We start from the raw sequence: 144,179 nt of genomic DNA on the forward strand, positions 1-144,179 counted from the left end.
TTTGATTGTATTTTTGTTTGAATTTTGGTTCTGATGTGCTAGTTAGTATTTGTTCTCTACATTTTAAAGGATTGGGAGCAACAAGTACTATTTTTTACTTAACTTTATTCCAGTTACTACAGAGCCATTAAAGAGAGCAATTGTGTTTTTGGAACTGCGTATCACTCGTGTCTCCTAATTTACTTATAAAAATCTTTTTTATTTTGTGTATTATAATTGTGTAAATAGTTCTTAAATCTTTCTTTCGTTATAGCTACAATGTCATTTTTATTTTATTTATTTCTTTATTTATTTTACTTTTAAGTCTAAAAATTTGTATAACAAATATGAAAAAATCTTCCGATACCCTTCAACAACCCACAGGTGAATTGGATGATGGTTTCATTTTTCATCATAGATTTTTCAGATCAAATAATACAAGATGATCAAGACAGTGGATCAGTGCCATTTGCCAATGAAGATCAAGTAGAAGATGATGAAGTCATGCTCGTAGAAAATGCCAATAACGATTATAGTGATTATTTGGAGATCGTGAGATGCAGTAAATAATCATTAACTAACGGTTATTAAACACCGCACACTGATTATAGTTCATTCATCAGAAAAGTTGTTACATCATTCTTAAGCAATTCCACTGCTTTGCCCCATAAACTCTAGTGAAAAATATTAAAATATTAAAAATATATATAAAAAGTTTACCACATCCCAACAGAGTTCTGCAGAATTTACATACTAAGTTAACTGGTTTTTATCTTTTGTATTGCAAAAATACTGATGACAATAAAAAGCAAAAAAAAAAAATTACCTACATAAAGAGATGCAAAACCTAAAAACAAAAATTTGATAATGTCTGTTTAGGGTTCTATATTTACTGGTAATAAAAAAAGGAAACAAAACAAATGTAAAGGAAATTTGGAAAATCAATGGTTTTAGTCTGCTAATTTTGACAGCTGATTTACCACCATAAAATACTTTTGTTTCTTGTGTGGTGATTAGTGACCGTTAATCGATAATTATTCAGAAATCGTGAGAAAATCCAAAAATATTACAGAACAAAACAAACATAAACGTAATTTTTTAGAAATAGTTTACATCAGCAGAGATAAACACAGCGTCAATTACAGAACAGATACATGTAAACTCAGTCGCAGCTACGCCAATATCATTAATCAAACTCAGTATAGATAACATACATATATCATCATATCACATTCCACACATCAAACATTTTTCACATAGTCTAATTTTTCAACAAGTTAGCTTTTCTTTTCCTATTTATCCCTTTCGATATAATCCTGAAAGGATAATCTGGCCGAACCATTACCAACGTTTTTCCCTTCCTTGGCTCGTTTCACCACAAAGAAGCCGACGCCTTATACAAAAATGTCTTTTCTATACCGACTTCCTTCCCCACCCCTTCAAAATCCAACATATATAAACACAAAACAGTAATATCACATTGGCACTCTCAATACGGCAAGAAAGGCAAAATTACACAGAAGACAAACACTTTGAGTGAGTAGAAATACTTTGAATAAATATTAAAAAAATATATTTTGAATTGTATAACTTTTTTCCACATCCTACATGTATTCGTTAAATGTAAACAATGTTTGCAAATCCCAGGCCCTGAAGATGATCTCAATAAAGATCGAAACGTTTGCATGATAAAGAAAATGTTCTTAAACCTACATCACACCCGACCGCATCTCACGATTTCTAAATAAATAATTATCTTTATATTTTGTAATATGCATTTAGCTCCAACCTTCTGCTGGGTCCTTGTCATGCTTCAAATTCACCTCTTTGGAAAAATTTACACAAATTTAAAATCGTAGACCAGGAAAGATTCAGTATATACATAGTTGACCTACAAAATACCGTGTCATTATCTTATTATTTTGTATTATCCATTGAACTCAACCTTCCGCTGGGTTCTTGTCATGCTTCAAATTCACCTCTTTGGAAAAATTTACACAAATTTAAAATCGTAGACCAGGAAAGATTCAGTATATACATAGTAACCTGCAAAATACCGTGTCATTATCTTTCTATATTGTATTATACATTGAACTCAACCTTCTGCTTCAAATTTACACTTGGTCACTCTTATTAAAAATACTAACAAGAATTCAATGACAGACTATTGACAGAATATTTGAATAATAAATGTTTGATTGTATTATATATTGTTTGTATTATATATTGCTCATTTTAGAATTTACGGTTCATTTTGATTTCAAAATGGGTTCATTCCCTCTCTCCCTCACACACACTCACTCGTTCTCTCTCTTACCATCTCTCAATCACTTTCCCTCATACCCTCACTCTCTTTTCTTTTTCTCTTTCACATAGTCTCCCTCACTCATTTATCCTCTCTCACTCTCTCCACCCCAAATAATGTTTCGACTGTTTCCTTTAAAAATCTGAATTCTTGAATTTTTGTACAGTTAAGATTAATGTTATGTTCCTAGTATCAAAGTTCGGATTAGGGAAATACCACTGCATTAGAAGAAAAACCCCTCTGTTCATGTGTGCCATTCGTTTCCTATACGTTTTGTTATCAATTAACCTACAGAACGATAATTGTTTAAAAATATAAAAAAATGTGCTGGGGTAACTTCGTACCTTGCATCCACTCAAATTGTTGTAAACGGAAGATGCGACCACCCAACAGTTAAAGTGGATGGAATTACCCTCACTTAAGTTCAACAAGAAAGGAATAATAAAATAATTCAAATTTTTGTAAATATATTTACAATAAAAAATGAAATAAAGTAAATTACACTTGATAAAATTATAAATTTAAATTTTTATTTATAAATATTTCCTTATTACAATATTAATCAATTGCAGATGACATTTAATTATAAGAAAAGCATAATATATCATCATATAGAACACATTTATGTTTTCTTCTTTTATTAAGTTTATTAATTAATATTGCAATGATTGCACCTAAGAGTTTTGTTTTTGGATGCAATAGTGGCACTTCAAGTTCCAGAAAATTGGAATTAATAAAAACAGCCTCATAAAAATATTATATGTAAATTATTTACTCATTTATTTTAGAAACAATTTGAGTAAGAAAAAACTTGTATCGTTTCACCTATCCCTACAATGTTTATTCTATAGGACATCACAATTGATCACATTTCTTCTGTACATATGTATTATTTGTAACATGATCAGAATTACTAAAAAATTAGCAAGGATTATTTTAAGAAAAAAAATTTTTGCAATGTGATGAGTTTCAACAGTTATTGCTGTAAAGCTAATTGAAATCATCTACAACTAAATGTTTTCATATCAGTATGAAAAAAAATCATTGCACAAATCAGTACGTTTTTCATGCCGTTTTTAAAAATTAACGATGATAGCAAAGCGCTAGCATACTAATTATTGTAAATTGTTAAATAATTTGCACATTGATATACACTCGAAATAAAGCATATCAACTTAATAATTGTGAACGATTATGCTTAGGTTAGCAATAATGATTATAAGTTGTGCTTCCAAAGCATAATAGGCCACTTTGCAATACATTTTTCGAATTTTCAACGAAAGACTAAAGTTAAGATAATGTTAGGCAAAGTTCAGATATTATAATCTTGTGTTTTCTGTGTAAAATTTAATAAATGTGGGAAGACACGGAATTTATAGCACTATGGTAAAAATTAAACAATCACCGGCGCAAAGTTCCTAAAGTTGTTTATACTTAAACTTTACCAAAAACCAAGTCTTGTAAAACTAAATTTAAAAAAACAGTGCTAGTTTTAAAATCAATTCTCTTGCTCTCTCTCCGCCTATAATTAACCTTAATTGCACATGTTTCAAAATCAGAAAAATCCTGCAAGTCTTTTTATTGGCGACTTTTAGTCCAAGTAGGATAAGGCAGAATTTAACATTGGAAAATTTTGATATATTACAAAATAAAATGTTTCAACTGAGATCCCACGGATAACATTTATATTACCACCCTGTTTACTGATTTGACATTTTTTTATTAATTTTAAAATATATATAATAAATTAATTAATGAGGAGTTCATTCAATTGGGAACGTAACAATTTATTTTGAAGTTCAACCCAACAAGACATGAATTGCCCACATTATTTTATTTTAAAGGGTGTGATTGTAATTGATTATCTTCCTCCCATGGCATGAACTATTTTCCCTGGCTGCAAAAGTATTGATTTATCATTAAAAGAAAAAATAATCCCAAGAAAATACAAGAATGGTGAAAAAATACGTTCTTTGAAATCACCATTTACACAACAGTGATATATTTATCCTTTTTCTCTTTGTAATCTTACGAATTTTTAATAGTAATTTTTTAATGTTAATTAATTTAAAATTCTATTTTATGTAAAACAAGAAATCACCACAAACATACAAGTCTTTGGCTATTTGTCAGAAATATTTTGTTTCCATTTGTTTGTAGCTTCTCGTTGTGTATCGGGAGCCAGCTGACTCCTAACTCCGTCTAAAAGGTTTGAAGTTGCTGCACTTGCCAAAATGATAGGAGCGACAACAGTCGGAGGAATCTGCCTTAGAACTCCTCCAACAGCTCCGACCGCACCTTTTTGTTCAGCCTCAGCACTAGCGACACGGACCAAAGTCTCCGCGGTTTCTCCAAGTCCCTTGAAAAATCCATTTAAACAATAGTTCGGAAATTATTAAACAATAACACAAAAAAATACCTCTTTAACAAGCGTAATTGCGTTTGAAACACCTTCTCTAATGTCAGCAGGATGTGAAAATAAGTGTTGTTTTTTATGTTTATTAGTGCCGTTCAATCCCCTTACACTCGGCCCAGGAGAAACCATGTCAAACGCAGCTTCAGCAATGCTCTATAAAATTAAGATTAAATATTATTGAATATAACATCGTTTTTGGCATCAAGCAGTCACATTACAATGGGGGGCTGAGTGGCCGAGTGGTTAGAACATGCTACTGATGTTTACCATGCAAGCGGTCCTGGGTTCGAATCCTGATGTAGACCATAGCTTTTTAATTGAGGACAGTATGAAAAATGCTCTGTAAAGTTATTGGACTCCTCATCTACGACATCCAATGGGTAGTTGAATAACCCATCTGTATGACAGGAATTATTTAACTTTTAATTGGCTAACCTAGTTTCATGGGTGCATAGTGAACTCTATATTCTGCACTATACAACACATACTCAAGCACTCATGCTAATTTTGATATTATACCGATGCCTCACCCCTACCACCTTTTTATTTTTTTTTTTTTTTTAATTTTAAACGAGAGTAGTGCCGGTGTTTTTGAAAAAAGCCCATTTGTAAGTATGTCATGTTCAAATGCAGGGCTGCTGGACTCGAACCTGAGACCTTTATCCTACAATGCCGAACACCGTGTCAATGCCTAAACTGTTGTGGCCACCAACGCCAATGCAAAACTGCTAAAAGTTTACATTCTAAGTAATACTTTACAATTAATTAAGGTTTTTAGTTGAGATGAAAAAATGGGGTTGAGATGGGGAGTTGATGTCCGAGTGGATCGAGGTCACAATAGCTCAGGTGGTAGAGCAGCGGCGTGTATCTAGCCCAAGGTCATGGGTTCGAATCCCTCTCGTGCCATTAACTTTTCTTCATCTCAACTAAAAACCTTAATTAATTGTAAAGTATTAATTGGTCAAGCGGACCACGAAATTAGTGAATTCTAAGTAATTCTGTATTTTATTTGCATAAGTTTACAATGGAAAAATAAAATAAAATAAAATTGAATCTAACAGGATTTTCAATGCTCTTGCCCCATTGGTGTATTAAAATTTACAGTAGGATTAACATTTTATGAGACACGAGGTACTTTATGGAATAAAGTTGTGAAAGGTTGAACCTGAGAAGTTGAAAATATCTCGGGTAAAATTGAGAATCAGACTTTGGACGATAAGGATTTTTTAGTCCAATTTGATATGTATAATAGCATGCTGGTTCATAAGACACCCTGTATATTAACTATTATACTACTGTGTAAACTATTAATTATTAAAGACAAAAAGACTCTTTAAGACCTGAATTGCTTGTACTATTCTTGCAGTCAACTCCAAGGCAGCAATTGCTGTAGAAGTCGTAAAAGAATTTGCACCTCTCTGTAGGCCGCGTACAATCCTTCCATCCTTTTGGTATTGCTCAATCGGAAGCCAAAATAGGTCCCTTATTCCTTGGACTTAATTGCAATGTTAATTTGTGTCTTCTTATAAATTCAACTAGTAGAAGGAAACCAATTTACTTACATAATTGAACTAATGCATGCATAGGGCCAACACCGCCTATAATGCATGGAAATTGGGTCTTCTTAATATCTTTCAGCCATTCGGAGATGGCAAAAGAAAGCAACCTATCAAATCCAAGCAGCCTGAAAATAGTTGTTTTAGATTTTAAGAACCAGTATTCAAATTAAAAAAAAAAAAAACTTTACCCGTGTTTGTAATTTATTCGTTTCAGTTTGATTTGTAAACAGCTCAATTGTCCTAATCCCATAAACAGACCAGCTAGAGGGCCGTGCGTTAAATCGACGTGCTTTCCAACATAATCGATTCTTATAGGCACTTCTGGCGAGAACAGGAAACTCCTAATAAAGGTCGGTGAACCACCTTGTCCATTTGCAGTTCCCATATCACTGTTAGCGTTGTTCTGTCCGTTATTGAGATCTGACGGATCAGCGGAATCTTTATTCAGAGGATGAATAGTTTCACCATCGATTACCATCACTGGAAACGAATGTGGATGTTTTGACACTCCTTCTTCATCACCTGTTATAATACAGTGAAAAGTTTAACTTAATAGAACTGATGTTATTTATGTTTGATTGCTTACAGGTTGAAGTTAGATCAGACAATTCAGTGAAGAATGTAACTAAAAATTCCATTGAATCTTGATCTATATTTAACCTAAGAGGAAGAAGAGAAACCTTTAAGCATGTCTCCTGAATATTTCTTCTAGAATCAGGTCTCAGATGAAGTGCTTTTATAGAAACCTGCATAACAAACAAACAAAAATTATATTATTATTAATATTTATTATATATTATNTATATATAATAATTAAAAAATATAACATCCACTCTTACCATATTTGCGTGAGATTGGCGAGGGTTGCTTTCGCTTGAGTACTGATATAAAAATTTATTTATTTGTGATGACGATAACTTATCCCTGATCTCAAATTCGTGTATTAAAAGTACTTGTCTAGATGCTTGTTGAGCATTTTCTGGGTAGATTTCATGTTGAAATTTAACCTAATATCAAACGAGAAAATTTTGTTTTACAACTGTCTAAATTTATTTTAGAAAAATTCCTTTTCTTAAATGCTCACCTTGTTAAAATGAAATTCCATCAAGACGTTATGTTGCCTTCCTGCACCTCCATTCAATTGCCAATTAAGAATGTTATTGGCTTGCTGTTTTTTGTTATTTCCATGCTTTGGGCCCATTGTATTTCCAATAACAAGAGTCTATGGAAACAAGAACAACTATTATCACAACAATCTTCAAAAAATTTATACCACATACATCTTGTGTATAGAAAACATCAGGAATATTTCCCCTGTCTTCCATCAGTCCGGTGATTTCCAATTCAGCGGGATCGGAGGTATGACTAGGTTCCCTAAGAATGTCAATTCAGTTTCAACTTAAAATTTAATTAATACTTCTATTTTAAAGACCAAGGAGTGAACATTTAATAAAAAATAATAACATTACAAACAATATCATTCTTACCTACTAAATTTGACATTCTTTTTGCTAGATTCTTTTTCTGCAAAATCCCGTCCACCGTACATATGCCAAACGATGTTCATATCTGATAGTGTATACCTATAAACTGGAGTCGGGTAGCATTTTGGAGAAAGTAACTGGTCTGATGTTCCAGTGCCGACGTTGAAATGATTTTCTTTTATTTGAATCTTTTTATCGCTTAAATACCTAATTTCCGGTCTTCCGTTGTCCATCTGCAATCGGAATCGTGTTTATAAACTAATATGAGTTATTGCAAATTTGTACCAACTTACGTTCATTAATCCAACTCCAAATTCGTTCTCTAAAATGCAGAAATCATGATCGAAATCGTCATAATCACCGTAATCGATCGGTTGGGAATTTTGGCTCGCACCTTCCCCAGGAAAATAAAACACATCCACTAACTTTTCATTAATATCTGTAACATATAAGTAATTATTAAAGTAATCATTATAAGTAATTATTAATTATTAAAGTAATCATTTTTATATAATAGCTATACAGGGTGAATTGCTACTCGTGCTACAAACTTCTCCAGTAGATTCTTCACCCTAAAATGAACAAAAAAGTTCATATTGTCCATGGTCCGATTCTCAACCATTTCAGAGTAATTTCGCTTTTTATCGATTTTGAAAGATATCACGTCCTGGCGTCGGAAAATCGTGATATCTTTTAATCTAAACATTTCTCTGAAAATCTAATAGCACCGTTGAAATTCCCGTTAATTTTTCAATAAGAAGATGACGGTGGCAAAATGTTTGGGCTAATTTTTTGTGTTTTATTTCAGCCAGAACTACAAAAAGAGTGGAAAATTGTGTAAATCGGAAAGTGTATAAAGTAATCCAGAGTTTCTAATTTTAGTCTCAGAAGGCAGCAAATTTGAGGAAAACTACCTGATTTAATAACGCTTCCAACGCACTCGTCATTTTCTTATTTAGTGGTTGTGAGACCAAGATGTTGATGACAAAAAGAGAAAAAATGGTGGTTCAAGGATTGCTAATGTTTGAGAGTGACTTGCTACTCGTGCTACAAACTTCACCAGTAGATTCTTGACCCTAAAATGAACAAAAAAGTTCATATTGACCATGGTCCGATTCTCAACCATTTCAGAGTAATTTCGCTTTTTATCGATTTTGAAAGATATCACGTCCTGGCGTCGGAAAATCGTGATATCTTTTAATCTAAACATTTCTCTTAAAATCTATAAGCACCGTTGAAATCCCCGTTAATTTTTCAATAAGAAGATGAAGGTGGCAAAACGTTTGGGTCTTTCTTCCTTGACCTTCTAGCTGTTTGTAAACTTCTTAAGCATTACATACTAAATGGGCATTAAATTAAATTAAAAAATTTCAATGGAATTATGATTTTGATTCTCTCTAAAAATTAACGGGGATTTCAACGGTGCTTATAGATTTTAAGAGAAATGTTTAGATTAAAAGATATCACGATTTTCCGACGCCAGGACGTGATATCTTTCAAAATCGATAAAAAGCGAAATTACTCTGAAATGGTTGAGAATCGGACCATGGTCAATATGAACTTTTTTGTTCATTTTAGGGTGAAGAATCTACTGGTGAAGTTTGTAGCACGAGTAGCAAGTCACCCTGTATAGTGATAAATTAATTTGCTATACAGTAACACTTTCTTTTTGACTCCTGCACGAAGGTTAGATAAAATAGGTTAGGTTTAGGTTTGTGTGTAGTGACTAAAAAGATCCTTTTCAAACTGTGGGATTATTCAAACAATTATTAGATAAAATAAATTTTAAAAACTTAATTCAATGGAAAAAAATGACCGATAATTAGAATGGCTCAAGTTTCTGTTATTGCTGTAATGTCTTTTCTTCTGATTTACAAAGTTCAATAATTATGAAAAACCCAACTGGGGATTCCACTAGAGCTCAGATTCCTGTGTAATTGGATTTTTTTGGCTACTCTGAACGTCATAAAGTAATTTATTCACACCCAGTCATATAGCAAGTTTTAGTCGTTTTATGTTATATGAAAATGCATGTTTTGAGGTTTTGTTGCACAAAACTGAATATTTTTCTATTTTGAGAGAAGAATAGCTCATGGAAGAAAAAAGAAAAAATAATAAATCAAAACGGAGCATTGGAAAAATTGAGTGAATCCATTCCACTAAAGTAAACCAACTTCCTTAGGTATTTCATAAAACTCTTTCAAATTTTGTCAGCCTCACACATTAATACGTACAGTTTATTTTAAAAAATAATGCCAAAAGTTGGAAGTGGTAAATCTTCTAAAACTGCAGGATGGATAGAAAAATATCCAGAACTAAAAACAGATGACAGTACGGTTTATGTTGCATGTGACAAAACCAATAGGTTTTGAGAGAAAATCTCAAAATGATGCTCACTTTATCACTAGTAAGTATTACTTGTATATTTTGTTTTTTTTAATCTAGGTTCTCACTTGGCGTGTGCTAATGAAAAAAAAAAATGGAAGCAGTCTCCAAAAGTTATTTATTTCAGTTATTAATTATTTGGAGATCGTGAGATGCGGTCTGGTGTGACGTAGGTTTTACAAAAACATTTTCTTTATTGTGCCAACGTTTCAATCTTTACTGAGATCATCTTCAGGGCCTGGGATTTATAAACATTGTTTAAATTTTACAAATGCATGTAGGATGTGGAAAAAAATAAATTTGCTTTCAGTGTATATAAAAATTATAAAGAATGATAATGATCTGGCACGAACCTGTCGAAGCACAGGGATAGAGGGAGGAGGGAGGGATTGTTGATTGAGGTGTAGGGTTGTGTTAGGAGGTCACTAGGTCCACTGTCTTTTTAGGCAGCATGGTAGATTGTTGAACAGAGGGCTTGAGGTAGAGGATTGGTGTGGAAGATGAGCTTGGAGTGCAAGTTGTGGAATCACAAGGAATTCCATGGAACTGGAACCACTAGGCACCACGTTGTGCTTAAGTTGAAACTGGAAAAACGGCTCGAGAAAGAAAAACACAAGCCTGGACAAAAGCACCAGGCATGAGGCAAGCTTTTTTATAAATCTCTTAGAAGGGAAGGCAAAGGCTCTCAGCAAGCAGGATTTGAGGACAATTATAAGCATCTATACTGACCACCTCTTAACTACCATCTGAAGAAAATGGGCAACGCAGGGACAGAAACATCAGCTCACTCAATCAGGAGGAACAAGAGATGGTTACGACAGGAGGTTACGGTACAGCCACTTTGGTAATGCAATTCTCTCCTCAAAAGAGATGCACGAAGAGGCACCAGGAAGGGCTTAGACTTATAGGAAAACATACGTTTTCCAAGGTATGGTTATAATTTATAGGGGTTCCACAGTAAATTTATTTAGATTGCAGTAGTGGAAAGGATTTTTAAAATCCTTAAATCCTTATTCAACCCCAAACCTCAGAAGAGAAAAAAAAGATAGTCTTATCGAAATACACAGTTTTTACCTAAAACCTAAAACAGTTGGTTTTGCATGTTTCCAAGTTTTTAAATTTTGACTGCATAGAATTCCGAGCTTTAGTCGTTACAATACCCTTTTTCATATATTCAAACAAATATCAATTTGAGATTTGATGTAATTTCAATTTAAAATATGATGTGTAAGCAGAGCTACAGAAATTTAAAAGTGGAAATAACACCGAGCAAAGATAAAGTTTTGATTAATTTACCATCTTTGTAAACATTGCTTTGTCCACAAAGTTCTTTCATGGCATCTTCCATCATATCATTGACTCTTTCAGCGGCTGATTCCGATAGGCAATTTGTACTTTTTTCTTCACTTTTATCCTTCGACAGAGTTGATTTTTTATCTTTGTTCTTTCGTTCTTTCTTTTTTAAATCTCCCTCCAAAGCGTAATAAATAATTAAGTTTGCTAGAGCAGAAGCTGAATCTGAACAAGTTCTGATGTTAAGAACGTTGTTTGAAGCCTTTAAATCAATTTTTGAATTATTCGCCTGATCACTTATCCTAAGCGATAATTCAAATAGGCCGAGTTGAATCACAGATATATATTCTTCCTTCAAATTCGGAGGGGAATTATTATTTTTCACTTTATTCGATATAAACAGGCTTGTTTCCTCAGCGATAAATCTCAACGTTGATGTTTTTGTACGAGCCGTTATATTACTTGAAATGCTTAAATTGCCCAATGTGATCACACAGCACATAGGAAGATACAGGGGCCTAGAGAGTAAAACAAAATTAAATACCAATCAGAAGTCTAAACAAACAAATGCAAATGTATACACCCAACCAAAGGCCATTTACATGTATAATAATAATTAATTATGTACTAACATACCTATAATCAATAGCGCAATCCCATAAATGTAAATAAAGTTCTGTTACAACTTGAGGCGAATCATAACCTTTAACTGGATAATCAACAACATCGAAAAAATCAATAAACTGGGTTAACCACGAATGACGAGGAAGTGTTACGTGGTGCCTTAATGTCGCTTTGTTTATACTGCAAGCTATCCTGGTCGTCTAAAAAAGATCAATGCATAACACTGTATCTCTGCCATTAATAAAATAAATGCTTACTTTCATTCTCCTTTCATTTATTTGTGTACTAATTGCAGCTACGAACATATTACTATTACAACCTTCAGGGTTCAACGATGTTACGATAACTTCACGATTACTTTTTATAAGTATTGGATCTAAATGTGACGGTGGTGATTTCAAATTGTGAAGTTTTTTCCGTTTGGCACTCATATTGCCTTCCATTTCAGCTGTGAAAATTATTTTCTTAAAGTAATTTTTTTAACAATTTCAATTAAAATCGAATAAATATAAAAAAAAATACCTTTGTGATAAACCTGCATACCCTTCACTTGAAGGCAAATATAATTTTGCTGGGGTTTCCCTCTATAATGTGTGACAACAAAAACACTGCCTTCGCTAACGTCAAAATAGATTTCTCCATACTTGTCAGGCGTAAGACTACTGCTGCTATCCTATGATTATTAGACACAAAGTTTTATATATTTTTTTTTCCTAAAAGTCTATGTAAGTCAAAGTTTTTCTTTAAACTCTCATATTATAAAAACTCAGAAGTAATGTTTTTCCTTAATTTTAATCCAGTGTTTGTTAATTAATTGTTGAACACAAGAGTATAAATCATATGAGAATACCTTCAAAATTTGACAGACATCTAAAACTCCTTTTGTAACGTTAATATTAAGGGCAAAATTGCTTTGAGGATATTGGATAGAATATTGAGAAAAGTCACTTCTATGTGCACTTTTGAAGTTTAAATCGTCACTTTCGTCAGAATCAGAGTCTACAAAATAGTTTAAAATAAAAACAACAAACAATACAAAGTATTGTGAATTTAAAATACATCTACATACCGAATTGAAGCCCTGATTTACACATTGAAAATGAACTATTGCAAAAAGTTGGATCAATGCCACTTAGATCCTTTCTGTGTTTGGGTGCAGTAAATTGTAAAAGAGTGAGATCTGAAGTTATTCTGAAAATAAACCATTGTTACTACTTCTAATAATAGTAATAATATTCACTAATAATATTCTATATGTTAGCCCTTAACACCACATGTGCATCTATGAGCTACATACAGGATATTTCATAGCTAGTTATAAAACAATTATTGGTTTCACGGTAATCAGACACCCACATAAATCCCATGCAGTATTTGAAGGTCATCAGAACATGTAGTTCTTCAAGCTTCGCTTCCAATTTCATGTAAGTTCGTCATTCTGTAAAAGTTTAAAAAGCACCTGTGGCACTCGAAATGTCAAAGTATGCATACAGCATCCTGTGGCCCAGAGACACCTGTTTTCAAAATTTACCTCTTGTATCTTCTTGGATAAGAAGTTTTCTTAATCATTGTCTCTTTACAATTTGTGCAAAGACAAATAAAAGAAAAGGTTATATGACAGCATTCCACATGGTTTAAGTAGGTAGGGTTAAGTGAGTATCAGGTTAGGTTATCAATGGTTAAGTTAGAGTTGGGTTAGGTTAGGAATGATTAAGTTAGATAAAGTTAGTTATGGTAAGAATGGTGAAGTTATGGTTGGAATGGGTTACATTAGGAATGGTTGTTAGGGTTGAGTAGGTTAGGAATGGTTGTTAGTTGGGTTAGGTTAGGAATGGGGTTATAGGTTATGGTTAAATGGGGTTATTCATGGTGAGAATGGTAAAGTTAGGTAAGGAAGGTTAAGTTAGGAATGTTAATTAGGATCGGGTTAGGTTAGGAATGGGTAAGCTAACTTGGGTTAGGGACTGATTAAGTTATGTAATTGGAATTGAGTTGCTAAGTAAACTACGTTGTAGAAATGTATGCATATAGACACACACCTGTTGACTAGCAACCTGTAGCGTTATGGGTTAATAAAGAGATGTACTAATAAGATAAGCTAGAAAAACAATCATTAGAAGTTTAAGTTAGATAAACAATTAGAATGGATCACAAAAAGATTAAACAATTATAATGGATCACAAAAAGATAAGAATATGGTTTTAGATAAAAGAAAGGTGTTTAATTGCCAAGTTGACAGTTATTATAACACCTTCGTCAGGGTTGCGCAAACTACATTAACTTAATTTAAAATTGATTTGTAATTTTTAAGATGTTTTCTTGTAAATGTCAGACCAGTTCGCACTTCAAAGAGTCTTGCATTTGGGAGAGACCATCTTCTCAACTTATCTCTTTGTTTTTCACGCTAGTAGCTGTCTATCTACTTACTATAAGCAAATTATTTAACCATGAAATATGATTGAATTATGTATTTGATAGGTATACCTGTTATAGATTATTTCGTACAAATGTTTTGATGGAAATTCAATACAGAGATAGGGTAGAGTAATATCTATATGGATCTTTGCATCTTCACATGCATGTGTTATGAATTTATTCATATCTTTTGCTAAGCCAGGAATCAAAAGCTCTTCTCCCTTGCCTTTAAAAAGAAAAGAAAAATTGTTAACTTTTCTTGTTTACACCATGCAAATGTCTAAAATTTACTAGCTAACAATAAAATAGAAAAGTCAGTAAATATTTGGAACCAAATATAATACAACACTGGACCAAAAACAAAAATTAGTTAAATGAGAAAAATTGTAAAGTTTAAAGAAAAATTACCTTTTAATTCACATTTTACTGTATCTGCATTATTACTTGTACTAAGTCAAGACATCAACAAATACAGGATAAAAATATTGATTTGCTTAAAAAATTTATTATTAATTACTTACTAACAGAATGATGATGAGTATCACTTTCATGTACGACTTTCTTTGACATAAAAGGAGATGGTTCTTTATCTGTATTACACATAATAGTTGAGCATGATAAGCCTAAATTATCCTCTTTTTCATGCACCACTTCTTCGTCAGTCAACGGTTGCAAAGGAAGTAGTCTGATTTTCAGTCTAAAATCCAAAAGAAATACTAGCAATATTATTGATGTACAAGTAAAATTGCACATTTTTTTATTAGTTTTGCTAATGGATATAATCCACGCTTTTATTTACTATTTCTTATTGAGACTTTTTCAATTAATCAAATTCTGTACTCAAACATCTAAAAGTTTCAAAATCATTACCTTGGACAAGGCTCAGCAGTGGTGTTTTCTTGTGTATTAGAGAAAAGACCTGAGGAGTGAAGGAAAGGAATCGCACAGTCAGTATTTCCTTCCTAAAATTTATATATAAGTAATAAATTTTATTTTAACTAAATTATTACCATAAAAAGGTATGTACTGTATATTCAGTTAGACAACTAAGTAAAATATCAGATTGTTTTAAAGAACATTTTCCAACAAGTGCATCTTAAAATTTTCAATTATTTCTTTAAAAATTACCAGTTATCATTAATGTAGAGAAATGTATTTCTTTCAAATATAATATCGATAGTACCTAGTAACATACCACAAGGCATATAATTTTTTTAAGTATAAACTTGATTACAATAATATTTAACCTTTTTAAACAAGTTGGAGAATTTTAATTACATTGAAAGTATAATCTAATTAAAAGTGGTAGAGTTTTAACATTGTAGACCAAGTGTGCCTTTTTAATTAATTATGGTAGCACTAAGTGCTTACCTTGAAGAGGAAAGTAACTTCTTTAGAAGCGAGATGGTACTCTTGCATTGGGATTTTTGTACTCTGATCTGTGTGAAATGTCGTTTCAACAAGGTTTGCATATAAGATATCTTTTCTTATTGACCGCTGCCACCAAGGAAATTTCCCCTTTTCATGGTCTGGTCTTAAATCTGGTATAGGAAACCTGCAACATTGGTGTCATATTATTAATTTGTAACATTGGTGATCGCACTCCCAGGCTATTGGGGAGTTTGCATGGCTTGGGTGTTAGATTAGGAGGAATGGTTAAGTTAGGAAAGGATAGGAATTGTTGTTAGGTTGGGTTAGATTAGGAATGGTAAGGTTACGTATAATTAGGGATAAGTTAGTGATGGTTGGGTTAGGTTAGGAATGGTTAAGTTAGTGTTAGGTTAGGTTAAGAATGGTTAAGTTAGGAAAGGTTAGGAATAGTTAAGTTAGGTTAGATTAGGAATGGTAAGGTTCAGTATGGTTAGAAATAAGTTATGTTATGAATGTTCAAGTTAGAGTCGAGTTAGGTTAGAAATGGTTAAGTAGGTAGAATTAAGTTTGATCATGGGTCGGACTAAATATCCATGATTAATGAGAAAATATGGCACAAGTTTTAATTTGTGTCTATAACCCATAAGTTATTTAAAAAAGTAAAGTTACATCAGAAGTGACACATTATATAAACTTAATGTATTTCTGAAAATTTTACAGTAACCTACAAACCTAAATTTAATCACTAGAAACGGTGACTGAACCTTCAAATAAAATGATTTGTCACATAAAGCTCCACTCTCTAATGCTTGTGTAAATGATGACTGTTGATCCTATAACAAAACAAAATTTATTTAAATAACAATCTAATACAGTACACATAAAACAATAAGATTTTTAGAACAAAGAGAAAAAATGTTTGATTCCAAGATAAATTTTAAATGTTATTACATTTTAACAAATTGACAATTTGTATGGACACAAGTGTGGACGTTGTGTAACCTAATAATACAATTCTTAACTGTGTTAAATTTTAAAAAACATTTATTATTTCTGTAACTTAAGATATGATTTATTTTCTGTCTAGCTAAGCTTGTTTAAAAAATCAAATACATTCTTTTTTTTTTAATATATACAAAAGTAAACTGGATACAGGAATTATTTTGAGAAGTATACAGTTATTGGTGTCATATTATTAATTTGTAATATTGGTGATGGCGCTGCTCCCAGGTTATTGGGGAGTTTGCATGGGTTGGGCGTTAGATTAGCAGAGAACTGAACAATAGACGAAAGTTAAAAGTGCTACAGGGGGAAATCCCTATGATGGGCGGAAAAAATTATCATCAGTCAATATAATGTTGAATAGATAATAAAATTGATTTATTAAATAAGTTCGTCAACATTCTGGTAGTTTATTACCATCATAAATCTTAGTTTTGACATGTAAAAATATAAAATGAAATTTAAATCTATTTAATATTCATTAAAGTTGTGCACATTGACATACAGCTAAAAGCTAAAAATCTATCTTTTCTTAATAATACTTACTAAATCTTTTGGAGTGGATTTTATGTGACAAAGGGATTGTGTATTAATGACTGTGGAAATTCTATCCAATATTGAGAGGTCAACTTCACTCCAACATTGCTCCAAATTAATCCTAGGACACAGACAAAAGACATGATGTTAGAAGATGACAGCTGTACACGATCGACCAAATATTTTGTACTGCTTTATTTATAGTAAATGATATATAAACCATGTTTACACACAAACTACAATTATCAAAATATGTAATTTATATTTTACTTACAACATCTCTAATCTTGAACTACGCCTTGAATGATGATTCCTTTTTGTATAATGAATATGTACACGGACATCAGGCTGATTAGAGATTGGAAAATGGGGTCTGATACTGCGATCACAATTTGATGTTTTCATAAAGTTTAGAAGCTGAAATATATAAATATATTTTATTAATATACAAGACTAGATTTATTGATACAAGTAACTTAAAGGTGTAATAAAAACTGTCAAATTGATAATAATGTGATGAAAAATGTGAGTAATGAGTCCACAAAATGATTTTTCTTACATATTATAAAGTTCACTTTGACTAATAAGCTTCTAATTCCGATGATAGAATATTGATCAATTATTTTTAAGATAATTTATGAAACAACAAAACAAAATAAACCAATTGAATGGAAACAGTCATCAAGATATTTACCTCTACGAACTGTGGTTTCCCATCAGATGTAGAAATATTTTCTACTAGGCATTCTAGAATTTCTAAATTAGCAGCAGAAACCACAGAACTGAATGAACTGTGCGAAGAATTACCAGCATCATTGGCTTCCACGATTATTGTTGTACCCAAAAGCCTAAATGTTTAAATTTTTTTTTAGTAATGAATCCATACAATAAGTAAATCAATATTATTCAACAGACCTGATATGATTTAGGCTACATGTGTTTGATAAAGCTTGTTTAAAAGCTTCAAAATCTTTATTTCCAGCTAGGACGAATTTTCCCAATTGAGTGAAGAACTGGGTTGATAAATTTTTCATTGTTGAAACCGAAGAAGGAGTCAGTTCGCACGAATCCAAACCAAATGTTAATATATCTTCATGTAAAATAACAGCGGCAATGCTGGAAAGTTGCAAATGGAAAGCACTCGTTTCTTCAACAACATCTGAGTCATATAGAGATCCTGGAACGGCACAAAATTAACAAGGATAGAACAAAAATTTTATGAACTCTTAACCATACCTCTATCCAACTTTTTTTTAAATGGAGTGTTTGTCAGCGAAGGAAAATCGTAAGAGAGATGTGATCCTTCAGGTTTGCTACAACATACATCACATAATATTTCATAAGTGAAGTTTGTAAATTGATCATAAAGGCAAATTATGTTTTGGCTTCTCTTAAAAACCCTAACCATCCCTAGAGCTTAACTTCACTGATGGGATGTATAAGACCGAAGCCCTGACCCAGACTGCCAAAAACTGGTGATTATAAATTTGTACGTGTGTGTCAAGTTGAGCTTATGGTAACCAGAATATTTTGTGCAGTTTTTCATTTATTATTGTTTAATACCATTAATCAACATTTCTACATTTATAAGAGGATTATTTACACTTAACATAATACCAAGAGAACAATGTGTCAGTTCATATAGAAAAAGTGTCTTGAACAGTGCAAATTATAAAATATTTCTTCCTTGTGGTTTCAAAACCCATAATTTGAATGAACTTTTAGCTCGATGCTATGGTGGCCAAGGCAGCTTGTAAAATTTGCACTGCATTCGGTGATGAAACAATATATAAATGTAGGGTGGGCGACCAAGACCTGAGGGGTTAAATGCCAGGACTCGTAACCCGATTCGTAAAAGATCCGGGACTTGGTCAGCTCACGTGTCTTGCATAAACCTCTTGGACCTGTTCACAAACCCCAAGATTTTGGACCATTTAATCTCGAGGAGTGATTTGGTGATGTCCTCTCCTTCAAAAGTTTCAAATCTAGACCTAGCATACCTATCACACTCTGTGAGGTAGTGCCTTGCCGTTTCTTCTTTTATTTCGCAAAAACGGCAAAAGGGATCTGGTAGAATACCCATTACAGGGAGGTATCTTCTCAGTGGGCAATGGCCCATCAGGATACCTATCAGCCTCCTAATTCCCTTCCTTGAGTTAGAAAATAGCCATTTCGATTTTGCTGATTTGATTTCCTTTACAAACTCTTTCGATTGCCTGTGTCCGGGGGATAGATTCCATTCCTTAAGGAATTGTTTCATACCCCAGTTATTAATACTCTCCTTCACTGTGCTCATAGACTGAGGTAATATCAGTGTGGCCTGACAAACGTAGTATTAGAACCTTCTTTGGCCAGGCCATCCGCCTCTTCATTGCCATGGTATCCTTTATATTCTGGTATCCAAATAATATTGTTCTCAAACCTGGAAGAGATTCTATTGATAAGATCTACGGTTTCCTCCACCAGTCTAGATGTTGACAAATCTTTTTGTAATAACCTAAGACTAGCCTGACTGTCAGAAAAAATTCTAATATCTTTTCCCTTGATTTTATTTTACATAAGTGTTCTACAACAAATATTAATGGCCCAGATTTCCACCTGAAAAACGGAGGTGTTATTGCTAAGAGGGGTGGAGATGCTAATACCTAATTTAGGTATATAGATTCCAGCACCACTTCCTTGATGAAACAATAAGTGAGCACACTGCCCAGAAGTGGTTCAAGAAGTTTGCTTTTTGGAATGAGAGGATTGAAGACCCAGTCTAGTAGGCCTTCTATCTTTAATGATGACAAATTGAAAAAAGCTATCAAAGTTGATTCGGGTCAAACATGTCAGGAGCAATGAAACCATTCCCTTTAGTTTTCATCAACTTGGGAAGAGTTGGAAGCTCAGCAAATAGGTTACTTATAAATTAACTGGCAGTAACAAGCTTCAGCAACTAAACATTTGCCTTTCAGTGCTTTGATGGTACAAAGCAGAGACTTTATTGACCTTATTGTCAAAGAAAAATGGATCCTGTACAGTAACACCAGGAGGTTGTACCATTGTTTGTCACCAATTGACCCTGTCCCATGGAAGCATAAACCGAATATTCACCCACAAGTTCGGTGGAGTACATTTTTAAACTTTTTGAACCATTTTGGTCAGGGTGCTTATTGTTTCATCACCAAACACAGATTAACAGTATAAAAACAATTATTTTCTATCACGGAAGAGTCATCTACAAGGATAAATTTATTTTTCTATCATTGTAGTATCACATCTAATAACATATTTATGTTACTAAATTTACCTAGTATAGGTAGAAGCATGTGAGCCAAATGATGTATCAGTTGCATTTGATGTGACACTCCCACTCATTAAATTGGTCAACTTCATTGGATGAAATTCCTCATCTCCCTCATCTGATGATTGTGAAACAACAAAAATATTAAAATAAATTATGCAAATAGAAAGATTTTTTTTAAATCAAAATTGACTATTACCAAATGATGCAGAAGACCAGCCTTTTCCATGATTCCCTTTGACCACTGGATAATGGTAAGCAGGAAAGTTCAACGTCTCTTGTAAATCTTGCTCCACTTTTTTGAAGTCGTGTGAACTCATAACTTTTTGAGTGACCGCTTTTACGGATATGACATTGCTTGTATCTTGGTTGTGTGGTGAAACTAAACTCTGTACAATTTCAACGAGTAAATACAACTGGCGAGGTGACAAGAAAAACGTGAAAGAGCCTAGTGTAAATTCTAAGTCCACCTGAAAGGCAATTTTTTTAAAGTTTTAATGCATTAAAAGCGAATGATTATTTTTTAATAGTCTATCATTACTTTTGGATCGTGTGAAGTAGGATCAAGTTTCAATTTCACCCTCACTACTCCAGAACCAGAGAGCATGCCTATTAAAATTGGTTCTGAGGTAACTTTAATTTTATCACTGCTTTTATTTATCTTCTGAAATTTAAAAAAGAATTAGGTTTATATTCTCTCAAGATTTAAACTTACATATATTACCTCATCTTCAATTATAATAGACCGAGAAAATGTCCGATTTTCGACAGGAAACTCATCTGTGTAAAATGTGATTCCATCGCAATGGAACTTTTTAATAGAAAATGATGATGGAGACTTTTGAGCATTTTCGGGACAACTGCTCGCTCCTGCACCCCATTCACAGCTTGTTTCATCACAATATTCAACACTGAGGAAAAGGTCAATATTAAAAATCAAATGTTTGCAATGTCAATATAATTAATTATATAGAAGAAACCATCGGCACCCATCAAAATTTATTCTTACAATTATCATGTCTATAAACAAATTTCACAGTTTGTTTACCTTTGATATCGTACAGAAAACTGTGACAATGTACATAAAATATGTGTTATTTAGCAACTGGTTGTTCAATAATTTGTTGAAGTAGTGAGGAGCGATGAAGAATGAAATATTGTAGAAATACTTTTTTGTTTTTGCTGACGTTTTGACCTTTATTCAGGTAATCTTCAGGGCATAAGTGTGGTGCTATTCTTGTGGTGTCTTGTGTTGTGTTTCATGTGTTATTAGTGTGTCACAACAATTTCACATGAAACAAACTTGACAAAACTAGAATAGTACTTCACTTTATGCCCTGAAGATGACCTGAATAAAGATGGAAACGGTAAAAAAAAAATTAAAAAGGCGATTTTTCTAAAATACTTGATTCCTGACCGCTCCTCACTACTTCAACAAAGTACATAGAATATTTTGCTAAACTAATTTTTATACTGTGAGTAAATAAATATGTAGCGTGCTGATAAAGATTACTTAAACTGATCAACTGAAAAGTAAATTTTACAACTAAATAATGAGAATTATACCTGAAACATTGTTTGAGAAAAAGTTTCTTTTTCATGGGATAATCTCTTACATGAACTTACATAAAAATATCACTTTTTATTATGTAAATTACACACTTTAAATATGTCTGTTTGAATAATGATACAAGTATTAGTTTATTATGCTCTGATTTTTAACACACAATTGTCTGATTATTAATGTAGTAGTTTGTTTTGTTGACGACTAGGGAACAGACTTTTGTGTTTACTTTTTTTAAGCCAAATATACGACATGTTACAACTATTGAAGTTTTATGACATTTTGAAGCAATTCAAAACATGTTAAAGTATACACTCAAAGACAAAAAAAAAACTGGATACATATTTTCATGTTTATTGAAACTATACATATTTTTATTGTTATGTTAAACACAACATACTTATTTCATTATAAACCAAATTAAATGAGATTAGAAATTCATGACTTTTAATAAAAATTATTTAATAATGATGTTTGAAAGAAAATTCACCAAAACACTAGGAAATCATTTAGTGATCAACTAAATTTTAACTAACAAATTATTATGTAGTTTTGCTCTTAATTAAGCATTTTATTTCTTCACGGAGGACATTAAGTTTCCTAAGCATTGAGTAAATAAGCGATGAAATGTTGTGTTGTGAATCAGAATCCCATTCTTCAACAAGAGGTGTTTGAAGCTGTTCAAAACTTGTCGGAGGCGTTGAACGATGTCTAACCTGTCTCTTTAACATGCCACACATGTGTTCTCTGGGATTCATGTCAGGAAAACATGCTGGCCAATTAATTGTAGTAATCCCTACTTGCTACAAGTATTGGATCACAATTCGAGCTACATGAGGTCAAGTGTTATCATGCATTAACACAAAATCCCCAATAAATGGGACCACAGCTTCCAGAACTTCCTCATTGTACCTTAGTGCAGTTAAAGATTCATTACGTATGATTATCAGTTCAGTATGGGCATCATCATGTAGGTTGATTCCACCCCATACCGTAAGTGCCTTTGAAAAAGATGCATGGCACATGAAGCAAAGCATTCTCCCCGTTTACTACACACATGGTCCCAGTCATCTGACTGCCAAAAACGTTCAAGTGTCCAAGTAAGATGCTGATTTTTAAATAGTCGCCTTTCTACTCAATGCTTCTCCAGTAGAGAACCTGATAAGGGATGTCTAGAGACTAGGCTATTCTCACGAAGCCTTCAATTGATTGTTTTAAAGCTCACCTTTACATTACATATCATTTAGACTTTACTCTATCAAGGAAGACATTAAATGACAGGTTCGTAGTGCAGTAAGAGCAATAAACTATCATCTCTAGCCATTGTACATCATGATCGACCAGTCCCTTATCTTCAATTGAGACTCCCCATGGCCACCCAGGATTTGGGCTATGTAACAGATGCTATGTCTGGTGTTGACGAAAGCATCTGCCCGGGCAAATCTTCTCTACTTAAAACCACGCTTTTAAGAAAAAGAACGAATAATTTATTTTTTACTCAAATTTATTGCTTCATCAAAGAAAACTATATAAAAAAAAACTAATTAAATCACTCAACAAGTTGGCTCTGAAAAAGTTGAAATTGAACTGATTTTCTTTAGTTTTAATCTAAAGAGTGTAAAAGGGTTTGTAGCACATTAATAAGGTAAACAACACGTTATTAATGTTGCGTCCACATTTAAAGTCAACTATTAATCTTTACACTTAGATATTATGGAAAATTAACAAACAAAAAGTATATTTTTTTGTTTTTGAGTACTATCACATTGAAGATAATACTGAGTAGATATTTGCTCAATCTTAATTCTAATATTACTCTTACCTTTTCAACTTAATTTCTACTGCAATTCCATTCTTTCCCTCTTTTGGCAAGTGTTCCAGTCTAATGCATGTATCAATAAATTTAACTTTGACACGAGTCAGAACTGAAAAATATTGTACAATTACTCTTTGTACTCCTACAGTTTGAAGGTTAAGTTATGACCAAACTTCAAAAATTATTATGCCATTTGTTGGCACTGTGTTCCCCCCCCCAACATAAAATCAAAGACAACAGAACAAATTTTTAAATTTCAAACAATAATCCTTAATTTTATTTATAAATTAAACAACTAAAAGTAATAACATACTTATTTAACTTACTAGATTCAATAGCATGAGCAAAGATTTCAAGTCCTTCCATCATATTCTCGCTTTCTGGTTCTTTTTCATCAGTTGAATTACTGTCTTGTTTTAAGCATTCTGCTGCTAGCTGTATGCTGCTTGCCATGGAACTCCACATTGATTCAAGCATAGAGCCAGCTAAAATTAAAATAAAAGACACAAATATAATTATTATAAATTATAATAAAAGCTTTGTTTTGAAGTATTACAGGGCTGCTTACCATCATCAGGCCTCTGTTTTGGCTGGATCGTAATGTGCATTCCAGTGACTTCCACATAGATGGAATCAGTAAGTAGTGTTGCCCAAGGTATTGATACTGCAATTTCTTTAATAAATCCGTCCACGAATTCGACTGGGAAATTTTTCTGCGCTCCATGTTCATTTAAGGCCTACGTGAAAACGAACATATTTGTGTGAATGTTGTACAGTACACAGATTAAGGCAGAAATGAATTTTTTTAATAGCAGAAGTTTTTCATTGTTAATTAAAACTTCTCCGGTAATAATCTCATATACACCAGTTGTATATGTAAAAAATTAACTGCATCTTTTACAGATAAATAAACTGTATCTTGATTATATCTGATCATCACAGTCTGACAGCCAAACCTAGCTAGAATAGACAGAGAAGGATGTTCAGATACAATGAAGCTAGACTGCAAACTTTAATGGAACTTTTACTTAACTAAAAAATTATGATTTTTGCGGACAGAGGAAAAATCTTTCATTATAAGATTTAAAAACTAAGATAAATAACCCCTTTTACCCCTTTCAGTAAACAAAAATCATAACAAACCTCTTAATAAATAATAAAACTTATATGATTTTTATTATGTAACATGAATTTTTTCTAAAAACTTTTTGACTTTTTTATATTTATGATTTGAAAGTTTTTTAACTCTTTTATGTGGTTTTTTAAATAAATATTTTGTTTTATTTTAAAATTAGATTTTTTGGGCGTTTCGAGAATTTACACCCATCATCAGCATCTATATTTTTAAAAAAGTAAGTATAACAGAGAATATTAGTATTTTACAACATTTTATTATATATTTAATATATTACAACCTAATATATTTTTTTCCACTATATTATATAATTTCTTTTTTTGCATTTTGACCATTTTGCAACCGTAATTTAAGTTTATTTATAATTGTGCGTATGATAGAATTATTAACCAAGAAACTTCATTGAGAACACCTTCAGCCCTGAACCATTTGGGCATACCAAATTGCCAAAAAATCGGTTATAAATAATTCCTGGATGAGATAATGGGCTATCACAGAAACTAGCAACAGACCTAAGGACTAGGATGATAGCTCTGCTGACTCGGAGCGGCTGAAACAAGCCTTGCAGACACTGCCAGGGGAAGAAGTAGAAACAGCAGAACATGTCTTCTGTTGGTTTGAAAGCTGCAGGCTGATTATAAAGGTATACAATTTTGGGACCAGATAAAAGGCCTTAAGCTTAACAAGGAGGGGGGAAAGAAAAAACTCTTGATAATAATGGAGATGGCACAACAGACCAATATTGGTTGCAGTGCTTAACTTCATAAAGAGGTCGACTTCTTTTAACCATAACCTTTGCCTAAATACGCTCATCACTCTGCAAACTCTACAAGAAACACAGTATTTTTGTAGTTTGGTTGTTCCTATGGTTGTCAATAGTGGCATTTTATTTGAGTCTAACACTGCAGATTTGCAGGTTTTCTGTAGATGTCTAGGATGTGATGCAGGAGTTCTAGACAATAATGGAAATTGCACAATATCAACCCTAATTTTAACCAGTTCATCTCTCGGCAGACTCCATGAGAAAATTACTGAGAAATGTAGTTTGGTTGTTTCCAATTATTCTTTTTTTTTCTTTTTTTTAACGGTGAATTTGTATGTGATCCACCAAAATCATTCTGCTATACAAATAAAAATTAAATATTATTCCAAACCAATTAAGCCAAAATTAAAAGACCACACACATATGAAAGTTATCTATTTGACCTTAACAGAATCATTAGGAACCCTTCTCTATTAGTCGACCATGTCGGGAACACCTGAAGGCCCTCAGTATCACCCCTCTCGCTCCCACGATTAGGAATCCGGCCTGGGGGCATCACACCCCAGCCAAGCCATTGCCCCTCACATTTTAACCCCCAATCTGCATTAATCCAAGGGGTGTCACCAGAAAAATCACACAATATTTTTGTAGTTTGATTGTTTCATATCATTTCAGTCACCTATCTTTGCTGTTTTTAATGTTGAATTTGTATGTGGCCAACCACTGAACTTTCTCCATAGAAATGCTGAAACACGTCTGATAGACCAATCCAGCGAGGATAAACACACCAAAACAATCGGTGACCAAATTACAGGTTCATCATCCAACAGATCACAGGAGGACATCTCACCATATAACAGATTAAAAAGTTTGTGTAAATTATAACAATTACAAATGTCTTTTGGATCTGATAAAAAGCCTTTATATCAACAAAGAGCCCTAGATAATAATGAAGATCACACAATAGATCAACATTGGTCTCGTAACCTTAACTTGTATCGTAAAATGATTGGAAACAACCAAAGTACAGTTCCATCATCCAGCAGACCACTAGAGAAAATCTCACCATATAACAGATTAAAAAATTTGTGTAAAACATGATAATTACAAATGTCTTTGGGATCAGGTAAAAAGCCTTTAGATCAACAAAGAGCCCTAGATAATAACGAAGATCGCACAATAGATCAACGTTGATCTCATAACCTTAACTTGTATCGTAAAATGATTGAAAACAATCAAACTACAGGTTCATCTGGAGACAAATAATAAAATATTGGTTGAAGTATATAAATGTAAGCTGGACAATATAGGTCAAGATAACTACAATCTGTATCATGAAAAACATTGAAAACAATGCTCTTTGTGAGAATGAGGAAAACCGTTGAAACTTGGCTTTTTTATGCGAGCCACCAGAAGGCGATGAATATTTATTTATTCAAAATAATTTAGTGACTGAGGACAACCGAAATCGTAAATAAAAGAGAAACAAACTGCGTCATTACGACTCTCTCGTTAACAATCAAAACGGAAGAATCTTAAACTTTTGACAAAATTAAAGGTTGATCCATCTTAAAAAATAAACCGTGACTGTAACTGGAAACAGAAGTCAAAATAAAATAAATAAATGGAATTGACGAACCTGTGCGTCAAGACTGACGTTGGAAACAGATCCAGTACCAGAGCAAATGTTAACTGACAACTTGTCGAGTGTCAGTTTCTCTTCAAGGAACTGCCCGACGTACCTCTGCAACAGGTAACGGCAGGCCCTCTTCTTTATGCTGTCCGACCATTGCATATACCAAGACATCCTTAACTTGTTCGAACTAAAACATCCTCGAAATTTTTTTTTTCCGCGAGATCCGAGGCTGGATCTTTAGAGGGGAAAAGCTGGTAGAGTTCGCAACTCGCGTCCTTCCATCGGCAGTGTACAGGCGATAGGAAATTTTAAACAGACTAGCCCCTAGACACCATAAACAAGTGCGTATATGAACAGAACTGGCATGAAACGGGTGCGCTGTGCACCAAGTACAAGGTTAACAAAACACAAGAAGGTTATCAGTCATCTGTTCCTCCCGCTCCTTGGACAGTGTAACGACCGAGATGTCACAGCTGGAAACAGCTGAGCGTCACATGGAGGGGAGGGTTCATCTATGACGTCACGGATTATGTCATCAACTCAGTGGGAGCGGTATCCTCGAACTATTCAAAAAAGTTGAGGGGAAAAAATTTGGCAATGCATGCCTAACAGTTTTTTTTTTAATATTTTCTTATGAAAACACAAATTTATTTGGCCAAAACCTTGATAATCCTGAAAGGACTAATAGTATTTTTAACATCCAATTAACCTTTTTTTACTTCAAATCAACCTTTAATTTCAATTAACCCTTTTTAACAACCAATTAACTTTTTTTTAACTTCAAATTAACAATTTTTAATTTCAACTTAACCTTTCATTTCAATTAACCTTTTTTAACTTCAAAATAATCTATTTAACACCAAAGTAACCTTTTTTTATTTCAAATTAACAGTTTTTAATTTCGAGTTAATCTTTTATTTTAATTATCCCTTTTTAATTTCAAATGTAACACTTTTTTACTTCAAGTTAATGTTTTTTATATCAAATAAACCTTTTTAACTTCAAGTTAATCTTTTTAACATCCAATTAACCTTTTTTTACTTCAAATTAACCTTTCATTTCAATTAACCCTTTTTAACATCCAATTAGCCTTTTTTTAACTTCAAATTAACAATTTTTAATTTCAACTTAACCTTTCATTTCAATTAACCCGTTTTAACTTCAAGTTAATCTATTTATCACCTAATTAACCTTTTTTATTTCAAATTAACAATTTTTAATTTCAAGTTAACCTTTTATTTTAATTATCCCTTTTTAATTTCAAATTTAACACTTTTTTACTTCAAGTTAATCTTTTTTATATCAAATAAACCTTTTTTACTTCAAGTTAATCTTTTTAACATCAAATTGACACTTTTTAATTTTGAATTAAATCTTTTTTAACTTCAAGTTAATCTTTTTAATATCAAATAAACCCTTTTAAATGGAAGTTAATCTTTTTAACATCTAATTGACGCATTTTAATTTTAAATTAACCAAAATTAAATTTTAAAGAAAAGCAATACAAAAATGTAAAACCATAAGAAAATCAATTACAATTAAAAATAAAAGTTATATACCATTAAATATATGTTTAACAAATGATCCTTTTATTATTGATTCGAGATTTTTTAAATATAAATATTGGTCTCTTGCATAAAACTAGTGGCCTGTTTGAGCAATAGTCATGGGAAAACGGATTGCAAATAGCAAGTCAATAGCAAAAATGATGTATTTTTACATTGTTTTGATGCATAAAAAAATGGGAAAAAATGCAATTTTGTGCAGTAAACTGTAAAAATGTGCAATTTCATGCAATAACGCATAATAATAAAGGACCTCCTTTCTATGAAACAAATTTCTGTCTTGGTTTCATTGCAATCAGAGTGAGCAATAAAAAGATGCAATTGCATGGGAATCCGGTCTTTACTCTTTAATAATAACACTCATCCTGCATTAACAACAAACTAAATTCAGTAAGAAACTCTGGCATAAATTCTTAGAGAAAACAAATTAATAATCCAAAAGAAATAACCGATTACCTAGGAAAGTACTTCTATAAAATATTAGCTACAGTTAATTCTGGCCACATTGTTGTAGAAATTTTTAACAAAATTTCCGTATTAGGCATTTTCCCAAAAATTTGGTCCTGTGCAAAAATATTCCTATTCTAAAAAAGAATAAACAAGCTCATGAAGTTAATAGTTATCACCTTATTTCTTTGACATGTTCATTGTGCAAACTAGTAGAAAAAATAATAGCCAATATGTTGGGTCTGGTTCTTGAAACACAATTATTTTCTTTCTTCTTGGCTGAGTGGTTTCAAAAGAAGCAGGAGTACACAAGACAACCTTGTTAATTTGGAGACTGAGGTACATTATGCTTTCACTTGCAGAGAAAAACTATTAGTAGTTTTTCTTGATTTAGAAAATGCCTTTGATCATACATTGAGATGAATAAAAATAATAGACTCCTTAAGAAGTTATGGAATAGATGGACACCCCTTTACCTTTATTGTCAAGGTGCATAAAGTCAGATGCAACAATTCCTTTTCCAAAGAATTTATACAAGGAAACTGCATACCACAGGGATTTGTCCTGAGCATGCTATTATTTTGCATAGCATTAAATAATGTCTCTGAATCTGTAAAGTTACCAGTTCGCAGTATACTATACAGGATGGCCTAATAATTTACTGCATGAGTAAAAACATCAAGACCGTGGAATTTAACATGCAAAATACACTTGATGATGTAACTAACTGGCAGATTTACAATTTCAGAGTCTGAAACTCTTGCTGTCATACTTGCAAAATGAAAACACACTTCTCTTCCCTACAATACATTTTTTGGCAGCCAAACAGCTCATTTCCCTGGAAGAATATGACAGTTACTCAAGAAAACATTTTCCAATTTGCATCTCTCAAACTATCTTAAATTTTAGATTATTATTCACATATTAAATTCATTAGAGTTGAGTTCGTGGTCTGATTGACCGAATTACGTTTTTCAATTAATTAATCTTTATATAAGGTAAAATGGCAAAAAGGAGGGAAAATTCGAAAGGTGGGGTTGAGATGGGAAGTTGGATTGAAATCACTCTCAAGTGGTAGAGCAGCGGCGTATTTAGCCGAAGGTCGTGGGTTCGAATCCCGCACGTGACACTGACTTTTTTATCTCAACCAATACCTTATATAAACATTAATTATTCACATACTTTAAAATAATATAAGACAGAACTGTAAGCTGCTCCTCTCCCTGGTTTCCAAACTTCCAAAAATTCAACCCCTCCCATACACTACCAACAAGAATTTTTGAACATAAAAAGCAATCTTAAAGACGCTGTTTTCATACATACAGACAGGCCAAAAAGCATAGATGGAGTTGGGGCTGCCTTCGTATGTGAAAAAAGAAAGTATTATTTTTCACTTTCTCAGATTTGTAGCAGGTTTTTGCTAAATTGCTTGCCATCTACAAGGTGATTAAGTATATTGTCATCCAAAAAAGAAATAATAATTTGCACCTATTTTCTGTCTGTCCTACACGCTATTCAAAATATTTTCACCTATAGTGTTTTAATACTAGGTGTTTACGCCAATCCTCCAGAGGATTAAGTTGTTTTATTTAAGGTAAAGTAATCCCTTCCCTGCTCCATCATACCTTTATACTGAATTAATATTCAGTTTTAGTCCTGCTCTCATTCGTTGCATACCCTTTACGATTTGCTTCTTATTTTACATAGTATTACAAATAGCATAAAACCATTAATATCTCATGGAATCCCCACACACATTTTTACTGTATTTGACCATTTCTCATATCCACTGGACATTTGTTGAAACAACTGCCATGAAGTCAGAAGGAATTGGGCCCGAGTTCTTTGCGCTTTGTGCAGCAAATCCCTACAGGAAGGAAGTGGGTAAATAAATTACAATTACAGAATACACACTCTCGCCGTTACTTGATTGATTTATTTATTGCTAAACCTTTTTTAAATTAATTATTATTGATAATTTTTCCCTTTTTTTCTCCATTTTTTTTTAAATTCTTTTTAATCAACTTCATCAGCCTTAACACAATGGATATTTTATGCTCTAAGGAATCCCAAAAATTGGAGTTCAACTGTAGATTTTATGTGGATGCCTAGCCATTGCAGTATAATAGGGCAGTAAAATACCAACAAGGCGGCCAAAGTTGCCACAGTGAAATGGTTTAAGGACATATCGACCAGTGACCTCGGCTCTCTCATTAAACATAATATCTGGATACAATGGCAGAGAGAGTGAAGTAGCAAAGGAAACAACAAGCTCTGTGAAATAAGCATTACGTTACTGTACTCCTAGACCTCAGGAGAAGAGGAAACTGCCCTTGGAGGATTGAGAATAGGACAGCATCATCTCTAATATGTTCCATGTTCTAAAGGAATTGAGTTTGTTATTGTGAATTAGGAATCTAGTCTAATTTCAAAAATATAACTTGGTACTATCTAGCCTTAAAGTTTAGGTGACACTTTCTACAAAAATAAATTTTACTTCCGTAAAATTTAATTATCACAGTTGTATGCGCTTATGGGATCGAGTTTGGCAGGGGCCAGAAGTGCCTCAGAGGGCCTTACAATGTCAAAATTGAAGCCCCTGATCTGTGACACATCTACACATCAGAAGGTCAATAAGTAAAGAAGAAGAAAAAAAAATTCAACGACTTTCATCCCCTGGGCGGTACAGCTGTTCCATGGTTTCCACCTACCTTGGGTTTACCATTCAGTGTGCCATTGTGTTTAAAATCAAGCAAGAAAATGACCCAAGTGGAAAGAGAATGCCTTTATTTATTTAAAATATAAAAAAATTAATTAATGTTCATATGGTGTTTATATCAGGGCACAATATTTTTATTTTTTTAAAATCTCTAACTTATAATAGAAGAATAATTTGTTTGTTTATTAATTGTATATATATTTTAATTGTAAAAATGTCCTGATTTTTAACTTTTTTACTGATTTAAAGAAAGGTTTAATTTCAAATTTAAAAGGGTTAATTTGAAATGAAAAAGAGGTAATTTGGTGGAAAAAACTGTAAGTCCTTTCAGGATTTTCACAAGGTTGAAGCCGAATAAGTTTGTGTTTTGATAAGAAAATATGTTTAATAACTACTAGGCTTATATTGTCATTTTTTAGTTTTTAAATGTTAATAATTGGCATTGAATTTCGTATCTTCTAGACTGTTTGAACAATCTTGTAGTCTCTCTTGTCGACTTTTTAGCTGAATCGTTGATTCTTAGCCTTTAATGTGGGTATAGTTCTTGTTCCTCTCTATTTTTCTAAAACCTTTGATCATTTTCTTCGCCTTACTAAACTTAAAACCTTCTCTTTCTCCTACAGTGTCCTCTGCTGGTTTCGCTCTGACTTTTCTTACCATTTCCAACTAGTGTCACAAATCTTTTCCTATATCAATCCTGTCATTATCATCCTTAATTTGCTATTTCAGCATTTTGTGTGCAGATTTGATATCTTGTAGGCTTTCGGATACTTTTGCAAAAGCTCTACAATGTCGCTGATCTTGTATTTAACTGCAATTTGTTAACTTACACACAATTATGTGTGTAGCAAATTTTGGTTGTTTGTTCAGAAGACACATTTTCTGAATTTCTTCGATTAGCCTGCTGCATTTTTAATTCCAGTTCTTTCTTATTCTTCTCTATACAGTCTTAAATCATTTGTATACTAATTATTAATTACTGATGATGCTTCTTAATAAGTATATTTGGTATATAACATTTATTAACAGCTATTGAAATCTGGTTTGTCTTTAGAGATGTTCATTAATTGCTGGAATGTTTCTTGAAATTGAATAACCTCTTTGTAAAATCAAAGTTATACTAAAAGCCTTTAATGAGAATGTCAATTTAGGCTAAAAGTTCCTAAATTAATTATATCATTAGCACATGTATGATTTGTTTGTTCAATTATTTATCATAATTGATGAACATTGATTTCACCTACTTTTGTGCATTCTGCTTCTGCCTTGCTCTTCTGTTTACAATCAATAAAACTATTTTCAAAGGAATAACATACAAATTTATCTCAATCGATTTTATTTTAAGTAACTCGTATCAAGAATAGTATAAATATTAATATAATTTTATTTCTCACCATCTGCATGGATCTCTTTTACACTTAATACAATAAGAATTGACCCATTGTTGAGATACTGTTTTTCTTTTAATATTTCTTTTGATAAAAATGTCCTGAAAGCTTTTTTCTTCTCATTTATAATAACGTTTTTAAACAGCTTTGTTACATCTTTTGCCTACAAATTTACAATTGGTGAATTAATGAGCAAAGTCAGATATCAACACAGCTACCTTTGTCCTGTCTCTGCTTTGGTCAATTAGCGTGAATATGATTTTCACTCTGCATGGCCAAGGAAGGATGACATCCCAAGGCGTTGGACAATGCTCTATGGAAAACAGCATGCATCTATCTGTCCATTGTCCTGTTCCGTTTAAATACGCTACAACCTGTTAAAATTAGAAGAACAATTTTCAAATTTTATTGTTAGACATTTTATCAACAGCATACTTCAAACTTGTAGCCAAATTCACTGGTTAAAAATGAAGGGCTGCATAGAACATTTTGCTCTTCAACTGCACTTTCCATTTTAGTTTGAAAATTATCTATGACCCATATTAAATGTCCTACAAAAGAGGTCTTTTAAAATTAAACTTGGTGAATGTGTTTATTTGAAAAATAGTTTGTGGCTAAGATAATGCTAATTAAAAGATTGTACCATTAGTATTTATCGGAATTTGCACACCAGTCACTGAGACATTATTGGAGCCAGAATTTGAAAATTTGGCATTTGAAGAATTTAACTCCACTGTTTCAGCTAATTCCTCAAGGAGTTTTGCCATTTCTTTAAATTTCTTTTTCATAAATTTGATCTCATTAGACAATTTATCAGTTGCTTTTTTACATTCCAAAATAAATTCCTAAAAAATTTAGTCAAAGTTAAACTACAACAATAACCAGGATAGATTTTGAAATGTTGACAACACTTGCCAAAGATCAGCCTTGCGATTTATTTATTATTTTTGTCTATGAATTTCTGCTTGTTCCGCAGGTTCTACATTAGGGCTTTTAAGACCTAGACTCACTCATACTCTAATTAGTCTAAAAGTTTATAATCTCTAAATACTGGTTTAAAGCTCGTTCTGATTACGGAAACAAACTTTTGGCCAAAAATTCACAATATCTGATCTAATCTTAATTTTAAACATAAAGAAATGTTTTTTCCATTAATTGAACCTGATGCTAATCAACTAGGTTTGTCGACTGAAAGATTAGTAGAGTTATTTGCTGAGGAATTCTCTTCTGTACATGGACCATCTTACCTTTTCAAATAATGATCTTGCTATGATGGCAGTCACCTTTCCTGAATAATTCTGCCTCCTCGATTGCTGAACTTTTGGTACAAATATTTCAAACTCTCTTTGATAATTCTTATTTGCCCCCAGAATGGTGCTATTGTTACTCCTACCTTCAAGAAAGGCTCCAAGACCCATAGTCAAATTATTGACCTATCTTCATTCAGTTAATCTTAAATAAAACTATTCCTCTCACTTAGCATGGCTTTGTTTCAAAACATTCTGTTTTTACAAAACATGGTGCAAAATGTCGTCTGTTGTTCCGCAAGGATTTGCCCTGGGTCTAATTCTATTCATCCTTTGTATCAGTAGTACAAAGGATAAAATTAACTATGAAAGCAGTACTTTCAATTATACCAAGATATTCCAAAATCCCTTGACTGCATTCACTGAATTGCGAATGAGCATTGATAAGATTTCTGACTAGTCGTTACTTTCGGGTCTTAATCTTAATCTTGACAAGTGTTGTGTTCTCCATCTGGGCACTAAAAACTTATTAGTAGTTCTTTGGCCTAAACATTAGTTTAAAAAGACTTGGGATAACAATATCTAATGACTTAAAGTGACATAAACATACCCTGGACATCGCCAACAGAAAAAAGTAAGCTTTCTTACATACCAAGTTAAATGTACATTTCCGTCACCTTCTCCTGAAATACTTAAAATATTTATGTTACCTATGTTTGACCCATACTAGAGTTTGCAAGTAGTATTTGGAGCCCCTACTTTCCAAAAGATATTAAACTCGGAGAAAAAGTTCAAAGATGTTTTACCAAGACTAAAAAAATTCATGTCATACTAATACATCGACCGACTTAAATTCCTAAATTTAACAATCTTCAAGATTGTAGAGAAAGGCGAGATCTCATTGAAACTTATACAATCCTTACAAATAAATATGTCACTTCACATCAACTTTTCTCACTACATCCATCCTCAAAAGTCATGGCCATAACATGAAACTTCAACTGAAACTTTGTAAATTTTAATTGTTTGTTTTATGATACGTTGAGTGTTTACAGGCATTTATGCCGTCTACTCATATAATAATAAAATAAAAATCAGTATAGAATCATGGCAAGATTCTAGATCAACATAAAATTCTAAGACAAAGAATCTGGCTTCTTTTGAACCATTAAACTTAACCTTAACAGGTTCATCACCCCACAAACTCCATTAGAAAATCTCACAGTATTTTGGTTGTTTCTGACAGACCAAAATGATCATTTACCAAATTACAGGTTCATCACACCGCAGACATCATACTCTCGTGATATAACAGACGAACTAAATTTGTTTCAACGGTGAACTACTGCAGGCTTGCTGCAGATGTCTTGAGTTCATCCTTTTCATCTTGGGCGTCTAGTGTTAGCTTATACGGTTTATTTTTAATTTAACCATTAATCGTTCCGTGTCCATTTTGGCAAGTTTCGCCTTTGTAACATAATAAATTTTACTATTTTGATTTTTTATGTAATAATGAATGTCCAAAATAGTCAACATTTATACTGGCCCCTTAAATTTTAGCTTAGACTTTCTTTACTTATAAGTTAATTGATATGACAATTTACCTTGGCAACTTGCTTTTGTTGGTCGAGTAATTTGGAAATATGTATCAATTGATATCTTACATCATCACAAAGATGAGCGTCATTACACTCCATTAAGTCCATTTGAAAACTTGTCTGAAAATATATCAATTCACTTCTTTTAGTACAAGATAGCAGCATATAATCACAAATATTCAACAAAAAATTTCATTGTACGCTTTCTTTTGAAATATTTTGAAGACTGAGATGAAAACTCAGTATCTGACAAATTGAATACAACCATATTAAGAATATTAAAAAGCTTACTTGTATTTATATTTGTTAGGAAAGAATCTATTGACCATCCAGTCATTAATATTACTGTTTACACCAGTGAATGCGTCCTGTCATTTCAAGGTGTCCCACCTCTCTCCTGTGACTGCGATAAAGTTTGTTTATTCAAATTAAGATTAGATAGTCAGCATTAAGTAGATAACACTCAGGTGTAAAAATAATTCAATGTAATACTTACTATAAACCAATCCTTATGTGAATCTTAAATGACTGAAAAAGTAATAAAAGGTGGACTTGGATGAACAGAACCAACAGCACAGCTATGCATCTATTTGCCAAACATTTAATTCACTGGAGTGTGTTGCAAAAGAACAGCATTGGAAAATCATTTCTGACAACATTCTACATAAGTGGCAAGGTCAGAACAGTTGGGCAGGAAGAAATTGTATTAAAGCCTAACTAACAGGGCCACTACCAAATCTATGCCAAATATAAAGCTATACCTTCTAAACCCAACACATATTGGTTCCATACACTATTGACAAATCAGTACAACAAACTTTCTTTTGAAAGATAAATTCTCCAGAAAATCAGTTTGAACCGACCGAACAAACAAGTCAAAATAATGGTAGTGGTTGTTGGTCTGCAAGTAACAAAACAAAAGTTTCTCTGGGTTGCAACTAGGAAAATCCTGTCCTACCATAAGGGATCCACCCTCTTCGCCTGATCTTTGGTACAAGTCGGACGAGAAGTAAATTATTTTGCAATTATTTTGCTGTTTACCTGTTGAGTTTACACCAACATCAAAGAATATTTTTTAACCCCTCACCCTTTATCTCTTACTTCTAAACTGTTTCCTCCATCAATTGGTCAGTATATTGTATCAACCATAAACCTAACAAAGCTTCTGTATTCAACGTGACTACACCCTTAATTAAATTCTGAAACACCTTCCAAGGAAATCCATAATATTTGTGACCTATTAAGTAGGCCTTGAAACAATTTGTCACCTGTATGATGACAAATCAAAAAAACCACATCAACCAAATTCCTACAGGCATAGGCCTGACAGACTAGTTCTAAAATATCTTATTTTAAAACGAATTCTCCCAATCCTAAATTCCCAAAACCCCAACCATCAGTTTGGTTTTTGCAGGTGTCACCCAGCTAAGGCCCCCCCCCCAGAGGTCGCTTGGTGCCTAGCCTAGTTACCTGATGGCTCACCTGGTACCTAGTGCCTAGATTCGTAGTGGCCACACCAAAGCATCAAAGCCTGTCACCATTATTGATCATTTACATTGTTGAAATGTCTAGCTCAAAATTGACTAGACAAAAGCTTTTGGCAGAGAATATTTCTTTGAAGTACGAAAGATTGCGGAGGGTCTCTTAATGCTGAGTACACCGTGTCAATTGTGAAAGAAGTGAAAATAGTGAATTCATCGTGTTGTACAAACAACTTTGAAGTATGAAGACAAGATTCTTACAACCTCATTACATATAAATTACAAAAACAAGATATTAATCACAGAAAAAAAAACTGTAGCTATTAATGAGTCATCAACCATGACCAAATTTTAAAAACCAATTGGCAACGTGCCAGGAAAAATAGACTTGACTGTTCGTTTAGAGAGAAACACCAAGCGAATCACATGACTGATCTCAAATGTTCTAGGTGGTTGTTGACAAGGATGTATCACCAGGCAAGTAACTATGTGCCAAGCTAGACACCTCTGGTGCAGCCTTAGACACAGCCATCCAGCAACACTGTACTGTTGTGTTTCTTACGTCTACCTCTCTTGAGTTAAGGTAGTATTTTTCTTGATATGGCATTTGACATACTTTCCTCTGCCTAACCTAATACTTTCTTCACTTTTTTACCAGTTACCAGCTGGCACATTCCTATCATTAAACCACCATCCTAATTTCGACACTATTGAGCAACTTTTATACTGTCATTTCCATTTGAAACCTTCAGCAATACCCCACATTACTTGAGTCCCGTAAGCCCAGGTAACCCAAGAAAAATCCTTTCTTATTGTGGTGATCACCTGTGGTTCACAAGTTATCAATTAGTTGTCAGCACTGCTTTAACAGTGGTCTCACATTCAAAGCTGCAACCAATGAGCTTGCAGCTGCTCTGTACATAAGCAGGAGCTCAACCTGCTTTTATATACTTGTCGACAAGGTCTCAACCATCAACAAGGGTACTCGCAGCATCATCTCTTGCACTCTCAACAGCTCGTGGCTGCCTGCTGCGCGAGTCCTTTCACTTGCTACCAAGTGACTCCCGCTGCAACAACATCTGGCTCCTCAACATCAGTCCATGGACTTTGACCATCGGCTCCACCCATAACACCCAACCTTCTCAGGGCCACCAAAATCCCAGACCTCTAAGTGGAGGTGAACTGTTCTTGTAAGATAGTATTGGACTTTCACCCCAAAGGGTTGTCACTCCCAGCAGTGCTGACCTGTAGAGGCTATACCTCAGGGGAGTTCACCTACACCATTATGTGGCAGGGTCACTAGTATCTCTCTTGAGCCAGATGCTCAGGAGATAGTCACTTCCCAACCAACCAGGTTAGACTCCAAGGTCTTTTCAGCCAGGTCATTTCCACCTCCAATTCTTGCAAAATATAATTCAGCCTACAACTAACATCTGTAATACAATTGCACAAATAAATACATTCACACTGTGGTGGCCACCTGCAGTTACCATGATACCGGCTAGGTGTTACTATCAGTTCTGGAATGGTCTCACTCTCCACTCTACAGGCAAGCAGAGTAGAGCCATTTCATAGCACTGCCCCACTGACTCATCTCCCCAACAAGACCTCACTTCATACTTTGAGACTCATCCCTCCGACGAGTTCTCACCAATCACTAATGGATCACCAACAATGACAGCAAGAGTACTTGCAGCATTAAACTTGATCTCGCCTTCTCAACACAGCCGACTTGGCTACTGGACAACTGCTGCACTCAGCTACCTACTGCAGAGTCATCCCTTTCATGGTCATGGACCACTACCAATGGCAGACACACACGGTCCTGCCTCAATTTATCGTCTCAACAAACTTCAAAATGACACCGGCCTTTGCCAGGGCCACCAAAAATCTCCCAGTCACTAAAACACCTTTGTACATTGCACTCATTCTGGTTAGTCAGTGGAGTAGTCGATATTACAGACTTACATACAATAGTGATAAGCTAATCTGGAAAACTAATCACCAAATTTCAGCTGCAAATTACCCATTTAAAATATATCATCATTTATAATAAGCTAATCTAAATTATGGTCAAAGGAGTACTTTTATAAATATTCCGCCATTGACTCAAAAGCTAAAACACACACACTGCTGGAGGGATGATGGTGACTACATTTCAACGTCGGCTCCTCACCACTCACACTAATAAATTTACACACTCAGACAAAACACAGAACCACAAAATACATAAAACAGATCTATGTACAATATAAATAAAAGTCATCTAAAAAGAGGAACTGGAAACCCAGAAACTACCGTACTCGAGAACCATTCTTAAATCCGGCGGCATGCCTACACGCTCTCTGTAAAGAGCTAAGGGATGACAAGTTTCTATTATGTTGGACGCATCGAGCAACATTTCTCTGCATAAGATAGAAGTAGTACTTCTGATGCAGTACGAATAGTAGTATTATTTTAAGTAATAGTAATTTAACCGCCTGAGAAGAGGCGGTTAACGCTGAATTTTAAAAAAGCGCAGTGCTCCAGGTGTGACGCGGGATTCTGGGAGTCTTGTTGGAAACAGACGCCTCTTGGGTTTCATCTCTGTAACCGAAACCTTAACATGCTGTTTCTGCGGACTGTTAACTCTTTATCTTGTATGATATTTGTATGATAACACGTTCGGGTTCTGGTACAGCAGAATTGTATTCGGAGCCCTTTATTTTTATATATATATTTTTTTTTAATTCATATCTTTTACATAAAATGATCAGATTTTTGAATAACGTTCTGCTCTTTCGCGATGCAACCAAAATTAACAAACTAACACCGATAATTTCCCGTACCGGCATCCACACTGGTGAGGGGTAAGTTACGATTTTGTAAAATGAAAAAAAAAAAAACAAGCCACAATTTTTCATTAATTATTTGAGATGTTGTTGAGTGTGGCACCGTTCTTGCTGTGGAACTCCATAATGGTGTTTTTTATAAATAAATATAAGCCTTTAGTTCCAGCAGGTGCTGGAAAACCTAGAACTAAAGGCTTATATTTATTTATAAAAAACACCATTAATTATTTCATTATCTTTAAGAAATAATTTATAAATGAGAAGCCTTTGGTATCAATTGGAATGTAAAATAGAATTGGCCTGTAAGACATAGTTTCTGGCCAAACCTTTTAATGAAAAGAGACTGGTTAATCCAGATTCCTCTGATTGTAAAAGAGCTAAAGATAAATGAAAAATTAAATAGCTTATTGAATTGTCTTCACAATAAAATTGTTGTCATCATAGACCACATATTACTTACTCTTTGGTTCTATGGTTTATGTACCTACCTCCTTTAACAAGACCTGCCAGGTGTCATGGTGAATTCCTTCTCCACTGCCTCGCTGATATCTTTCCAAGGTCTTCCAGCCATCTTAAATTGGGTATTACTTGTGATCTTTTACTACCCAGATGTCCCTCATAAGAACAGGGGACAATTTCTCTACATGTATGTATTAAAGGTGGCAGCAAACTTGACGTTAAACCAAACCTGGTTGTCTATTATCACCCAAGACACGATCCCAATCAATATTATGCTTTTATTAAGCATTTAACATTTTTTTAAATCATTCATCTTGCCGTGCCTAAGGGAGACCCCATACCAGTGGGATCTGTATATAACACTGTGCGATACTCTGTTATGGCTATCAAATGTAAAGTTTCCAGAGATTCGAGGTGGTAGAAAAAGTCTAACTTTAGCCATGGAAATAGACACTTGCCAAGAAGTCGGCACCGGCCAGGCATATAGAGCCAACCTGGCTGCAGCCAATGAGTGGGAAGAGAGGGTAGACTTACCTAATTATTTTCCTTTAATCCAATTATTGGATTTTTCCATTTCGGAGGTCTTTTTGGAGGTGTCGATAACTTACTCTTTGGCTCTATAGTTCATGTACTAACCTCCTTTTACAAGACCTGCCAGGTGTCGTGTTGAATTCCTTCTCCACTGCCTCGCTGTCATCTTTCCGAGGTCTTCCAGCCATCTTAAATTTCTCTTCCTTTATTTCACCAAACAAATCCATCTACCTGTACGGATTAAAGACATTGACAGCAAACTTGGCGTTAAACCAAACCTGGTCATCTATTATAACCCAAGACACAATCCTGATCAATGTTAAGCTTACAATATTTAACTTTTTTTTCCACCATTCACCTTGCTGTGCCTAAGGGAGACCCCATACCAGCGGGATCTGTATATAACACTGTGCGATACTTCGTTACAGTTGACAGATGTGGAGTTTCCAGAGATTCGAGAGGATAGAAAAAGTCCAACTTTAGCCATGGAAATAGACACATGCCAAGAGGTCAGCACCGCCCAGGCATACAGAGCCTGCCAACCTGGCTGCAACCAACAAATGGGGAGAGAGGGTAGACTTACCTATTTATTTTCCTTTAATCCTGTTATTGGATTTTTCCATTTCGGAGGTCTTTTTGGAGCTGTGGATAACTTACTGTTTGGCTCTATGGTTCATGTACTAACCTCCTTTAACAAGACCTGCCAAGTGTTGTGGTGAATTCCTTCTCCACTGCCTCGCTCTAATCTTTCCAAGGTCTTCCAGCCATCTTAAATGGGGTATAACTTGTGATCTTTTACCACACGGATGTCCTTTATAAGGACAGAGGACAATTTCTCTTCCTTTACTTCACCAAACAAATCCATCTACCTGAACAGATTAAAGGCGTTGACAGCAAAATTGGTGTTAAACTAAACCTGGTCATCTATTATAACCCAAGACACAATCCCAATCAATGTTAAGCTTACTAATTTAACAATTTTTTGAGAGAGTAGACTTATCTATTTATTTTCCTTCAATCCTATTATTTGATTTTTCCATTGCGGAGGTCTTTTTGGAGGTGTGGATAAAAACCATTTGTTTCAAAACATTCATGGAAAAGAGCAAACCTCCAAGACCCCCACATGCTCAGGAAGCCACCCACAAGACAGCAGCAACTGACTCGACCGACCCCAGAACACCCACTGCATGACCTCAGATATCCCTTTCTATTCTATACCAAACAAAGTCTAGTAGGCATTTATATATTTCTACATAGTATAAATTAAGCGAGATTTTACAATTTACCGGTAACAGTACCCTTCATTGCATTTATTCTGTCCAGAAAAATTTTTCTCTCCCCATATCCAGAGCAAGCCATCACATGTTCTAAATCCTCAATGGTGTTGCATGTTCTACATAAATTACAACTCCGCTGTTTTATTTTATGCAGATACACCTCACATATGCCATGGCCCGATCTAAGCCTGGTTATTATTGTCCTATCTCTTTTTGTCCAGGTTAGTTCTTGAAACCGGGGATGCTTATTTAACACGAGGTTTATTGAGGTATAAAATGCTCCCATTGTTAAATCATTACGATATTTGCGCCATTTATGAATTATGGCATTGATACTTAATTTTGCATCTTGATGGGGAATCTGGACAACTAGGGTTTTACCCTCATAGATAGCCCATTTTGCAAGGATATTGACATTAGAATTCCTTCTAATTCTAGTGTGGCCCCAAAAAAATTATATTGGTACCTTTATCATTTTACAATTCTATTACTCTTTTTGCTACCCAAGCTACTAAATAATCTCCGCCAAACTTCAAATTGAGGTTTTTTAAGCTTTTCAAAGAACTTTTTGAATCCAACATCAACAAAATCGATTTACAACTTATCCTTTTTCATAGAAATATTGTAGGAGCTTTCAAAATTCATAAGAAACTCAGTAAAGATTGAAACGTTGGCCCAATAAAGAAAATGTTTTTCTAAACGTCACACCAGACCGCATCTCACAATCTCCAAATAAAAATTCAGAAGCTTGTGCATCTCACTTCTACCCAATTGCAGGTCAAACTAGGTACACTCCTCTCCATTCATTATCTAAGCTATCTGTGAAAATGAAATATGGAGATATGCAGATCAACCAAATATCACATTTCTTTATAAGAGAACTATTTACTTTGCCATGTGGTACTCCAGTTATCTTTTGTATTTGGAAACTGATTTAATGTTTGTTTCCATGCTTAAGCTGCACTTTATTCAATCTTTTGAAGGCACTGAGTTCCCAGATTTGAAATTTTCAAAAATTACATCCATGAAAATAATGTATTTTAGGATTTTGTGGTTCTTCCATCGGAGGTTGCTATTCTTGAAGTATGATATTGATTTTTCCTTTTCCATAGAAAACATCTCTGACTGGAATGAGCATTTTTCTGTTTTTTTATTTAAAATAAAACACTCAGCACTATAATGATGGTCTTATCGTGTCCTAGCGCCTTCTCACCTGTACTTATATAAAAAGTTAAAAACTTCTCAAGCATTATTTGATGTAAACAAATTTTTTTTATTATTTTTATTTATCCAGTGGCTATTTAAGTTATGTTCGAGATGGTTCGGGTTTCTGTTCCCTCTGCAACTCTCATGCCATTGAATCCGTATATCACTTTTTGGCAGTGTTCAATTCTGGGTGAAATTTGTTTCAACTCGGTTTCTTCACTCTGTCAGGGGGTTTGGGGACTCAGATTCTCTACACTTGATTCGTTATGCAAGGCACGCATGGATTTATAGATATGAGTTGATAATAAATAAGATGTATACTTTTCTACTTTCTTTGTTTTATTTACAGCATTTATATTTCTTTTTCTTTTTGACTACATTTGCATGTAAAATTATTTTAAAAAATGACCAACTACTTACATTAGATGGATCATAGATCCAAAGTATTGGTTATTATTAGCTGGCCCAGATTCTTCAGCTTCTAATTTTTTCTTATTCTGTACCTTCCATTGTCCACAACACAGATTCTTCCTCTCCCAACAATTCAGCTTCATTACCGCATTAGTCATTGTCCAAGTCTGAACTGTTTTATAGTTTTACTTTTCTGGATACTTTTCTATTCCAAAGGGTATAATTTAAAGCAGAGGAACACATATTTCTTGCAATCCCTTGATTTGATGCCCTGTACCTCATTCTTTTTAGTGAGTATCAAGCTTAGATACTCGAACTCATGGCTTTGAAGCAGCAATCCCCAACCTGCAACTCCCCGAACTTTTTCAGTCTCCTGGTTGTCACCTTATACGTTGCATATTTGTCCACCTGGAGCCGTTCACATTCTCAAAGTGCCAATGTACTGTTTCTCTTGACAGAGCAGCATGTTTCTGTCTTGTAGTTAAGATTTTCCTCACATCTTGCTTGCTGAGAAATACCTCTTTTGCCTTCCTTCTTGAGCGATTTATAATTCTCTTAGCTTGCCTGATACTTGGTCTTTTGTCCAATGCTTGAGTTTTTCTTTCTCAGGCCATTTTACCAGTTACACTTAAGCACATACTCCGGTTCAGCTAGTTGCTGTTCACTAATTTTGAGTTAATTAAAATCCTACAAATTTATTACATATTGTAGCTGCTTGACTGTCCAAAATTATGTAAATATGTGCACCAACCAGTTCTGAAGCTTGTCCAAAAAATTGACGCATTAAGCAGCTTCAGCTTGGTCGTTGCTTATCATTTTGGTAACTCAGATGAATTTTTGCCTATACACATTTACTAATTTCATTTGCTGAGTTCATTGAGTAATTTTTGACAATTTTTGTTGTTTATAATATCTCATTTTACCTGGCTGTAAATAACATCGTTTGTATATTCCAGTATCTTTGTTTTTACAACAGGCTCAGTGCTTTTTGTGCTTTTTTTCTCTTCACTATATAAACTTCATTTTAATATTTTATCAATCACTGGATAGTTAAGACCTTTTTCATTAAGGAAACTACAATTCTTCATCAAATCAAACCATCAGATTTACAAGTAATTTTAAATTAATTTTTGAATTCACAGGCATTGACAATTCACAATATTAGAAAAAAAACTAAATAAATACATTACTCTGTTTCTCAGTAGGATTAACTTATTTTGTTTGCAAATAATTAACAATCTTGTCTACATATTTACAGTTGCTTTTGGTTTTTTCTTTGTTTAATATTTTCCAATTTAATTATATTATTAATTAAAACCTTTAACTTTATTTCAATTAATTATTCATTCCATGTAAGGTCTTGGTTGAGATAAAAAAGTCAGTGTCACGAGCGGAATTCAAAGCTTTAACTTTATGTTAAATAAATATTAATTATTTATTAAACTTTTTTATAAACTTATAAATTAATAATAATATTATTTAATTAAAAATTTACAAATAATATGATATTTTAAAGCCACTGTGAGTACAAATAGAAATCATTAATAAATAACTTATGTTTATATTGTCCAAGATTGGAACTATTTGAAAATAAAATGAGCATTTAGTCCGTAATAATATTTCGTTTATTTTTTTCAGAATTTCACCAATTAAGATGTCATTCGCTTCGTATGAAAGCACTAACATAGATGATTTGACGGGTAAATCTCCGCTGCTTATAATGCATGGCATTTTCGGCTCCAAAAGTAATTGGCACTCACTTTCGAAGACATTGCATCTCAAAACGAAAAGAAAGGTAATTTAGCCTGGCGATCATCGACTCAATTGAAACATTTAGGTTTGCAGTAGCAATTTTTCAATTTAGTTCATTTTTAATTTTTGTCGTGATATTAGTTGCTGTTTACAGTAAATAAAGCAGTTTGTTGTAGTTTCAGCATAAACGAGTACACATATGAAGAATCGCTAGCATCCTGATAACATGTTATTAGAATATTGTATTTTTTGCTGATTAATTTGATTAATTCATTAGTAGATTATTTTTTTATAATTAATATTTATTTGTAGCCTATACAGATTCATATATATTACAAATATGATCATTGTACGTTTTTCTTATCATGCGGTCGCAGCACTAACACTAGCGCCAGTGTTGCACCCGGAGGACATATGCTATGAGAAGCCAGCCAATGCTGGCACTCAGTGTAAGGGATTAAAGGGGCAAGAAGGCCTCGAGTTCATCGTCGATTAAGGTGGATGTGGTGGGTTCTTGGGATGGGATTTATTTATTTAAGGATTATTTTATACTAAGAATGTAGAAGGTATGATTATACCCTACAAGTTGATTGTTTTTGATCCATGCTCTACTACAGTACACTATTGAAGTTCATCAATGAATTTTATTACTTTTTCTTTTTGTGGCAATGTTCAAAATATTCCTCTTTCATGATTGTACTATAAAGCACAAAACATTTTTCTCTCCAGAGTTATAATCCTTTTTTTTCCATCCACCACCCTGCCGTATCTTAGGAAGACATTGTACCAGCACACTGTGACAATTTACTAAAATTTTGGGCAGTAGGGGGTAGTTAACCTAACTCCTTTCCTAGGTCTTGTCTGGTTAAAGGCGAGGCTAAAAGAAGTTGTGGTTTTTTTTCCTTTAAAACTTACATCAAAAAAGGTACCGTAATGAATCTCCCTTTTACAGTATGTAGAAGACACTAGCCAGGTTTGAAATTAATTATGCATGTAACAATATAATTTGTGTATATACAATAAATTCAATAAATAAATAAATAGCACAATAGATATGTGCAGGACTAATTATATGAATAATTCAGTGAATAATAACATTTCATACAAAACTAAATAGACAAATCAATAGGTAAATAAATAAATAAATAGCACAATAGATATGTGCAGGACTAATTATATGATTAATTCAGTGAATAATAACATTTCATACAAAACTAAATAGACAAATCAATAGGTAAATAAATAAATGCTAAAATAAATAAATGTAGATCTAAAAATTATGTATGATGCTCTCGTTAAACAATTTATAAACCCTGAAACAATGTTTTTTCGTTTATCATTTCGTTCAAGTCAGGTGGCCAGTTTTTTGGGAATGAGTCTTTTAATTTTTCCCTTTCTTTTTATTGATGAAGGCATACGAAAACTTTGTGTGCTACTTTCCACTTGGCACACAGAACATAACGGGCTGTTTCGTACGTGTAATTTCCGTGGCTCATTAGCATTTGCATCACATTGTGATCAGACAGCAACCAGTTAACTTTTGCCCTCTCTTCAATTTTAGGGAAGAATTTGAAAGTCAACCTAACCTTGTTTGCCATCTTGCATCTATCCACTTTTTCATAAACTGCAAACATTGTTTTTCTGGAGCACTTTTGAGACAGTCCAGATCATGATCTTCAACTTCTGATAAGTTCAGTTCTTTCCCGTCTTTTATTTGTCTAAGTCTTGCTTTGAAGGATGCTGCCTGCAGGTTGAGCTTAAGGGATGCATGGAGGATGTTGTCCTGTAAGTCTTTGGGTATCGTAGTAAGATTTTTTTTGGCCCTGTTCAAGAATATTTCTGGTTTCGCTTTTCATTTTTGTCGCCCACGCTGCATTTCTGTATGCCACTGTAGGCAGGTACTTTATGCTGTCGATAGGGCTTTAGTGCTTAGTCTCCGATTCACTTTTGCAATCCTGCTCAGTTAGGAGAATATTTGCCAAGTTCTTTTTCTTATTTTGATTGACTGGTGGGTGGGGTTTAACTTTTCACATATTTCTATATTCTCCAAGGTTCTAGCCTATTGAGTCCTGTCAAAAAAACATAATTCTGTTTGTTGCCACCTCTTCTTATTTATTCTGATTCCTAATACTCTGTAAAGTTTGAAATGAGTCTCTTAGAGTGCATGTCTACTGAGTTCCATACTGTCTTCTGCTACCACCTCTCCCGGTATTAATGGTACATTCTCTTGTTTATATGATGGATCAAAAATTCCAGGGGTGATGGAGCGAATCAAACCAACAACCTTAGGGTTGACCAGCCAAGAGTGTAATGGGATAACCACTAGGCTACTGTAGTTTGCCAGTTTACTTATAGTAAAATAATAATAGTGCTTGTCAAAAATTAAATTTCTAGTAAAACAACAATTAAATTAAAAAGTTCCAACTGACAATTAAGGTAAGTATTTATTGCTGAAAGGATAAATAGAAATACTTGTACCATATAAAATCTTAGAAGAGGTTACGCTGATTTAAAAAAAATTCTCATAAGATCAGTCAGTGAAACAGCCCTAAAGACAGTATGTGAAAAGGTCACTTCCAAAATAGTCAGTGACTGCAAACAAAATTGCCAAAACCTGGGCAAACTTAACAACCTGACAATATCTTGGATGCCAGGGCATAAATGAATTTTGGATAATGAACAAGCAGACAAACTGGCCAGAGAAGGATCTGAAAGACCATCTATAGGCTCAGAACTTATAATTAGGTTAACATGATCAAATTGTAAGGCACAGCAGAGATGGCAGTGAAAATTTAATTGGATATCAAATAGGAATGGATAACTGAAGTGTTAAATGCATCACATTTAATGACTTTCCACACATGGCTTTTCCAATTTAGGATGACTGTATTTATTAGTGTGAATTTGTGAGTGAATGGGTGGGTTTGTGGTGGAATATAGAATATCCCTGGTAGGTAAGTTACCGAATGAATGCATTTATTAGCATATTAGATGGAGAGAGAGAGAGAGAGAGTGGGTGTGTGTGCTCCGAAGAATATAGAATACCAACCAAATTAGATTTTTTAGGGTAATTGTGTTCAGAGTGAAAGGCAGAAGGCACTAGTGTAATATCAAATACCCTAGTGATTCCCCTAAATTGTACAATGTACATATTGTATGAATGTATTTAAAAGATTGAATGTTTATGTACGTATAGGTGGGTCTGTGGCGAAATAATAAATCAAAACGTTGCAGTACTTAGGAAATACCAAGCCCTAGCTTCCTAGTATCCTTCATCATCATCAACATGAAACAAAGATAGAGAAAATTATTTTTAAAAAATCTTATTTAATGATGTGCAGAAAATAAACTTTAACTGAGGACAGGAAGGTGTCATGGAACTCAGAAACCATCTTTGGGCTAGTGTAATGAACCATTTTTCAATTGTGTGACCTTCCTCTGCATGCCCATAATATAAGAAGTTTATTTAAGGCCCAATCTTGCTCCTTGTTCTATATCTAAATAATCTAAAATATACCAACTGATTTTCCCTTGCTTGGCAGACGCTTTTTTCCATTTTTTCCTCATAATTATTTATTTTTGAAAAATGCTTTTAATTTCACACAAATTTCATACATAAAACTATACAGCTTTTTCATTATCTGTTTGTTTAGGTTATTGCATTGGATGCAAGAAACCATGGCGATAGTCCTCATACTGATGAATTTTCTTATTACCATATGATAAAGGATATCAATTTTTTTATAAAATCTTCAAATATGACAAATGTTGCTCTTTTAGGACATAGCATGGGAGGAAGATCAATGATGCTATATTCACTCAATTATGTAAGATAATTGTTTTTAATTTTATACACTGTGTGATAATATTGCTCATTTCCGATCACCCTAGTCTGCCTATTCAACCACTGAAGATGGCAAAATGCCTCAACACACCTGATAAACAAACAGTGGGAACAGGCAGACCAGTATAATAAAAAAAGGTCTGTCGCATTGCAGAACTCTTCATATTATTTAACCATTTAATTTTAAACTATCTTACAAAAAAAAAAAAAAATCTGCAGAGCTTAATAAAAAGCACTATTGTTTTTATACACTCGGCTTCAATTTAATATCATATTTTTATATAATTTTCAGCCAGAATTTGTTGACAAATTAATTGTTGTGGATATATCGCCAATAAAGACAAGCAGTGACATATACTCTCTCCAATCTTACTTTGAAATCATGGAAAATGTCACAATAGATAGAAATTTAACTATGTCCCAAGGAAGAAGAGAAGCAGACCAGCAAATAAGTTCAGTTGTTTCTGTGAGTGAGTTATTTACATTTTGTATTTATGTTATTTTTATACCGGTTCACATTAAGCATGAGTAAAGCTGATTGATCGTAAGCATAATGTCCAAATCCATAAGTTAGTGCCTCAAACTTATACGTTTCTTAATAGCATTTCACTCGGCAACGATGACCCTGAAATATTGACCTAGATTTATGTGTGTGTCTGACTAGGGCAAAATCAATAGTTGCATGACTTACAGACATGCCTGTAGTGTTGAGGGTTAATTAAAATAAACATAAACCTTTAGGTAAATGAAGATACTGTGTATGCACCTATGTATGCTGCAGGTTCAATCCTTATTTTTTAAGCTCAAATCATCACAATTCTGGCCTTTGCAATTTACAATGAACTATAGGCAGGCCACGAGAATCACCCACCCCGGATGTAGGCAGTCCGAGGACAGACTAATCTTATCCGACCAACCGTCGAGGTTGGGCTCCAGGAGCTACCACCAGCTAGGTCATTTCAGCCCCCAACACAATCAGTTCCTAAAACCACCCCACTCACTCTTAATTACATTCTTTCGTATTTACAAACCATTGACTCAGTTAGGGTGGTGGAGTACTTGGTATTGAGGATCGATGGGTATTCTACCATTGGCATATTATTCATGCTAATAAACAACAGACCCAAGTGACATAAAACTATCATGTACAATAAAACAACCCTGTTTCCTACAATAATCGGAACAGAGGGGCCAAATACTGCCAAGCTCGAGAACCATTCTCATATCAGGTGGCATTCCTTCGCTCTCTATACTTAACTAAGGTATGGCACCCTTCAAATAGATGCAACCCATCGAGCAACCTTTCTCTACACACCAAACACATATTCAGGTTTTGACCCAAAAGTATCGTGTGACAACATCGCATGGCGTTTTTTTAATTGGGTGAAGATTACCTTTCTCTACTGATCTGGCCTACCGACACTGCCACTTTCTTTTAATACAAGTGTTGTAATGAATTTTTAGTGTCAGAGGGCCGGGCTGGATTTCAGTGGTTAAGTCTGGAGGTTAGGTCATGTAGAATTAATGGTTATTTAAATATGGTGAGATGCAGTCTGATGTGATGTAAGTTAGAAAAACATTTTCTTTCCTAAAAAAGGCCTATCCATTTCACCTCAAAGAAGCCGACTTCTCATAGAAAAACCAATTTCTATCCCTGCATCCTCCCCCTCCTCCAAAATCAAACATGTATAAACAAAAAACATTACAATCTCATTAACACTCTCAACACGAAATACCCAACAGTGACGCGACTACACAGAAAACACACTTTGAGTGAGTACAAATACTTCGATTAAACCTAACATTTATATATTGTGAACATTATTGTATAAATTCATTTTCACATCTTATGCGTTTTTGTATAATTTAAACAATAGTTATTCAGATATCGTGAGATGCGGTCAGGTGTGATGTAGGTTTCAGAAAAACATTTTCTTTATTGTGCCAATGTTTCGATCTTTTATTGAGATCATCTTCAGGGCCTGGGATTTACAATTTATTTGTTAAATGTAAACATTGTTTGTAAATCCCAGGCCCTGAAGATGATCTCAATAAAAGATCGAAACGTTGGCACGATAAAGAAAATGTTTTTCTGAAACCTACCTCAACACCCGACCGCATCTCACGATATCTGAATGACTATCAATTAACGGTCACTAACCTCTACACAAATTTAAACAATGTTTATAAATCCCAGGCTCTGATGATGATCTCAATAAAGATTGAAACATTGGCTCAATAAAGATAAATTTTTCTAACCTATGTCACACCAGACTGCATCTCACAATCTTTAAATAATTCTTAATTTTTTTTTAACAGTAAGTTAAAAAGGGAACAAACGATATGAGTAAAACTCCCGATTATTTCATCTTCCTTCTATAGTTTTGAGTAATATTAAGGTTTAAAGTTGGAAGTAAAGCGCTTAGGTTAATCAAATCAGCTTTCATATAGATTTTGTATTTGTTATCTCTGCCTTTTAAATGCTCATGTTAAGTTCAGTTTATAATTGTGGATTTATTTACTGATGAAGCTGAGTGACTGAACTCTGCTTGTTGAAAAAAATTACTATTTTGAAACTTTGTTCTAAGTAATACTCCTTGTTTTTAAATAATAAATAATCAGCGAAAACATGTTTGATACACTTGCATTATGCTTAGTTATGTTTCAAAGATATCCTATAATAAGTTTAACTTTTAGGACGAAAGTGTTCGGCAGTTCCTTTTAACAAATTTAGTGAGAACAAATGCAGGTTTCAAGTGGAAATTGAACTTAAAATCATTGGCCAAAGCGTTCAGTAGCGAAATTGCAAATTTTCCAGAAATAACTAAAACCTTTGACAAACCTACTCTATTTATTGGTGGGAGGCAATCTGATTATTTGCCGTAAGTTAAATTTATTTTATAATTTGCACAAATTGTATTTGTGAAGCTGTTCAATTTTTTCCATTTCAGCCCTGGAGACAATGAGAAGATTTTGAAATATTTCCCTAAGGCCTCATTCACTTATCTTGATGCCGGACATTGGGTACATGCAGAAAAACCGCATGAATTTATTTCAATTGTAACTGAATTTTTAGAACAATAAATTATTGTTAACTGTTACTTAATTGAATTTGTATGTTTTTTCTAACTTACATTTTAGCAAATCGTGTAATACAAGTCTTTCAGTTGACATTGTGATTCATTTCCTATTAAAATACTGAATATTTTTGTAAAAAAAGTTCATGTGTGCATAGATTTATGCAATTTATGTATATTGTTTTTATAAATGATTGCATCGAGCATTATGCTACGCTACATGTGATAGTAGTGAAGAATAAAGAGTGTAATATTAAAGTTAAGTAAATAAGACAAAAGAACTTTTCATTTAAGAAAATAAAAATCTCATTATGTATTTGTTAGTTGTTTTTATGGGTAAATTAACAGTTTATATATCATGTTAATGTTTTTTTAAGCTATTTCTATAAAAACAAAAATATATGTATGGTCAGCCCGCCTAGACTTGTATAATCTACCAGTATAGGCAATTTGAAATTACTTTGACTTGCAAAATGCCGTTTCAATTCAATCATAAGAAATGTTATGGCCTGACTTAACAACCCTGTAAAAAAAAAGAAGTAATACATTTTTTTAATAATTTGCATTTGTTTCTACCAACCTCTTCAGTTGTAACTTAAGCTAAACAGCCCATATAGCTGTAATAAGCCCATATAGCTATAATAATAAACAAAGACACACATGTAAGATATATAAGCAACAATTTTTCAATTAGGAGTAATTGTTTTTCATAAATGAATAGTGTATGTGTAATTTGTTTTATGGCCTTATGAACTCTTATATTAGCCAGAGTACATTCATATTTTTTTCAATGTATATATGTAGGGGGGAAGGAAAAAAAAAGGGCCAGGGGCGATGGAAACGAACCCACAACTGTGGGGTCAACGAACTGAGCGTCTATCACACTGACCACTCGGCAACCGTGGTTCTCCATTTGTGTGATAAAAACTGCTATAATTGGCCAAATAGAATGATAAACTTAATATAGGGAGAAGGGCTAAAATTAAAATAAAAAATAACACATAATTCTAGTTTTGATTTAAAATAGTAATCATAAAATCTGAAATACATACATCATCAATAATTGTTTTAATAAAAATATCTTCTGAGATTACTCTCAAATAAAAATTAAAGAGAGATTCTATTTACAAAAAAGAAAACGTACATACTAATAGGAGTTCATGGATGGTGTGAATTTTCACAAGAAACACTTGACAGTAGAATTAGTAGTGAGCCTAATTTTAATATTGATAATCACAGATCTACATAAAATATTGCAGATATGCTTTCATCTTTTTTTTTACATAATATATTAAATGTATTTCTCAAGGTCTTAATCTTTATTGATAAAAAATAATAAATTAAATAATATGCAATAATTTTTGGCACATTATTATTATCATTAGCATGTAAGCTAATAATAAATTTTTGTACTATAATTCATATAAATTTCACTTATTAAAGCTCAAAATATTGTTGGTATATAAACCCAATTATAAATATTATTTGGGTTAAATGTTCACTGACTGTAAAAATCATTATAAAAAGAATTCTTAATAAAGTAAAAACAAATTGTATAAAGGATCAAAGGGATATCAAATACAAATAGTCTGTTCATATTACAACTATTAAGTTAAATACTAAGTAGGAATTTCTTAAAAATTACAGAATTTTCGACTACACTAACAATCACAACACACTTCAACAATATTTAGTACAAAATATAATTCAATCTGGCAAAAATTGTCATTTTGGTTAGCAAATAAATAATTAAATTACACAATTTAAACAAATTTTAATTTTTACATTCCCTGTGGTGTTTTGCCTTTTTATTGATCTGCTTTGTATACTCCATTATTTGATTTGTCAAATCGTCTATTTTGCTTGTCAACGAAGCTAGCTGCTTTTTCTGTTTATTATACAATGCATCGGCATCTGTAAAGTAAATATATACAACAATATTAAGTGTTATAAAAGATACATGGGGACTGTGGTGGCTGAGATCACACTTGCAGTCCCGAGTTCGAATCCCGGCATAGCCCATGGATTTTTAATTGTGAATACTATGGAGAAAGTATTGTAAAGTGGTTTGACCCCTCATTTTTATGAAATTGGTGATAATGAGAGTAGATTATATATTGGAGAAAAGGAATATTTAGGTCTGTACGGGTAGTTTCATTGGACACTTGAAAGGGAGCGTCAAGGATTATTATTTATTTGAGGATTATAGATTGGGGCTCTTTGGCTCTTTGGATTCGAAAGATTATTGAAATGTTTGGCTCAACCCCTCACTTCCAATCCGTCAGTGCATATCTGCTTCACAATGGTGTTATAAAGCAGTCTTTTGTTTAAAAGAGGTTTTCCACACCATGGCTCCAATAGTGTGAGGTGTTCCTGAAGGTTTTCACTGGAAATGACTGGATCAGAGTTGAAAGGATTGTTGTATCGTTTGCAATAGGGTGGTGATGGTTTGAGATGAGGTGGGAGGTTAGCAGTATGGTACAGTTCAGAGGCCTGAACACTCTCCTGAGGTAAGAGCATTTATCAAAGTCGTGAAAGAATTCTGTAACATTTCATAATTTTTTGTCATTTAAGTCGTGTGTGAGGATTTCACGTATGTATTTAATCCTAGGTACTGCACCTCCATAGTTGGGAGGGGAATATGATGTTGACTGGAGGAGGGATCTTTTTGCAGGGAGCGAAGGTTATGTGAGTGGTTTTTTTCCGGGTTAAATTTTATTCGTTTTGTTTTCCACACCTCCAATAGTGTGAGGTGTTCCTGAAAGTTTCTGGAGGACTGGATCAGAGTTTCTTGAAAGATTGCTATATTGTTTGCAATAGAGTTATGGTTTGAGATGGGGTGGGAGTATGGTACAGTTCAGAGGCCTGAACACTCCCCTGAGGTACACCTGTAAGGATACAGTAATTTGGGGATGAAACTCGGAAGTACCAGTCAGTGAGGTAGCTTCGAAGGATAAGGTAGTAGAGGGAAGAATGACCTTGAGCAAGAATAGCAAATAGCCTAATTCAATCAAAACCCTGGGTTGCGTCAAGAAAAGCCCCAAAACAATATTGTCCTAACTCAAGGGAGGCATAAATAAATAACATGTACAATGCAACACTTCTGTACTGCTGAGTGGCAACTGAAAAAACCAAACTGATTGTCGGGGATAATTGTGTGGGAATTAAGGATTGAGAGGATTCGTTTTAAAATTTGCCATTCTAGAAATTTTCCTAGAATCAGTATAGACTCTATCAGAATAGACTGATGGGCCTGTAAGAAATAGGTTAATGTGTGTTTTTAAGTTTGGGAATCATACGGATAACATTGTTTCCAGGAATGAAGAAAATAAGTTGTGCATAGGACTGAATTAAATATATAGATAATAAATGTTATTTGTAAGGCTCACGTGGCCTCCTAAATTGGTGAATTAATATTAATATCAATAACTTAACAAAAGACTTGGACAACTATGAAGGACCGTGTTGACGGTCAACATTAAACTAACCTTATACAAGCTTTTACTGCGACCTCTTTGGACATACAGAGTGGAACTGTGGGGTTTCGCTAAGCCATCCAACATCCAGCGCATCCAATTCTTCCAATCAAAAGTCCTCAGATAAATCATCAAAGCTCCTTACTACATCACTAACCTCACTATCCACAATAACCTCAACATTTCTTTTATCAACAAACTGATCCTAACTCTAGAATATTGACTATTCTTCAATTATATTGTTTTAGCATCGTTTTTACTACAGTGCTATATAAATATTATGGATTTCCTGGGAGGATAGCAGGTCGAATCCAGGAGCTTTTTTAGGTTTTAGGTGGCACATTATGCTATCATAATACATCTGATGGAGAGAACAGTTTAGGAGGAAAAGATAAAGGGAGAAGAGAGTTTAGGAATTCTTCGATCTAGGACATAATTGGGATCTACGATATTGGCATGTTTGCTGAAGACAGTGGACAGGTAGGCAGCAAGATGATTGGCTTTCTCCTCGTCCAATTTGGACCAAAATCCGCTCAATGAAAAGGGGAGGGACCTTATGGTAAGACAGGATTTTCCTAGTAGTGACTCAGAACGACTTGTTTTCTATTATTAGTTGTTGAGTGAAACTGTCTATCTGAATTGAGTACAAAAATATATCCGTTGCTTAAATTACCTTTAAATTCACTTAATCTGGCATTAGTTTTCAATGAGAGCCTCTGTGCTTGATCAAGTAATTCTTGAACCCTCACTTTAGTCTTGTCTAAAATTGGAGGCTGTCGAAGATTTGTCACTTTGTCAAGGACTTTAGCATAATTATTTTTCAAAAAGTTCAATTTTTCGTCTGTATTCTCAACCTAGAAAAAAAATCAATGAATTTGTATGATTCTATCATCATTGGTAAGTTATCAAGAAAATAAATATTACTTGAGTTGAAACACCTCCGGCTTCCATCAGAATTTGATCTACTTTATTCTTATTTTGAAATATTTCAGTCTGAACACGTTTAAGCGCAGTTTTTAGTTTTTCAACATCATGTTTAGTGTAATTCAGGTCTGACCAGCCACTATCCGTTTCACTTACAATCTAAAATTAATATCAACTTATTTTCCTTTCATTATTAATATCAACTCTAATTTATATAAATAAATTATAATTTAGAGCAAAATTCTAATGAAACTGAGTTATCTTTATAGATTTTGTAATGCATAAATAATCTAAATTGCACACAAAATTTCATAAATCAATAAAAAGTATTTGCAAAGTATAACATATTTATATAAATAATAATACAAATTAATGATAATACCTGTTGCAGTTGTTTCTGAATTGTTGCAATGTCATCTTTAGCATTGTCTATCTTTGACTTTGCACTGTGTTGTGCTTTTTCAGCAGCCTGTAACTCGGAAATAACTTCCTGAGCTTTTGCCAAGATATCTTCTGCGTCTTTTCTACAAAATAATATACAATTAATAGTAGGACATTCTATAGAAAATTAAGTTATTAAATTTTTAACAAACTCACTTTGCATCATCAGATCTCATCTTCAAGTCATCGGCTTTTTTATGATCATCTTTAGTTGCTTCAAGAGTGGTATTGATATTAGTCAAGGAAGCAAGTGTGCTATTTATTTCAGAGGCCAAATCCTTGATTTGTTGTGGCTGCAGTTGAATGTGCATATTTACAACCTACAGTAGCAATTTCTAACTTGATTAAAATATTCGTGTATATTATTATATTAATACATTAAATCATTTATTGAACGGACATTTTATCCTGACAGTTGCTACTTAACTACTATGAAAATTATAATTTAACACTTATACTTACGCTTTCAGATATGGCATTGACCTCTGTTGGTTTCGCTCCCAATTCCTCTATGAACTTTTCAAGTTTATTTTTGACATCAACTATACCCATAGCTTGGGTTTCAAACGTTTTTTTAATATCGTTGACCATATCGTGAACCTTAACAGTGGCTTTATGAACTGTAGAAACATGTTTCATTGCATTTGATATCTGAAAACATAATAAAAAAAAACATTATAAATAAAATCTTCAATAATTTCAGTCTTACTAATTGGAAGTAGAATAAGTTTTTTTTTTTTTTTTACAATATATATCAATGTGTAATTCAGTGATGAAAGTGAAGTGAGCACACTGCCCAAAAGTGGTTCAAAAAGCGATTCTGGGAATGGCGGGTGGAAGATGAACCACAGTCTGCTAGACCTTTGTTTAGCATTAAGGGAAGCTATTGAACTTGATTTGGAGTCAAACATACAAGGAGCTCGCCAGTGTTCAACGTAAATGATAAAACCATTTGCTCTAGCTTACAACTTGGGAAGACAGCAGATCAAAACGACATAACAGTCTTCATAAAATGACCGATGGTAAGCTTCAGGTATAAATATGTGCATTACTTTCATGGTACAAAGTCGACATTTTTTTATTGGATTGTCACATGGGATGAAAAATGGATCTTATACAGTAACACCGGGTTGTACTATTGGCTTTCACCAAATGACCCTGTCCCATTGATATGAAACCAAACATTCACCAATAAAAGTGATGATTTGTGTTTGGCAGTGTACGGCAGGCATTGTGCACTGCCACATGGCCAGACCATCACCACAGAAATCTACTCAAGCCATTTGCAACGAGTATCTCTTGCTCTGGCCCAAAAACAACCTGCTCTTGGGAACAGAAAAGAAGAGTCATTTTTCACCAGGACAATGTGAGACATTGTAAATATATAATGAAGCTTTAGTTAGTCTTTCTAAGGAGTAGGAACTTTCCGCACTCTCCAGACCTGACCCCATCTGACTTTCACCTTTTCTTAGTAATGGACAATTGTGTGTTCAATAATCGCCAACAGCTGTAAATGAGCTGAATTTGTTATAATGTGGGACGCAAAATTTTATAAGAAGGGCATAAATAGGCTAGTAACTAACTGGGGAAAGAATAAAATATGTTTAAACTAATTTCAATTGTTACAATCATTAAATGCTTTAAACTAGCACAAACTTTTCTGGTTTCCTAGTAGTTTGCTGTAATTTTAATAATGAAATATTTTTCTTTTGAATTAACATTACACAAAAAATAAGACTTTTACAGTTGACACTTTAAATTATTTACAACTAAGTATTAACTCACATTACGTCGTAACCCATCAGCGTTAGATAAGTTTGCCTTTATTGATGCTTTGTATTTTTCAGCTATATCTAATCCCGCTATAACTTTTCTTACAGCACCATTTTCGCACGAGGCACTACTTCCACATTTATCGCACGCAGCTCCACCGCAAAGACCATCACAAGGATCCCCTCGACCATCACATATCTAAAAAAAAATATTTAATTCAAAACCATAAATTCCATAATTATTTACAGTATTAATTCGTAGCCAAAGGCTGTGAACATGTCTGCCATGTAGAGAAAGATTGCTCAACGTGTCCCACTTAATTGAAGGGTGCCATTCCTTGGCTCCATATAGAGAGAGTGTAGGTACTTGATGTAAGAATTGTGCTTGAGCGAGTACCTGGATCACCTGCTCCAATTTTTAGAGGAATCAGGGCTGGTTTACTTATGTAATACTTTATAGACATCTCGTCTTCTGTTTCTTTATGTTGAGGCTGAATGTATTTATTAGTGTGAATAGTGTAAGAGGGCCAATGATAGAATATTGAGTACTCCATCTACCCTCAATTAGATTAATTATATAATAGGTGTAGGGGTGATGGAGAAATTTCAAATATTCCACCACCCTAACTTAGTGAATGGTATGTTTGAATTGAGATTGATATGTCTGTATGTATGTGTGTACATCCATGTCCAATGTTGGGCTTATATAAATCAGTAATCAGAACCATAGTTCTTTTAACATGGATATGATTTTAGGCCAGATACAAAAATTCTTTTTTGTGCACTTGGGTTGGGTTAGGATTACATTAGGTAGGGTTAAGGTTCGGTAGAATTGGGTTAGGTTAAGTAGCGTTAGAGAATGTATATACAATTCTGGTAAAGTTGAGAAAACTTGCAATTTTATAAGAAAAGAATGGATAACCCTTTTTTAACTATTATGAGTAATTAAACTCTAAACAATAAAGAAAGGGTCTGTAGGTCAAAGAACAGGAAATCTAGGTTTCACTAATTATTTCCTGTCTCTCCTATGGGGAAAACAGTAAGGTCTTTTCTAGAGAATTTTTTTTAAAGTATTTTCCTGTTTTGTCTAGTTTATACCATTTTTGTAGAATCACTGTCAATACAAAAACTAGTTAAATATTAGTTACATCTAGCAGCTACACTAATACAGTAAATTTCCAAAATAATAATACTTGTAGGGCTAAAAATAATGTATAGCTATCGGGTTGTCCGGAAAATAATGCAGGATTTTAAGTTTTCATTAAAAAAAATCTATATAAAATATTCTGTTTACGTTTACAGGANAAGAACATTGCTTTAAAGTAACTAGTTTCTTTTTTTTTGTTTAATACCAAAATCCTGCATTATTTTCCGGACAACCCAATATATACGTCCTTATTTAAATTGATTATTAATTAAAATCAATTCTCAGTTTATGATATATAAAGATCATTTTATCATTTGTCTCTCCTTCCACATGAAATACTTTTTTTGCCAAGTTTCACTCTCACTGTAATAATTTGTTTAAAAATAAACAAATAAATCTTTGCAAAATGTCTACGCCCCTTTGGTTTGTCAAATCTGTTTTGGCTTCTGGGCATAAAAAAAGTAAAAAACAATGCCTGGATTAAAATACAGAGATTTAATGACTTTCATGATTGGCTGTGGATTCAAGCATGATACGAGGCTTCTCTCTACTTTATGAGGCCAAGGTGTATTTGTAAGAATAGACTTATGAAAAAATTGCTTAGAACAATACACAAATATATTTATGTAATTCTTTCAATGGTTAGGTTATGGTTAGGGATAGGTTAGGATCTTAAAACATTCCAATACATAGCAAACCTGGTCATCATTACCTAGAGGAGTACTTCAGTGTCAATTCATTAGAAAAAAACTATTTATGTTCGATACACAAACAAATATTTGAGACATAAACGAAGTTTTTTCTAATTTTTTTTATATTATTGTAACATAAAAGAACCTATGGAATAAATTTAATTTACCTTTTCATTAAGATCTGGTAGTTTTTTCTCTATGGTTGATAGCTCGAAATCTAGTTGTCCTCTCTTAGCTTCATTTTTATGTTCAGTACTGGTAAATGTTTCGTTGTCTTTATTTAGAAATTTTTCTGTTCTTTTACACTGTCTGTCAGCAGGAATCAAATACTGGGTTTCGATTTTTTTTTCAATATTGGACACATTTTTCGCATTAAGTCCTGCTTCTCTGGTTATATTAAGAGCACCTGGAGAAAAATAGTTAACATTTAAAGACTTGTATTTTTTGCAGGCTTAATTTTTATTTTGTTGGTAATAACTAGAGCCGGATTTGTATGCAGTTGCATATTCTTTCTGCTAACACTTACGACCATGGTTCTGCACATTTTTGCATATTAAAAGAGTATTGCATAAATTTGCAAATTTTAAGAATATTGGAAGTTTGAAACATTTTTGATTAGTAAAAAAAAAAAAAAAAAAAAAATGAAGCAACTAAGAACATGAGATGAAAACAACAAGAGCCTAAAATTTGATTTAAATCTCAGTTAACTCACCAGGAACAGAATATAAACAATCTGACAAATTATTTTGAAATAATTGTAATCTTTTTTGAGGTCCCTATTTCCTGGATGATTTTTGCCTTTCTTGAATAATTACTTTTTCTGGAGTAGTCAAGTTGTGGAAAAGGGCTACATTTGAAACACCAAAATCTCAGCCCACTTTTATATTTTCAACCTAGTAAAGCTAAAAATATGTCAAAAGTGGGAACTTAACTTTTTCTAAAATAGCAGGTTGGATTGTCTCTTTCTGACAAAAAAGAATTTGTAAAATCCCTGGTGATGCAGGAATTAGAGAAATTAACAAAGCATCCCTGACAAAAATACTTGATTGAATGAATTGGAGAAAATTAATGTACACAATAAAGTTGTTATGCAGGGAATCGATGATTAAGTTAAGTTCTTACAAAATATGCTCCTGTCGTCAACAATGGAAAGCCTTTTTGGAGGTACAAATGCTTGTTACAACGATAAAGCTGTCATTTTACAGATATTAACTTTTGAATGTATCTTCAGGTCATAATCTTAATTAGGCTTAATTATATTCTAAATTATGCAATTACATGAATGAGGTTTTTCTGTCCTATTTCCATTAAAAATGAAAATGTACTAAGCCAAAAAAATTATATTCAGGTTTAAAAAAAAACTTAATTATAAGACGATATTCATGCTATGTATTTTACTATTTTTAGAGCATATTATATGGCATATTTAAGGGTTTTTTAGTGCATATAATATTTTAGATTTGATTATGGATATTATACACCATATTTGAGGATTTTTATTGCATATAAATTCAGGCTTTAGTAATAACTTTTGATTTGATAAATTTAAGCAATAAAGTGATAAATAAGTTACTAAATAAGCTATAAACAAAAAAATATACTAAGCAATATATATTTTCTGATTCTTTAGGTGTGCCTATCTATGTTTGTTTATGGTTATATTATAAAGATTAAAAATCACAAAATTAATTATTAAAATTAAAAAATATAAAGAATTAATTATATTGTTTTAAATATCTGTTATTACCTTTTAAATATTTTTCCTGCAGATTTGTAGAATTGTTGCTTAAATCGTTGGTCATCTTCTTCAAAGCCTCCGTTGAATTTTCCAAACTTGATAGCACCATATTGGCATAGCTGACATTATATATCACAGCTTCTACCTTATTCTTTAAATCATTTACTAAATCATTGGTGACATTAATTGTAGAACTAGAAATAATGTTAATTATTATAACAATGAAGTCTTTAATTTAAAAAATAAACTATTAAAGAAAATACAAAATAAAAAAAAAAACAACCTGTAGTTGTCTACATCCATTTTTAAATCGTTTAATTTCATGACATTGGATTTTGTGTTGATTAGAGTTTTATTAACTTCATCAATTTTATTGCTTAATCTGTCGAAAACGATGGCATTGTAGCCTGAGGTTCCAGTCTGTCTTATATCCTTTGCTTCTCTTGTAATGTTTTCAGTTTCATCTAAGGGTAATTAAGCAATGATGGATTATTTTACATGTGTCTATTAATAAATGAACAAAATGAAATAAATTGAGATGGTTTGTTTCTCAATTTGAGTAATTAATATTAAATACCTGAGGTCAATGTGATATATTTTTTTACATATTTCTTTAATTAATAATATGTATTATAAAAACAATTGTAACTGTTCTTATTGGTCAAATACCAAATATTATTTTTGTATTAAAATATTGGTATCTACATTATACTTTATGTTATTATTTTATTATTGTCAGTGTTTAATATTTCAATGTTTTTCATACTTTAAATATCCTTAGTCTTTCTTGTAATTATTGTAATTAAATGGGCTATTGCCCATATATAAATAAATCAATGTGCTAAAACAATACCGATATAATTTAGAATTACAAACCTGATAGACATGTTATTGTTAAGTCCCAATTATCAAAACAGTCTCCACATTTGTCACATAAGGGTGCTTCGCCACTAAAACCCCTGGAACACATATTACATTTTTCTCCAGTAATGCCTTCTATGCACAAACAATGGCCTGTCGTTTGATTACACGTTCCAGTTACTGCTCCGTCAATATCACAGTCACAAGCTGAAAATAAATTGCAATTATTGATGATTGTTTTATATTACAGAGAAATTATGCTTACGGAAACATTCCTTCTTCGGATCTCCCCAGTAGTTGGCCTGACACTCGTTGCATTTCATACCACCAAACCCGTCTCGGCATTTACAAGCACCGTCAAACTACAAAAGCTGTTTTTTTATTTGTGTTAAATTATTATTTACAATTTATTTGAATACTTGTTCAAGAAAATTTAGCTAAAAAATACATTTGGTATTCATTTTAGAAAATTCCTACCATTATTTTTAACTTTTCATTTTAAATATAGTTGAAAATCCATTATATTTTGTGATCTATTGACCAAATTACTTCTTTCAATTAATTAATTTTTTTATGTAAGTAATAGTTAAAAAATAGAAAAACAGATTAATTTTCTTTTTTTTTTCAATTAAGAGAAAATGTAACAATGTGTAAACAAATTATTTTCTCAACACTAATAAATTACACTCACCATGTTACAGTCTTGATTTTGAGACCCTACGGGGTCACAAGCACAATGTACACAACCTGTACCTCTACCGATTAAACAATGTTCTCGGGTGCATCGGTCACAATTTTTCCCTTCAACATTGGGCAAACAATGGCACTCCCCTGTCACAGGATTACATGGACCCTTCGATGAATCAGTACCCAATATGTTACATGGGCATTCTAAAAAGTAGAATAAATTAATTTGTAAAAAAAAATAGCATTTGAGATAAAAAAGAATACTGGAAGTAATTAATACATGTAATCCAATATATTAATGTTCAAAATAATTAAGATTTAAGAAAAATGTCGAAGTTACATACTTGCAATATTTTACATTTTTGTGTAGAGATTAGTGACCGTTAATCGATATCTGAATAACTATTTTACATTTTTTAACTTTGAATTAAGGCTTTAATATAAAAATTAAAGAAATAAATAAACTCACTTTGGCAATTATGTTCTGAGGCGTTCCCAAAATAGTGAGGTAGGCATTGTTGACAATTTTTCCCTGTAGTATTGTACAAACACTTCAAACATTCGCCAGTGTGTGGATGACAATTTCCAGGCTGAGAAAGATCGGTGTTATCACTGCAATTACAAGGTTGACAGGAACCTCCGACTCTTTCGGGATGTCCAAAATAGTTATCGTCGCATTTATCACACCTCGGTCCTTAAAGAAAACAAAAGTCCTCGTTCATTAACAGTCATTTTCTTCCTCTCTCAAGTAGTAAAAAGTATCAATTTTTCTTAGCGCTAAATAATAACTAATCAAAAGAAAAAAATTTTTTTAGAAGAATTTCATAATATACATAAATAATAACAGCCTATATAAGAGAGTTTCAAATTTTTTTTAAATAAATCAGTATTTTTTCTATAACACGAAATTTCAAACTATACATACCCCGATATCCATCTTTGCATAAACATATAACATCATCTTGTGAGTTTTTCACACAGGAAGATGCAAATGAATGGCCAGATTCTATCGTGTCTGGACAGCTACATGGTCTGCAAGGAATGTCGTTCATTGGCTCACCGTAATAACCATCTGCACATCTACAAGACAATGTACAATATAGAAAATTTTATTATTACATACAGAGGTATAAATATTACAACTTTTTTTTAATTAACATACTTATCGCAATAGTGTCCTGCTGTAAAATCCGTGCAACCTATGCACTCTCCTGTAGTCCCATTGCAAATATGAGCGTGTCCGTTGCATTGACACGGCTTGCAATGAGGAAAATCCCAAGAACCAGGTGCGCATTGATCGCAACTTCTTCCATAAGTACCATTGTTACAATTACACTGCCCTGAGTAGGGGTCACAAATATTGTCTTTGGCACCGACAGAGTTGCAATCACAATCTAAAAATATGCATTATTCCATTTTAGCACAGTATTTATTACGGATGTTTCTTTTGATTTTCAGCCAGTTTTAATTGTTTTTAAATGAATATTAAAATTAGACAAAAATGTGTGATTTGTCCTTTGAATTCATCTTTAAACTTAATTATTTCATTTAAATTTGAAATAACAAGTGGGAATTCCAGGAGTGTGAAGGCTCCAATTTCCCTACAATTTAGTCACTGACACCCATAAAACTCACAAAATAAAATTGAATTACCTTTACAACCATCACTTTGGAAAAAGCCGTATGTTCCTTCAGCACATTTGTCACAAGTCCGTCCAATGACTTTCGGTTTGCAGAGGCATTTTCCTCCTAATGAATTACACAGCGTACTGATTGAACCAGTCGCATTGCATTTACATTCTGAAATTAAAAATAAAATTACTACAGTTTGTCTTTAAAAAGAATAGAAGAGTATTTAAAAAAAGTTGTTTTTACAGGTTACCTGGAGGGTTTTTGAAAACTCTGATAGAAATACTAAACTGGTGTTCCTTACATACTTCAACTGGTTCCTGATGAGGTAAATAGTACTTTTCATGGCAGCCTAATTGAACGTATGACCTTAGCCTATCTCTATTCTTTGGAGTTTTGGTGAAAATGTCAAGAGAATCTACTCTAGGTACTAATACAATCTAAAATAAATCAAATTAAAATGTTTAGTTTTGGCAAGTTTGGAAAATAGTAATAAAATAATGAAATGAATGATGATACAAAAAAAAGTGTAAAAAGATAAATTAATAATAAAAAATTATTTATAAGGAAGAAGAAAAATAAGAGAAAAAATCCAATGAGATAGATGAACAAATAAAGATTAGTTTTGTTACTAGCTAACACAAACCTGAGGATGACGGAAGTAAGACCTTCTAAACATAATTAAAATTGTTTATGCCCTCTGAAAAGGGATTAGTTTAGGTCTAATTATTCATCAAATTTAAAATTTCGTATTTTGACAAGATGTTTTGCAAATTTTAAAATAGTAGAAAAATAGAGTACATTTAATTTAATTTATTTTATCTTAATTATTACAAAGGGAAGCTGCAGTTCAGACTGCTAGGAAAATTTGTGATGTATATTGTGATGACTAAAGACCGGATTTTCACGAAGTAAAACTTGCAAAATGTGCAATAAGAACTTAGAAACATATATAAAAAGTGTTAAGGCATCAATTACAAATTTTATTTACCAGGTAAAAACTACCATGTAATATGGTACACAATTAATGTCTCAAACATTGTTTATGATGTGACGTTTTATTTTGTAATGGACTGATTTCATCAGATCATTTTTTACACTCAACATGTACAAATATTCAATTAATGTTACAGTTAAATTTAAAAATATACAACTAGATTAAAAAAGTTAAAATTGTTAAATTTAATAAAAATTGAACTGAAAATATATTTTGTTCTTCCTTAAATAAAATTAATTTTTATTTGTTTTAAAAATGTTTTGTACTAGGAAATAAAATTTTAAAAAATTACTAAGCCACCAAAGTCCCACATTGCATGCAGTTACATTTCACTCTTGCCTGAGGAGAGTTTAAAAAATTGCCATCTGCTTCGGTTCCGGGTAGCCCTGTAGCCACTGCTTTGAATTTTTGGTATTACAAACTTTACAGACATTATTTTTAACTGGTTCTGCTTTGTTCCCAAGGTGAAAAATGAGAAATACGCAAGTAATGGAACAGAGCAGATCGGCGTGGAAAATTCTAAGAATTGGAAGTTGAAAACTTTGACAAAGTCCATTATAAAAAAAATTAAAAAAATACATACAAATAATACATGCCAAGTTTCCTTTAAAATTTACTGTTATTTTCATAAAAATAAACTTTCAAACATACAATTTAAACAAGTATTTATCAAATGGAATAATGTCTTTAAATTTTTTAATTAACTTTGACTTACCGAATCAATTAATATAGTTGGTGCCTGGCCGTAAAGTTGATTATTACTAGAACTGAAAGTCAACTTTAATTTATAGGTTTTCTCACTTTCTAGACATAAAGGTGTCGAGGAAACAGCAAATGAATTATCTGTTTAAAAAAATAAACAATTAAGAAATTATCAAGTTTTTTATTAAATAAATTTAGCAGTAGCAAAATTAAACAAATTAATAAAGTAGAGAGATAATGAGTGGAACTTTTGCAATCATCTATACAAAGAATATCAAATTTAGTTTAATGTGAATAACAAATGCCTTTTTTAAATTAAAAATCATTTTAAAAAAGTTCTACAAAATCCAAATTTTTAAACATAGAGCCATTCATTTTCAATAAATGAAGTTAATTCCATCCTACTTATTCGTCATTGAAATTACTGATAATTTATCATATTTTTTCATGCTTACCTGGTTGAAAATAGAGTTGTTTTTCATCATCATATTCATTGACATTTGAACACAAACCAACAGGCGTATCGGGCCGTGTTAACTGAGCGGTTACATCGACTAATTCGTCATTTTTAACCTACAAAAAAAATTGCAAATAACATTTAAAGTATAAAAGTATAAAAAAAATATATACAAAAAGTATAAAAAGCAAAAACTTATTTTTTTTAAACATATTTATGAAAACTGGAAACACTAAGACTCAATTAAAATAAAACCGACAATTATAATAATGTGTGTGGTGTTTAGTGACCGTTAATTAATGATTATTTGGAGATCATGAGATACAGTCTGATGTAACCCCCTCTACACAGCACAAAGTAATGACAAATTTACACAGAAAAAAAAACTTTGAGCCCTGAAGATGATCTCAATAAAGATCGAAATGTTGGCGCGATAAAGAAAATGGTTTTCTAAACCTACATCAAACCAGACCGCATCTCACAATCTCCAAATAATAATTATAATAATATTGTTATATTTACTAACTTAAAAAATGTTCATTTGGAAATGTATTTTGTATCTATTTTTAAAATTATAAAACTTCATACCTTATCATGTCGAACGATCAAATCATATTCCATGGAATTAGGAATATTGTCAATTATGAAGACTAATTCGCAATTATCGTGCACTCGTGTAAAACCAGAACCAGTCCAATATGGAGTTCCCTCCCTGGGCCATTCTTTTACTTCCGGTTGACAATTCTGTTAAAAAGTTCACAACAGATTAGCATATAGAGTTTAAAGTGTTGATTGAGAAAAAACAAAGGGTTGATTAGGATCGCTCACATCTGAATGGTTTGCCACTTCCGCTTCGTATACCATGTCAATATCTGGGAGAAAGTAATTCTGATCAACCTCATTACAAGTACGTCCTGTCAGATGAGGGTAGCACCTGTAATTAAACGTAGCAAAATAACAGACTTTTATCTTTTCAAGCGACACTTGTACAACCCCCTGAACGTTCTATAGAATATAAAATATAATTTTACTGTACATTTGTTCAAAATTCTTGGGGGGGATACCTTTTTTTACAACAGAAGGAAGATATAGTAAATTTCATCTTCCTCCTGATCATATTTTTATTGATTTGCATATGTAATTGCTAAAAGAAATGAGCTACTTAAAATTCAAACTATACTTGTTTACCTTAAATATTTTTAAAGCAGTTTTTAACAATTAATAATTTAAGTTTTAACAAAAATTCAAACTTAAAATTCAAACTACATTTGTTTAGCTTAAATATTTTTAAAGCAGTTTTTAACAATTAATAATTTAAGTTTTAACAAAAATTCAAACTACATTTGTTTAGCTTAAATATTTTTAAAGCAGTTTTTAACAATGATTTAAGTTTTAACAAACCACTTACATGCACTTCCCAGTAACAACATCACAATTAGAACTATAAGATCCACCCACGTCACAGTTGCATGGTAAACAACCATATGTATCATTTGATAAGCCCCAATGTTCTAAGAAACATTGGTTGCAGTCTTTACCGATAACGAATGGTTCACACAAACAGATACCGGTGTACGGATCGCATGAGCGATTGCCGTTAATGGTTCCACGTAAATCACATGTGCAAGCTAAAAACAAAAAACATTACAAATGTAAATAATACATTATTGTTTGTTTTAGTTAATTAGTTTGCTTTTCAAAGTGAAATTCCCAAACTCATTAAAGATGTGACAAATATTTAGTCATAAATATGGAAGTTTGTGAACGTAAAAAATATTACATGATGGTACATGATATAAACATGATGGTGGATGTTGGTCTGCAAGTCAGGGAACAAATGTTGAACCAAGTGACATTTATAGTTTTGTTTTTAACAAAAAATAAAACTACAGTGCTCTCACCCTAATTCTAACTTTGGTGCTCTCTTCCAACAATGTGAAATAGAAAAAAAATCAAGAAATGAGAATTTTAAAGGAAACAAGTGAAACATTATTTGGTGGTATCAGAAGAAGAAAAAGAACGTTAAAGAGAAAGAGAAAGGGAGAGGGAGAGGGATATAGAGTAGAGAGGGAGAGAGAGGGAAAGGGAGTGGAGAGAGAGAGAAGGGGAGGGGGAGGGGGGAGAGAGTGGAGANGAGAGGGAGAGGGAGTGGAGATGGTGATGGAGAGAGAAAGGAGAGAGAGGGAGAAAGAGGGGAGGGAGGGATGGTGGAGAGGGAGAGGGAGGGTCATACCAACGACAAAGACCAGCTTAGACTTTACGAATTTTTGCGAATTTCTTGTGTTCAATCCTCACCTTCCTTTACTACTAAAAATGAAATGTTAGCTCAGACTACATTTTTCTTGTGTTAAGTTTAATACACCTACTGATTAAAAATGAGAGAAAAAGAAGAAGAAATATTGAAGAAAATGTTAAATAAATTTGTTGAAAACAGATTTTTTAAAGAAAAACTCATAGCATGTATGCATTCTAATAGGCATAACATTTGGTGTATGTAATAATAAAGTGTGTCAAATCTTTTTTTGTAATCCGAATTTTTCAATAAACTGAATACTTCCTTGCAACAAATATAGTTCAGATTAATGAGAGTGCACTGTATTGTAAACTTATCCACTGATTTAGTACATAAAAGTTTATAACAAGATAAAACTGTTACAAAATTATAGATACATACGTTCACAGCCCTTTGGGTTTGAAGATTGAAGATTCCAGAATCCAGGTTTGCAAACATCACACGAATCGCCTTCAACATTTTCCTTACAATGACAAACTCTTGATCCATAGACATCTTTCGGAGAATTACACAGGCCTCCGTCTACAGCACCTTCGCTATTGCAATTGCAAGCTGAAATGTAAAATTATACATCGACTATGTTATAATATTAGAAATGATGGTTACATTGAATTTAACTTACGCAAGCATGTGTCGGGGTGACTAATGGGCAATTGTGGATCGTGGTAATACATGGGCTTGCACCGTTCACAATTATTACCCATAGTATTATGTTCACAATCGATGCAGACGCTACCACTAGTGTGTCCACTTTGTTGATACACCTCACTGCTAAAATTGCACCGAAGAGCATGTTCATTGCATTTACATTCTAAAATCAAATTTAAAAGAATTCATTACAGTACTTAAAAAAATTAATGCAATAAAATAAGTGTTGACAATACATACTTTGGCATGCGTTAATGACATGACCGATTGCTGGTTTCCAAGGAAGATCATTATGAGTATCTTTACAGTATTTACAGTTAATGCCTGTTGTATTATGAACACAATCACACCGTCCGTGTATCATTCCAGGTGTATCTTTCACGTTTTCGTTAAGAGGAAGACAATTTTCAGCATGTCCGTAGCACCAACAAAATCCTCTTACTACCATTTCATAAATAGCGTAGTAGTATTTTTCCTATGAATAAACTTTGTATTAATTCTATATAGAAATAACGGCAAATTCAAGTAAATGAAGATTTTACCTGAATTTCTTGTCTTTTATCCAACAAGTCATCACCCAAAGTATGGAGTTTTGTAAAATTCACTCTCAAGTTTGTAATTCTCATAAGATTTTGTAAGTTCGTTGAATAGGGGTCATAGTGATTCTCTAAATCTGGAGGGATTATTTTCAAAATAACCTGAAAAGATATTTTCAATTCAATTGTATGAAATTTTGGAATAGTTTGAATAGTATAGTACCTCTGTATACTATTCAATTAGTTCTATTCTATATTAATTCTATATTAATAGTATACTACCTCTCCATTAGTAACTGGCGTAGATGATGAGTATGTTTCTTCGCAAGTAACTTCAGAAGGATCTTGGTATGACTTTGTTCTGTTTAATCCAGGGAAAGTAACTGCACAATTTTCAGCAAAGTATCTGTACGGCTAAAATAAAATTAACCACTTTGAAGAATAGACATACAGTTTCCATTTCATTATTCTACTGAACAACATATTTAAATTTATAATAATATGTGGGAATGCTGTCTTTACCAAAAATAATATTTAAGTATTAAAAAATACAAGTGTTTGATCGGGTATGGCACTCTGGCTTGCTGTTGAAGCTCAAGGGCTTTGTTCCTTTTACATACCTTGTAATATTAAAATCCTATCTGACAGACTGATACTGCCACATCACTCAGGGGGCTGCCTTTGCTTCTTATATTCCCATTAAAATGGGTGTCCCCCAGGGCAGCATCCCAGGACCCTTCCTATTCACAATATATACAGCCGACATTCCTCTTCCTAACAATGTTATATGCTCTCTGCTGATGACACTGCCATCTTGACACCCAAACCTGACCCTTCCATAGCTAGTCATAACACCCAACTCCATTTAAACCTTGCCTAATCTTGGTCTTGCAAATGGAGAATGAAAATTAACAAAACTAAATCCATCCAGCAGTTTACATGCTGAAAATCCACTTGCCCTACAGTCTTCAGTGGAAAACCTCAGATATTGTGCACTACCTGGACTATACATTGACAAAAGACTAACATGGAATCCCATAATTGAAAAGACAGGAAACTAACCAACACTAAATTATTTCTTGACCATAATGACCACCACCTTCTAACAAACTCATCATTTACAAGACCCTCCTGAGGACTTAAGGAGCCCACTCATGGAGACTCCCAGCATAAAAAATGGAATACCGGTCAGGATGGAATTCCCGGCGTCCAAGGGAGAGAGAAGTCGAGGTGAGTAGGGTAGAGACACCTGCCATCAGATAACAGAAGGTAGAGAGATAGTTTATTTTGTTTAGTTTTTCAGTTTGTGCAACCCCTTTGAATCAGTTCTCAAATGAAATGGAATTGGACAAACTGTTTTTCAATCCCGAATTTTTATTAGAGATCATTGAAAAAGTTAAAAAAAAAAATCAATTCAAGGGCATGATTTTATTCGAGAGATTCATAATCCAACTGAGTTAAACCAAGTTGCATGACAGCCCGATGTAAACTGAGGCATCAAAGCGAAATCTGGCATTACCGTGAATGGACGAAGGGAGATTAACTCTTGGCACTTGAGAAAAAGAAGCATCTCATATGCTAAAAGACTCCGTAGGCCACTTTAGAGAAATGAAGTTTGGGGTTCAACAAAAATAAATCAAATTCCTATAAAATCCAATCCATCCAATCAAAAGTACTAACCCCTTATACATTTCGAACCTTACAATCCACAATGACCTCCAAATTCCATTTGTAATTGACATTATTAAATACTGATACAGAAACTTCACTAAAATTTACACCTTCAGCCCAATCCACATGTCCAACAGCTTTCTAGTCCCAACATGTCATTTGAAGCGAGAGATCTCTTGAGAGATTGATTGACTCAATTTGAGGGAGTGTCAATTCAGGGTGACTTCTCCCATCAAGTGTAACATACCAAATTGTCACTGTCTGTTCTCTCTCATTTGCTTGTAGCGATAAAAATCGCACATTAAAAATAATAATAAATTTTAAAAATAAAAATATAATATTAGCATTTCCGTATTTCTTCATGTTACTTTATGAATGAGTAAATCTAATTGAAAATAGAAATTTATGATTTGTAAGTCCAGCCAATATGTAATTATTAATTGTTATTAATTATTATAAATAATTTATAAATTATTACTATTATTGTTACTACAATTAATAATTACCAATCGTGATTAGTTGTCTATAATTACTAAAAAACAGTTTCATTTTTATTTTTCATACCTTCCATGTCAAACCATTATCAGAAGATCTTTCTACTATCAACGCAGCAGGTCTGAATGTTCTAAACCACATAATTAAATGTGTAAAATAAAATTCCGATTCCAAATCCAATCTGATGGTAACGTTTTCTTTTCCATTTTCAGATTGCCACCAATTTTGTGCTCTTGTTCTAATAAAAAACAAACAAAAACAACAGTATTTTGATTATTGTTTTTTAAATGAATACTGCTAAACAATTCTCTATTGAGTGTAGATTTATGAAATATTTTTACACGGAGCCAACATCAGAATAAAATGCTCCAAAAAGACAGAAAGAAGAATTACAACAGTATAATTACTAATAAACAGGGAAATAAATATTATAAAAAATATTCAATGCTTGCTAATAATAATAGTCGAAAAACACATCATTTTTAAGGGAAGAAAACTAACTTTGGATCTCTTCTATAAATGACATTCTGGATTCTGTGGCTCGTTGTAGATAATTCTCCAGGTCTTGAGTCGCATTTAAAACATTTTTTCTTATCTTCAAGATGTGACACAATACAATATTTTTGCTGGAAAAATGTACAATTATCACAATTAATTTTCAAAAAAAAAATTAATTAATTTATAACTATCACACACCGAATGGTGTTTACTGCGATACATACCACCGAATGCAGTCCACAGGTTGATGATGCACTCAATCTGTCACCCCGACCAATCAGTAAATTTCCATTAATCAGATGATTTATTCCTTTCGGAAAATCAGATTCTAAAAAACAAATGGTAAAAGAGCCCATTTTGTACATGTGTATTTGTTTAATTATGAAAAAAATATTTAAAAAAACATTTACCTGCTTCCTTTATGACCAACAACATACACACTAAAAAAATTAAACACAAAATATTATAATACAATAAATAAATAATTACATGGTTTGATTAATTTGAATTCTAGAAAGCATTCATAAAAAAAGTGTATTTACATATTACAACTTTTTTTACAACTTTTAGAGTCTTTGTAGTTGTCCAATTCTTCTGTTAAGTTTTTTACGTTTTGCATGGGGATTCAATGTCAAGATGTCTAGGTAAGTCCTAAATATCTGACTTGACCGGAAGTCGGTAGCTCATTGTTGTTAATGTACAATGGAGTGCAAGACTTTTTTTTCAGTGTGTGTTTTTTTTTAAATTCAGTTTTGTCCTCTACGTTTGACAGATGGTATTGGGATGTATAGGAAAGTCAACAGTATAAATGGTATAAAGGATGGGACCAAGAATGCTCCCTTGTGGGACACCAGGTTGTATCGGTCTGAAAATTGAGTTGCTGCACCTCACTCTTATACAGCCAGTAAATAGAATTCCAGGATAAGACATCAAGATGTGCATGAAGCATTTAAGTTGCCTGGGTGTCAGATCCAAACACTCTTTGTTCTCTAAAGTAAAGGAAATGATGCCAATGACTCTGAAACCTTGATCGTGGAATGATGGATATTAAATGTTGTAAAAAGAGTCCTGAATTTTGGACATCATAGGAACAATGTAGAAGGACCGTAGGATGTGTTTTGGGGGTTTGTGAACTTTAAGAATGAGAATACAAAATACTTCCATAAGCGAGGAAAGTGAGAACGTAGGATGGCATCATAATATTGTGGTTTAAAATGCAATTCAAAGTATAATAGAGATAATTTGGTCATGTCCAGGGGATTTGTGTATGTAATACTCAACTTCAGAATTTAATAAAAAATATTTCTTTAGTTAATAAATGCATGCAAGCAGAAGTATAACAACAGGACTTTGTACTAGTTCAACAATTTTCACTGATAGTATGGGAAAATATTCATTTGTTCAAGCCAAGTTGTGTAAAGTAGGTGTATAATTACATGTAGCAAGTATGGAGAGCCTTATTCCAGGGTAATCCATGATGGGAAGGAAATTCAAACACTGAAAAAAATGTAAAAAAATGTTAAGCAATGTTATAAATATTATCACTGACCAAAATATTATATCAAAATATATAGTTATCAAAATATTATCACTGAGTAAAATATACAATTATAATATACAATACAATGATAAGGTAAACAGACATGCATACATCAGTAAATAAAAAAGTTTTAAAACACAAATGTGGCAGGTTCTTTGTCGACCTGCTCGTTGTGTTCTTGTTGGAGAGATACCATGAACTGGAGTCTCGGCTGTACAGTGGTTGTCTGGGTACCCGGCCATATAGGCAGCTAAGGCCACCCTCTGGACTTAACCACCACGAACCTCAACCTGCCACAATAAATGTCAGCCTCGCATGGCCTATTCTTAATCAGGATAACCGACGCTGCAAATTTCTTTGAACGATGTTTTTTTATGAATTTTTAGCATCAGATCGGCAGAGAAACTCGCGCAGGTAGCCTAGGAGATCTTACTCTTAGAAGAAGGGTCATCCTCACCCGATTGAGAAAAGGCCATGCAAGGTTGACACACGAACACTTTTGGGTCAAAGCCCAAAGGTTGCTCCATATGTCCCACCTAGTTGAAGGATTCAATTCCTTAGTTCCATATAGAGAGTGTAGGAATGCCACTTGATATGAGAATCATGCTTGAGCTGGGTCCCCTTTTCTGAATTTTGGAGGAAACAGGGTTGTTTCATTATATATAGTACCGCCGATAGTTTAGGTCCCTAGCATGTTTTGAGAGTGAATGTATTTATTGGTACGAATAGGTGTAAAGGGTGATGGAAGAATGTCGAATACTGGCGAATAGTATGTAAATAAGAAAGAATATATTTAAGATTGAGTGAGAGAGTGAATAAATGGTTTTGGTATTAGATGGTCTCATATAGGTGGTCTTCTCGTCGATGAATTAGATGAAATAAAGATGTAGATGTTATTTTTTCAGGGTATGGTATACTGCGCCCTTTAAGAGCTATTGTATCCCCCGTTCTCTACCTAAAGCACATCGGTGAGTCCTATTTCATCAAGAAATTTGATTAATAGGCCCGGTTTCAGTGGTTGAAGCTCTTCTATGGTCACGTTATACACCCCAAAACATTTCCTCCTGCGGGCTAATGTAGCTCCGCAGTTTGTTAGTAAATGTGTTGGTGTCTCTTCTGCCTCTTTGCAGAATCTGTATGTACCATCTTGGATTGTTCCAATTTTCTTTAAGTGTCCATTTATTCTGCAGTGTCCTGTTAGGAATCCTGTGATTCGCAGTCTGTTCCTGCTTCCTTTGACACATTCTGTGATTTCTTTCCTACCAAAATTGGTTACAAGATTCTTGGATTGTCTATGTCCAATGAGTGAATTCCATTGTTCCTTCACTTTTTTTTTGTCCTTCTGTCTGAGATATTCATTAATAGTGTGGATTCTTATGCCAAAGAAGGGTTCAGGTCCTATCAGCGGTGTGGCAGCCCCTTTCCTTACAAGGGTGTAGATGAAATAAATGGCTTAGGCATCATTTTTAACCGTAACGTAATTTTTGTGATCACATTTCCCAAGAATAGAAGGAAGGCATTGAAGAATATCTGTTTTGTCAACCGCTTTAGTACAGACTTCAGTGACCGCTTTGTTATTAAAACGTTATATTTATCATTGGACCACGGTCATTTTGGGTATGCTTGTGTCTGGGATCCATTTTTTAAGACTAAGATTAATCTGGTTGACTCTGTCCAAATTAATTTAGATTTGGCGCACCAAGGTGTCCCACCTAGTTGAACCTCAAACTGCCACAACCCAAAGTGGGTGATTCTTGAGGCATGCCAGTAATTTATTGTAAATTTTCAAAAAGGCAATAAAATAAATAAATAAATATTTTTTTTTAAAAACAGCATCACTTGCCTATATTGAAAGGCTTCTATCATTGTCAGACAGCGGGTTGCCTGTCTTACCTTCGCATGTTATGTTTTCAATCCACATATCTTCTTTCCAGAGATTCTCTTAAGTCTTTTGAGAGGGGTTCAAACTTTTTTTTGTGGAGCACCATCTGGTTATGCAAAGCAATATGCATTGACTCCCTGAGAAACTAAATTCTTGCATACTGTGATCTGTTCTCAGATGCTTTATATACTTTAAATAAAAGATCTCCAATGATTAATGTTCTTATGTGTTTTCTACATATGAACATTCTAGTATTTTGGTTTTTAGTATATACCTTGTTACTTTCATGTTATTTAGTTTAGCTTATACTTTTTATGTGTTTTGTAAGCTTATGACTATTCTTTTTTCAGCCTTGCCTGTACAGCCTATATTATAAATAAATAAAGTAATTGCGTTAGGCTTTGATATGGCCTAGCTGTTGATAGCCCCTGGAGCCCAACCTCGCTGGATGGATACGTCCAAGGTCTGACCAACACCCGAAGTGAGTGATTCTTGAGTAATTTATTGCCAAATTGCCAAAAAGATATTATTAGTAAATTGCCAAAAAATTGTTGTGGCTCACAAGGAACTAAAACCAATTCTCATAACCAGATTTTGTTCCAGGGATATCATAACGATCTCTATTGATTTCAGGAGAAGGGGTAGTCGACATAACCTCTACATAGCGAGTGCCTACCTACCCCACGATGAGGACTGTCCAACCGAGATAGTCAGGGAACTCACAACATATTGTGAGGATAATAATATAGGACTTATACTGGGCTGTGATGTAAATGCACATAACATAGCATGGGGCAGCTCAGATAATAATACAAGAGGTGATACATTCCTGGAACTTACAGTGAGTAAAAATCTATCAATCCTGAATGTAGGCAATACTCCCACATTTATAACAAAAAATAGAAGGGAGGTCTTGGATATCTCACTAGCCACCATGCCTTGTGCCAATTGGGTAAAGGGGTGGAAGGTGACACCAGGTAAGATCTCCTCAGATCATTGTTTAATAGATTTTTGGATCTCAGGTGAAGTTGGAAAAATAAGGTTTAGGAATCAAAAACAGACAAATTGGGATTCCTACATCAATAATATTAATAATAATATTACAGGTACACCTGCTCCTACCAATATAACAGAGCTGGAGCAGGCTGCTAACAAAATCATACAGGTCATTAACTCTGCATATACGGAGGCATGCCCTGAAAAAATACTACGCCAGAATCGACATCATTGGTGGAACAGAGCTCTGGCTAGTGCGAGGAAAAGGGTCAGAGTCTTACACAAGAAAGCCCTGCAGGAGAACTCTGAACTGTCTTGGAGAGAATATCTCTCCATGAAAAAAGAATACAAAAAAGAGTTGAGGAAAACCAAACGAAAGGCCTGGAGGGAATATTGTCTGAAGACAGAGAATATTAAGGAAAGTGCTCGAATTTTTAAACTTTTGGAAAAGGATTATATTAATCCACTAGGTCTATTGCAGGACGAAAACGGGGTGTACTCCACAACAAGCGAGGAGACACTGAACCTAATGGCAAGGGCCCACTTCCCAAGTTCAGGCTCCTCCGACACCCAAACCATGAATAATACACCTATGCCGAATTGGAGGAAGGCATATGAAGTGATCTCTTGGGACGCATACAAATGGGTGGTATGGTCCTTCAAGAAGTTCAAGGCTGCAGGGATGGATGGAATATTTCCTGCCCTCTTACAACAGGATACACCTGGTTTATCCAGTGCTGTATGGGATCTCTTAAGGAGTAGTCTGGCGTTGGGGTACATACCAAAACGCTGGAAGGAAACAAGGGTAATTTTCTTACCCAAACCAGGTAAGGTCTCTTATCAATTACCTAAATCATACAGACCTATAAGTATATCTTCTATTTTCATTAAAATAATAGAGAAAATTTTAGATAAATATATTAGACATGACTGTGGTATCAATACCTTGATACATCCTAATCAGCATGCCTATTTACCAGGAAGATCAGTGGAAACTGCTCTGCATACACTTGTAGGAAGGATTGAGAAATCATTATACAATAATGAGTACACCTTAGGATGCTTCTTTGATATCCAAGGAGCGTTTGATAATGCAGATACCTCATGCATTATAGCAGCACTAAATAAATATAACGTTCACCAACACCTCATAGGATGGGTGAAAACATACCTAGAGGGTCGGATGGTAAATATGTGCTTAGGTAACAGTACTCTGAGAATCAGGGTCACTGGAGGCTGTCCACAAGGAGGCTGTTTATCTCCTCTATTGTGGTTAATCACAGTAAACAGCTTATTAGAGCTTCTGAATAACTCAGGCTTCTATAGCCAATTATATTCAGACGATGGTACCATAATGATCACGGGTAAGGACCCTCTGACTCTATCACTACTGATGAAGGAGGCGATGGGGTTGCTAACCGGATGGTGTAGCGACAAAGGTCTTTCGATAAATCCTGCTAAACTGGAACTGATAATGTTCAGCAGGAGAAGATCAATAGGTAATTTTAAAAACCCAAAATGTCAGGGCATTGAATTAAAATTAAAGGATACAATCAAGTTCCTAGGGATAACGCTAGATAGGAAACTTGATTGGAAAGGCCACATTAAAAATATACATAGGAAAGGCACTATATCCATGGTGCAGTGTAGGAGAATCGTTGGTAGAACATGGGGTATTAAACCATGGGTGGCCAAATGGATATACACCGCGATCATACTACCAAGATTTCTATTTGCAGCCCTAGTTTGGTGGAATGGGCTAGAAAACAAAGGGGCTATTAACAAGCTAAGGTCATTCCAAAGACTAGGTTGTATGATGATGACGGGAGCTTTTCCCACTACACCAACCCTAGCTTTGGAAGTGATAACAAACACTACACCTCTACACATTGAGGTTAAAGCACTAACCAGCTGCTATAGATTAATTAGTGAAGGCAGCTGGAACCATAAGGGAAATAATATAGGACACTCGAAAATTTTACATTTATTGAGTAAGGTCAACAACCAACTACTGGGTGTAAGCGATAAAAAGGTGAAAACACCTTTAGGGAAAAAGTACTTTCAGGTAGTTACTCCCTGTGACTATAACTATAGGTCTGATGATGACCATCGTAGTCTAGATTGCTTCACCGATGGCTCACTCATTAAGGATAAGGGAAGTGGTGCTGGAAGACACATACCTAAATTAGGGATCAGCATCTCCTATCCTCTTGGTAATAACACCTCGGTCTTTCAGGCAGAGGTCTGGGCCATTAATGTTTGCTGTAGAACACTGATGGATAACAAGATTAAGGGAAAAGATATTAAAATTTTTTCCGACAGTCAGGCCAGTCTAAAATCATTACAAAAAGAACTATCACCATCTAGACTGGTAGAGGAAACCGTTGAACTCATTAATAGGACTATCACCAGGTATGAGAATAGGGTAACCCTCATATGGATACCTGCTCATAAGGGGCACTATGGCAATGAGGAAGCGGACAGCCTGGCCAAGGAAGGATCAAATACTGAGTTCGTCGGACCACAACCGGTATTACCCCACTCTTTAAGCACAGCAAAAGAGAGTATAGGTAGCTGGAGCATGAAACAATTCCTTAAGGAATGGAATATGTCCCCAGGATGCAGGCAATCGAAGGAGTTTCTGAAGGAAATCAAACCTAAAGAATCGAAATGGCTATTCTCTGACTCTAGGAGGGGAATAAGGAGGCTGATAGGTATCCTAACGGGCCATTGCCCCTTGAGAAGACACCTCTTCATAATGGGTACTCTACCAGACCCCTTCTGCCGCTTCTGCGAAACAAAAGAAGAAACGGCCCGACACTACCTCGCAGAATGCGATAGGTATGCTAGGGAAAGATTTAATACTTTCGAAGGAGAGGACATAACCAAAACACTCCCCAGGATAAAATGGTCCACAATCCTGGGGTTTGTGAATAGGTCCAATAGGTTTATGCAGGACTCGTGAGCCGACCAGGTCCCGGACCTTTTAGGGATGGGATACGGGCCTACTCAGGCTTTTAACCCCTCGGGTCCTGGTCGCCCGCCCTGTGTAATATATATAAATTGCCAAAAAGGTGATGAACAAAACAAAAAAAGCATAATACAAATCACTAAATGCTTCTCATTCATTTTAATATTTAAATTTGTTTTTCACGCAGAAAAACTTCGAATATTACAACAAGCAATATTAATGTTTCAATAGTGCAACAAAAGATTGTAAACGAAGTATTAAATAAGCAGAATCAAATAATAGTAATTGTTTTCCAGCGTAGCACGCACTCCAGAAATAGAAGAAAAGAGGCTGGCTCCTTTGGCCCTGTCCATTGTGTAGTTCCTTTTTGAATGTAAAAAAAAAACTCATATGAGGCGCATCTTGGTGTGCTTCTTATTTGACTTCAGTTCCTTCTAATTATAGAAAAGCTGAGGTTGAGAATTGTTAAACAGAGCGCCTGATTTACATTGCATTTCAGAATTTCGCGTACGAGACAATTTTTTCCGATGGCGTCGAGAGAAAAAAATCAACTATGGAACGATTTTTTCGCACATTTATTTATGAGAACGCATGAAATCAATTTAGAAAACCTTAACTAAGACCCTTCGTGAAAAAGCGAAGTACAATTAGTCACTTCAATACAATATTAATATATAAAATTCGATCCTTCTCCTGAAAGTACCCTGTTACCCAGAAATGAGTGTGGTTTTTTTTTTTTTTGTACTACCATTTCTGGGTTTTCTTGCTTGACTTGCAGTCAGAGTGGATAAGGGAACATGTGTTTCCATTTTACCACGCTTCCATTTACTGCGATTTCATATGGTCATTCTAGAAATTCTCGAAATATCTTTCAAGTCGTGTTCGCAGTAACTCAAAAGAGATCTGACCATTTTTACAGTTACTTTAAAAAAATCACAGGCGATTTTAATTGTAATTAGAAAATTAACATTAATTGTGTTAAGGACCAATATATCTTTTTCTAGAACGACAAATAGACGGGATCGACAGGATTGCACATCGTGTTCGACGAGGACCCCAAAAATCAAAAGTAATATGCAATAATATATTAATTTATGAGGTTTTAAGCCGTTTGTGGACAAAACATGTGGTGTTTACATGTGGCACACGTGTGTCCAAGACCATTGTACATTCCTTGCCAGACTTAGTTCGATTGGCTGGTAAAACATAACATCAGAAAATTCCCTGGACTGTACAATCAAAACAACCTATATTCCTTACTTAATATATTTTGGAAAATAAAAATTTAAAAAATTATTCATCACCTTTTTCAAAGAGAAAAACTGGGTTCATATAGAATTCAAATTCTACGGAATACGTCAATTCCTCAAGTACAAAATGATGTACGTTATTACTCATTGCATATTTGATTTTTCACAGATTGGCCTTTTTTCTGATCTGCTGTGCTCTATAAATTTTTGTAGAATCTATAATCCAGTCGAAAAATAAAATCGTCTTGGATCTTAGGCCTTATATGTTTCTAATCTCCCACTTCCAGTCTCAGTTGTGTACTCAAAACGTATTAAAAGGACAGTGAATGGCACAAAATAACACACAGGCCAACAAATAAAAAACTAGGTTTTCTCAGCCATTACACAGGATAGGCAGAACAATCGGATCAGAGATGAAGCTAGTCCATTTAAACCTGCCACTGTATTTTAAAAAACGTCTGAGGCAGACGATGTTCGAGGATAATCAAGCTACAGGCCCGTCACAAAGCAGACCACAACACGAAATTCCACATGTTCATTTACAAGGATTAGACACAACGCAACTAAATCCATGCACATGCCGAAGCAAGTGTTCCGCAAGGCACAATCATTGGTTCCATTTTCTTCTCATTATACACTGCACGCATTCCTATCAATCTCAATTCAGTACTCACATATGCAGGCGATTCCCACATTCTTTCAGAAACCCAGAACCTGCATGGCAATCAGAAACCTCCAGGACCTCCTGTTTGGAAGAACGGTTCAAAGAAATGGAGAAACAGACACCAAGAAACCAAATCCAAATAATATTCAAACCCCTCCGCTGGCGTTCCTAGGGAGGAACATCCTTCTCCTACATCCACTACGCCGAAGCAAGTGCTCTGCAAGTCTCTTAGACCCATTTTCTATGCATTGTACACAGCGGATATTCCTATCAATCCCGATACATTACTCACATCAAATCCAGAATCCTGTTTGGAAAAATGGCTCAAGAAATGGATGGTCAGACTCGATGAAACCAAATAGCCTTCACGCTCTCCACCAATGTATAACTCAGTTCATCTCCCAACTGTTGGGTTCACCTCAAAAGAATCCGTCACTCCACTTCGAACTTTTGCCCAAACCCCCCTACTTCGTATCCGACTTCACTATCTACACAGATCTTCAAATCCATTTACACTCGAAACTACAAAAAATCGATACAGAGTCCACAAGACACAGCACTCTCATCCCAACACCCAAATCCGACACCTTTCATCCCGTATCCTTCCCGACAGTCCTCAAAGACGATTAAAGGAGGAAGAGATGTCTTCAGGTGGTGATACAACCAGGATGATCGTGGACGAGGCCCACCACCTCGCAGACCACACACCGCAACGTTTCAAAATTGAACAAGAAACCATATTCAGGAATTGAGCTTATTATTGAATTTCTAAAAGTATGGAAGATGATTATTAGCAAAAGGGTGGATTAAACTGAAATTTTTTATTTAAGTTTTAGACATGTATTGCTTGAGTTGTAAATATTTCGAATGTAATTGTGTACATTATGATAATTCAATTAGAAATTCGTCATTTTATCCTCTTTTATGCTGTTAGTTCGGCATAGTGGATTTTTTTACAACGTTCCTTTCTTAGATATACGTGCAAAAAAAATATTACCACATAGTTTTAATTTGATCTTATGCTACAAATACTATGTTGTCGTAGCAATATTATGTTCGTGTATTGTACGCAAATAATTTAGATTTAATAGGTTTTCATCTCCTTCCTAATGCCTGCATCAGGGATGACAATAAGCGCAATAAAAGGCGTAACCTGTTGCCCACCCCATTCAGGGTAAAACCACCATTGTTAAACACTTTTTCACCAACAACAAAGCAATGTTAGGAAGGGGAGGATTTAATGTTCAATTATAAAACGAAAATTTTCTATAAGAAAAATTATAATTATTAAAAATTATTATTATACATTGAGGAAACATTGGTCGTCTTCGATCATCCTTATCTGCCGAGAGGGGTTAGAGATATAATTGCTTTTTTTTTTTTTTTGATTCCACTACGGGATGAATTTGACATAATTTATTGGGAAGAATTGACGGAAAAATCCTGACAAATCCACGAATAATTTTCCTCTTGATACTGGCCTAATTAGATTTTCAATACTCAGCCATCGATCACACTATACATTCACGCTAATAAATACATTCAAGAAAACAAGTCATTGTAAATGAGCATCTATGCAGAGAAGATACCTATTTCTTCCGGAAAAAGGAAAAAAGGACCCATAGACTCGCCTCTGTGCTCGTCGATCCTTGTCTGCTTTTCCGGTCTAGTTAGATTATCAGTATTTTATTTTGTTATAAAAAATATACATTTATTATTAAAATATATATTTAACGGTTTTAATTAAAACACCTTATGACAATATCTATACTTCATCAGTCGATATTGTCTGACCCCCCCCCCCCCGGTAAATCCACAAACAATTTTCCTTTTGATATTGGCCTAATTAAACTTTCACTATTCCTACATTGGTTAGACTATTCACTCATGCTGATAAATACATTCACGTACACAAGTCGTTTTAACTAAACCATCTATGTACAGCACAAGATACCCGTTTCTTCTAAAAAGAGGCAGAAAGGATCCATAGACACGCTGCTGTGTTCGATCCTTGTCAATTTTTTCCGGCCTAGTTAGAATATCAATATTTTATTATTGTTTATTACACCACCTTATGAAAATTTACGTATTTTATTTGTAGAAATTTTATGAAAAACCCTGACAAATCCACGAATAATTTTCCTCTTGATATTGGCCTAGTTAAACCATCAATATTCAACCATCGATCACGTTATACACTCGCGGTGATAAATACATTCACGCAAAAAAATAATTTTAATGTATACACTTTATTAATCGGAAATTGAATGAAAAAAACCCTGACAACTCCACGAATAATTTTCGTCTTCATATTTGCCTAATTAGACTTCTACTTCTAACATTTAGTCATCGGTCACACTCACGCTTATAAATACATTCACGCACAGAAGTGGTTTTAACTAAACCATCTATGTACAGCAGAAGATATGTAATTCTTCCAAAACGAGGAAGAAAAGTCTTACAGCCTTTCTGTTGTGCTCGATTCTTGTCAGCTTTTTCTTCCTCTAGTTGGAATGAAAACTTACGACTTTATTAGGAAAAATTTGACTGAACAACCCTGACAAATCCACGAATAATTTTCCTCTTCATATTTGTCCAATTAGACTTCTACTTCTAATATTTAGCCAGCAGTCGCACTATTGACTCACGCTAATAAATGCATTCTCGCACACAAGTGTTATCTAATTCTTCCAAAACTAAGAAGAGGAGACCTGTAGCCTTTCTGCTGTGCTCGATCCTTGTCAGCCTTTTCCTCCTCTGGTTGGAATGTCAGAATTTTTTTTAAATCATAACAGTATGAAAATAAATCTACAGCAATACAATACAATACAAATCGACGAATAACTTTCCTCTTGATATTAGCCTAACCGAGACCTTCAACATACAGCCTTCGATCACACTCACGCTAATGAATACATTTACACACGTTATTTTAACTAAACCATCTATGTACAACAGAAGATGCACATTTAATAGTAATGTAGTAAGGGAAATAGTACCCCCCATAGACTCCCTGCTATGCTCAAATACATTATAATTGTAAATAATTTTTACTTTTATTGTTTTACTTTACTTTGCTATTTTTCTATCAGCATAAATTGCAATGTTACACTAAAAAAGCTGCATGCGTTGATATGTTAAGATCCATAAAAGAATTCTAACGTTATAGAAACAATCGCCGAATAATTTATGCTTTGAGAATTCCAAATTTGACAAGAGTTTTATATTCTCCAGGCACAAAAATCCTCGTCCTGACGAAAAGTATTCCTCGAAAGCCCGATGAAGGATTTTTTTCCGATTTTAGTTTGTTTGTAAATATAAAATTATTATAAAATAATAAACAATGATGAGGCTAGAGTCGAAAATGTTTGTGGTGAATAGTAAATTTTTTAAAAAGAAAAAAAAATCGAATTTTTTGAGAGAATTCTCATACAAATGTGAGCCCAACTCTGGCTTGACTATGATATTTTTAAGATTTTTTTTTTATTATTAAAATGAAAACCCGGCGTTTGGTCAATGCAATTTTTTTTAAATAGGGATCACTTTCCACCGAGGGATAAAGTGCAGACGGCGAACAAAAACTAAGAGAAAAAAATGAAAAGTGAAAAGGAAGTCGACACATCGACCGAAACACTCGTCCCAGGTGGAAAAATCGCTTATCCGAGTAATTTTTCAATTGGCATTTTTCAAGTCAGGGGTCGCCTTTGAATGAAAAATCCCCGACGCTTTTCCACGGTTTCATTTTCTATCCGAGGCACGACATAATTTTGAAACACCAACACAATTCCATTATCAGAGAGCAATGAGTACTGATTAGTCCAAGTTCCGGTTTTATCTCGGAATTACATTCGCCGTTAGGGCAAATATTTATCTCTCCGAGGATGTTTTATAGCGACGGCTCGAATCAGAAATATAGAAAAGTATCAATTATTCGAAAAAGTTAGGTAAAGCGCCTAGGAAGACTTCGGGTCGGGTGGGTACCTAAATATAAGTAAACCCGCAACGGGGTGACCCTAGGGCCAAATGTTCCAAGGGGGAGAAGGCCCTTCTTAGAAAAACACGTGAAAATACTTTTGGAAAGCACAGGAAGCCACAAGTGGCTCTAACCTATAGGGGCTTAGAGAAACGGTGCTTTACGAAGATTAAGTCGGGAAATAAAAATAAAAAAAGTGACCACAATTCCACACGGTGTTCAGTTTTCTGTACCAGGCCGGAGGAAAAAACCAAGAAGTGTCCCATTATCTCCTATCGCTATCCGTTAGAGAAAAAAATATATATATCGGCCGATATGATCTTTACAAACGTCCAGCCTCTTCTTCAACAAAATCGTCCTAAAAATAAATCCTCTACTAGATTTAAACGGATAAATACCTTGGGAAGTCGAAGATTCCCAGTGCTGTACCAAATCGGAAGATTTCAATTGGAAGACGGTAAACGATGTCTGTACCAGGTCGGTGAAGTGTTGGTTGGTGCGTCGGAGCAAGCCCGAGTCTAGGTCCCGACTGAGGTCTGTGCACCAAACGCCGAGAGGCTGGGACCGAGTGAGCCGAACGACGACCGAGAACAAGAAAGACACTTTGGGTGGGGCTCAGCCTTTCTGCCTGGGGTCGCCCTTTCTTAGATAATATTTTATCTACACTCTCACCCCAAACATAGAAGGAAGAGTGAAAAAAAACACAATTCTCTAGGTCACTGTCCTACTACATCTAAGATAATTATTATATGAATGTGCTATTACATTATTCATAAATGTGAAAATTTCAAATGGGCTTTCTTCTCAAGACAACTCAAGAAAAAGCACCATTTTATTAAAAATTGTACCGAACAAGAAAAACAATTTTTTTATTCTTACCATAATTGAATTACATAAAATAGAGATTAAATTGGTGGAAAACGTCTACAATTTCTTAAAAAGCTTCTAAAAAAAGCAAAAACGTGATTTTTTGAGTATAGTGGCTGAGAAAACCTAAAAATTCAGATTTTTGTGTTCTTTTTGTACGTTTGAAGATGGATCAATGAAAAAACGAAAAAGTAGTTAATGAATATGAAATGAAAGGCGATTAAGGCCCAGAGGCCCAAAGGGAATGTTTTTTTACATGTCTTCAGCGTCTAAAATGTTTATCACACCTAAATATTCGGACTTTTCTGTGTTATTTTGTATGTTTGAAGGTGGATCAACGAAAACACGAAAAATTGTTAATAAGTAGGAAATGAAAGGCGAGTGAGGCCGAGAGGACCAAAAGGAATGTTTTTTGACATGTCTTCAGCGTCCAAAATTTTTATCAATCTCTGGGTGAAGAAGTAAAAAATCAAGATTTTTCGTGTGTAGTGGCTGTGAACATCTAAATAGTCGGACTTTTGGATGTCTTATTTTGTGTCTTTCATGTCCCTTTTGTACGTTTGAAGGTCCATCAACGAAAACTTAATAAAGCGGTGATCAACGATAAGAAAGGCCTAGAAGACCAAATAGTAACAAAACAGATACATTATTTTTTTGACGGTTTATCGTTGATTGAGTGCAAATGATAAAAAAGGTAAATTATTTTTTTTAAAATCATCATTTTTCGGCACGACTGAGCGTCTAAAATTCCTTTCAAGCTCTGGGTACAAAGTAAAAAACGTAATTTTTCGAGTGAGCGACTGAGAATACCTAAAGATTCGGACTTTTTTATGTGTTATTTTGAATCGTTTATTCTTTTTTATACGTTTGATCAACGGAACGAAGTTAGAGACGAGAATTAAGGCCTAGAGAACCAAAGAGAATGTTTTTTGACATGTCTTCAGCGTCTAAAATTTTTATCAACCTCTGAGTGAAAAAGTTTAAAAGTATAGTAGCTGAGAACACCTAAATATTCGGACTTTTATATGTTATTTTTTACATTTGATAGTGAATCAACGAAAACACGAAAAAATTGTTAATAACTAGGAAATGAAAGGCGAGTAAGGCCCAGAGGACCAATTTTTTTGACATGTCTTCAGCGTCTAAAATGTTTATCAATCTCTGGGTGAAATAGTAAACAAAAAACCAAGATTTTTCGAGTATAGTGGCCAAGAACACCTAAATATTCGGACTTATGTGGTATTTTGTATCGTTTATTATTTTTTATACATTTGTAACAGGATCAACGAAAACCTTAATACATGGAAGATCAAAGACAAATAAGGCTTAGAAGAACAAACAGTAACAAATTAGACCCATTATTTCCCTGAACGTTTTTCGTTGATTGAGTGCAAATGATAAAAAAGGTAAATTATTTTTTTAAAAATCATCATTTTTCGGCACGACTGAGCGTCTAAAATTCCTTTCAAGCTCTGGGTACAAAGTAAAAAACGTGATTTTTCGAGTGAGCGACTGAGAATACCTAAAGATTCGGACTTTTTTATGTGTTATTTTGAATCGTTTATTCTTTTTTATACGTTTGATCAACGGAACGAAGTTAAAGATCAACGAGAATTAAGGCCTAGAGAACTAAAGAGAATGTTTTTTGACATATCTTCAGCGTCCAAAATTTTTATCACTACCTGGGTGAAAAAGTTAAAAAAATCAAGATTTTTCGTGTGTAATGACTGAGAACACCTAGATATTAGAACTTTTGGATGTCTTATTTTGTGTCTTTCATGTCCTTTTTGTACTTTGAAGGTCCATCAATGAAAAACTTAATAAATGGGAGATCAAAGGCCTAGAAGACCAAAGAGTAACAAAACAGATGCATTATTTTCTTGAAGGTTTATCGTTGATTGAGTGCAAATGATAAAAAAATGATAAATAATTTTTATAAAAACCATCATTTTTCGGGGCGACTTGAGCGTCTAAAATTTCCATCAAGCTCTGGGTAAGTGTAAAAATCAAGATTTTTTCGAGTATAGTGGCTTAGAACACCTAAATATCGGACTTGGACTGTATGTGTTATTTTGTATGTTTGAAGGTGGATCAACGAAAAGGTTGTTAATAAGTATGAAATGAAAGGCGAGTAAGGCCCATAGGACCAAAGAGAATATTTTTTGACGTCTTCAGCGTTTAAAATTTATCAAGGACTGGGTAAAAAGTGATAAAATCAAGATTTTTCGAGAGAACATCTGACGATTCGTTCTCTTGTATGTGTTATTTTGTATCGGTCAGGTACCTTTTATATGTTTTAAGGTCCCGAATCACCGAAAACTACATATAAGAAGTGACAGATCAAAACAACATCAAAGGCCTAGAGGACCACAGGTTTTTTGACATGACACCAACGTCTAAAACAAGTATATTTTGTTTAGTGGCTGAGAAAGCCTAACGATTTTTAGTCTTTTGTACTTCAATGTGTATATATATGCCTGGATGATAGTTTGAATGACATGTTCGTTTTTTTGTGTTAAGGTGTAGAACCTTAAAATTATATGTTTGTTATACTGAAGATGGGCTTTATAGCCCAAAAGTCAATTTCTAAATAAATTACACTACCACAGAATACCTGGGTTCTTTCAGTCTTAATAATAATTTGCTGTAAATAAAAAAAAAAATTTTTTTACAAGGGTATTTCCATTATGAGGTTATATGAATCCTTGGGGTGTCAGTGTCAAAAAAACAATTTGTGTGTATGTTGGGTTCAAATGCAGGGACACTGGATTCAAACCCGGGACGTTTACCTTACAGGGATGAGCGCTGTTTCAATTGTTGTGTCCACCGACAACCCTAAAAAAACACCCTATTATATACAACAAATTCAAAACCTGGTTTGTAGAAGCATGTTCTCGCTTTCTTACCTCACCCTTCAGCTCTTTTGCTGCAATTTACACAAAAGATTTTTTTGCCCTCGACGTTGAACGTAGGGGAGTAGGAAAATGGCCAGTAAGAGGACAAAGGACTCTATGGACAGGATGATAAGGATATTCTCTAAACAACAGAGATGTTATCACTTCCTGTCGGAAGTCGTTTAGCTTTTTATCCACTTGCGAATATCTATTGACCAAGAAGAAGCTATCCATGAGAAGTGCCTGGAAGAGGTGAAAGTTAAACTTTCTAACCATTTTTACCTTCTTCTTCATTTTACACCTCTTCCTAGTAAGACTCCATTTTCAAAATAATAGTAATAATAATATGAGAAGTTTAGGTACCGACCAACAGCTGAAGTTATCGCCAGCCCTCTGCATTTTTTTAAACTTATTTTTCTGGTCTTGTCACCTTTATTTTCTAACCTGAGCCATTTGAGCTTGATCTGTAATTGACTCTCTGCTTTTATATGAAAGTCATATCTTAAAATGTTATCCCCTCGTTTCTACTCAACTACAGAATAGATATAAAACATACAATACAATTATTACTCGGAGTAGAGTCGAACCTGCTCCATTTTCGCTAATAACTTCCTTTTACCTTCCAGGCATCACACACTCACCCCGAAGTACTAGATATCCTCGATAGATAACCCCTTCCTTTTCTGTTAATTAATTACATTCATTCCAGTAAATTAACATAAACACAACAATATTTAAAAATCCTACAGCCCTTAGATCCTGGAACAGCAGTCTGGCCAGCCACTGAGCCTCAATACTATGCACATATCCGACGACATATTAAAGTATTGTCTATAAATGTCAATTTTCAAAAATTAACAAAACCTAATTTATAAACCATGAAGAAGTTAAATAAATTTTTATATTTACCATTACAATAACCAAATTATTTAAAAATTAAATTACTTACAAATTAAATGAAGAGAACAACAAATAGTTACATTTTTGTATACAAAACCCAACAAATAGTTACATTTTTGTATACAAAACCCTGAAAATCTCAAAATATTTTAGAATTTAAGACGCATCTGCCAATTCCGTAATCTTATTTAATGTAAAAATGATCAAATCTTACCTTTAAAAAGCTAAGAAGTTTATTTTTAAAGAAATTTCACAGCCAATTTTCTCAGGCGGGGAGTGGAATGGCGCACATCTTTGAAAGCTGGTTTTATCCTGAATCTAAAAACTGCTTCAAAATATGGATGAAAGTAGAAAAAAAATAGCCAATAGAAAACAATGCGGACAAATACCCACCGCCCTTAACGTGTTAAGCAAAGTTCAAAGTTGTTCATCACCACACCGATCTTGTGACAGTAGGTACTTCATAATCAAATTATTCACTGCAGGGGAAAACTTTCACATGTTTAACATTCTTATATTTTAGAAAAAGTTGTACAATTTAACAAAACAATAATGTGGTCAATGGAGTAATTATATACAAAATATTAAAACCAATACTCCAATTTCTTAATTTCTATTTAATCCTTCTTAAGTAACCTAGTAGTAATTATAAAACTCATTACAATATTGCCCAAAATAGGTACACTGTGCTTTTACACTATAATATATTCATATTTGTTAATTTATGATAGCATAACTTTTGTATACAAATCATTCGATAGGCTATCAAACATTAATACAAAGTTCACAACATTTTGAATCCTATAAATATTTTACATGATATATACTCATTTGATATTAAACGGTTTTTTTAAACAAATGATCGAATACTCCTAATATTTACACATTTAAAGTTAATAAAACTCGAGTTGCAATATCTCTTATATCCATATTTTAAAAGGAAGTTCAAAATTTTATACTTTGCAAAACATTAAATATTATTACCATTATTATTATTATTACTATTACCAAATAATGTATTATGGTATTTGTAGATTTAAAAAGTATTTACAAAAATTACATGAAAAGTTGTTGAACGAATATATCAAATTACAAAATGTTAATGACAAGAAATTAATACAGTGCAGACAGTAAAATAATTAAACGAAATCATTAATGTATGATGAACAAGTATAAAATAAAATAATCGACACTTATTAATATGACTTTCTCACACAATACATTATAGACTGTACATTGTTTTAAAAATGATTTGCACACAAATGAAGCACTGTTAATTTTATAATACACAAATAGTAATTGTTAATATATTTAAAAATTCTGAACTTATGAAAAAAAATAGATATATAACTGAATAGATACTAAATTAGTTGTAAATTGTTTGATGATTTCAATAAGTGAACCTTTAAATACAGTAGACTCACTCTTGTTATCCGTGCTTTCACTCATCCATGGTTGCCATGTACGACATAACTCGTGCATACAAGTCGCTAAAATTTACAAAGTGAGTCATCCGTGAAATACTCAAAAATAGTGCGAAAATTCGTTCTTGTGATTCATCAGCACCTCAGACTTCAAAATCGGTTATGAAAGTTTGTGATATAATTGTGATTCGATGTCGTGTATAGGTGCATACTGTCAATATACATATTGTTTTCCTGTTTGGAAAAATTTTTATTTATTTTACCATACATTGTATTTTTCTTATTGGAAAAAAACCCCTGAAATGTATACATAACTTTACAGATAACATTGACAATAGGCACACATGATATAGAGCATGTGATTGGTACGTGAATAGACGAAAAAACCTGAAATTTGAAGTGTTTCCTATTAAACGCGGTGAAGCTTGGTACTTATGCGCTGTGGATAACGAGAGTCTACTGTATTCTAAATAGTGAAAACTTTAAAAAAACAAAAACTGAACTAATTACATGACTTGGTCTTTTATTTCTTAAAATTCAAATAAAAATAGTAAAAAAAAATTAAATATATAATTAAAAAATCCCAATATGTCAACTTTTGTAAATTTTATAATACATTTTCTCAAAGAAAATTCTTTTGCTCAAGATTAATGAAATTGTAAATAATTTTTTTTCTCTAATTACAACAAAAAAATTATAACTAAAACATGAAAGATCGAATAAACATTGTGAAAATAAAGTTATTCTTAATATTTATGCTATTAAGATTACTATTGGTACTACTACTATTGGTATAGTTGGATATATATCTTTACACATCTAATTAAAATATTGTTTAAAACATGAAATGCAAACCTCTACTAATTTGCTTAAAAAAGATATAAAACAAAATTAACATTTAGAAATTTGAAATGTTTCAATATTTAATCGAGGCATTAAGTACAATAATTATGCGGCATTGTATGCGATGTGAATATATTTTAAATATTTCAGCGGAAGACTTATTCTACTTAACAATAATATTAAAATTGAAAGTTTACAATTTACAGAAATAATGAGCAAAAACTATTTTCCATCAAAAGAAAGCGAATGGAAAAAAAAACTGAAACTTTCAAAATAAAGCGCAAAGCCTACACAAAATAAATTATGTTAGCATAACGGCTATGAACCGCATTTTAAAAATTATACTGTCTTACAACTAATAATGTACCAATGGAATTAAAATACCACTATTGGAATATAAAAAATAAAATAAAACACCTAATCAAAATGCACTTATTTCCCCAGACATACATATATTCAAAATAAAAATCAAAGAAATATTAATATGTCTTTGTTATGTCTTTATAAAATTAATACCTCTGTAATATATTTTTATATGTATTACAAAAAAATCTGTAATTTTAAATAAAATGATCTTGAATAGCTGTAACTTAGGAATACTGGAATGTTTAACTAGCAAAGTCTGTCTCATCTAGCCAAAAGTGTGCTCATTTTGTAATTTGATTTTAAAAAATGTCTAATTAGTATTGATATTTATATAATTAAACATAAATTAATAAAATGCCAATTATGATTAAGGCAAATAAAATCCCAATCCAATAGTTTAAAACTCCAGGCTAACATTAATCATTATGTTAATAATAATAATGATAATAATAATAAAATTTGTGGTAACCAAAAGGAATATTTTTACTAGAATTTCTATTTAAATAGTAATTGAAGCCGTTTTGATTAGTAAGTATAAACATGGTCCTCAAATTTTAATATTTGTAATGTCCTTTTTTTAAATGCCATTGCTCAATGTGAATGAACTATTATTTATAGAGCCATCTTTATAGTCTTACAAATTATTACCTTCGACTGAATCCTATTTTATTACCTAACACGTTCTAAAATTTGTGCGTTTCTTTTTTTTAACGTGACAACGTATTTTAAATTGTATATACCTTAAATATTTTACGTAATGTATAAACTATTTAATTAATTTTTTTTTAACAGTCAGTGTACCTCAGCAAATAATATACCTATATATAACTATTGTGAAGCAAATTCCTCATTTCATTTGAGGATTGAGGAAAACTTAACTCTGTTCATAAAAAAATACAAAAAGATTTTTTTTTTTTATTGCTGAGGTTTGAGTATGTATCAGGCGTTATAACCTGCGAGTTTATTTACCAAACAAATAGAATGTAAAAATGGCTCTGGTTAATATCAAGCAAAAAAATTATCACAGAATAGAGACATCAGATATTTGTCTTAATGATTGCACCCTTATACGACAAATCATAAACATTTAAAAATTGTTAGACAACAACACACCATATAATCGACTATTTGACAGATGAGATTCCAATATACCTTATATAAAAAATGCATTTCCCTTAATACATTTATTATTTTTAATTTGAAATGAAAGCTCTTATTCAGCATTATAAATGGCAGTTGTCACAAAAATCACATGAAACCAAAAAAAAAAAAAAAAAAAAATAATAATAATAATTAAGACATTTGACACGCTACAAAAATAAACAATGCAATAAAATAAATAGAAGAATAACACACAATATTTGTAAAATGACACTTTATATTTAGAATTTTAAACTAACACACCTCGTGAAAGGAAGAATATAAGGTTCTCCATCTTTGGAGCAAAGGTTAGACTGTTGTGGGGCATGAGTGTCATAATTAAAAGTCTTATAACATTTCTAAAACTATAAAAAATAAAAAAATGATTGTAAAAGAAAATAATAGATGAATTTATATATTTTTACCAAGGGTTGATAGAGTTACACAATACAAAGAGACATAGAACATACCATTTTGAATAAGACATTAAATAAGGTCTTACCTAATAAGGTAAATACTACCAAGGTTAAAGTTAGTTAACCTTAAAGAATTACTTTGAAATAGTCTATTTAATAATGACATCAAAGTTCCCAATTAAAATTGGTTAATCAAAAATATTTTTAAAAACATCGATGTTGACTTATGATTTATCCTTCACCACCTATTTACCTGATTAAAGAAGTGCAAACTTTAATACAGAATCTGTAAATACACAATTTTTCAACTAAACGAAATACACAGATTTATTGCCTCTCAGCTCGTTGGTGAGAAATTGGGGAAGAGACTTGGCATTTAGGTGGTGAGTGACGTGGCTTCAGTAAGCAGATGCTTCTTTGTACTCTGAACCTTCCATTGTAAAGAAATCCTCAAGTTTCCACTGAAGCGTTTCGAATGTGGGCCGTTTCATTGGATCCTTATGCCAACATTCTAACATAATCTCGTAGAGTGTTTCAGGGCAGCTCGGAGGGCAAGGCATTCTATAACCATGCTCGACTTGATGCAGCACTTCAGCATTTGTCATTCCTGTAAATTTGAAATTTGATGTAAAACAAGTTTACATGTACAGATGCTATTTATGTCTCATTTTAACAAGTTCTGGATCGACATAATAGACCCTTCCCTATATACAAAAATTGTAGAAAATTCCCATTTTTCAGTTTTTTTTTCTTTCTGAATAGAGTGGGATCCGCAGGCCTTTTTAGTATTGCATAGTCAACACTACTGAGAAGATTGCTTTTCAATTTGACTTTTTGGAAACCTTTTTATGATTTTTTGAGAAAAAAAATTAAATTTTTCTCCCACAATACATTAATTTTTTTAAATATTTGTTGTGCAATACATTTCTCTTGATGGTAAATTATTATTATTTTTTTAGTACTTTTACCTGAAAGTATGATCAGGGACAGCATGTCAAAGGAATTATTTATTCATCTTTTTGGCCTTTTGGTTCTCAAGGGTTTTTGTTTGGTATATTTTTTTATTAATTGTAAATAACAAGTAATATTTTTTAATAATAGAGCTTGGATTCCCATACAATTGCATATTTTTTTAGGCTACTCTGAACATCACCACAAAATCAAGTTTTATATTGCACGGCACAACACATTTTGAGGATTTGTTGCACAAAATTGCATTTTTTGTATTTTGTGAGAAAATAAATAAAACAAGAACAACTTAGGAAAGTAAGTAAAGGAAATAATCATAAAATATTAATTAAAAAACTGAGCGATTAAAATTCAGTGAATACACTGCATTAAAACAAACTCCCCTATGTATATTATAAAACTCATTAAATTGTGGTTTGACTTTTGGTTTCATTTTTTGTCCTCCCACTCTATAAATTTTTGACAATTCTTTTTCCCCAGATGTGACATTCCCTTTCAAGACAGCATTTTAATGATAAAAGCAGGGCAAATTTTCAAACATCAACATTTAAAGTATTCTTTCAGAAAATGGTCCAGTACACTTTCATGGCCCATGGACTGGATAGCATTGCTTAATATTCCCTCAAGTCAATAAATTGATCTATAATGGTAAAAATCTTAATTTTAATTAATTAATAATGATTAATTATTAATTAATTGTCAATACAAATCTGTTATAAACTGTCAACTTCCTCCTGACACTGTAATCACTCAGTGGAACTTGGCCGGAAGCTGCTTTATTCTACTGTGACAACTTTTTTCAATTCAAATAACCGGTATTCCAAACTGATGACAATGGATAATCCTCGATTAAAATAAAATTGATTTTGGCCAGTATATTGTGCCTGACTCAGTTTTTATACATTTTGTTGATTGCCATAGGGGGGGGGGGAATTCGATGAAGGAAATCATACTTTAAGCGACCAAATAAAAATTGTAGAAGACGTTGGAACATTATTGGAGAAGGTCAAAAACAAGAAAGGAATTGCCCTCTTACGAGCGTAGAAGTGTTCGTTTTCTAAATTGAAACATATTTTGAGTGAAAGAAGACATTGAGACATTATTTCACAGAAAAAAAATTACCAATGCATTTGATCATAAATTTTGAATAGCGCAATAAATTTAATTTGAAATTTTATAATATTTTAATTATTATAATAATTATTAGTTTTTATTCATAAAAATAATTTTGATTTTTCGATTAAAATATTGTGAAATAGTTTGATTTTTAAAGAAAACTTTTTTGTTTTTTCAAGAAAACTTTTTTGCATCGAATTAAAACTGGTGATGAAAATTACGACAATCTAAACCTTAAGAAATCTTGGGGTAAGCCTGGCCATGCATCAACTACAACGGGAAAACCAATTATTCAAGACTTAAAGCTCTGAATTTGGTGGGTTTAGATGGTCATTAAAGAATTATTAACCTGCTAAAACCAAATGAAACTATCACAGGGGATCTCTACGACTACAACTGATTTGTTTGAGCCAAGCATTGAAGGAGAAACAGCTGGAATACGAACAGAGAAATGACAATGCTCTACCCCAACTGCAGAATTCTCTAGACACTGCTCATTTTGACTACTACTCGGTTCGGTCAGTGACTCATGTCTGAGCAGCACGAGGAATGTAATTTTCATTGCCTCCAAATACCAGTCGTTCTTTCGATGTGGAATTTTTTATGTTGCTAGAAAGATGGGGAAAAGTAGTGTTCAATTATGTGATCAATGTAATTTGTTACTATTTATGCGCAATAAAAAACCAATTTGTAGAAAAAATTGTTTAAAACTTACTTTACCCTACCCCCAACACTAATGCCATTTATAATGTTTTGTAAATGAGAACAAACCTGGATAAGGAATTCGTCCATATGTAACTAATTCTGTAAGTAGAATTCCAAAAGACCAAACATCAGATTTAATCGAAAACTTGCTGTAATTAGCCGCTTCTGGAGCCGTCCACTTAATTGGAAATCTTGCTCCAACTCTAGCTTCGTATTCATCTTCCTACAGATCATAAATTTAAATATTATAATTGTTTAAAATAGTAATGGTTATAATTAAAAATAGATCATTTTTATACCTTAATTAAACGGGCAAGGCCAAAATCAGCGATTTTTACAATGTTGCTATCTCCGACTAATACATTTCTAGCAGCCAAATCACGATGAATATAGTTTTGACTCTCCAAATATGCCATTCCGGCTGCTATTTGTGCTGCCATGTCTATCAACTGTGCTAATAGTAAACATCGACCCTTTCCTGTGAAAAAAAAAAAATGATAAAGCACAAATTCAAATAATTTAAATTTATATCGCCTGTACCTTGTAAATATTCAAGAAGACTCCCATTCTTCATCAGTTCTGTTATAATATAAATAGGTTCTTCCATCGTGCAAACAGCATAAAGCTGAATAAGCTTTGTATGTCTTAATTTTTTCATTATTTGTGCTTCAGCCAAAAAGTCCTTAGGATCCATTGTTCCTAAAATTAAAACAAGGTTAAAGAAAATTCTTGAACTAGTATCAATTTGATTGTAATAAATAGTAATAAATCTCATACCAGGTTTGAGAGTTTTTATAGCAACTGGAGTTGTATTATTCCAAAGACCTTCCCACACTTCTCCAAACTGGCCATGCCCAAGTTTGCGAACAAACTTCAGAGACGATCTATCAATTTCCCATTGATCTCTAGTACTATGAGATAATCCACCAGTAACTGGTTTTTCAACCTATACAATTAAATTTAAAAAACAGTCATCAAACAATTGTAAAAAAATTTATAACCTGAAACTTATTAGTTGTGCTATTCTGAATTTTCATACAACTTTGTCAAACTATCTACAACAAAATAGAGAACTTTATAATAATTTTGATTTACTGAAGAAAAATGATTTTTGAAAATTCCATAATTCTTCATTTTTTATTTTATTTTATTATTATGCAACAATTTCAGATCACACTTAACAACATTGGACAAAGATTGAATATATTGTAAGAAATCAGTGAGAATAACTCCTACGTATATTTTTTTTTAAAATTTGTAAATAGTTTGAGCATTCAAAAAATAATAGCTTTGTTCCACCACACATCCAAACCATCAGCAAACTGGTGGTCGAACAGAGTTCCAACACTCAGCAAACTCAAACTCAGACAGCTGTTCTGACAACTCCGACGGCTACAAAAGGTCAAGTTTGTAATAAGTTTTTGACTGTCAAAACAGTCTGAGAATTTTGCTATGGACTGACCATCAGAGCTATGGCCAGATGTTTAGCCACACTTTCACTCTTGTCAAACCAGAAATTTCTTCTAACTAGAGCCCAGATTGTTAAGCAACAAAATTCCCAAAATATGCATTAAAACTCTCTCAAATATGTAATTAATTTACTCTAAAAATATTAAAATACGCAAGATTAATATCAGAGAAATCACTCTAAGTAATACTTGATTTCAATTTCTTTTTAATATAGACTTTTTTTATTTAATATATATTCATTACATTACAAAAGGAAATTTTTTAAAAAATCACTCACACAAAAAAATCATATATAAAGAGGTCTGACACTTACTATTTTTGTGTTTCGGTTGAGGCCCTTATTGCCTCCCACCACCCAACTACTTCAGGAAACTCATGTTGTTGAACTGGTGCTGGATCACTTATTGGGCCCGTCTTCACTCGTGGGTTTACTGAACTACCCAAAAGTGTTTCGACATTGCGCCATCTTCAGCGAGGAACTGAGAAGTTCAACAATCCAAAGTGAAGACAAACCCAATAAGTGGATCCAGTGCCAGAACAGCATGAGTTTTCCAGGAAAGACAAACAAATGGACCCAGAAGGAATTGGGACCTTAAATAAGAAATTACTTGAAGAGTATACTGTATCGCTTTGTTTACGTTAATAAAATAACATAATAAAATAGTAATGAAAATTTCAAATTTAAACTATTCTTCAAATATGACTTTAAATATGAAAGGGTAGACCACCAAAACCCAGATATGTTATCACTGAAGATCACTAAGAATTAAGCAAACCTCTGGCACAAAGGTGCAGACATTTTTGGATTTGAAGAACCTGTCAGAACCGACTGTTTGGTGCCACTAGAACTTAGGATTAATCTGTTATCAATTGCACCCCATAACCCTTTTCTAATTGTTTCCCCATTAGTTGCTGTAGGGTCTAAAATGACCCATAAATATCTGGACACCAAATAGTCGGTTCTGCAGATTCTAACAAAGAAGCATGGAAGCAGCAACATAACAAACCATGACTGAAGGAGTCCGAGATTGGAAAAAAACATTCCATCAGAGTTAAGAATCCAAGATAAGTCGATAGTAGATAAGTTGGGCATGCACAATTAATACATAACGGATTAGTTGGCAAATAGTTTTTGAGTGTGTTGGAACAAACCTATTGTATTCTTTCCCCTGAGAATTTGACATCATTGGAAACAAATTTAAAATTTGGCTTTGTTATACCTGTACACAGGGCTTCCTTAGATTTACACAGAGACCATCAGCGTCTTTACTATAATGCTCCACCAAATCCTGCAGTGTACGGAAAGAAGTTCTTCTTGCAATAAAAAAGCCTCCTTCGTCCAATTGTCTAATTCTGTAATGCTTGACTGTATCTCCATCTCGTACTGAAAGCATACAATGAAATGATTTTATTACCCAAAAATTACTTAACCTATGACACTTATCCCTTGATGATAGGTATTGATGCGCACAGTTTAGAAATGGTGAACTTTTGCTTATAAAAACTACAAATTTATTTTCATACAACAAAATCCAAGCAAACCTATTTAGTTTTGCTACTCGTTTTATATTCTTGCATGACGTATTTTTCAAAGCAGTTGTCTATATGCAAGGCCAGTTTAGTCGAACACGTAGTACAATAATACCTTGATTCCTCTTTCTCCCACCTTAGATTTTGGAAAATTTTGTAATTGGAACATACCACACAATATTTACTTCTTCCTGTTATCATCTTGCTGAATGATGTGTAACAGGACCTTAATTTTATGAAGTTCATTCAATGTTGATGCTTTTATTATTTTAATCAATATTTAATCATCATCAGTATCACTGGTAATTTTGTAAGTTTGAGTGATTCCTTGTTGTAACAATTTAGCTTCCACTGGCTGAAGCACTGTCATCAACGAACCTGTCAGATTCAAGACTATTGAACATGTTCTCTTTGGATTTTGTAGACATCGCATATAAAGTGATATAAAGTATGTAAAAGACTTGCTGGTTCGTCTGGTAGTGCCACTGAGAGACTTGGGTGGCTATTTGCCGACATGTGTCCTGCAACGGGAAAAAACTTGGGCGGCTAATTGCCGACACTTGTCTGCAAAGGGTTAATTTAAAAGAGCTGTTGAAAACATTTTAAATTCTTAATGTACGACAAAATATATTTTATCCACATCAATTCTTGTTTGTCTCAGTTCACAAAATCAATGTGATATAAAATAGTTTTTATAAAATACTGAAGGAAGCAAATTAACATATTTGTCATGATACTTTTTTGCTAGTTGACACAATTCAAAAATAAAAACAGAAATTTATTCAATAAATGAAAATTCTTACCAGACAAAGAATAATCGTTTCTTCTACTTTCTGAATCTCTTATTAAAAATGCTCCGTGTTCATTTTCAGGTAATAGCAATTTTTTCTCAGCTTCTATCCGTTTAATTTTCCCAAAATACCACCTAAAACAAATCGACAATTACTTATCTTGCAATGTGGAAATTTGCAAACAATGCAAAAAACAGTGCAGGATAAATAGATTACAAAGTGAAATCTAAATAGTATAATATATAAAAATTTGTTAATTTCTAAATTAATGTCTTTCGTATGTCATAAAAATATTGAAACTAATACATTTTTGTATGCTCTATTGTTAAAATATTTCCAATACCATTACTACTATTGCCTATTTATCTACAACAAAACAAAAACTTAATACAGTGCTCTCTGAATTGCAGTACTCCGAACATTCCATTAATCCTAACCGGGAAAAAAATCAATAAGCGAGAATTTTAAAGGAAACAAATTAAACATTATTTGGGGTGAAGTATGAGAGAGACAGTGAGTGAGAGGAGTGAGTGAGGAGTGAGTGAGTGAGGAGAGAGAGAGAGAGAGAGAGAGGAGAGAGAGGAGAGAGAGAGAGAGAGAGAGAGTGAGAGTGAGAGAGAGAGAGAGAAACTGAGTGAGCAAGAGAGATTAAGTGAGTGTGTATGAGAAAGAAAGAGGGAGTGTTGTATGAGAAAGAAAGAGGGAGTGTTGAATTTATTTTTTTAATATATATTTTTTTTAACATCCTCTATAATCCTAAATTTTCACTGTTACGAATACTCCTCTGCAACTATTAGTTCGGATTACTGAGCATGAGCAGCACAAAGGATTAAATTGAAGATTTTTATAAGATTAAAAGTTTTATGAAAATCAAGATTATTTTTCAATCTTGTTTATCTTCNAACCAATATAACAAAATAAAATGAGAAAAATTTAAATAATTTTCAAACTGTTCTGATATAGGATTAATATCGCCAGATGTTTACTATTTCCCAGACATCAAACTTAATTGAAAGATTTTGATTTTGTGCGGGTAAAATGGGGAAAATGCAGACGACTTCAACCCGGTGCAAGTTACATTTCATTCGTCATTGGAGCCTAATGCAAGACAATTTTGTGCAACGTGAACCAATGCAGTGACAACATAAACTGTTGGAAAATGCTTATAAAAACTGTAGACCATGAAGTTGAAGTGGTGAAACCAGCCGAGGCTGCATAGAGAGACGTAAAAATCTTACACATTTTCATAATATATTAAAAACAAAAAAGACAATTACAAAAAGGTAATATTGTTGAGAAATTAATACGGCCACTATGTATTACAACATGCACTATTTATTTAAAAAATTTACTCTTAAAATTATAAAGATAAATAAAAGTTATGACCATATTCAATTTAATTAAATAAAATCAAATTCACTCTACACTGCATGCTAAAATAATTAATTTAGGTAAGTATTGTAATCAAATACACAGCCCCTCCTCTGCCAAACATAAAGGGCACGCATGCAACTTAGCAACATCCAATTGAACGACTTACTTTTTAAAACAAACCTTCATTCAAATGTACTAAACAAAAAAATTTTAAAACTACAAAAATAAATTGGAAAATTTATATGATTTAATTTTTTTCCCTACTGAAATAAATGTTTATTCTGGACACTGATCTTTCTTCAAAACTTTCATTAAAATGAAGTTAGTGAATTTAAAGTATAGCTAAAAATATGTCATCTTTCGTGCTTTTTAACTTGCTTATCAAAACAAACCCACAACATTGTGATGTATATAATTAATATATACAACACAAGTAGTATGTAGTAACTATACAATAATTAACTGATAATTTACTTGCTTCCCTGCTGGCTGCAAAAGAAACATAACATCTTTAAAAAACTTTATCATTTTATGTGTATATATTAATCTCTTAATGTATAAACATGGAATTTAACAGTTTTTATAAATAAATTCTGGCCTTCGATACATAATTACGACAACAAATATCAAAGAAAAAAACCAGCTCACCCTATAAACATTAGCACATTTTGACATTGTTAAAATGGTCAATAAATGGTCATACTCTCACACAAAATACTTGAGCTTTACGAAGTGATCAAGTTGGCTGAAAATTACTAGTTTAATTTTCCATATTCAGTAATTTTATGATTTTTTTTTTTAAGTGAGATGGAGAGAGAATTTATGTTAATTAGGAGCCAGACAATTTTTCTTTGATAAGAAAATAGCTTAAAACTTTTTGATTAAAAACTAAAGTACATAAATTCTCAAAAGCACATGTTCAACATTCAACTACTAAAGAATTAAATTTTTGTATAATCAAAGAGGGATTCGCATGCATAGGCAAGGGAAGTGTGCTACTGTTAGAGCATTACTGATATTGAAATTTAATTTTCAACATTTCTGAAAAAGTAGTATAAATGTACATAAAAAAATATTTAAAAAAAATACTACAACTTTAAGTTTTTACACAAACGGAAGACAAAAAATTGTAAAACATATTTTTTGCACAAACTATCAGTGTTGATATCACAAAAATCAGACATTAATACAACACAAAGCAAATATAACGGATGTTTCTTTCTACTGTATTCAGGACTAGTCGACATCGTATGGATTGATGGGTCGAGATCGAGTTACACTTGGATGATACATGGTATAAACATGCTCCAGAAGATCGAGACAAACTGTCACACCTCAAAATGCAATCGACATATCCCAAAAGTCTTGTCATTTTTTAAATAAAATCGTTTTTGTTTGGGCTTCGGTTTTTTGTTAGTTTCGCTTGTAATGGAACCCCCCTTTAGAGTAGAACCTTCCCTCTTTATTAATTAAATATTTTATTAAACGGCAATCCAGTTTTAATTAATAATAATAAAAAGCTTTAAATAATAATTTTAATTAATAATAATTTAATTAATTAATAATTTCAATCTTTGAAATTTTGCGACGGAAATGAGACGCTTAAGAGTGGAGACGTTCAGTAAGACCAAAGATTATTAGTAGACAGTAGCTGAGAGATTTAATTTAAACAGGTCTTCACCAAATGTGCTCGGTATCTCTGAATCAGTCTGAAATTGCCTGTAAAAGTTAGATAAATAAGTACTAAAAATCTAACTGATGTTAATAAGCTACAGGATGGTGCATTTTTTGACACACCGTAGGAAAACTATGCACAACCTGCTTAAATGGATAGTACTGCAATTTTCTTAATTTTCTAATTAAATGTGTGGTGATTAGTGGACGTTAATCGATATTTATTTAGAAATCGTGAGATGCGGTCTAGTGTGATGTAGGTTTCAGAAAAACATTTTATCATGCCAACATTTCGATCTTTATTGAGATCATCTTCAGGGCCTGGGATTTACAAACATTGTGTACATATAACAATTACATTTTGGATGTGGAAAGTGAATTTATACAATGCAAAATATATTTTTTTAATATATTCAATCAAAATGCATTAACGCAATAACAAATCACTTTCAACACCTCACTACAAATCAACACAACCTATCCCAACAAACATATACCAAAACCAAAAATTTTCTCAAAAATAATCCTGACATACTCATTCTTTCTGCTGATAAGACCAAACAAACAGTAGCAATCAGTAAAAAAGAGTACAAGGAAAAAATTAACAAAATTATCACAGACACAAACACATACAGCATAGTCAAATCAGACCCTACTCCTACTCTCATCAAACAGACAAACAAAATTCTCCAAGAAACAAACAAAAAGAAATTGACATATACACCTACAAATCACTTCAAAACAACTCACTAACACCCATGAAACTATATGGATCTGTAAAAACACATAAACCCGAACACCCTTTAAGACACATAATTTCATTTGTAAACTCACCCACATATACCATGACAAAATACCTAACCAACATACTCAACAACATCACAGATAACACATATAATGTAAATGATTCATTTCATTTTATTAACAAAATTAATAATATCCACATTCCCTCACACTACTCTCTCATATCCCTATATGTTTCATCACTGTTTACCAACATCCCAATAGACACAACACTGAACATTATTAAAGTTAAATGGCCCAACATAACACCACACACAACTCTATCAAAGAACACGTTCATTACAATGATCCGACACTGCTGTGTTAACGGATATTTTACATATGACAATCAATTTTACAAACAACTATTTGGTATAGCCATGGGTAGCAACCTAGGCCCGATACTGGCAGACATAATCATGACACACCTACTAAATACAGTCATACCACAACTTCCTTTCACATTACCCTTCCTCACTAAATACGTAGATGATATATTGACAGCAGTTCCCACAGATCAAATTCAAACTACATTAGATACATTTAATAGCTTTCACCCACACCTACCATTTACCATGAAATCGNAATTGTTATATGTAAACAATGTTTGTAAATCCCAGGCCCTGAAGATGATCTCAATAAAGATCGAAACGTTGGCATGATAAAGAAAATGTTTTTCTGAAACCTACATCACACCAGACCGCATCTCACGATGTCTAAATAAATTTCTAATTAAAATCAATGTCTCAGTAAATACAAAAAGATTTTAATTGCAATTTTATAATGTAAAAGGTCTTAACAAATTAATTCTGTCAAATGAAAAATCATTTAGTATACAAAGTTAAAAGAAAATCCATCAATGAAATCATGATTTCAATGTACTAACAATTATTACGGCTTCCAACATTGCTGGTGGTAACAATAGTGAAACCATGTTCTGACTTATACCTTACTAGTTCGATTTCTAAGGGGGCAGAAAAGACTCTAATCTGAAGAAGTTGAGTTGAGACAGGGACATTTTCACAGTGACTGGAAATTTTTGAGGAGTGAAGGTCTTGTGTATAAACTTTGGGAGTAATTGACTTGACAGAGTTGGCAGAATTATCTTTTCGGCAGTCATCAAGGCCGCTAAAGCCTAGTCGGATATCATGATTAATAGCTACAGCTCATTTTTGATGGAGAATAAGTTACATATAAAAACTCGATCGTTGCTAAAGTTAACTGAAATGTTGAAATCCACCTATTATCCTTTCATTTTGCTAAGAGCCTTACTTCGTCTGCTCTTTTTTGAAGCCACTTGTTAGTTTTTAATACAAATGCTAGAACTGAATCAGACTGTTTTCCTAACTTCCCATTCTCTCTCGTTCTCTCGCTTGAGTTAAGAACTAACAAATGATTACAAATTCCATAACTGGTGAATAATTTCTGTTGTTTTGAAACTTTTGATCTTTGAAATTGGAAGTGCAATCATTTATCATCAGCCTGAATAGCAATATGTTATACCAATGTTTGCCTCTTGATTTAGGATATTTACAACCCAGAAATTAAGAAGGAAGATTATTTTTCTTTTAAAAATGAGTTTACGTTAGATATAAACAGTCCATTGCTTCTAGTCAAGTGAGTTGACCAAAATGGGCCAAAATTATGACCTTGATTTTGCAGCTCGATAAATTTTTTCATAAGGGAAAAAGGAGGCGAATTTAATTAAAAATAAACAATTTTTAAAAAGTAAACTGAAGTGAATAAACACACATTGTTGTACACACACACTAGACTTAGTACCTATTGCAGACCAAGATTATAATTTTTGTTTCCTTAATATTATTATTTATATAAAATTTTATTTTTATTTATTTTATTATATATGTGGCAGCTGCCACAGCCAGAGGAAAAAACCCTAGAAAAGTAAAAAAAAACAAGCCAATGAAGTGAAACAAAAAGTTATCTTATTACTACACATTTCTTCATTACCTTCACTGCATTTTTGTATGATTATAATTATTTAATTGGGGTAATTTACAATTTTATATCAATGGCCCAAGCGTGGTACAATTTTAAATTGAGTTAAGTTAGAAATCCGTCTGTAAGTTTTACTTGTCATGAATTTAATTTAAAAAAAAAGTGAAAAGAAGGGTATGTGAACACACATAGTTATGTACAAACAATAATCAAGGTAAAATTTTAAATTGAGTTTATTATGGAAGTATTTCTACTTATCACGAATTCTATTCTTAAAAAAAGCTATGAAAAACAGTAGATAAACACAAATTGTTATGTTAATGCAAGCCATAAACATAATATTTAGAGCTTATTGCAGACCAAGAGTGTATGAAAAATCACCTGCCCTCTGACTTTATACACATTCCTCCTTTACATTCTCCGTTGTTTTGGTATGATTTATAATTGTTTAGTTGGGATAATTAACATCATTTTAAACCAATGGACCAAATTGGGTACAATTTTTAATTGATTTAAATTAGAAATCTACGGACAGATTCTGTTCTACTTGTCAGTAATTTAACTTTTATAAAAAAGTGAAAAGAAGGGTATATGAACACAACGTTGTTATGTTTATACAAACTACAAACACAACATTTAGTGCTTATTGCAGACCGAGAATGTAAGAAAAATCACCCAAACTCTGACTTGTTGCCCATTCTTCCTTTACTCTCTCCATTTTTTTGAACACTTTATATTTTTCAGTTGGAATAATTAACACCATTTAAATCAATGGACCAAATCAGGTACAACTTTTAATTGATTTAAATTAGAAATCCGTCTGTAGGTTCTACTTGTCAGTAATTTACCTTTTATAAACAAGTGAAAAGAACACAGTATATAATCACACATTGTTATGCTTATACAAACTACAAATACAACATTTAGTGCTTATTGCAGACCAAGAGTGTATGGAAAATCACCCTCCCTCTTACTTTTTGCACATTCCTCCTTTAACTTCTCTGTTGTTTTTGTACGATTATAATTTGCTCAATTTTAAAATGAGCCTGTTTTGAAATCGGGAAAAAGTGACTTTCCTCCTTTATCCTTTTGTTGTATTCGCGTGGGAAATTACATCGTAGTAGGTTCAACGTTGGAAAAATCATTAGGATTAAAAAAAAAAAGAAAGTTTAAGCAAGAAACTATCTGGACGGATCGGATGCTGAAATCCGATTTTCTTTTGTTGTCAGTACGCCTAGAGGGAAAAGTTTTAATACAATTTAAAAAGAAAGAAAGAAAGACAAGGTTTCTTGATCAAAAAAAGAAAAAAATCCCCCTCTACATGTGGAAAGTCGAGCTGACGAGGCCATCCGTGCTAATTGCTAATATAAACTGGATATTAATTGAATAAGAGCCGGAAGGGGGTCGAGCGGTGAAGTGTGATTGGAATTAAGCAGGGTAAAAAAAATATAAAAAAATAAAAAATAATAATAAAAATCTCATTACAATTGTGGGGAAACGAAGAAACGCCAAAAACCTTTTATATTTTATCTCTATGTCCTTAAGAAATTGACTAATAAAGTTTATTTTAACAAAAGCTCCAATAGTTCAATACAGAAGAAACGAAGGTGAAGAATTCGAATGGAAAAGTGAAAATTCCTTTGAATAATAAAACCTATAGGGATTGCGTAAAGTAAAAGGAATTCGACTGTTTGTTTATTTTAACTAAATTTTTATAAGTTTTTTTTTTCATTTGATTTGTTTTAATATTTAAACAGTTGTACCTGGAAAGGTTGAGAAACTGTTCGATAAAAAAAGTCTAATGTTGTGTTAACAGAGTAATAATAGAGGAAAAAATATTTTTAATAAAATTGTATTTTTGTTATATATATATTTTTTTTACTTACGGTTCGGCCTCGATTGATTTTAATTTGGCGACATAATTTGATGGGATGTATCCTTCTTGTTTGGTCGCTTTGCTCCTCGCGAGCCACCAGTCGCCCTGGGTGTCGTTCAAAATCTCCAAGTGTTCTCCTTTTCTGAAGCTGAGGTCTTCATCCGTCCTGGCATCATAGTCGTAAAGGGCGACGAATATTTTTGCGTTGGAGCTCGACGAGCCGGCCGTGTTTTCCGACTCTGGGATGGGCGGGATGGGTCCGTTCCTGCCTTCCCGGTTTCCGCCTTCGTGGGATATCTGAAGGGGTTGGAGCGGAGGGTTGGAGGAGGTCGGGGTCGTCGCGTCTTTACTGTTGACAGGGGCCGTGAGCCCGACTCCTTCCTTCTTCGCCGATGACCTCTGCCTTGTTAAACAATTTCCCATTGTGCGAGCTCGCGGTTTTGAAACACAGCATATATGAAAGAATTCTTTTCCCATATAAGTCGGCGAACTTCCGAGGCTAACGCCCAAACATAAGTACTCCCCTTATCTTTATCAGGGTGATTGGTTTAGGCTGTTCGGCGATCCTTGTTTTTTTACCAATTTTGAAGGCTCGACGTCCGCGACCTCGACTCTCCAAGTTTCACCGCCTGCCCTTTCGCCGAGTTTACGCCCTGCGTAAATAAATTCGCACGAAAGAACACACACCACCCGTACCCGACAGACTTTCCTCTCCCGACTCGGACGTAATGGGTACGAGAGACGGACCCAGTCCGGCCAACCCAAGTTTGCAGGTCCTCGCACAAGACCGCATCCGCATCCTTATTTCAGGACTCTTCTCATTTTTTATTTAACCAAAGACGGCCGTCGAATTCTTTCATACGACAGCATCTTTGTTGTTTAACTTCGAAATCAAATAAACGTTTCTCATCGGACGTTCTTCTTTTCCCTAGGGGCACCATTGCTTTTCGAGCGGGAACTCACATTTTTCAAACCTGTAAAAATTTAACATTAATTTAAAAAACCTGTTAAAAAAATTTAACAATAATGTGTTTCTTATTGACCTGTTGTTTCATAATTTGTTGAAGTCGTGAGGAGCAGGCAAGAATAAGGTAGTTTAGAAAAACACCTTTTTCATATTTTGCCGACGTTCGACCTTTATTCGGATCATCTTCAGGGCATAAAATGTGGTGCTATTCTTGTGGTGTCATATTGGTGTTGTGTGAAAGTGTTTTCTTTGAGTGTGGCAGTGGCTTGATATCCATGTTTGTAGGTGATACGTTCGTAAAAACCCATGTTGGTTGTGTTGTTGCTCACAAGTAGAAATGTGTGTTTCTTAGTAACCTGTTGTTTCATAATTTGTTGAAGTCGTGAGGAGCGGTCACGAAAGAGGTAGTTTAGAAAAACACCTTTTTCATTTTTTTGCCGACGTTTCGACCTTTATTCGGATCATCTTTAGGGCATAAAGTGTGGTGCTATTCTTGTGGTGTCATATTGGTTTTGTATGAAAGCGTTATCTTTGAGTGTGGCAGTGGGTAGATGTCCATGTTTGTAGGTGATATGTTCGTAAAAACCCATGTTGGTTGTTTCAGGACATAAAGTGTGGTGCTATTCTTGTGGTGTCATATTGGTGTTGTGTGAAAGTGTTTTCTTTGAGTGTGGCAGTGGCTTGATATCCATGTTTGTAGGTGATATGTTCGTAAAAACCCATGTTGGTTGTGTCGTTACTCTCGGGAAGAAATGTGTGTTTCTTATTGACCTGTTGCTTCATAATTTGTTCAAGTCGTAAGGAGCGGTCAAGAAAGAGGTAGTTTAGAAAACACCTTTTTCATTTTTTTGCTGACGTTTCGACGTTTATTCAGCTCATCTTCAGTGCATAAAGTGAGGTTCTTGTGGTGCCATATTGGTGTTGTGCAAGGTGAATTTGTATTCTGCTTTTTTATATGATTGTGACTGGGTGGGGGACTCGGTAAATCTGAGAAAATTTCTTTGATCATAGGCGGTTTGATTTAACTCAAAGGAAATCGAGAATGGGGATTTTCAGGATTAGATTTATGATTCGGCATTCAATATTGGAAAGGAAGTTAATTATCAAGAACGATAACGAAGGAAAGACAATATGACACCGCAAGAATCGAACCACACTTTATGTGAGGATTTCATCTTGGTTCAAAATTTAAATTAAATTGTATTTTTTCCAATCAACATGTTTTGTAATTTATCCAGGCCTTGAAGATGACCCAAAAAAGGTCGAATAATAAGCAAAAAAAATGAAAAAGGTGTTTTCTAAACCACCTCATTCTTGACCGCTCATCACGACTTCAACAAATTATTTAACAACAATAATAATTATAATTACACATATTTCCTGGCTGGATATGATCCCAAATGAATGTTACAAAGCTTGTACCACCAACTTCGCCTCCAAAAACCTCCCACATAACATCCCACGGGGATCTCACTCAGTTCCCTTTCTATTTAACATCTTCACTAAGGGATAGGGATAAAAGAGGTGGCCATAAGGCCTTCTAAACCTCGACTTGAGAAGATCTATTGTGCTCTTCTAATTTTATAAGTGACTGGCCAGCTTCAGATTGTTAATCAACCTCCAAAGCCTTGCCAACGGTTCCTAAGTGTAGGATATTGCGGTTTTTCTTCTCCTAGTTGCAAGAATCTTTACCTACATAGACCCTAAAAAAACATGAAATGGGTTTTGCATCTCTTCCTTTTCCTTGCGTCATCTGAACAGTGTTTCTTCTGCCTATACTCCAATGCATGCACTTCCTTAGGCGACTAGAATCCTGGTTCTGTTGTAGTTAACTCGTAATTCCTACCTAATTTTGGCGGATGGCCCTTTTATTAATCTCTTTGTGTGCATCATGCCTGGGATGATGTTTCACTAGGTTTTGAATTCACTTATTAAGAATCCATTTTATGATGTGTCCTTTTTGAGGCAAGTTGCAAAGCTACCTAGAGCGGCTTAGAGAATTCATACTAGCTCATTTTTGGACAACAAGCCCACTTTCTCATTGCCTCCTTGTCCCAAGCGCCCAGGGACCCAAGCCAGGGTCAGGTCATTAGTGTCACTGACTTCTGCCAGGGCTTCATGCAATTCTTTTGCTTTTTGACTTTACCTCACAAGCAAGTGAAAAATCACATCAAAATGAGTCAGTGAATGCATCCAAAATCTTCAAAACCTGAGAAATCACAAGAACCAATAATAACTTGTATAGGAAACAATGAAATTTGGGGTTATGAAAAAGCAGACACACTGAAATAGAATGGAAGTAAAAGGAGTATATAAAAAAAAGATAAAATTAAATTCATTCTTGTGCAAATCAAATTCACCATTTTACATATGAAATTCATCCTTTTGCAAATCAAATTCACTTTTTGCATTTGAAATTCACCCCTCTTTTGAAAATCAAGTACACTCCTTTGCAAATCAAATTCACCCTTTTGCATTTGAAAGTCACCCTTTTAGAAATTAAATTTCCCTTTTTGCAAACCAATTTCACCCTTCTGCCAGTCAAATTTATTATTTTGCGATTAAATTCACCTTTTTTTCAATCAAGTTCACTTCTTTGCAATTGAAAGTCACCATTTGGAAAATTGAATTTTCACCAAATCCAATCAAATTCACCTTTTTGCAAGTCAAATTAACCCTTTTGCAAATTAAATGAACTCTTTTGCAAATCAAATTCACTCCTTGCCAGTCAAATTCATCCTTTTGCAAATTAAGTTCACTCCTTTGCAATTGAAAGTCACTCTTTCAGAAATTAAATTCACCCTTTTTCATATTAAGTTCACTCTTTTACAAATCCAATTCACCTCTTCCTTACTAAATTCATTTTCTTATTTATCTAATTTACCTTTTTGCAAATTAAAGTTAACATTTTTCAAATAAAATTAACTTTTTTACTAAATATTGATAAATTGACAAATGCTTATCAAATATTGACATATCAATTGTATTTTATCTTGATTATAAATACGTGTTTTCTTATTAATAGTATAAAAGGATGTGGCTGCCATTAATAAATAAATTCAATCTTTTAAAATTCAAATTCACCTTTTTGTACATTAAATTAACTTCTTCCCCGCAGGATTATCAATTCCAATTGATCCATTATTTGTGTCAACTTGCCAACACACTTTTAGGTTGAAGATGTAATTGGTCAGTTCACCAAAGTTAAATGTAAAAAAAGTCCTGGCCCCAATAAAATACCTCTTACCTACAAAAATAACGCAACTTCAATATTGACTAAATTGAATTAAAATATCTCACTCACCCTAGGCACTTTTTCTGATGTTCTTAAATTCAGTTTTATAAAATCTTTTTTCAAATGCGTAGATAAAGTTTGTAGATAAAAGTTGTAGATAATGTTTATATGTAAAGAATCATATGCAAGCAATCTTTGCTTAAATGCTTAATAATCTCATAACAAATGGTATCCATTCCATTTTGAATCAACAAGCGGTTTCTATATACCTTTATTTTTCTAAAGATTTCGATCTTGCTAACCATGACATACTAATTAACAAACTTTCTTATTATGTTCACTAGTTTCGTGGTTGAGGGAAAATTCAAAAGGTGTGGTTGAGATGGGAGGTTGGTGTCCAAGTGGATCGAGGTCACGATAGCTCAAGTGGTAGAGCAGCGGCGTATCAAGCCGAAGATCGTGGGTTCAAATCCCGCTCGTGCCATTGACTTTTTTATCTCAACTGAAAACCTTAATTAATTGTTTCTTATTATGGCTGGTTCAATCAATATTTCTATTGCCTAAAACATATTTACATATTCTATCCTCTCTGGAGTAGCTCAAGGTTCACTACTGAGGCCTTTCTTGTTTTCTACATATTCTTCACCCTTTGTTGATGATCTGAAAATCTATGTCTATAGAATCAATCAGATTATAACACAACAAAAGTGTTTGTCCAAACTTGAATATTGTTGTGTATCAATAATAAATTGTTCCTCAACTTAAAAAAAGTATAACAGTTACTTTTTATCACTACAACTGATTGTATTTCTTCCATGATGTTGTAGTCCCAGTTGATGGCAAGTGTGTTTGCCTTTGGTTTTCCTCTGCTTCTTTGCACAATTCCATGAACTTTTCAGCTCGATTGATATATCAACAGGTTTTTCAGTCCTTGATATTTCATTTCTTTTCCATTGAATAATCGCATTATGTTATCAACACATTTTTACAGAAACAAAAGGAAATATAAGTAAGTAGAGAATAGTGTACAAAAAGACGAAAAGTCTGGAAAATATATCATACTTTATTATAACAATTACATTGTTGTATACAAAATTTGACAACAATTAACAACCATTTATACCGTAGTCGCAGTATTTATGATAAAAGGTACTTTTTAATCACAGAAAACATTTATAATTTATGCATTTTCATTTCCAAATTAATAATTGAGCAAGATAATTTGGTCCCATTTTCCATTAAATTTGTATTAGCTAATAAAAATTATATTTTTGATTAATAATAAATGTGAAAACACAACGAACATCATTAAATCTGTTTAACAAAGGAGGTGATTTAATAGTGTTAATATTACAATCATAAAAACACTAATTTTTTATAATTTAATATTAAATAATAATAATGATTCCACCTCAATGTTAACAGTAGTATATACTAGCATAGAAAAAAATAACACTTAAGTGTAAGATAACAAATAAAATGCAAACTATCACATATTTGTAGCAACACTAGTTTGTCTACAAATAAAACTTTGTAACTATGATGTTCATTTAGAACCATCAATGCATGCTGCACCCTTGTAATTTTATAGTCAAATAAATACACTGTATTCAGTAGCTAAAAACAACAAATATAACATAATAAATGCTAACATAATAATAGCTAAAAAAAAGTTTAATAATATAATTGCAAGGATGAGCAATGCATTGATTGTTTGGAGAATATAAGAATGTTAAGTGAATACCTTAATTGTACGATTGTCGAGTTATTGCGACTGGTAATCTGTCAAAAGGTGACATTGGCCAAAATAGTATGTAGCCCCGATTGTAAAAAATAGTGCAAAATTATTTCAAATTTTACAAGGGATCTAATAAAACAACCCAAGGTAAATATGTGCTTGCTTGTGGGTAAGTGTGGATATATGATTATTATCATAAATGAATTCTAAAATAAAATACTAATAGTCCCCAAACCAACTAAAAGTTAAAATTAAATTATGATTATCATGATAAGAGTAAATTACCAAAATGTCGACACTATATTCGTCAAAGTAATTTTATGAAATGGAATTAAAAAAATATCATTCAGCTTATGAAAATGGAATGAACATAATTCTCAAGTTAATAAATTCTAAAATTAACTTCAATTTTTCATAATTTATTGAACTGAATGATAAGCCTGAATGATATGTTCCCATAGCAAATTAAAACTCATTCATAAAACCACTGAACATGAAATAACTTTTATTGTGAGAGTTCAGTGTCAATCTCTCTAATAATGTTACAGGGCTTTTCTACCTATCTGGAATGAAATCAGATATTGTAATAATTCATTTAAAACATGTGAATATTACTTCATAAAAAATAATAAAATAAATAAATAAAACTTTTAAACTCTCACTTGTACCAAGCAAGAAATCTTGTAAGAGCTCCACGCCATAATTCGAAAGATTTTTTTCGTTTTACTATCAATTCCTCATCTTTAGGCGTGTTGTTCGGAGAAAACAGATGGCAGTTTCTACGCATTTTGCAGAAATCGGACTTTCCATTCCACACTCCTAAAATAGAAATATTAATGTTTTGATATAGTTATATAAAAATTAAGGTGTGTGAAATTAAAACAGCTCACACAATTAAGAAAAAAAAAGAAGATTTTTATCCATAAGTAAGCAATTTCTAATAATCCTGGTATTCCTGTCATTGCTATTTTGGTCTGTCAGGCTTGTTTTGGCATTTCACCATCTTTAGTGGTTGGACTGTTTTTTTTTTCCCTTGGATATCAGGGACTGGAGGAGTTCCCTCCTGAGCACTGCAGCTGAGCTGTACAGCTTATTGTACTTTATCCATGGCTCCATATTTTGGAGGAGGGCTCGCAACACAAATGTGAACTTGAGCCCTCATTGTACCGGTGTTCTTCCATCGAAGAAACTCATTTTTGAAGGGGGTTGGGACCAAATCGCTGAGATCCGATCCCGCCCCTTCCATTGATGAGTGCCGTGTCAATTTCTTTCAATCGCGGCCACCGGTCCCCTTAGGCGTCAGAAAAAGTCCAGAGGCGACGGTGGGGATCGAACCCACGACCTCGGGATCTACTAGCCGAGAGTCTGGCGCCTTAACCATTCGGCTACTGCGGCCCCCCTGGACTGTGTTAGTTAATCCATAAAACTTATAAAAGAACACAAAAAAAAGGTACCCAAGAGATGAGGCAGGGTTCCTTGCTTTGGCAAGGACCTGGTTTGCCAGGTCATTGGCTTTCGGGCAAGATCATTAGAAGCCAATACAGTAGAATATACCAGCGACTTCGGATTTGGAAGGAATCTTCGGTGAAGCCTTAGGGAGGGCAAGTATATCACTGGGAACGAGACTCTAGCTGGGCAATTGGCCGACTCCACCCTGGGTCCAGGATGATCATGCCGTGTTAAACAGTCGTCTACTCTACCATACCTTTACTAAGCTAAGTTCTTGGAACTTAGATTGAGGTATGGTGGTTTTTGGCTTGTCTCTTCACACTCGGGGTCTATGAAACTGAATCAGTGAAGCATCTCTCATGTATCAACAGCACTGTTGGCAGGTGGGCTGACTGTAGAAGAAGGGTCATCCTCACCCAATTAAGATTAGGACATGCAAGGTTGACAGACACTTTTGGACCAAAGAGGTATGTGTCCGCATGCAGAGAAAAGTTGTGAGTGAGTGCGAATGGGTTTGGATTTGGGGAATTGATTGCATTGGGGGTTGAAATGACCATGCTATTCATGGCTCCTGGTGCTCAACCTTGCTGTTCAGATAAGACCGATGCTAACTAACCCTGGTCTGCCAGCAACCAGAGTGAGTGATTCTCGAGGCCTGTAAATTACCTCGATTTATTGTAAATTACAAAAGCTGCAATTACCAGTTGACTGCAAGAAGTGATAGGCTCAACTCTGTAGATGTGTGTATGTAACTACATCCATGTGGAGATTTGAGCTTATATAAATCAGTAACTAGTAGTCAGATGGCCAAAATGACAAAACAAGCATGTCAGACAAGACCAACCGTTATAAGTAGAATAGGATGATGACCTAGTTTCAGGTTTATGACCTCACTGTCCACACCCAATTAATTACCCCAAATTATTGTTGAGAATAAAATCTCTTAGGATATATGAACTATAAAGTTTAAACACTGGTGGTACATTAAGGGGGGGTCAACCAATTTTCACATTCTTTTTTAGTAATTCTTCCATTTTCCTTTAATATCTTATAAAATAATTCTGATCACGAGAATTTGTCTCATTTTATTCATCACTTTTTTGTGAATATTTTTATAAGTTTTAATGCAACTGGACAGTTCAGAAGATGTTCAGAGTTAATAAACTCTTTGAAAATACATTTTAAAAAATTGTCTGATTTTTTGTTATTAACAGGAAATTTTGTTTTACTAATTTTTTTGCTTGAGTTTGAACATTTCATAACAATCTCCCCCTAATTATCATCAGTCAAAAATTTTTCTTACCAAGACCTGAATTTTATCTCCAAAAAAGTGTTCAACAAAACCTCTTTTTTTGTCCTTGTTAAAAAAAATTAAATAAATAAATAAAATAAAAATAAGCAATTCAAAATATTTAACAGAAGCAAAGAAAAAGGAACAGTAAAGTAAAAAAACTTCACTTTTACCAGTTTTTACATTCAATTTTTAAATTTTTGTGTTTTGTCTAGTTCAACACTACTTCCAACGAGACGTTCCACCAGACAGCAGAGCAGGATTACCCTTATATTGGGATTTATCCATTCGTAATTCACTCACATTCTTTTAATTAATTTGAATTTAACACTTTTAATTTTTAAATAAAGCACTTCTGAAATTTGTAAATCCTTTACACCAAACGATGCAAAAAAATTCTAGTTTAATATAAAAAAAACTCTTGGTTGGTTAACTTGGTTAAACTCCTTAATGATTGTATAGTATTCAAGACAAAAATTTAACTAATTCAAGATTGTTGAGCTTATGGGCTGGTGCATAAATAATGCAGGTTGTGAAAAAGCCTTGAAATTATTTTTAATTTTTATAATACAAAAAAATTTATTCGCAATATTTTCCACCACAATCTATACATCTTTGCCAATGTAAAATAAGCACTTGGAAGGAATTTTCAGCTTCACCACGTTCTTTAAAAAATTTATCCCTTAAGAAGGGATCAAAATGCCTAATAATGTGGAAGGCGAGAGGCCGTGTGAATATGGAGGGTGCTGTAAGGTTCCATATCATAATTTCGTAAGTTTCTTCAAGGTTGGCATTGCAACTGTGGCCTGACGTTGTTGTGAAGAAGGTCCTTACGGTTTACCAATGCTGGACAAAGTTTCCTGTGCATTTTGTCAATTTCTTGTAATTTTTCTTTGCTGTGATAGTTTCACCATAATTCAGTAAATTATAGTGAACAACACCAACAGTCACCATAACCTTTTTTGGGCGTAGATTTGGTTTCAGGAATTATTTTGGCACTTCATCCTTGTCCAACCACTGATCTGTACGGTTCCTGTTATTGTACAGAATCCATTTCTCATCACACGTGATGATTCGATCGAGAAATTACCAATTTACTCCAGATGGCAAACAATGATTGAGTGGTCAACACTAAGCTCTTTCACAATTTCCCGTGATGTCTTGTGTTTCTTCAATCAACGTTTTGAGTTGGTCGTCAGCCACTACCGAAGCCTACTGCGACCTCGATTGAAATCTCCAAGAAGAAATCTCTGAAATCATCGCTGCACCATGCTTCTCTCCTCCTTAACTGTATTGATGTTACGTGTGCTTTACGCTGCACTTCACCCAAGTTTAAAATCATATTCATTCAAACTTGACAAAAATCTAATTTGGAAATATTTAATTTCGCAGGTCCTCACTCTTATAAAATTCAATATAAATTAAAATGTTTTGTATAATAGTATTAGTATATCCATAATTTAGATTTGAGGATTTAGCTTTGTTTACAGCACAAGCACCTGCGAAAATAAAACAAATTTTCAAAACCTGCATAAATTTTGCACCAACCCAATATATCATCAATCTAGTGTAAACTGAAACAGTTACAACTGTATAGTAGCAGAACATACCAGAAGCTAAGCCTGCTAGATAAGCGGCTCCCATTCCGGACATGTCAGCAATTGGTGGTCTTTCAACTTTCAGACCAGTGAGATCAGCTAGCACTTGCATGATGAAATCGTTCTGTGACACACCTCCATCAACTCTTAAAATAAAAAGAATGAATATTAAAATACCTAAAACCCTTAAAATTTTTAACATAATTGGACTTTTTTTTTTTAAACAGAACAATGTAAGTGCATACAATATCAAAACTATTTATACTATTATTCAAAATTAATTTTATTATTGTATAATATGCTTGTTTAACATAGTTTAAAGCTTTATTTTTAATGTGATTTCATAGTGAAGAATTTTTGACATTTTTTTGTTTGTGCTACCTTATTAACGAAGCACCATAGTTAGTTTCTCTTTTGAAGGCATCGTACAAAAGAACAACTCGAAAAACAATACTTTCAAGTATCGCCCGAAGTAAGTGTTCTTTTTTTGATGTCGGTTTCACTCCAATAAATCCTGCGCTTGCTTGAGCATCATTGATTGGCGCCTGTTAACAAGAAAATAAAAGATGAATGTCAATTATTTTAAAGATATTAACTTTGAACTTTATTATACAAATGTGTGGTGTTTAGTGACTATTAATTAATAATTATTTGGAGATTGTGAGATGCGGTCTGATGTGACTTAGGTTTAGAAAAACATGTTCTTTATCATGCCAATGTTTCGATTGGACCTGGGATTTATAAACATTGTTTAAGTTATACGAATTCACGTAGGATGTGAAAAAATAAATTTATACACTGATATTAATTTTAGACTCAATCAAAATATTTGTACTCACTCAAAGTGTTTGTTTTCTGTGTAAATGTGTCATTATTGTGTGTCGTGTTGAGAGTGTTGTTGTTTTATGTTTATATATGTTGGATTTTGAAGGGGTGGGGAAGGAAATAGAGATAGAAATCAATTTTTATATGAGGAGTCGGCTTTTTTGAGGTGAAAGGAGCCAGCAATGGGAAAAAATGGGTGATGGTTCAGCCTGATTATCCTTTCAAAATTATACAGATGGGGATAATTAGGGAAAGGAAAGACAAATTGTTGAAGAATTAGACTATGTCGAAATGTTTGATGTGTGGAATGTAATGACTGGTGTTGTATTATGTTTTGTGTGATATATGTATGTTATTGATATTGAATTTGATTAATGATATTAGCATAGCGACTGAGTTTACGTGTATATTTTGTAATTGATTCTGTATTTATCCCTGTTGATGTAAAAAATTGTTCTGTGTGTAATATTTTTGGTCTGTTGAAATAGATACTGTGTTGGTGTTCAAAATGGTGGGTAGCCAGTGCTGTAGGATTTTGTTTGGGTTTTTTGCAATCATAGATATGTTGCTTTACTCTCTTATCCAGATATTGGGATGTTGCTATAAAATTTAAAAATTGATTTTGTAAATTATACACGTTGGCATGATAAAGAACATGTTTTTCTAAACCTACATCACCACACCAGACCACATCTCATGATCTCCGAATAATTTATTTAACAAAGTTTTAACTCGATTGTTCTGTAATCAACTTGCTTATTCTCACTTTATATTTTAATCGTGCAACTTTTTTTACAAGACTTTTACAAGATCTTAACTATGGTGTGAATGAAATGAAATAGGATGATCAAAGACAATCTAACAGTTGACAGTTATGTAAATATCGATAATGTAAAGAATGAATATTATATTATATAGGATAAACAATAAAAGTTGTTTTAGTTTACACAATATTGTAATTCTTTGGATTTCCTTATTTTCAATTAAAACAACTTTATTCGCCGACGGACCTCGTTTCAGGCAAACCTAAAATTCTTGCCATGTAACGCTGATTTCTTCCAACCTCAATGAGTGCAATGGCAATGGGAAACTTGCTTGTGTGCACAATAGTGAATAAAGGCATTTTTAAAGGATTAAATGCCTTTGTTGATTGATGATATACATTGTGGGGATTTTAAATCAAATTAGGAATTACGTAGTTGCGAACCCTCGTTAAAAAAAAGAAAGAAAAAGTAGTTTTGCCTCACAATCAACGATAAAAACAAATACTTTTCATCTTATTATAATTACTAAATCATTTTTATTATTAAATAAAAAATATGGCCAAAACATTGTCAAATTACAAAAGAAATTAAAATTTCAAAGTGTGCCACTTTTTTGTGGGGTAGTTATTTAAAAAACAATAAATAAATACAAAAGTAAAAAAATTGATAGCTTTTGTATTTTGTTTCATTTATGAACAATATGAAACAATTGTGCAAGCTATTTGCTATCATTTAATCAAATTTACCTGCAGGCCCCCAAAAGCAGGAATAAAAAAAACTCCATCATTGTCCGTCAATGAAGCTGCAACTGACGAGCACTCATCTAAGTCTTCAATGAAACCTAGTAAACAAATTTAACAATAAATTTGATTTGAACTGTTTAATCTTATTAAAAGTGAAGTGACTAGTGAAAATTAATAAATATACTAGTTATAGTCTAAGAATACTGATCATGCAACTAAGAATTGGTATGACTTGTCTTGGTATGTAAGTCCGAAAGAAGACTGAATGGATGATAACAAACCAAAAATTGTCAGAGGTATTAAGCCCTACACACAAACCGGTTTGGACTGAGATGTTTATCACAGAGAGAGAGAAAGAGAGAAGTTTGAATTGGGTTTGAAAAAGTTCAATTTGGATTTACTAATGATCAAAGTTAAATTTTGATTTGAAAAAGTTTTTGTTGTTTAGAACAGGACTATTTGGGCTTGAAAATCTTTCAATTTGATAATGCCCAATTTGCATTGGAATAAGTTTGATTTGGGATTGAAAAAGTACAACTTAGGTTTGAAAATATCCAATTTGGTTTGCATTAAGTTAAATTTGAGTTTGAAAAGTACAATTTGGGTTGAATAAGTTCGATTTGGGATTGAGAAAAAATAAAAATAAAAAGGGGTTTGGAAAAGGACTATTTGGGTTTGAAAAAATCCAATTTGGAATGGAATAAGTCCGATTTGGGATGGAATAAGTATGATTTGGGATTGAAAAAATCCATTTTTGGCTTTAAGAAAGTGCAATTTCGTTTAGAAAAAGTTCAATTTGGTTTGGAATAATTAGTTCCATTTGATTTGGCAAAAATTAAATTTGTTTTGGAACAAATATAATGCTCTGTAGAAGAAGTTTGATTTAGGCTTGAAAAAGTATAATTTCGGTTTAAATTAAGAGCACAGAACACTACCACTCCCCAAAAGATGATCTCACAGAATGGATTATGCTGATTACAGGCTTGGACCACCTGATATTTTCTTCAAGCATAGAAAAGATTCCCGTTTGTAGTTTCTTTTAACCGAGTATATGTGCAACATTTGCAACTGTTTGCAGAGACAAGTAGTACATAAACATTTAATAATCATACAGTTGGGAATAGTTGTATACAAAAATTAAAAATTTTAAAAATTGTGTGAAAATCTAATGAAATCGTTGGAAAATTTGCAATATTCTATTGGTAAATAAATATTTCAGTGTATCTAGATTGATTGAAACGACCTGAACAGAAATTTTATAATTATACAAAAAAAAATAATAATAATTGTACAATTGATTATTCTATCCAAATTACCCAACTTGTTTTTATATTTTTATGATATTATATATGTTTTTTGAATTAAAATTGTTAAAAAAAAATAGGAGATGACTTATTTTATTAATCATATGCGTACCCATTTGTTGAGCCCATTTAATTACTGTTCCTGTGTCATTAGAAGCACCCTCGGCTAAATAAACTAGTTCATCTTTGTACCTCCAACCAACAACAGGATAAAGACCTAAAAAATATATACGTGCTATAACTTATGACTCAAAGAATAATTAAACAAAATGATAAATGATAAAGACCAGCTACAGATGCATGAGGTACTGATCCTGTGTTTACATTTAGGAATGTACCAGTACCCAGTGTGACTTTCAAATCCCCTTCCGAGAAACAACACGAACCGTAAAGTGAAGCAGATTGATCTGCGACCTATAAAAATAGAACCAGTGAGCTAAAGAAACAGTTTGTTTAAATTTTTAATATCGTACAACTGATCGAATTGGAATCGCATGGCCCAAAATACTCGGTGATATCTCTCTAAAATGATCTCCAGCAGAATCGACCACAGTCGGAAGCATTTTGATTGGAATATTGAATAATTTTATTGCCCAATCAGCCCAACACATAGTAAAAGGATCGAATAGACCAGTAGCACTAGCATTTGATACATCAGTTAAATGGATTTTCCCCTCGGTAAATTTATGAAGTAACCATGTGTCAATAGTACCAAAAGCCACATTTCCAGCAACTGCATCTTCTGACAATCCAGGAATATTTTTTAAAACCCAAAGCAGTCTCACCGTTACCTGAAACAAAACCAAAATTATTAATGCGAGTATTTATCTTTTACCTATCTAAGCAGCATGGAAGGATTTGTTGATTTTAGCATGAATTTCATAAACATTTTTTTAAAAGGTCCCCAACAATGGAGTGTGTTTTTTATTATTGTTGAATTACTTTACACTTATAAACGTCAAAATAAAGTCCAAGCAAAAATTGAAAAAATCAGTAAACAGACAATACAAAGATAATATGAATAATTCAAAGTAATGACTAAATGTATTAATAAATACCTGAACATTCATTAATTTGAGTACACTTCCAGCTAAAAATCGTTTGCTTCGAGATAATGTGTACAAAGCTTTTGATACACCTCTAAGGCACTAGAACAGAAAATCAATCAAATATTTAAGGGCTATACAACTCTAGTGCTTTGATATTTGTATCAACAGTTTAAAATTTCAATTTTAATCATTTAACATGTTGCCAACTGTCTGAGTGGGGTGGACGCACGATCTGCGCCCTCCCATTTATACATTTTATACTCTCCACTTCACCTGCTGATTCCGATCGAAATTCCAAGAGCAGCCTTAAAAAATCATTTGCATTATTTTTATGTACCAAAGAGCTACTCTACGTGATACATTGGGTTCTGCCTGGGCAGCCAAAATGGCATAGGACACAGTCATCGTGTTAAGAATATTTGTACCGCCATAATAATTTTACTTTTTTTTTTAACATACCTTCATTGTGTACGAGGAATTTAGATTCTTCACCATTTCATCAGCCCGGATATCTTTCCATGTTATGAATTTATGATATGGCACATTTGTAAGCCTGTTCCAAGTAACAAAAGTACATCTCTGGCAAGATATGCCTAAACTTTTAATCTGAGAAACATTAATTTCCGTTTCTGAAAAAAAATGTAAGTATCATTCATAATATTTCATGAAGTATTATATAAACAGATAAAATGGGTTAAAAAAAAAAACTTTTTATGTGAAAATATGTAACAATGTTTTCCATTAAAAAAATTAATATTATTTAAATTTGGATTAGTAAGAATTTACCAGTAAACACACCTTGCTAACCAACTGATAGGATTTTAATCTAACAGCTAATAATTGGTCAGTTAATCAAAAATTATTTTAAAAACAATTAATTTAAAAGCCTACTAACCAAACTGAAAAATAAGCTGTATTATTCAATCAAAAATGAATCATAATTATAACATCTATGGGGAATTTTAACGACTTGGGTCATTTTACCTCAAATTAACTAAACATCAAATTACTTTGGACTTTTTGAGTTCGTATGGATTGATAAAAGATTGGTAACACAATTTTTTATGTGAATACGTGTATTAAATGTAGCTATTTCTAAAATTGGCAATTTAAAGTTGGCAACTTACTTTTGATGGCTGAAGTCATTACATTTACAATTTGGTTCCATAGACTTGTTGGATCAATTTCCACATAGCCAGGCTTAGGATATAAAAGCTCAACCTGTAAAATAATACACCATGATTTGCTGAGAACAAAACATTTTAAATTTCTGTGCCTTCTGATGGACTTAATTTCTCCCAAAAGGCCTTATAAATTACGGAATGGGAACTTGACACTAGCCTTCATATTCAAAAGAATAAGGGACAATCTAGTGACAAGTCATTATCGTCAGAACCTCAAGAAGAAATTGCACAATATACAGACGTATTTCAAGGAAAATTTCTTGGAAAAGTTCAATTTGGGGTTGAAAAAGTACATTTTGGTTGTGAAAATTGTGAAGATTCCAGAAAGGATTCTTAAACAAATTTTTGCGGGGATTAAAAATTAATTTGTAATATTAAGCTGGAAAAGGAGAATATTTCGGCTAATTGCTGTGAAAGCGTATTATGTAAGACTAGGCCATCGGAAGTTTCCACGATGCTGAGATTAGGCCTTCTCTTCCACACAAACCCCACACAGCCAAACGAAGCTGGCAAAATAATAACACTGTGTAATGTGGGTCATTCCCAGGCAATTGCCACAGAAATATTTACTGTGGTGCGGACAAGTGGCCTTATCGCATAAGCTCTAGTGTTAGCTAATGCCCGGATGACACCCGAAAAGCACAACAAACTGGGGAAGAAAAACAGGCAATCAAGTCACAAGAAATCATAACAGTGTTTCCTAAGCTTGATGGGTTCTCCACCTTCACCCTGACTGATTGGCTTAAATATGATCCCAAAAAGGAGAGACACAATCAGAATATAGCTTCGGGGCAGTCGTCTTGGCAGTAGGAGTTGATCAAGAAGTCAGTAGGAGTCGGCCAGGAGAAATAAGAGAGTCAGTAAGAGGCAGGCAGAGTCAGTAAAGAGAACAGTAGCTGTGGCAGTCGGTGCAGAGTTCGCAGAGTCCTAGTCAGAGAAGAGAACCGGTGCGGCCGGAGTAGTCGGCGCAAGTTCGCAGTGTCAGAAGAGAACTGGTGGCCCGAAGTAGTTGTAGTAATACAAATACCAAGACAGATTTCAGATTTCAAGGCTGTGGCCGAATTTTGAATAATACATTCCTCGAGGAATAAACTGACTTAGGATAGGAATAGAGATTTGTTAGAAAACTATACTGGTTTATTTATTTAATTACTAGGGATAGAAATTATCTAAGAATTAAGTTGTGTAAATTATGAGTAGGAATAGAGATTTGTTAAAGAGCTAAATGAGTGTGTTTATTTAGTTTATAAGCAGGGATAGAAACTGTTAGAGACTAAGTTGGTAAGTTTATTTAAATTATAAGTACTTAATTGTGCAGTTTATAAATAAGAATAGGGGATTGTTAATTTTTTGGAAAAAGTACAAGGCAATTTAGAAGATGTACAATTTAGGTTAGAATAAATTAAATTTGGGTTTAATAAAAAATTTAAAACAGGTTTTATAATGTCCAATTGGTTAATATTACTTTAATCTGGGATTGAAAGAAAGCTTAAAAATGGGTTTGGAAAAAGGACTATTTGGACTTGATAAAATTCAATTTGCATTGAAAAATGTCCAATTTGGTTTGGAATAAGTTAGCATGTGTTTGAAAAAATTCAGTTTGGGTTTAAAAAAAGTTCAGTTTGGGTTTAAAAAGTCCAATTTGCTTTGGAAATAGTTCAATTTTGATTTGGGAAAAAATTAAATTGCTTTGGAAAAAGTATAATGCTGTTTAAAAACAGTTTGATTTAGTCTTTAAAAAGTACAATTTGGGTTTAAAAATGTTCAATTTGGTATGGCAAATATAAATTTCATTTTGAAAAAGTATAATGCAATTTGTCATAAGTACAATTAAGGGTTGAAAAAGTACAATTTGGGCCTGGAAAAAAAGAGTTCCGTTTGGGTTTGAAAATTTTCAATTTGGGTTTGATAATGTACAATTTGAGTTGGAATAAGTGCAATTTTTGTTGAAAAAAGTTTTAATTGCGTTTGGAAAATGGACAATTTAGTTTGGAATAAGTTAGGATTTAGAATCGAAAAAGCACAAGTTGGGTTGAAGCGTTTAGGTATTGTTCATTTGTTTTTTTACAGCAATCCTCCTGTTTGAAGAATATTTTTTTATTTGAAAAAAAAAAAAAATTGGAATTTACTGAAAGATTTTATAAAAAAATCTTAATCTATTTTGTAACCGTGGACAATATAACAAAATCTACTGAAGGTGTAATTGTTAAAAGGACAATTCAGTGAGTCATATAACAAAAATTTAATTCCCCTAACGATTTTTGTCTATGTACTCTGTATTTTATCTCAAATGATTATTTCAGTTCTATGAAAACTACTGTTCTACTATGAAATCATAACTGAAAGAATCATGAGATAACTTTTTTTGTGCAAACAAAGAATATTTACGTAAAAATACTTGTTTATTCTGATTATCCTGTTATTTGATACATTTAAATAGTATGAATATTTAATATTTTAAAATAACGCCTTCAAAAGGGCAATTAACTATTCTTTCCATGGCTGTAATTTTTTTCTTCAAACAAATAACCTACACAATTGTTTCGATATTTTATTTATTTATTTTTAATAACAAATATTCCTCAAGCAGGAGGATCGTTATAGAAAATGAATAAACAAACCTAAATACTTCAAACTCAACTTGTACTTTTCCATTCTCAAATTGACCTTTTTTTTCAAACCCAAAATGAACTTATTCCAAATCAAATTGAACATTATCAAACCCAAATTGACAATTTTCAAACTAAGATTATCTGTCCTTTTCCAAACCAATACAACATTTTCCAAAACCAAATTTAACTTATTGTGACCTAAATTGGTCATTATAAAATCCAAATTGAACGTTTTCAATCCAAAATTGAACTTATTCTAATGCAAATTGTACTTTGTTCCAAGCCCAAAAAGTGCTTTTTCTAAACCCCCATACTTTTTTCTAACCCAAATTGAATTCTTTTTTTCAACCCCGAAAAGTCCTTTTTCTAAACCCAGTTTATACCTTTTCCCAACTCAAATCAAACTTATTCCAACTCAAATTGGACATTATCAAACACGAGTTGAACGTTTACAAACCCAAACTAAACTTTTTTCAAACTCAAATTTTACTTATTCCAACCCAAATTGGACATTATCAAACACAAACTGAACTTTTTCAAACACAAACTTTTTCAATCCCAAATTTAAAATTTGTACTTTTTACAAACAGCGTTATAGTTATTTCAAATCAAATCCAATTTTTTCCAAATGAAATTTAGTATTTGCCATACCAAATTGGACATTTTTAAAGCAAAATTGTACTTTTTCAAGCCTGCGAACGTTTTCTAAACCTCATTATATTTTTTCTAAAGTACATTCAATTTTAGCCAAATCAAACTGAACTCTTTTCCACACAAATGGAACTTTTTCAAACACAAACTGAACTTTTTTCCGACAGAAAAAAAAACTTTTAAAACCTACTGAATTTTTCAACCCGAATTGTACTTTTTTGAATCCCACAAACACAATCGAACTTATTCCAACCCAAATTGAAATTTTTTGTGTGTAAACAAATGAATATTTATACAAAAATGCACTCGTTTATTCAAATTATTTTTGTTATTATATCCATTTAATCAGTACGAATATTTAATATTTTAAAATATCTACTGTTCCAAAGGGTAACTGACTTCTATCCAAGGCTATAATCTTTTCCTTCAAATAAATACCCTACAAAATCTTTTAGATTAAAAAAAAATCTTCTCGAATAATAAAAAATTGATATCCGATCTATTATCATTTTGTCTTTCACTGATAATGGATATCTTAGAAGATATCAATTAAAACTGACAGTTCATCAAATCCTATTCCGTCAAAACACCGCTCCTGTTTGAAAAAGAAGCAGTGGGAAAAAGATCTAAGGTGGGCTAACCAACGTGGCTAGCTTGACTAAATCGTTTGGCTAGCAATTAGCACATATACGATAAATGGAAATAAAGTTCTCGGCCTCCTAAGTGGCTTACTAAGTCAACATTTACGTTTCCTTTGAGGTGTCATGTAATTGACTTGTTCAATAACAGCCATGTAGCTTAAGATATCAGGAACATGTCAAGGATGTAACTAATGAGAATCGCATGTACAAATGCCTGTAAATAAAACTATTATGTTTACTTTCTATGATAAGCCGAAAACGTTTAACACACATATAAAGATAATGGATTTAATAAAATAAAACGCCGCCTTTACAAACGACTACGTATAAAATTCAAATTACAATTTTGTTTTCTTCTTCCAAAACGAAGATTATGATGAATCGTAAAAACATCATTTGATGTAAACAATAATGGTAAAACTACGAGGATGAAGATTCGAGTGTGGAAAGATCGACAAATTTCAAAAGAAAATTTCTATTTCGCTGGCGCCGGTTCACAGGGCGTATAATATTCAAAACTGGAAAAAAATCTATCGATTTACTTTGAAAAATTGATTCCCTCGTTAAAATTTAACAAAGGGGGGAAGTAAGGCAGATCAATAAACGTTTAAGTGGAACTAGTGGAACATGATTTTATGATTTCCTCGCCCCGTGAAATCAATCGACAAGGATAAACTAATAGAAATGATGAATGATGGAATGAGTGTGGTATTCAATCCTTTAAAAAAAAAGATAGTTCCTACTCACATTAAGTTGTTTTCCAATGATACGGATTTCGAGCCCTAAACTCATCATCAGATTGAAGGATTTCTACACACGTCACCATGTCGAGAGACGTGTCGTAGAAATCTGATGATGAGCTAAGGGCTCGAAATCCGGAACACTCGAAAACAACTTACTGTAAGTAGGAACTATCTTTTTTTAAAAAAAAGGAGGATAAACTAATTTAAGAAAAAAATGTGCGCTTTTACCTTATAAAATGAGCTCAAATTTTTCAAATCAAATTGAAATATTTCCATACCAGATAAAACGATTCTAAACAAAAATCATCATTAGAATTGCTTATCTAATTAACTAAGATCTAAGATCTTAGAGATATCTAACTTATCTAAGATCTAATTAACTTTTTAACTTTTACATGTTTCAAGTTTAAAAAAAAATTTCTTTTTATGTAATAACTTGGTTGAGATAAAAACTCTACCGAGATAAAATCTCAACCAAGATCTTACATAAAAATAATTAATTAATTTAAAGAAGTAACTTGGTCAATTGACCACTAAAACGTAAATGGATTAAATAAAATAATTAAAGCTAATTAAAATTACCTAATAAGTCGAAAAAAATCCTCTTAAATATACATGTATTTAAAACATGATTCTTTTATAGGTCGAAATATCAACCAAAATAGACCTCTTTAAATTTATCTCAAATTAAAAATAGGTAAGTTAATGTGGCCAACATTATTTCCTTAACCGAGCATATTATAAATCCAAAGATTTTGCTAACCTACTTTGTATCACAGATTAAAAAAAAAAATTGTTTGAATAAAACATAATTCAGTATAGAGCTATTTAAATTTGGTGTGTAAAAAGGTCAATTTGCTTTGGAGAAAGTATAATGCGTTTAGGAAAAGTACAATTTAGGTTGGAGTAGGTATTATATATTTGTTCTATTACATTAGTACAAATTTTGTCTAATAACAATTTTTTTCTTGCATTATATGTTGTAACCTTTTTGCTATTTAATTATTTGACATTTGTCTACTCACTGTAAAGGGTCCAAGCTTTACTGTGAAAATGTTTTTTTTTTTTAATGAATTTATTTCTATTTCTGTTTATACAATGGGTTTGAAAAATGTTAAATTTTGGTTTGGTGGGAAAAAGTTTAATTTGGAATTTGCTTTGGAAAAAGTATTATGCGTTTTTAAAAAAAAGTTCGATTTGGGTTGGAATGAGTTCAATTTGGGTTGGATTATGTTCGAACTGGGTGGGAATAAGTTTCAATTGGGTAGAAAAAAATTATATTTGATTGATCAAAAATTTAATCAGCTTTGGTAAAAGTATAATGTGGTTTAGAAAAACTATGTGCAGTTTAGAAAAAGTTCAATTTAGATTGGGATAAGTACTATTTGGGTTTGAAAGTTTAATTGCAGTTTCAACATGTTTAAATGGGGGGGGGGTTTCTAAACTGTCCAATTTTGGTTGGAATAAGTTCGATTTTCGTTTGAAAATATCCAATTTGGGTTGGAATAATTTCGATAAGGGTTCGAAATGAAAAAGTTCAATTTGATTTGAAAAATTGAATTGGCTTTAGAGTACAAAGAAGACGTTTTAAAAGAAGTGCAATCTGTGTCCGTAAAAAGTTCAATTTTGGTTTGGAGATGTCCAATTTGGGTGGTAATAAGATTAATCTGGATTTGGAAAAAAAAAATATAAAAGTTCAATTTTGTTTCGAAAAGTGCCCATTCAGGTTGGAATGAGTTCGATTTTGGCATGAAAAATTAAATTTAGATTTGGAATAAATTCTTTTTGAGTTTGGGAGTAAGTACAATTTGGGTTTGAAAATATAAAAGTTCAATTTGGGTTGAAATAAGTTCGATTTTGGTATGAAAATAGCTTGAGAAAAGATCAATTTGGGTTTGTAAAAAAAAGAACGTGCAAATTTGGTTCGAGTGTCCAATTTGGGTTGGAATATGTTCGATTTTGGTATGAAAAATTCAATTTAGGTTACGAATAAATTATATTTGAGTTTGGCAAAGTTCAATTTTGGTTTGAAAAAGTCAAATTGCGGTTGGAATGAGTTCAATTTGGTTTCAAACAGTGTACATTTTGGGTTGTAATATGTTCGATATTCGTATGACAAAAAGGTTAAAAAAAGTTCAATTTGGGTTTGAAAAATAAAAATATGAAAGTTCCATTCTGAGTTCGAAAATGTCCAATTTGGTTTTGAATACGTTAGATTTTGGTACCACAAAAATTCAAGATTTAAGTTAGGAAAAAGTACAATTTAAGATTACAAAACAGTTCCACTTGGGTTGGAAAAGTTAGATTTTGGTATGAAAGTAAGGCTTAAAAAAGCTCAATTTTGGTTGGAAAAATAAAACCATTCAAGTTTAATTTGGGCTTGAAAATGTCCAATTTGGGTTGGAATAAGTTTAATTCTGGTATGAAAAAAATTCAAGATTAGGGTTTGAAAAAGTACAATTTAAACCTAAAAAATTCAATTTGGGTTTGTAAAAAGTTTAATTTTTAAAAGCTGACTGGGAAGAAATTTTTCATGGCTTTTAATCTTTCATAATCTTTTACGAGACTTCTGGATGTTTCTGCGACGAGTGTCATTCCACGGGTGGGCAACGTACTTCTGAGCAGAAAATCCAAAGATTTCTCTTAGAAAGCGATACGTCGAATTTGCGAACGAGTGGGAACTAAGACGGGAATCATTTTTGTCGAATTGAAGATAGACATCGGATCTTTTCCTGTATGAAATTTCCTCAGGGAAATTATCGAGTTTCGTAAGAAAAACTTCACTTTCAATAAATAAATCTTATGATTGTGGCATGAAGTTTTGGACGGGTGAGGGGAAACCTGAGCATGTCGAAAAGTCGCGACCACTCGGAATAGTAATGTGTCAGATTCTAGTCAGTCTCTGTCGTGACACCCTCCCCGGGAAAAAGTGAATTGCTGTAGAAGGACTTACGGAACTGCTGTCGGATCCCTTGATGTTCCCGTTGACGTCGATTATGAAAAAGCGCACATTGGAGGTGCCGATGTCGAGGGCGCCGATGAACATCTCCTGGGGGAAGTCCGGCTCCATGATCGAAGTGCTAAAACGGCGTCACGGCAAGTCCGTTTGATGGGAATGAATGCCAGTGCTACGCGGCCGCGGGTTAGACGGGGAATGAGACGTACGATCCTATACGTCTCCTTTTATCCGACGATGTAGGCGACGGCGTGTTGAGCTTAATTAAAAACCGACTCCTCCGGCAAAAGGACATAGTTAGAAAATGTAATTTATCTAATCAGGTCCGGAAAGAAAACAACGTGTTTATTTTCATCTTTGGAAAGGTAACGGCGCGGTTCACGAAGAATCGGCTCTCGCCCCCGGCCAGCGACGGTTCTGTGAGTTTTCAAAACTGAACACGCCATCGTCTCACGCCTGCGTCCTGTCGACCGGCGGCCGGCGCCTTTAAACAAATTTCTCTCAAACTCCACGCTATAGATATTGCATACGGTTTGCATTCCAAGTCGAAGTGAAAGAGGCTGGAATTACTCTCCAGGAAGAAGTCACACGAGGCTTGGACGATCGCCGGACACGGCAGTGCATTCGGTGTTATTTTCTTCCAAGTTGAAGTGAAAGAGGCTGGAACTCTTTTCTAGGACGATCGCCGAACAAGGCAGTGCATTCGGTGTTATTTTCTTCCAAGTCGAATGAAAGAGGCTGGAACTTCTCTCTAGGACGATCGCCAGACAAGGCAGTGCATTCGGTGTTATTTTCTTCCAAGATGAAGTGAAATAGGCTGGAACATATTTCTAGGATGATCGTCGCAGAAGGTAGTGCCATAGGTGTTATTTTTTTCCAAGTCGAACTGAAAGAGGCTGGAACTTTGATCTAGGACATCGCCGGACAAGGCAGTGCATTCTCTATTATTTTTTTCCAAGTCGAAGGGAAAGAGGCTGGAACTCCTTTCTAGGCAGATCGCCGGACAAGGCAGTGCATTCGATGTTATTTTCTTCCAAGTCGAAGTGAAAGACGCCGGAACGTTTTTGTAGGACATCGTCGGACAAGGGAGTCCATTCGGTGTTATTTTCTTCCAAGTCGAAGTGAAATAGGCTGGAACATCTTTCTAGGACGATCGTCGGACAAGGTAGTGCGTTCGGGGTTATTTTCTTCCAAATCGAAGTGAAAGATGCTGGAACTCCTTTCTAGGACGAACGTCGGACAAGACAGAGCATTCGGTATTATTTTCTTCCAAGTCGAAGTGAAAGAGGATGGAACCTCTTTCTAGGACGAACGTCGGACAAGACAGAGCATTCGGTGTTTTCTTCCAAGTGGAAGTGAAAGAGGCTGGAACTCCTCTCTAGGACGAACGTCGGACAAGACAGAGCATACGGTGTTATTTTCTTCCAAGTCGAAGTGAAAGAGGCCGGAACTTTTTTCTAGGACATCGTCGGCCAAGGCAGTGCATTCGGTGTGAATTTCTTCCATGTCGAAGTGAAAGATGCTGGAACTCCTTTCTAGGGCGAACGTCGGACAAGACAGGGCATTCGATGTTATTTTCTTCCAAGTCGAAGTGAAATAGGCTGGAACCCCTTTCTAGGACGATTATCGGACGAGGCAGTGCATTCGGTGTTATTTTCTTCCAAGTCGAAGTGAAATAGGCTGGAACTCCGTTCTAGGACGATCGCCGGACAAGGCAGTGCATTCGGTGTTATTTTCTTCCAAGTCGAAGTGAAAGGCGCGGGAACCCCTCTCTAGGACGAACGTCGGACAAGGGAGTCCATTCGGTGTTATTTTTTTCCTGGTCGAAGTTAAAGAGGCTCGAACTCCTATCTAGGACGATCGCCGGACAAGGCAGAGCATTCTGTATTATTTTTTTCCAAGTCGAAGTGAAAGAGGATGAGGCTGGAACCTGTTTCTAGTACGATTATCGGACGCATTCGGTGTTATTTTCTTCCAAGTCGAAGTGAAGAGGCTGGAACTCTTATCTAGGACGAACGTCACACGAGGCTTGGCCGATCATCGGACAAGGCAGTGCATTCGGTGTTATTTTATCCCAAGTCGAAGTGAAAGGCGCTGGAACTCCTCTCTAGGACGAACGTCGGACAAGACAGAGCATTCGGTGTTATTTTCTTCCAAGTCGAAGGGAAAGACGCTGGAACTCCTTTCTAGGACGATCGCCGGACAAGGCAGTGCATTCGGCGTTATTTTCTTCCAAGTCGAAGTGAAAGACGCCGGAATGTTTTTGTAGGACATCGTCGGACAAGGAAGTCCATTCGGTGTTATTTTCTTCCAAGTCGAATTTAAAGAGGCTGGAACACCGATCTAGGACGAACGTCGGACAAGGCAGTGCATTCGGTGTTATTTTCTTCCAAGTCGAAGTGAATGAGGCTGGAACTCCTCTCCAGGACGATCGCCGGACAAGGCAGTGCATTCGGTGTTATTTTCTTCCAAGTCGAAGTAAAACAGGCTTGAACTTCTTTCTTGGACGATCGTCGGACAAGGTAGTGCGTTCGGGGTTATTTGCTTCCAAATCGAAGTGAAAGATGCTGGAACCCCTCTCTAGGACGAACGTCGGACAAGACAGAGCATTCGATGTTATTTTCTTCCAAGTCGAAGTGAAATCGGCTGGAACCTCTTTCTAGGACGATTATCGGACGAGGCAGTGCATTCGGTGTTATTTTCTTCCAAGTCGAAGTGAAAGAGGCTTGAACTTCTTTCTAGGACGATCGTCGGACAAGGTAGTGCGTTCGGGGTTATTTTCTTCCAAATCGAAGTGAAAGATGCTGGAACTCCTATCTAGGACGAACGTCGAACAAGGCAGTGCATTCGGTATTATTTTTTTCCAAGTCGAAGTGAAAGAGGCTGGAACTCCTCTCCAGGACGAACGTCAGACAAGGCTTGAACGATCGTCGGACAAGGCAGTGCATTCGGTGTTATTTTCTTCCAAGTCGAAGTGAAAGAGGCTTGAACGTCTTTCTACGACGATCGTCGGACAATGTAGTGCATTCGGTTTTTTTTCCAAGTCGAAGTGAAAGAGGCGTGAACTTCTTTCTAGGACGATCGTCGGACAAGGTAGTGCATTCGGTGTTATTTTCTTCCAAGTCGAAATGAAAGAGGCTTGAACTTCTTTCTTGGACGATCGTCCGACAAGGCAGTTCATTCGGTATTATTTTTTTCCAACTCGAAGTTAAAGAGGGTGGAACTCCTCTTTAGGACGTACGTCGGACAAGGCAGTTTATTCAGTATTGTTTGCGGCATGGGATATGTTAAGCTTTATTCACTACCGTGTATAACCAATATGCTATTTTCTGTAGTGCTGCCCAAGATTTACCTGCTGTTCTTCTTATGACCACGTGGTTATGTGTTGTAAGTGAAGGTTTCTTTGTTAATGCCTTTGTCAAAGATAATGCGTATGTATTTAAACTCATTTTGAATTGCAGCACTTCATTGTATGTACATGAACTTCTTTCTGTTTGTTTTCTTGATAAATTCAATTCGTGTGGTTTTTGATGGGATAGCTTTGAGCCATGGTCGATGTTTTTTGGGCAATGTTGTAGCGAATTTTCTTTTAACTAGTATGACAGTATCGTCTGCATAGCTTTGGTTGTATGGCCATCCACACCAAACTCCCACCTACGTTGAAAATAGGAAAATGGATAGATTGAAAAATTGAATATATCAATTTTTGCTGTATGGTTTTCAGGCTGAAAGAGTGTTGAAAATAAACCGTCCCATTAGGATTAAACTGTTTTCATGTTGCGGCCATGACCCCTCGTGTCATTATGCAAAAAAAGACTGATCATTGTTTATACTTCATTTAAATACAGTACTCTATTCTAATCATATTTTAAAAAAACCGATAAGTACATACGATCAGGAAATAAAAAGTGAATTCATAAATTCGAAATAATGATTCAAAATGGAATTAAGTAGAACTGGACCAAAGGTGAACAATCGTTTGCGTTTAAAAACTGGTAACTTTTCTGGCTATTTTCCCTGGTTTAGCGTGTGCAGACTAACCTCTGAAGACGGGCGTTAAGTTGTAGTTGTTAAATAGATAATTAATTTTATTAACAAGCTCGACTTCTTTACTTCAACTGTAGCATATAAGACTGAAAAAAAATTCTCTATGATTTACACTAAACCCTCTCGTACCTTGTGTTCTTCGTGTCAAAATCTTCTTGAACAGAAAAGAGTATTGGAAAAAGGACTTCTCCTTGAAGAATTCCAGCTCCTATCTGAAAAGCCCTTGTTCACAAACGTTGTAAAACTGAGCTTCTCCCAGCTAGAGTGAAGGGTAGAGATCTCACTAAATGGGTAGGTCAGTTGTACTATACGGAACAGAAACATGGGCACTGATGGAAAAGATGGTCCAAAAACTGGGAATCATCCAAAGAAAAATGACAAAGAGCATCCTCGGGATAAAACGGAAAGACAAGGTCGGCAACAGAAATAAATAGAAATACTACTTCCATCCTCGTAAGGAAGCACATTCCTGAAAATGAAACTGGCCAGGCCATATAGACACGAGATGGGCGAATCATCACTGAATGCACTCCGAGGTACGGAGAAAGGAAAATGGGAAGAACAAATAAGTTTGGAAAGATGAAGTCAAAGACAGATAAGGATTTCGCTAGTATCCCAAGCAGCTTGGGACAGAGAAAGATGGGAAAAGGTCATAATGATTATCTAAAAGAAATATGAAGAAGAAGGAGAACATACCGGTTGTAGTCGGGTCTCAATTGCTAACAGCCTATTACGCCCGTTACCAATTGTACACCTGTCTCAACTGCTTACTTTTCTCCGCATATTATGGATTAAGACCCCTGTTTAAAGAGAAAGGCTTGTGGTTGCATTAATGAAATTTATTACTGTTCTTGCAATTTATGCGATTTCTCCATGTCTGCGGAGTGATGAACCTGAAATTTAGTCGATTTCGATCATTGTGATCTCCCTATTGGCATTTCATCATCTTCAGTGTATTATCTTGTGTCTATGAATCTTTTACTGTTAAATATGGCATTTTATATATGTCCAAGTTTTCTAGTAGGTTCATTTTATCATCCTTTTTATGTTGTGTGGTAATTTCATTCTTATCTGTAGTTTTGAGAGTTTGTGAATGTTTTTGGGAGGCATGTGGTCTGTTTATCATTTTTGACATTGTAGAAACTTATATGTTCTTTCTGTATTTTATTTTCGTTCGTTTGCCCGATGTAATTTTCTCTACATCTGCTGGGGACTGCGGTGCCAGTATTTAGGTTTTCCGACTAGTATTTGCTAGCGGTTCTGGGTTAGAATTGTCTTTGGTGATTGGCTTCGAAGCCCATGGTGTTTTAATTGATAATGGTGTGAAAAATGTATTGTAAATTGGTTTTACCACCTCGTCCGCAACACACAACAGGATGTTGGACATTAAGTCCTCCTGTATGACAGGCCTTAACAAAATGACATATCAATAATTGGGGAGGATTCATGACTGGCTTCCTGAGTACCTTGTGGACTCTGAAAGACATATTATCAATAAATTCCCTCGTTTGCTTTTGTTTGAAAGATACACTGAGTCGGAACTTCTCAGAAAACCGGTACCAGCTGGAGGGCAACTTCCAGACCTTATATCGCGATTCGACCCGTAGATTTTTTAAAAATGAATATTAACTCTTAATAATTTGGGTTTTGCTCTTTTCTCTTGATAATTCAAACTCTTAAAAATTATATTTATATTTTTTTTGGTCCCTTGGGTTTTGATTATCAAGAATATTCACTAGAAAAGTCTGTGTGATTTCTGTTTGGTCATGTCCAGTTATCGTAATCTTTTGTTTTTGTATATTTCAAAAATGTCATTTTTTCTCTTTTCTTGTACGCCATGTAATTTTAAGCTTTAGCTGCCAATTGAATTCCCATTTGTAAGTATGTCTTGTTAAAATGCAGAGCCGCTGGATTCGAACCCGGGTCCTTTACCTCACAGTGATGAGCGCCATGTCAACGCCTAAACCGTTGCTGCCACCGACGCCCCCTTTTTTTAAATTTAATATTTTTATGACGACAATTAGAGTTGGCAGTTCTGAATAGAATAATTATTTTGTCAGATCTTCCTTGAATTGTCGCATTTTACTTCTTGGCTTGAAAAACTAAATAATAATCATTCGTACATAATTATAAATTTACTTTCAAAAGTCCATATTTCCAAAAATACAACTCTCAAAGATAAAATGAGGCAAGAAATTGTGATATTTCTTTTCATTTCAATATCTAAATTCTAAAACTTTAAGTTTTAATTTGTTTAATTGGAAGACTTTAAAATTTTTTGCTTGTTTTGTGCGATCATTGTTAAAAATAGTTAAATTCACTAGTTTCGTGGTCGCATGACCAATTAATATCTTACAATTAATTAAGGTTTTTAGTTGAGATAAAAAAGTCAATGGCACGAGCGGGATTCGAACCCACGATCTTCGGCTAGATACGCCGCTGCTCTTCCACTTGAGCTATCGTGACCTCGATCCTCTTGGACACTAACTTCCCATCTCAACAAAATTCAAAAGGTGTGGTTGACGAGGTCACGATAGCTCAAGTGGTAGAGCAGCGGCGTATCTAGCCGAAGATCGTGGGTCGAATCCCGCTCATGCCATTGACTTTTTTATCTCAACTAAAAACCTTAATTAATGTGAAAAATAGTTCTGAAATTGCACAAAATAAATTAAATCTTGAATTACAATGAAAGATATATAAACGTCAGTTTAGTAGTTTAAAACTAGGTGCAAGGCACATTATTTAATAAATATAAATAAAAAATCAGAACTTTTTGGAGCAACCTGGGAAAATAATCATTAAGCAAAAATTTCTAAGTTTGTTTAAGCATGTTTACTATTCTTAAGTAAATCCGATATTAAAAGTGAGGATTAACATTTATTTGTTTTTGGTTTACATTTTCTATTTTGTTTTATCCAGCTAACAAAAGTATATGGGTTAATTCAATTAAAATTAATACAGTAAGAATAAATTACAAATAGCCCTACTCATTTTTGTCTCCTGTTTTATGGCTGGTTGATTTTGTCATTGTACTTTTGCGGTAGTATTCGTAGTCTTCTGTGCTGTTTTAGTTCCTAATTTGTTGAAGATTCGTTAGTTTGTTTATTAATTTGACTTATTTTTGTATTTACTGACAAATACATGTAAGGGTTGATTTGGCCCTTTTTAAAACTTAAAGACGGAAATCGACGGCTGTTTGACATATCGATCTTGTAAGTCGGAACGCCGGACCCGGAAATCGAAGAGGTTTCAGTTTCCTGTCAGTTGTGTTGTTGTCAGGTCCAGTTGTTATGTAAATAACGAAGGCTTTTATCGATGAGTGTTGTTTGATTTTCTCAATTGAATCTATTTCGAATACATCCGGATTTTTTTCCATTTTCCCCGTCTCCGTGATATGATAAAACCCTGAAATGGCAGAGGAACTTTCCGGCGTGACAGTTGTCATTATAATAGCCTTGGGGATTTTGACTTTTATCCTTTTGTTCATATTTGCCAAAAGGCAGATTATGAGGTTTGCCCTGAGATCGAGGCGAGGGCCGCATTTGCCTATTGGACACGGCGCTAAAAAGGTAAACATATCAATCTTTCTGAAATCGAAAATCCCAAACAGCACTTGTACAATATCGAACAAACAAAATATTCTCTGAAATAAGTCAACCTGAACTAAACTGAAATAAAAGCAAAAGATTCAATGCAAAAGCTGAACTGAACAGACTTCCTTGACCTAAGACAAAAACTTACATCTGACACGCCATAACTGCAAACTCAGTCCCAGACACAACTCAAATGCATACTAAAAACTTACCATTGATTCATGAGAAATATAAAAATGTACTAAAAAATCATAAAAACTAGTAAAGAAAACTGAGATTTATTCTTGTGGTCACCCAGCACGATATGTTTATACGATGGCGAGATGCCTAAATCAACTTGACAATCCGAAGCAAGGATAGGCAGACTTAAATGATAAGAAATGACTAAAAAACAATCAAGGAAAGACAACGTACATTAAATTGACCACATTCACACAATGAAACATACAAAGAAAATCTATTCAACAAATTGGAAATTAAAACAACACTGAAGACCATGAATACAATGAAAAACTACAAGGATAAAACCAACCTACCATAACACAGGAGACAGAAATTAAAATACAGAAATAAAGAATATTTAAGATAATTTATTGTGTATTGGTGATATATGTACTGTTTTATGTATTTGTAGTGTGTGTTAAGAGTGACTGTGTTTATTAGTGTGAATATGTAGTGTGAAATGGCAGAATGTCGAGTACTCCTCTATCCTAACTGAGTGTGGAGACTGGTATAACAAACAAAATCAAAGAAAATAAAATTTCAAAATCCCTTAATTAAATTTTCCTTCAGTAAAAAACAATAATTTCTAATAAATTTTAATTTATTATAGCTTTTTTATTATAGCAATTTATAATAAAAATAAAACAAAAATGCTAGGGAAAGTAAATACTACAAAATTGGCAGTACCCTTATTCATTTTTGAGCAGTTTACATTGAACAGATTTTTTTTTTTTGACAGGGGCATCCGACAGCTTGGTCATTTCAGCCCCAAAGCACTAACATAATACCGCTACACACTTGATACACAATCACACCAATAAATATATTCATACCTATATACAAGTTAGTTGTGTTTTGAGTGAATGTATTTATTAGTGTGAGATGGCGGAAGATCGAGTGTCCCTTCGACCCTCAATTAGGTTAGTTATGGAGGGTTAAGGTGGAAAGTAATATTGAGTACTTACTCCACCACTGTATATGTGAAGACAAGTAACGTACAAAACAAAGTTAAAATAAAAGACAGAAAAAACAAACAACATGATAATGTAGGGGCAATAGGATTCACCTCATAAATCAGAACCACAAGCCCTCAATAATACAGACAAAAAAGAAACTACTACATGATA

The 144,179-nt window shown here is 33.4% G+C and overlaps 7 protein-coding genes across 7 annotated transcripts in view; 2 read left to right on the top strand and 5 right to left on the bottom strand.

Annotated features, from left to right (window-relative positions):
- Nucleotides 1-2,808: 2,808 nt before the first annotated feature.
- On the bottom strand, nucleotides 2,809-27,986 carry LOC106670475 (autophagy-related protein 2 homolog B). Its single transcript, XM_014400873.2, has 35 exons — nucleotides 27,574-27,986; nucleotides 24,605-24,773; nucleotides 24,363-24,521; nucleotides 24,043-24,145; nucleotides 21,381-21,567; nucleotides 21,198-21,320; nucleotides 20,856-21,126; nucleotides 20,663-20,774; nucleotides 18,607-18,683; nucleotides 18,286-18,547; nucleotides 18,065-18,218; nucleotides 17,645-17,787; nucleotides 17,380-17,491; nucleotides 16,564-16,664; nucleotides 15,832-16,015; nucleotides 15,331-15,422; nucleotides 14,982-15,157; nucleotides 14,530-14,686; nucleotides 13,115-13,236; nucleotides 12,896-13,044; nucleotides 12,568-12,718; nucleotides 12,303-12,493; nucleotides 12,058-12,245; nucleotides 11,425-11,939; nucleotides 8,037-8,182; nucleotides 7,747-7,976; nucleotides 7,540-7,633; nucleotides 7,344-7,481; nucleotides 7,099-7,266; nucleotides 6,846-7,005; nucleotides 6,448-6,781; nucleotides 6,263-6,384; nucleotides 6,041-6,195; nucleotides 4,704-4,853; nucleotides 2,809-4,643 (listed from the first exon to the last, which is right to left on the bottom strand). The coding sequence occupies exons 1-35, from the start codon at nucleotides 27,739-27,741 to the stop codon at nucleotides 4,407-4,409; spliced, it is 6,000 nt and encodes a 1,999-aa protein (XP_014256359.1). The 5' UTR covers nucleotides 27,742-27,986; the 3' UTR covers nucleotides 2,809-4,406.
- A 5,646-nt stretch (nucleotides 27,987-33,632) lies between these two features.
- Nucleotides 33,633-36,946, bottom strand: LOC106670497 (TNF receptor-associated factor 4). Its single transcript, XM_014400923.2, has 6 exons — nucleotides 36,826-36,946; nucleotides 36,541-36,654; nucleotides 34,333-34,534; nucleotides 34,125-34,240; nucleotides 33,908-34,063; nucleotides 33,633-33,852 (listed from the first exon to the last, which is right to left on the bottom strand). The coding sequence occupies exons 2-6, from the start codon at nucleotides 36,640-36,642 to the stop codon at nucleotides 33,685-33,687; spliced, it is 744 nt and encodes a 247-aa protein (XP_014256409.1). The 5' UTR covers nucleotides 36,643-36,654; nucleotides 36,826-36,946; the 3' UTR covers nucleotides 33,633-33,684.
- Nucleotides 36,947-40,639: 3,693 nt separating this feature from the next.
- LOC106670496 (protein ABHD11-like) lies at nucleotides 40,640-53,719 on the top strand. The gene is made up of 6 exons (XM_014400921.2): nucleotides 40,640-40,864; nucleotides 46,369-46,525; nucleotides 50,136-50,309; nucleotides 50,619-50,792; nucleotides 53,024-53,208; nucleotides 53,278-53,719. Exons 1-6 carry the CDS (start codon nucleotides 40,668-40,670, stop codon nucleotides 53,408-53,410), a joined length of 1,020 nt encoding a protein of 339 aa, XP_014256407.1. The 5' UTR covers nucleotides 40,640-40,667; the 3' UTR covers nucleotides 53,411-53,719.
- A 679-nt stretch (nucleotides 53,720-54,398) lies between these two features.
- On the bottom strand, nucleotides 54,399-88,962 carry LOC106670439 (laminin subunit beta-1). The gene is made up of 34 exons (XM_024230409.1): nucleotides 88,742-88,962; nucleotides 76,504-76,564; nucleotides 75,478-75,507; nucleotides 75,292-75,395; nucleotides 75,071-75,195; nucleotides 74,639-74,807; nucleotides 72,686-72,817; nucleotides 72,410-72,565; nucleotides 72,108-72,342; nucleotides 71,842-72,030; nucleotides 71,601-71,771; nucleotides 70,335-70,554; nucleotides 69,755-69,860; nucleotides 69,515-69,670; nucleotides 68,925-69,042; nucleotides 68,483-68,610; nucleotides 67,024-67,210; nucleotides 66,795-66,941; nucleotides 66,304-66,535; nucleotides 66,067-66,221; nucleotides 65,611-65,835; nucleotides 65,146-65,345; nucleotides 64,720-64,816; nucleotides 64,470-64,661; nucleotides 63,877-64,057; nucleotides 63,603-63,787; nucleotides 62,023-62,261; nucleotides 60,030-60,215; nucleotides 58,707-58,895; nucleotides 58,401-58,564; nucleotides 58,186-58,327; nucleotides 57,804-57,962; nucleotides 57,553-57,733; nucleotides 54,399-55,317 (listed from the first exon to the last, which is right to left on the bottom strand). The coding sequence occupies exons 2-34, from the start codon at nucleotides 76,541-76,543 to the stop codon at nucleotides 55,178-55,180; spliced, it is 5,280 nt and encodes a 1,759-aa protein (XP_024086177.1). The 5' UTR covers nucleotides 76,544-76,564; nucleotides 88,742-88,962; the 3' UTR covers nucleotides 54,399-55,177.
- Nucleotides 88,963-96,555: 7,593 nt separating this feature from the next.
- LOC106670482 (tyrosine-protein kinase Src42A) lies at nucleotides 96,556-112,181 on the bottom strand. The gene is made up of 8 exons (XM_014400893.2): nucleotides 111,451-112,181; nucleotides 103,787-103,908; nucleotides 102,674-102,837; nucleotides 100,761-100,929; nucleotides 100,524-100,682; nucleotides 100,283-100,461; nucleotides 100,050-100,206; nucleotides 96,556-97,800 (listed from the first exon to the last, which is right to left on the bottom strand). Exons 1-8 carry the CDS (start codon nucleotides 111,915-111,917, stop codon nucleotides 97,592-97,594), a joined length of 1,626 nt encoding a protein of 541 aa, XP_014256379.1. The 5' UTR covers nucleotides 111,918-112,181; the 3' UTR covers nucleotides 96,556-97,591.
- Nucleotides 112,182-116,685: 4,504 nt separating this feature from the next.
- Nucleotides 116,686-135,612, bottom strand: LOC106670503 (putative glycerol kinase 5). The gene is made up of 11 exons (XM_014400935.2): nucleotides 135,188-135,612; nucleotides 127,531-127,624; nucleotides 126,863-127,032; nucleotides 126,413-126,502; nucleotides 125,828-126,145; nucleotides 125,642-125,768; nucleotides 125,467-125,571; nucleotides 124,054-124,148; nucleotides 122,100-122,263; nucleotides 121,731-121,864; nucleotides 116,686-118,199 (listed from the first exon to the last, which is right to left on the bottom strand). Exons 1-11 carry the CDS (start codon nucleotides 135,302-135,304, stop codon nucleotides 118,039-118,041), a joined length of 1,575 nt encoding a protein of 524 aa, XP_014256421.1. The 5' UTR covers nucleotides 135,305-135,612; the 3' UTR covers nucleotides 116,686-118,038.
- Nucleotides 135,613-142,475: 6,863 nt separating this feature from the next.
- LOC106670448 (uncharacterized protein C1orf43 homolog) overlaps nucleotides 142,476-144,179 on the top strand; it is a 6,896-nt gene continuing 5,192 nt past the window's right edge. Inside the window, exon 1 of the mRNA XM_014400806.2 lies at nucleotides 142,476-142,806. Within this exon, the coding sequence (XP_014256292.1) occupies nucleotides 142,648-142,806 (159 nt within the window). The 5' untranslated portion in view covers nucleotides 142,476-142,647. The remainder of the gene's footprint in view (nucleotides 142,807-144,179) is intronic.

Source organism: Cimex lectularius, unplaced genomic scaffold (assembly GCF_000648675.2).
Source record: "Cimex lectularius strain Harlan isolate CLEC.00 unplaced genomic scaffold, Clec_2.1 scaffold31, whole genome shotgun sequence".
In the NCBI taxonomy this organism is placed as follows: Eukaryota; Metazoa; Arthropoda; class Insecta; order Hemiptera; family Cimicidae; genus Cimex; species Cimex lectularius.

What these genes read in the sequence shown, in the direction of transcription:
- LOC106670482 (XM_014400893.2), bottom strand. Translation starts at nt 111,917, where the DNA reads ATGGGAAAAGAATTCTTTCATATATGCTGTGTTTCAAAACCGCGAGCT. An exon ending in AAATCAATCGAGGCCGAACC is followed by an intron (nt 103,909 to 111,450) that starts GTAAGTAAAAAA and finishes GATTTGTTTTAG; the next exon opens with GTGGTATTTTGGGAAAATTA. An exon ending in AAACGATTATTCTTTGTCTG is followed by an intron (nt 102,838 to 103,786) that starts GTAAGAATTTTC and finishes GTATGCTTTCAG; the next exon opens with TACGAGATGGAGATACAGTC.
- LOC106670439 (XM_024230409.1), bottom strand. Translation starts at nt 76,543, where the DNA reads ATGGATTACCCTGGAATAAGGCTCTCCATACTTGCTACAT. An exon ending in CCAAAGTGATGGTTGTAAAG is followed by an intron (nt 66,536 to 66,794) that starts GTAATTCAATTT and finishes GCATATTTTTAG; the next exon opens with ATTGTGATTGCAACTCTGTC. An exon ending in TCAATGCCATATCTGAAAGC is followed by an intron (nt 58,565 to 58,706) that starts GTAAGTATAAGT and finishes TTGCTACTGTAG; the next exon opens with GTTGTAAATATGCACATTCA.
- LOC106670475 (XM_014400873.2), bottom strand. Translation starts at nt 27,741, where the DNA reads ATGTCTTGGTATATGCAATGGTCGGACAGCATAAAGAAGAGGGCCTGC. An exon ending in AAAACAGAGGCCTGATGATG is followed by an intron (nt 24,522 to 24,604) that starts GTAAGCAGCCCT and finishes TTTTAATTTTAG; the next exon opens with CTGGCTCTATGCTTGAATCA. An exon ending in TACTCATCATCATTCTGTTA is followed by an intron (nt 14,687 to 14,981) that starts GTAAGTAATTAA and finishes TTCTTTTTAAAG; the next exon opens with GCAAGGGAGAAGAGCTTTTG.
- LOC106670496 (XM_014400921.2), top strand. Translation starts at nt 40,668, where the DNA reads ATGATAACACGTTCGGGTTCTGGTACAGCAGAATTGTATTCGGAGCCC. An exon ending in GGCATCCACACTGGTGAGGG is followed by an intron (nt 40,865 to 46,368) that starts GTAAGTTACGAT and finishes TATTTTTTTCAG; the next exon opens with AATTTCACCAATTAAGATGT. An exon ending in ATCTCAAAACGAAAAGAAAG is followed by an intron (nt 46,526 to 50,135) that starts GTAATTTAGCCT and finishes CTGTTTGTTTAG; the next exon opens with GTTATTGCATTGGATGCAAG.
- LOC106670503 (XM_014400935.2), bottom strand. Translation starts at nt 135,304, where the DNA reads ATGGAGCCGGACTTCCCCCAGGAGATGTTCATCGGCGCCCTCGACATC. An exon ending in TCAAATTAATGAATGTTCAG is followed by an intron (nt 126,146 to 126,412) that starts GTATTTATTAAT and finishes GTTTTGTTTCAG; the next exon opens with GTAACGGTGAGACTGCTTTG. An exon ending in ACCTCATGCATCTGTAGCTG is followed by an intron (nt 125,572 to 125,641) that starts GTCTTTATCATT and finishes TATATTTTTTAG; the next exon opens with GTCTTTATCCTGTTGTTGGT.
- LOC106670497 (XM_014400923.2), bottom strand. Translation starts at nt 36,642, where the DNA reads ATGGACTTAATGGAGTGTAATGACGCTCATCTTTGTGATGATGTAAGA. An exon ending in AATTCCGATAAATACTAATG is followed by an intron (nt 34,241 to 34,332) that starts GTACAATCTTTT and finishes CCTCTTTTGTAG; the next exon opens with GACATTTAATATGGGTCATA. An exon ending in AATTTGGCTACAAGTTTGAA is followed by an intron (nt 34,064 to 34,124) that starts GTATGCTGTTGA and finishes TAATTTTAACAG; the next exon opens with GTTGTAGCGTATTTAAACGG.